The sequence below is a fragment of the Diuraphis noxia genome, unplaced genomic scaffold, assembly GCF_037042655.1.
Source record: "Diuraphis noxia isolate RWA-SAM2 unplaced genomic scaffold, SU_Dnox_SAM2 contig0001, whole genome shotgun sequence".
Lineage (NCBI taxonomy): Eukaryota > Metazoa > Arthropoda > Insecta > Hemiptera > Aphididae > Diuraphis > Diuraphis noxia.
This window is the reverse complement of record NW_028301711.1, coordinates 39,639,900-39,784,078: the sequence shown is the minus strand read 5'-3', so window position 1 is coordinate 39,784,078 and position 144,179 is coordinate 39,639,900. Positions and strand designations below refer to the sequence as shown.

The 144,179-nt window shown below is 29.8% G+C and overlaps 2 protein-coding genes across 2 annotated transcripts; one reads left to right on the top strand and one right to left on the bottom strand.

The window, feature by feature from the left end:
• The first annotated feature begins 89,374 nt into the window (after positions 1-89,374).
• Positions 89,375-91,995, top strand: LOC107173660 (uncharacterized). The gene is made up of 3 exons (XM_015524278.2): positions 89,375-89,785; positions 90,874-91,653; positions 91,750-91,995. The coding sequence occupies exons 1-3, from the start codon at positions 89,375-89,377 to the stop codon at positions 91,924-91,926; spliced, it is 1,368 nt and encodes a 455-aa protein (XP_015379764.2). The 3' UTR covers positions 91,927-91,995.
• A 1,900-nt stretch (positions 91,996-93,895) lies between these two features.
• Positions 93,896-131,651, bottom strand: LOC149060671 (uncharacterized). Its single transcript, XM_089230141.1, has 6 exons — positions 131,618-131,651; positions 129,485-129,658; positions 128,946-129,274; positions 95,856-95,977; positions 94,477-94,901; positions 93,896-94,251 (listed from the first exon to the last, which is right to left on the bottom strand). Exons 1-6 carry the CDS (start codon positions 131,649-131,651, stop codon positions 93,896-93,898), a joined length of 1,440 nt encoding a protein of 479 aa, XP_089086267.1.
• Between the last annotated feature and the right edge of the window lie 12,528 nt (positions 131,652-144,179).

Here is a 144,179-nt window from a genome sequence, read left to right as displayed (position 1 = left end):
AAAAAACCAAAATAAATAACTATTAAAAGAAGATAAATTTAATCGTGGAATATCGTTTTATTTTTTCGACATAATATTTTATAAGAATAAGTAGCACATCCTTGAAGAACATAAGAATAATTATTTTAATGTTAGGAAACCGTGAATTTTAAAAATATTGAAAAACTAAAAAAAGTCATTTTTTTTATGTGTTGGTGATATCGAAAAACGATATTACACATGAATTATTTAGCCGAGTGACTCCTGTCCACGTGAAATGGTTATCAACAAACAATTAATAATGGGAAATTAATATCGTAATGTGATGAGTTATGGGTGTCATTCATTTGGGCGAATAACCCAAAATTTACCTAAATAAAGCATATATCATTTGAGCGAGAAATTGACTGATCGTTTAAGTGAATTTATAAATTATTGAATAATAGGGAAGTAACATACCTACGTCTACAATAATTTTTATAATATTTATTACAGCTAAATATTATCATTATATCGTTTCGACTGATTGGTATTTATACGCCAATTTAATAGTGAATTATGCCCATGTCTAATCTAATCAGATACTGAAGTGTGAAATTTATTAATTAAAATCTAGTTTATATAATAAATATTAGATATATATATATATATATATGATAATATAATAGATTTTTAACCATACCAGTTAGAGTTAACTGAGAGTCATAAAAATGGGAAGAAAAACCTATTAGTCTACATAAATGTTTATAAATATATATTTATAGCTCGCCCAAACGATATGTTATTTTGGGTCATTCACCCAAATGAAAGCCCCCCCTGAGTTTTGATAGGTATTCTATAATCAGTAATGGGGAATGGGAAGTTACATTACTTTTGATTTAAAGAGTAACTTAATTACTATAGGAGCTTTAAAGTAACATTTACTCTGTCAAATAGGCAATAAGAATAGCTATAACAAAAATAACATAGCCCAGCATATTTACTTTATAAATAAAAATACTAAATACTTATATGATAGTAAGTTAATATTAATATTAATATTAATATTCACATATATAGGTATTGAATATATACATAATATAATATCAATAATATTTTTGATAATATTAAAAGAAAAAAAAATAACGAGTAGTTTAGTAACATAACTACCAAAAAGTAATTTAAATGAGATATAAATTACTTGTAGTAATTTGTAATTAAATTTCCATCAAATTACTTAAACAGTAATTTCGTTACAGTAACTTGTAACTTAATTTACTCCCCCAACGCTGTATATAACCCATTTATAGTTAGTGCGTTTTTTACTTGAAGGTGTTAAAACGGTTTGAATTCTATTCGAATTTGTAGGCATACACCCGATATTATTATAAATTAGCTTTTCTTCGTTTTAACAGCCGGTTCACAGATACGTCGTCTCCAGTACCTACTGTGGTGGTCTTTATTGTTGTACCTTTTAATAGATTGACCGTTATAAATTATAACCATGATGGCAATATCATTCACTAAGACCATGACCCACCAAAAATGTTCAAGGTTGGACTGAGGTAAAAATTGGACACTACAATGAATCCGACTTTATCAAATAGTTCGAGTTATTTTATTTACCGGTGAAAATACGAATAAGAAAAAAAAAATAAATTGATAAATTAGTGATGAAACCGTTTTAACGCCATCGTGTAGGTATACATATTATGTGTCGATACCAGGTGTGTATGTTATATTATGTTTCGTAAATAGTAAGTCAGTAACCGTGGTATATACTAACACCGACCAGTCCGACCACGACCAATGCGCCTACTTACCGTTTGTTACAGTAGTAAACCGTGCTGACGAACGTGAACTTTGTTTTGCTGCATTTGATACATACACCGCGTAGACCGGCCTTTAAATTTCGGGTTTGTTTCAGTGTCGGCGAACCGCTCCACATAGTTTTTTGACGGCATGCCACGCAATAGGTCAATATGTAAGGATCAGACATTTTCTAAGCTTTATATTTGTCCGTCGCGAATCGATTTGTTGATATTACGATTTTATACTATGTCCGTATCAATCCTGTTCAACATGAAACGCAAACAAAATATCGAAGTTAAGTTACGTATTTGGTAAAATCAACGAGCCGTCTTAGTGCAATTATAATCGTCGTTGAATTACGTTCTATAATAAATTAGACCGGTCGTATGTGATACTCACCTTACTGATGCGATTGATCTGGTACCGAAACGTGCATTGAAACAAACAAAATAAAAGCAATTTAATAAAATAACCGACAGTAACTATCGTGCGATAACGTCGCTCCAAGAGTGAAATATTATTTTGGTGAAACACACAACAATCTAATCGTCAGGGTAAATTGCAATATGTCAGTGTATCTAATCAACTACACGGTATGTTTAATACAACATTCAGCTGTGTTGAGCCAGCTATGCGAAAAAAATGTATTGAATTTATATTTACTATATTACTACTACTACTACTATAAATAAAAATAGTAAATATATACTGAAACACCATTTAAATGCTGATTAATTATAATATTTTTAAGTCCGACAAATTTTATCCATAAGTTTATGATAAATATTAGATAAGTACTATAGAATATAACACTATTACTGAACCAAAAGGTTGAAAGGTATAATATTAAACCACATAAAAAACACAAACCGTATTGACATAACCATGGTTATGTGTTATACAGCGTACGCAGGATTTTAGTTCGGTTAGGGTTTTAGATAATATTAAGCAGACAGTGGATAATCCCTATTAACATTATTTTTTGCCAAACAGTTTTTAAATAATTCGTTAAAACGCACACACACACACACACACACATATATATATATATATTATATTAGAATATACCTGTGGTTAAAACAAATTATAGAATTAGTTTCGAATTTAATATTTCAGTTTACGTTTAGAGGATTTAACATAATCGTTTACAGAGACTCTTCATTTCTTCAAATCGCAATACACGTGGTTATAATCAATGATAGTACATAATGTGACGATTATGGTAGACATTTAAAAGAGTCATTACCATTTGCAATATGTTTTATATGTATTAAAAAAGACTAACAATTAATCCACTTTGAATATTGATTATGATGATTAATTTATTAAGTTAATATAAGATTTTATTTATAAGGAACAAATTTCAGGGGGGTTAGAACCCTAGTCTTGCGTACGCCACTGGCACATAATCAATATAGCAACATTTCGGAAGTAAAACGGCTCTTACATATTATTTTCAATTGTAGATAACCGGTATATTATTATACTTTGTACCAGCTATATCGTACCTATCCTATAAAAGAAAGAAGATTATTGTTAATAATTTCAGAAATTGAGTACCTACCTATAATTAATAATATATTCAATATTCTAAAAGTTAATAAATTATTACTAGTAGGTAATGATTTATTCTAATAAATGAAAATTGTATTTGGTCAGAAAATATATTTTAAGCCATCCACGCAGTTGGCAGCTGGGAGTACCTATTGAAGATGGGGCATGATAATCAGGAACAAATTAGTTTTGTCCAATGGTCGCAAAGTGGATACTTATAACCTATAAACTATTTGTGCTTGATATTATCTGTATACTTATTATAAGTTTTAAAACGATAAAAACAAGAATGTTTCCATTAGCTATTAAGCGGACAAGTATTAGTTGAGATTTAAATAATACATTGAGTCATTTACAATCTATCGGCTTGTATGTAATAGTATTTGTTTTTAATTTAGTACAGTTTTTGCTAGTCGTTTTTGTTGTCGTCAATCAATAAAAACTGAATTTACAGAGTATAGATTACAAAAAAAAAAAAAATGTCAACAAATCACACAAAAATATACAGTAAATGAATGATACATGACCATTTAATTTCGCTATTATTTATAGATTTCAGCACACTTTTTATTATCAGGAATTAAATAAACGACGTTAAAACAATAACAATGACGAGTGATGTGAACGGGTTGTATAGTTACTTTAGTAAAAATATTATGACCTAATATTATATTTGATATTTGTGTATCATATTTCAAAATAACATGATATTATTGATATTACTCCAAAATTTGGAGTCCAAATTCTTAAAATGTATTTAAATGAAAATGCGTTTGAGATGAATATAAGGTACTCTAAAATTGGAAAGAATGTAAAATCAAAGTGTTGTCTGAAAATTCTTTGTGACATAAAAATACGAAAATGATAACGGTAAAAATGTTGTCATAATAAAACGTCTTTAGTCGACTTCCACAAAAAAAAAAAAAAAAAACATTTATAGTATAATATCTTATGATGATGTGTTATAAAAATATGTCTGATTGAAACTCCAGAAATATAATACATAATAAAGATACAAAAACGTCCAATTAAGTACCTTTTGGCCCACCGAATTTTTACTCAGAATTGCATGAAATACGATATATCTATATTTTATATATTATCACACAACACAAATGTTTATAAATTTATAATATAGTTGAGCTGAGCTGCAGCAATCGGCTATCGTGTTAAGAATTATTTTAGATCTCACTGCGGGCTACCAAATATATTATATTATATAAAATATAGCTACCCTTAAATAAATGGGAACACACGCGCTTGTCGTTTTATCATATACACACAAACACACACCCATATGCAGGTACAGGTGTTTGTTTTCTCTCACAATACCGTCCCGGGAACACAGTTGGGTTTCTGCTGCACATCACGTATGATAACGCTCGATACATTATAATAATATTTTCGCTTATATATTATTCACCATCTATGGGTTATGCGCATACACGTAGGTAGACCGTAGACATATCATGCGCGAATTTGTGACCAATGCGGTATTTTGTTCGAATTCTTCTGACAGCCGCGGTTCACAAACCGACGAACGCAAAATAACGAAATAACGTCCAGGATATTGTAATATAATAGGTATGATGATCGGTGGGGTATTTTAAAATTTTTCTGTGAGGTTGGGTCCTCAGTTGATACATAATTAATACAAACTATGCTATCTTGTAATAGTTACGCCATTTTGGAGGAAGTTGAACTAAATAATTATATTTATATAATATTTTATTTAGCACTAGGTACATAATTAAGTATTGTAATAAAATAAATTCCAGTCGTCTGGATTTTTTTTTTTGCAACTCCTCTATCACTTCATCAACAGTAATTTCAGTCCCTGTGAATGTTAACATGACCAATAAAGTTAGTCTTTTCTAAAACAAAATAACTACAAATATTAGTTTTAAAATTAAAATTTCTTAATAATATTTTATTACCTCATATATTGTATTTCGTAGATATGTTTTAATTAATTATTTTTAGTGTTTAAAAAGTCTTTCGTTTGAAGCCGTATATATATAGGAAGTGTAGACAAAATTTGAAATAACTTTTTAACTCCTGGATATATGTCACAACTTCAGTGTATCATTTCCAATTTTTTAAGTTTCCTTTGCCACAGTTGGAACTTTTCTATTATTGAATTATTACCATTTAAATCTTCTTCGTAAAATTCAGCTATTTTTTTTTAATTCTTCTTTTGTAGAATTCTCAATCAACAGTGAAAACTTGACAAAATATCAATATGATTAAGAAATCTAGATTTTAATTGACTTATAAAAGAGTCTAAGTATGGAATAAAAACCAATATGCGAAAATATTCTTCAAGACCATTAATTTGTACGTTTATTTTAACATGTACTTGTCTTTTATTAATAAATAGCTGAATGATATCGTTCAATCCACCTAGTTTCACAAATTCTTTTCAATGAACCTAACCTGTTAACCAGGACTTATCCTAACCTTTCCATGCGGCAATGATGGATTTGTGAAAGAGGCTCAGTCCCTAAACGTAACTGCGACTCTAACTCATAGGGTTATAAGGTGATATTTTCGTTTCTTATACAAAAATTTAAAGTTGAATTAAAACTTATAATACCAAATTTTATGCACAAAAAAAAAAACTACTAACTAGTAATTCGTGTCTGTCCAATGTCCATATAATACTCACTCCCAAAATTGTATAATTATGGAGTTAAAGACACATATGGACCATACAGTATTAATTTTGGAGGATAACTTTTAGAAAACAATAATATTCAAGGCAGAATAAGAAATATGTATAAATACTAATACTATAATACATAGTTGTCAGTTTATACAGCATCTGTAGTTCCTACCCGGGACTTTCTGTTCCTGTTGTAATATATCATGAACAACATAATATTATACAATATATTCATAAGCTGATTTATAAGTAATTCTTTATCAGTGTCCATTTTTGATTTAATAATTTCGGGCTTTTAGAACCTCGTATTTTTTCATGTTCGGTATTGTAAGATAAAGACAACAATGGTCTATCTGTTCTTTAATGTTTATAGTTATTCAACAAATTTTGGTATTTGAAACTATAGCTAGCTATTTTATTGACCAACCAATAAAAATATGAAACTGTACTTAAACGTCGTACCTTCTTATTACCACTGTCAATGTTACAATATGACACATTATTTCTAAAGTATTTTTATAGTTTGGGTCATTTTCTGTTTCGTTTTTGACAAAGTTAAAAAAAAATTGTGAGCGACCACTATACTCGTATAATATATAGAGTATTCCGGTCAGCGAATGTCTGCATATTTATAATTTGATGAACCCACCACAGGTAGCACGACAGACATTATAAACGTATATATATATATATATATATATATTATGAACGATTGAAAATATGTAATTTATATTATATAAATGTAATACATAACAATATTATTTTGTCGGAATTTAAAGTTCAGATATTGAAGTGATTTTGGGACAAGAAACGAAGAAACTTTCAAACACACAGCAGTATTATATATTATGCAGATTACATGGATGTATAAATTTATATAATACGTGGCGACATTACAATATTTAATATATACGCAATATTATGATACTGTTTATACCAACTTACTAGGGGTGTGCTGACTGTATCTCGTATATTATGTTTTATTTTAAAAGCGTCATTATTATTTTGTGGGTGCGCGAAGAACATTGTTATGCTTCAAAGAGCCGTAAAAGACATTCGCCGTGTACGAAAGTGAATAAATATAGTGATTTTTCACAGTTTGCGCAACGGGAAATCCGGCTGTAAGCATTTATACACAAAACGAATAAAATATTATGCAACTATACGTTTTAAAATTCGAAAAACTCTAAATATTAGCACGAGAAAAAGATAATAAATATACGATCCTAGAAAGAAATATCAAAAATTTAAAAATTTAGATAAATCGTTTTATCTTTTTATTTTTTTAACTTGAATGGTTTATAAATAATAATAATTCACGTACCTACAACTTGAGGGCGTTTCACTTACCTACTAACTGCTGTATGATATAAAACTCATAGTAGCATAAAATAATATATTTTTAGACATGTAAGCATATCATTATAATGTAGTTAATGTATTTTTCGCATAAATACTCCCGATTTCAACACCCAATACCATCTCGAGTCATGATTACACCGTTCATGAATATTATTTATTAGTTATTAATTATTGAAAAGTCAATTGTTGTTAGACGGAATACATGTTTTGGATAGGAGGGCATTTTGATCGAATACCTAAGTGAATAATACCTCTATAAACAAAACTTTAAAAATATATACAAAACGCTATGATGGTTATTATAAAGCGTATGTGATAACATGAACGCACAGCATCAGCAACAAGCGGATTAAATAAATTTATTCAACGACGCGAACCACTGTACTTACATTCCTTTTATGTCCTTTGTGTAGGTCTATGCGGTGCTACATGTATCTGTACCGAATCAGATGATACCTAGACAACTGCAAGTGCAAACAATGATATTATTATGAGACGCGTATTATAATGCAATATTGTATAATACATCGTGTATGGGTACCTATATACCCAGTTCACAGAATTGTGGGATTATATAAGCAGTGCAAACCACAGCGATAAACGGTGGTTTATGTATATTGTATATAGTATGTAATATGTATATGTATGTGTATACGTATACTTCTAGTCGTTTATATCCCGCGGAGGTTGCATGCTCCTGGTTATAATACGTCCCTGTCGTATATTATTTCCATGCTATTATGTTATAAAATAAAGAATTTTTCTTTCTTCCGGGTCACGTAGCTAATATTATTATGTAGTATTTTGTATTTATTTATTTATCAATAAAAATGCCCAAGCGTATTAAGCTCAAGTGCAGTACTTAGATACTGCAATGTATATTATTACATACAAATATTGAAATATGATGATATGCAAATAATATTAATCTAACCTTCAGTTACTAGTTAGTAATAATGAGAATATAAATATAATATAAAATATCCTAGGCCGACAAACCGTCTCCGCACAGAATAGTTTTTCGTATACAATGATATTATGTCATTGAATTCAAATTTAACATCATCCATTGCAGTGACTCACTTGTAACCTACTGTACAGCAGAGCCTTTATCCACTTACCTGCTTTTTATTTTTATATATAATATATAGTTATTATGATTAATCTAATATATTATTATTGTTGTAATAATTATAATTTTTCGGACTTTTTTTCTGTACCAATCAAACGTTGCCAGATGATTGTATAATTGTTGTCGGTTGTTTTCAGGTAAAATCGACTGACCTAGCTATTTTTAAGATAATGCGTACATAATATGCAATATGTTCCTGTGTAATTATAATATTATTTTACCTATTATAAGCGTTATATAATATTATTAGTAGAGAAGGAAAACGCGCAACGTGTTTATCGTACAAAAATGTATTTGAAACTCCCAACACACAGGTCTTGTTTAAGCAGAGAGCATCTCTCAATGAAATTACAGGTCTTTAACAATGTTATTATGCGGATGATACTAATTTGATGGATAGCGTATATACCTATAATATTATGAACGGATTAAAAGGAAAATAAAATAAATTCGACGAAAGCCAAAAGGTGTATGATAAACATCGTGTTATAACTGTTGTACGATATTATATATTTTTTATATTATTATATTGTACACGCAAAGCGGTGCTGTAATACGAATATAATAAGTGCGTTAAATTAAATAAACAATGCCCCCCTATGCTCATAAATAGTAGTGGCAGGACCGTATTATTACCTACTGTTATTATTTTGTATACACGAGAGACGGTCTCGCGTGTATAATATAATAATAATCGTACAATATAATAGAATAAACACGAAGCCGCCGCCGATTAAATTTCTAGTCGACTTTGTATGTAACATATTATATAGAGAGATATTATGTTTTATACACAGCAGTACTTAAACGACGAAACGACGAGACCTTGTCTGTCCAACTTCTGTGTTCAAAGACAATTTTAAATGTTACTGTTATTATCATCATCGTTGTCGTTGCCGTTGTCGTCATTGTTACTGGCTAAAAGTACACGTCAAGTGGTTCAATTGATAGTCTATTTTCAGAGTCTAGCTATAGGATCCCTCCCTCGTGAGCACGACAAAATCTGTTGTTTTTTTGACAAAATGATTTTTTAACCTCGATTATTTTTTTCGTATACGAATTCAACCAATTAACCATGTTTGATCATACTCAATAAACATCGTTTTACAATAAATTACCTGTAGGTATTCTACCCTATAGTTAGTAATTGATCAGACATCATAATCTCAAAAAAAAAAAGTTTTTAAATCTTATCTCCATCTCATATTATATCTCCATATTTGGCATATTTCATATTATATAAAAAATATATAATTAATAACTGTGGTGCTAGTATTAGTGATTTATTTATATTATGATGCAGGAAAAACATTATGTGATACTATACAGGGTGATTTTTTTATCATGAACCAGTTAATATCTCGGTAAGTATTAGGAATTTTAAAATAATTTTTTTTTTAAACTTTCTAGGTTTTACTATTTTACACTGTGTTACAATTTTCATAATTTTAACTACCTCCCTTATTAGATAAAACACTATCAACTTTAGATTTTCAAATGGTAATACCTATTTTTAATAACGAAAATCTATAAACATACTGAAAAAAATAATTTTAACGTTTACAGAATTTTATTTGAGTAATTAGTTTGCGACTTATTAATGCTTAAATATTCGTTCAATTTGCTGCTACTGGGCAATTTTACAAACCCAACAGTAAAAACCAGAAGTCAAAATGAAATTTTATCTCAATTTAACAATACCCATAACGGTCATTATCGATAATAACAAGATAGATAAACAATACCAATAAAAAAAAAAAAAAAAAAAAAAAGGTGTCTTATCATCACTCCCACCCGAACGCCAAGTGTCGGTGAACGACTAGCCAGCAGAAGCGCAGCTGTATCAGCTATAAAGTATAAAAATAACATTTTAACATTTTACACTTTACCATCATGGTTACAAAATATATCACTGGTTACTGATTCCTGGTATACGATCTTATCACGTATTAGTAGATAGACGATAATAAATGTCGGTAAACCGTTTCTGAAAACATGTGGTTAATCGTTATTCGTTAATGTTAGTTTTCCATTATCAAGTATGGAATATTAATTATAAATTAATTACTATTCTTTGACTGTTTAACCAAAGAAAACGTTTTAAGTAAATACTATGTTATGTCGTTATGTGTATTATTTAAAATATAAATTTAAAGGTTAAGCCAATTATTCCAATGCATACCATACCACGAATAATAATACGTATCTTAATTCGTGATGCATACCTGTTATATTTTTTGATCGTGTTTTAATGTTGTATTTTGGTTAACAAATTTGAATTTAATTAAAAATATACCTCTTTCCAATCAGTAATATTATAAGGTATTTGGGAATCAGATTTCGTACTTTGCCGACACCTTATTTGTATAATTTATTGGTAAGTTCAATCCAAATTTAATATATTAGAATTTTATTTATTTTTTTATTAAATGATTTATACATATTATTGACAAATAATAACCATGGTTCAAATATTTTAATTTTATTTCAGTGGCAATTAGTAGAGTTTATATGATTAATCAAAAAATACAATGAACTATATGACTAGAAAGCTTAATTTGACCAGCAATTAATGCAAATTTACATTGCTTGCTACTGGTATCCGATGACTATAAATTAATATGGAATAAAAGAATAAAATATCCATATTTCTTTACATATTATATTTTAATCTTTAAACAATCTAAACAAATTATTATGTAAGTATGAATTTTTTTTATAAAATAAATAATTTGATATTTATCATAATTTTTGCTTATATTTTAGAAAATTAATTTTGTTTTCTTTCAAATTTCAATTGCAATTTGTAGTACTAACTTTTAATTCAAATATTTATAACAAGATTGGATGAACAAATACAATTTGTTATTGTGGTTAGTCACAGCATAGTACATCTCAACTGATAACTTAATAAGTATGGATAAACAATTTTTTTATACAATAAATCATTTCTATAAATAACTTAATGTTTTTTTTTCAGTTTCATTCAGATGAAAAAAGAAAACAGCGCAGCATCAAGACCGCAACTACTTCTATATTTGTAACATTTGTTGATTGTCACATTAATTGTTAATTTTATGTTTAAATAATTAAGTTAAGTTAAGTTATTGATTTACTATTTTCTATAATTAGGGCTATGGAGTTTTTATTAACCTAAATTGGTAAATTGAAAATTTTTTTTGAATACGGTAGTGCCAGTTTTACGTAATATTAAAAGATTTTTATATCATAAAATATTAATTAAAAATTAACATAATTTCAAAAATAAGTGTAAAATTGAATAATTTTTTAAAACATCCATAGCCCTAAAAATATGTTGCAATCTAGAGTAGATAATACATATAAAGTATGTTTAATGTTCATTTAATTTTTATTAATTTATCTAGGGTAGTGGACATGTTAAGTGTTAATATTTTTTATTAGTTATGACCTTACCCAAATCCTGCAATAACTTGCACTACGGAAATTTGTTCATACTCTAGTAAAATTATTGATAACTAATGTGTTTATTTCCTTAGATAATTTAGTAATGAATTAATGTCCATTATTTGTCTATTCACACACAACTACACAAGTTATTTTTAATATGAAATGCAAATTATACACTATATAAAAAAAATATCCCTGAATATTTAATATTTATAAATGGAAAGTCGGGTAGGTTAGGTATTTAAAGTTAATGTCAAATATTTAATACGTTAACTGCCATATGACCTCAGGCAATCTATGGTGGATCACGTTTTAAAATCAGCACATGACCCTAATTGAACTACCCAAATATTGCTATTAAAAAATTGTATATTAATTAACTTAAAAACGATTTACTAATTGTATTTCAGCACATCCTATTTCCTCTATGTGTGTTTCAATTTCTTGCTCCAGCCTTTTATTTTCGTCCATCAAACTTTGGTTTGTGGTCTCCAATATATGTAGCTTCTGATAAAATATTTTCAAAAATATTTTTATGTATACTAAATTCTTCTAAAATGATCTTAGTATGAGCCCTACTAATTATGTTTCATTTTAAATAGTAAAACTTACTTGCATTAAAGACTCCAACTGAACAACAATGGACAAATAGCCTTCTTTATAAAATTCTGATTATGTTTCATTTTAAATAGTAAAACTTACTTGCATTAAAGACTCCAACTGAACAACAATGGACAAATAGCCTTCTTTATAAAATTCTGATTCGGACACATCAGATACTGTTTTTTTATGAACTTTTAAAAATTGTTCATATGAACTTGGAAATTCATCCATCTTACTCATGTTTTTTAATGAAAAAAAATTGTATTTAACAGAAAAGTAATATATGTATTTAAAAGTAACTCTGTGAGATGTTAACTCAACGGAGAACAGATAAAATGTGAAAAACCAATAGTACTATAAATGTATGAGATAGATAGGTACCTTTATCTTTTTTATGTGTGTGAAACATGTCATATTCATCATTAAATCAATTATGTTTTATATTGATATGTAGGTATACATATAGGTATGTAACTTAGATAACTAAAATTAAATAAATTTGGAAAACCCAATGCTTTATGTTAAGAAGATATTATGTTGTATATTTTGTTAATTTATTTAAGTTTATTATTTGTTAATTATACATAATACATATGTGTTTATTTAATATAATTTATATTTCTATATCAGATTGACGAGTAAATTACAAAATAAATATTTTTTAAAAACAGTATGGTGTATCTTAATTTCTATAGTAAATGATTATACTAAACAGATAACATATATTCATTTTAAAACAAAGTAAATCAACAATTTCTATGTATTTAGAAAAATAATTTATAAATATGCAGATAAAAATGTATTATTTATGTACTTGGATTCAAGATTTAGAGCCAAGACTAAAGTAGTTAAAGGTCTATTCACACATTCCTTTTTTTTTTTTTTTTAAGTTATATAATATGTTTACAAAGCTCCTGTCATTTAAGGTTTTCATTTCATTAAAAATAAATAATTACAAATCAATCTGTGTATACTAAAAAAAAAAAAAATAGAATAGGTAAGTCATTTTGATTACATGTTTTGTGCATTGAGGAAGTGAGTCAATCTGATGCGAGGCTATAGGCCCAGGGCCTGTTGTTCATAGTGCCTACCCGACTTTCCATTTATAAATATTAAATATTCAGGGATATTTTTTTTATATAGTGTATAATTTGCATTTCATATTAAAAATAACTTGTGTAGTTGTGTGTGAATAGACAAATAATGGACATTAATTCATTACTAAATTATCTAAGGAAATAAACACATTAGTTATCAATAATTTTACTAGAGTATGAACAAATTTCCGTAGTGCAAGTTATTGCAGGATTTGGGTAAGGTCATAACTAATAAAAAATATTAACACTTAACATGTCCACTACCCTAGATAAATTAATAAAAATTAAATGAACATTAAACATACTTTATATGTATTATCTACTCTAGATTGCAACATATTTTTAGGGCTATGGATGTTTTAAAAAATTATTCAATTTTACACTTATTTTTGAAATTATGTTAATTTTTAATTAATATTTTATGATATAAAAATCTTTTAATATTACGTAAAACTGGCACTACCGTATTCAAAAAAAATTTTCAATTTACCAATTTAGGTTAATAAAAACTCCATAGCCCTAATTATAGAAAATAGTAAATCAATAACTTAACTTAACTTAATTATTTAAACATAAAATTAACAATTAATGTGACAATCAACAAATGTTACAAATATAGAAGTAGTTGCGGTCTTGATGCTGCGCTGTTTTCTTTTTTCATCTGAATGAAACTGAAAAAAAAACATTAAGTTATTTATAGAAATGATTTATTGTATAAAAAAATTGTTTATCCATACTTATTAAGTTATCAGTTGAGATGTACTATGCTGTGACTAACCACAATAACAAATTGTATTTGTTCATCCAATCTTGTTATAAATATTTGAATTAAAAGTTAGTACTACAAATTGCAATTGAAATTTGAAAGAAAACAAAATTAATTTTCTAAAATATAAGCAAAAATTATGATAAATATCAAATTATTTATTTTATAAAAAAAATTCATACTTACATAATAATTTGTTTAGATTGTTTAAAGATTAAAATATAATATGTAAAGAAATATGGATATTTTATTCTTTTATTCCATATTAATTTATAGTCATCGGATACCAGTAGCAAGCAATGTAAATTTGCATTAATTGCTGGTCAAATTAAGCTTTCTAGTCATATAGTTCATTGTATTTTTTGATTAATCATATAAACTCTACTAATTGCCACTGAAATAAAATTAAAATATTTGAACCATGGTTATTATTTGTCAATAATATGTATAAATCATTTAATAAAAAAATAAATAAAATTCTAATATATTAAATTTGGATTGAACTTACCAATAAATTATACAAATAAGGTGTCGGCAAAGTACGAAATCTGATTCCCAAATACCTTATAATATTACTGATTGGAAAGAGGTATATTTTTAATTAAATTCAAATTTGTTAACCAAAATACAACATTAAAACACGATCAAAAAATATAACAGGTATGCATCACGAATTAAGATACGTATTATTATTCGTGGTATGGTATGCATTGGAATAATTGGCTTAACCTTTAAATTTATATTTTAAATAATACACATAACGACATAACATAGTATTTACTTAAAACGTTTTCTTTGGTTAAACAGTCAAAGAATAGTAATTAATTTATAATTAATATTCCATACTTGATAATGGAAAACTAACATTAACGAATAACGATTAACCACATGTTTTCAGAAACGGTTTACCGACATTTATTATCGTCTATCTACTAATACGTGATAAGATCGTATACCAGGAATCAGTAACCAGTGATATATTTTGTAACCATGATGGTAAAGTGTAAAATGTTAAAATGTTATTTTTATACTTTATAGCTGATACAGCTGCGCTTCTGCTGGCTAGTCGTTCACCGACACTTGGCGTTCGGGTGGGAGTGATGATAAGACACCTTTTTTTTTTTTTTTTTTTTTTTTATTGGTATTGTTTATCTATCTTGTTATTATCGATAATGACCGTTATGGGTATTGTTAAATTGAGATAAAATTTCATTTTGACTTCTGGTTTTTACTGTTGGGTTTGTAAAATTGCCCAGTAGCAGCAAATTGAACGAATATTTAAGCATTAATAAGTCGCAAACTAATTACTCAAATAAAATTCTGTAAACGTTAAAATTATTTTTTTCAGTATGTTTATAGATTTTCGTTATTAAAAATAGGTATTACCATTTGAAAATCTAAAGTTGATAGTGTTTTATCTAATAAGGGAGGTAGTTAAAATTATGAAAATTGTAACACAGTGTAAAATAGTAAAACCTAGAAAGTTTAAAAAAAAAATTATTTTAAAATTCCTAATACTTACCGAGATATTAACTGGTTCATGATAAAAAAATCACCCTGTATATAGTGTAGGTTTGTATTAGTTCGAACCAAAAATTATAAAAATAAATTATAATTGTATGAAAAATAACAATTAACCTTTGATATTTTCAAAAAAAAAAAAGTTACCTAATTATCGCTTAGGAAAATTTCCTTAAATCCACCAACACTACAGATTTTAATATAAACGTCTTATATTATGTTTATGGCACATTGCCACTTATGTTTATGATGGGTAATTACACTCGGTTAAATATGTCATATTGTTAAGGAGTCGAGAAAACCAAAATTAATTAATCAACCAAAATACAATTTTTCTTCTTACAGCGTATTACACATTATTACAATTTACAATATCCATTAAAATAAAATTATAATAATTTTAAAACGTGTTTGCTGCATTAATTGAATAATGTTTTTTCTTTTTGCAAAATAAGTATAACAAACAATGCGTCATATACACTCGTACTGCAGTACACAATCGAAAGCCTTGTTGTACGGCACAAGAGTACAAGACATCATATCATTGTGTTTCGACTTTATCCCGAGCTATTGTACGCGCAGATGCGTTTTTGAGATAAAAAGCAATAACGATTTCAATCAAAAGTATTTGTATAGCATTTGATTTGTTAACGTTTCATACACTGCTCTTACTCATGATACGTAGGTATACAAACAATACACGGTTTTCAGTCACAATTGTTCGTATCATTTAAAATAAATTGCACGAATAGTCTGTAAAAAGTGTTATTGCCAAAACAACCGTCGTGTTGCTGCGTATATGCTTATACACGATAATAATGATATAGGAACACTGTGAGTCGTAATAACTCTGACATACGACAATAGGCAAAAGCGAAAGACAAAAAGGAAAAATATATTAAGTTCTGCCTACTAGAAAGTAGAAACTCGCGGGTATTTTTTTACAAAATCTTCAAAACACTTCTATTTATTTATTTTAGATTCCGAACGAAGTGATAAATGTATTGATTTTACAATGATGTGTGTTTTTTTGTTTGTTTTTGTGTCTGTGTACAGCATAACTAGTCGAAATAATCGAAATAATGCTTCGATTTCAAACTTTGGGGGTGTTTTCCGATGTAAAATTGAAGATCCTTGGTGCATTATAGAGGTCAAAAGTAAACATTTTTCAACAGTTTTCAAAAAAATCGATATGTTTATATGATTGTAATTCAAAAACTAATCACTGTAAATACTTGAAATTTTCACCAAATTTTAATGTTAGTGATATCTAAATACAGTTTAATTTTCAAAAATTTTCGACTTTTTGAGATATTTATAGACCACTGAAATTTTCAATTTTTCTGACAATTTTTTTTTGAAGTGTCGTTAAAAAAATGTTGGACGACCAAAAAAACTTGAAAATTTAATACAAGGTTCCTTATGAGTTGTTCTTATTGTAGCTAAAAAAAATTAAAAATCGTAAGTCACAATTTTTTTTAATAAGCGTTTACAGTTCAAAATTTTACGAAATCTGTCGAAAACGCGAAAATTTGCAAGTAAGTTTGAAGTTGAAAAATCATAAAAATTTTTGCGTTTATAACTAAGGTATATTAAAAATACAACACTAAGTTTTCCATCAAGTAGCTATAGAGAAAACTCGAAGCATCATTATAGGAAAAATTTTAAGTGCGTTTGAATTTTAAATTTTTACGAAATAGCGTAACGATAACGATTTATCCTCAAACGATTTTAAACATTTGTTATTATTCAAAAAGTATAAGTCATAGGAGGCGTGTCCAGAAAGTAAGTTCCGTTGGGCAATAAAAACATGTAAATGTGTAAATTTTATTATAAATTTTATTTGAATATAAAATACATGTATTACTCTATTTTTCAACATAGTTACCACCATTATTTAAGCACTTATCATATCGAGGTACTAGTTTTTGTATCCCTTCATCATAGAAAGATGACGCCTGTGATTGTAACCATGCGCTAATAGCCTTTTTCACCTCATCATCTTCGCTGAAGTTCTGGCCACCCATAAATGATTTCATGTGTAAAAAAATGTTCTAAATGAGTAAATGAAATAATCTGATATGGCCGTAATTAAGATAACATCGTAAACGCGATAAAAATAGAAAACGGAACTTACTTTCTGGATATACCTCGTAGATACTTGAAAAATTTTATCAGTTATTTAGATTGGCATTTTCTTTACATGATTTAATTTTCAAAATATTTTGACTTTTTTTGAGGTATTTATAAACAACTGAAATTTTCAATTTTTCTGACAATTTTTTTTTGAAGTGTCGACGAAATTTTTATGGCCCTATCAAAATACTTGAAAATGTTATGCAAAGTTCCTCATAAGTTATTCTTGTAGTGATTAAAAAATTATAAAAATACATAGGCACGATTTTTTTTTATTAGTATTTGAAGTTCAAATATTGACTTAATACGTAAAAATTACGGCAATTTTCAAATTATCTTAGATCGAAATTCATAAATGTTTTTTCTTTTTAATTCTAAGATTTGAGAATTTAATACAAGGCTCATAATATATTTTTACAATAGCAGTTGAAAAATAAAATAAATGTATAGCCACAATTTTTTTTTTTACATGTATTCAAATTTTAATTTTGACAACATACGTAAAAATCACAAAAATTACGTAAATTATTTTATCCTAGAAATTCATAAAAACTTTTCCTTTTATACCTAAGATTTGAAAATTTTATACAACGCTCCTAAAATATTTTTACAATAGCAGTTGAAAAATCAAGAAATGTATAGTCACATTTTTTTTTTATAAGCATTTAAAGTTAAAATTTGCAAGTGATTAAAAAATTATAAAAATACATAGGCACGATTTTTTTTTATTAGCATTTGAATTTCAAATATTGACAAAAATTCGTCAAAACCATGAATATTTGCAAATTATTTTGTAGTTCAAAATTAATTTAATCCCATCCATTACAGTAACCTACTACAGTACAGCAGAGCGACATCCACGACTTACCCGCTTTTTTAAATGTAACAATACTACTACGTTAGCTCCAGTGGTTAAACTGAGGGGGGACGAAGGAGGACTGAGTACCCCTTTTTATTTACGGTTAGATTATGCGTCCCCTTTAATTTAAGTCTCCAAAGTCTGGGGGGACGCTAAAAAAATAAATTTATTGTGAATTTAATAATATGTTGCATGTTAATTTTAATAATTTATTAAATTATTTATGCAGCCACACACATAATTGATTAGATTTCGAATTTAAACGTATTTTATTTCGCTCGAATAATCTCCACGTTCTGAAGATGGTTAAGTTTAGTGCGATAAGCGATTTTTAAATAATAAATTATTGTGTAGTAGTGTCACAGAATAGATTAAATAGTGTAGTGTGTTATCCATAATAGTGTGCGATTCCATGTGATATAATAATTATGGTTTAAATAAAATATTAAACTGAAAGAATATGAATAGTGATATTATTTATTATAAATTGTTTTTTTAATGAAATGTTTAAAACTAAAATGTAAATGTATTTTTTTTTAAATTTCGGGCAATGATTTTCAATTCATTTTTAACTTAGCAGGCATTATATATTTAAAATCATTTTTCATAGGAGAAAATTTGATATTATATACTATATTAACATAACATTTTTATGAACCATGGTGTATAAAAAAATCAAATTATATAGGTTCATACCTAGTAGGTTTCTTAAAAAAGTTTGGTTAGATATAGATTTTGGATGAAGAACTCGTGAACGCTCCTTAGTTTTTGGTAACGTTAGTCCCCCCTCAAAATTTTTTCCACTTTAACCACTGCATAGCTAACGAATATAATAAAATAATATACAGTGAAACCTCTATATAGTGGACAGCTACGGGGAATTAATAAATGTCCACCATAGAGAGAGTTGTCCACTATTGAGAAAACCTCAACATAATGTACATTTGCAATAAATTACTAAATATATCCATTGTAGAGATATGCTATAAAGAATTAGTTATACGTTTACATATAGGTACTTATATTGAATTTGGTACATATTTATTTATTAATTCAGAGGTATTCAAACTGTGCGTCGTGGCTCCCAGGAGCGCCGCGTCAAAGCACCGAAAACCAACATCATACCTAGGTCTTGTATAATTATTATAAATATTATTTGCAGTGGCGGATTTGAGGGGGGCGACGTGGCGATTACCCCTCCCTAGGGATTTTTTTTTACTTAAGCTATAGCGCCGTATGATAAAAAGAATATGAAATTCATAAGTCATAGCTATAACATTAAACTTATGAATATAAATGAAAAAAAAGGTAATTTTTTTAATATGAAAATCGGAAATGTGTATTCGGTTACGTCTTTGTAATTACCTATCAATCTATGATACCAATTCGCCCCCTCCTCAAATGATCTTCAGATCCGCTACTGATTATTTGCAATAATTATGGAAATGAAAACGACACACCTCAGTACCTTACTATCCGACCATTTGAAGTTTTATTTATAGTGCTAAAGTCACTATTATTATCACCCATATAACATATTTCCCATATTGTATCCGTGTATTGTTTCAATATTTTCATAATAATTTGGGAGCCGTAAAAATATTGTGAACACCCAAAGGAGCCGCGTGCTGTTCAAATACCTCTGTATTATTTATTATATAACCAGCAGTTCCAACCGTTTTAGTTTTGTGGACAACCATTAATGTAAAAAAAAAACATTGAGGCTCACTTACTTAATATAGGTACAGGTATAAAATACAAACACACACAAATTAGACGATCGAAGAAAAGACGTATATAAAATCATAATAAAATCTCGGTGTTAATTCCAATTAGAATTTTCGGACACTTGCCATCGACCAGCGTCCGCGTCCTAGTATCACATTTCTTGCGGCTCACAACTGGGCCACGACCCATTGGTTGCAGGGAATCGCTGATATATACAAATAATATGTACTATGTACTTTGTATTTAAAATTGGGTATAAAAATGTTTATAAAAACGTATAATATTTTATGTGCCTATAGATTTAATCTGTTTTGTGTAAATTTGTTCAGCTCTTTGCATGTACAATGTACGTATTGTATCCATTTATGAGAGGCAATTCTTAATTTTGGTATCAGTTTTTAATGTCCACGTGACCACGTCAACTATTAGGAGAGTCCACTATTAAGAGGTTATAACTTCTATTATGTGCATACACTTTTGACGGGGAATTTAAAAGTGTTCACTATTGGGAAGGCCGGAAGGGTCCACTATTGAGAGGTGACCATTAATAGAGGTTTCACTGTATTCCTATTACTGAACGAAAAATATCTCTAATTTCAATGATAATATATAGGTTGACCTAATAAAATCATATTGTTTATATATACGTTCCATAATATGATTATTGATGTGAGGATGTGAATTTTGATAAATGTAGGTACACTTTGATAAGTAGCATTGTAGATTTAACAAAATATTTTATCAATTAACCATGTACAAATTGTTAACCAATTAAAATAGAACATAGTTAATATAATTAAGATTTTTATTCATATATTAATACAAATTTAATATATTCAATATTATTTTTATTATTTAATTAACATAATCAAATTATCAGACCAAACCTTTTGCGAATAAATTTAACAAAAACATATATATTATTTTTAATAAAACCAAATCGTTGAACTAATTAAATATTAAATATTTTGAAAATATTATTCTTTCAATTTAAGCACCAATAATATTATATTTACAAAGTGACATAATAATTTTTTTTCTTTTATATTGAACTTCTTTGCTAAGCCATTTATGACCGCAGAAAATGTTAATATTTAGTACAGCATAATATCACGGTACGTCAGGTACGTGGCTTGGTGAGGCGCGGTCGTACGCTCAATCTGCGGAAACGCACTGAGCGTACGTACCGGCCGCAGTTGCTTGCTCCCGGATGGATGACCACCCGGGATTTTTAGCAACATATCCTTGCCACACATACACAAAGTTAAAATCACATTGGTAAACCGGATCAACACGAAGTAGGTACTTAAATCGAGCGCATCGCTTTTGTACATCCAACATTTATTGTTTGAACTCCTTTAAAAAAAAAAATTAAAGTTCAACGTCCTATGTACATATGTTTTTTCTCCTTCGTCGTAGAGTGTTCATAAAACTAGTATGAGGGGGCCACTGCACTAATAATGTTACTGAAGATGAAATAAACAGTTTAAAAAGCTATAAATGCAGTGTATATGATGAGCATCTAATAAGTAAAGTTTAATTGAAAACGACTTTTCCACTTTTTTTGAAACTAAACTTCCCAAAAACCTTCAAAATTAAATTTTTGAAATTCGAGTATCAAGAATTTTAAAATGTTAACAATGTTTGAGTAAAAAAGATGTATTTATTGATGTAAGAAAGTCGTTACAAAGTTTTATGAGTAATTCAAATATATACCTATGTTTTAAGTATTGTTATCCACCATAGTATCACTCATTGGTATAGTTGGTACAGTCGGTATATTAAAATAGGTTTATTTTGGTTAAAAACTTTTTTCGGACTTTTTCTTATCCTAGCATGGGACGTTTATTCGTCACCAGGACTCGATTTTCATAAGATCGTCTCGATAGGTCAAAGTATAATACTATTAAATTACTTAAGAGCAGCGTAGTTGAAACTTTCGACCTTCGACGAACAGAAAACATTTTCTGTGAGCCGACGAGATAAGCCTGAAGGGGAGAAAAACGGCGACGCAGAGACATTTAAACGCCAACACTTTAGACGCGCACGAGTCCGCAGTTGCGTATACCACGTATATAATTACATACTTTATTATATTTGTATAATATTGTAGTGGAGGCAAGTCGTATTTATGCCGTACGATTTATCGTATAGCATTATTATTACACCGAACCGAACAAACTCGGGAGAGAAATCGCGAGAGAGATTGTCGCGAGGTGTGCACGCTATAGGGCGGGCGGGATGGCATTTATTATTATTATTATTATTATACTCCCCGCGTGTTCGTATATATTCTTTTGTAAGCGCGTTCGCCCTCCGCGAAAAATTCTTTTGTGAATCAATCGGACCGCTATTATTATTATTGTTATTATTGTACACACGTACAATATCACGTGTGTGAGTCTATATATGTATATTATATATATATATTTATACATTATACACTCGCGTACCTATACACACGCACCCGGCGTATTGTCACACATATATATAATATGCATAATATATATGTACTGTATCCCGCGTGCACTGTTTTCCGATTGTCAACGTGCATTGTGCACCGGTCCTCTTCCTCCTACGGTTTATTTTTCTCGTATTTTTAGTGGCCATCTGCGCCGTCGAAGGCTATAATATATTATATAGGTAAGACATACCTATATAGGTGTATAGGCGGTATGTGTATGAGCGGGATTAAAATAACAATAATAATAGTAAAAGTCCTGTGTCCGCGATCTCTCCACGCCGCCGAAGCGCGACTGTTGCAGCAGCAGTCGTCGTATCCACCGCTGAACAGTCTGGTGGCGGTCAAATTATTTTTTAGTCATATTCAGGGGATGAGATGGATTTTTTTTACATTCATTGATTTTATATTAAACTAACGAACTAAAATCTTATGGACATGAAATCATATCGGTATTCATTGCAAAATTAAAATAAGGTGCTTATAGCTACTACACTTTAATAACGATACAAATATCGTGAACAGTTTTATCAAATTTAAGATAAAAAAAAAAAAAAAATACTAAACCATTATAACCACTTGAATCGACAGGGAGGATAATCGCTGTAGTGCAGATTAATTAGTGGTTGAAACCTTAAAGTTTAACATACCCTTGTTTTAAACTGTATCGGAACTACTTGGAAACCTGCAGGAGCAGAAATTTTAGACAATCTCCTAGAAGCTTTGAGCCCCCAATGAAGACGACAGTAACAAAATCAAATAGGTAATTTCTTAAATACTCGTATTTTGATATGTATATAATACAATCCATTGGAAAACCAATGTATTCATATGAAGCATAATATTTAATATTATGTTATGCAAAAATAAAAATAATATAATATATAGAATAATAAAATAATAATATACACATATATATGTTACCAGAAATTTTGACAATTTAGGAAATGATGAAAATTCCTAATAGCGGAAGGAAATGATATCATCGTTTAGGAATTGTCAGCATTTCCGTACGTTTTTAAGCAATGTTATCACTAGGGCTCTGATGTTTATGAAATTGCATATTTTTTCTATTATTCAATTTAATGCTAACCTAGGTACAAATTTAATTCATGTTTTACTGAATCAAATAATACTATTTTTACTTTACATATTTTTGTGTTTTTATTGGATAAAATTACATATTTTATAATTTTATTTATTCATATTAGAGTAGTTTTAAGTGCATAAACATTCGAGCCCTAGTTATCACGTATCGGTTTCTTACACGAAGGCATTGGTGACTATGATGTTGCAGGTCATGTAGCTTTACAATGTAAAAATATTATAATAATAACTATTAACTAACTCGGAACGGTGAGATTATAAAAACCATTTTACTGCCATTACTGTCAATATTGTCCGTGTTCTATTAAAAAATATCAGGTGGGTAATGACTGATATCGTTAAAATGGTTGATAATATGTTTAACGTATCATTTACGTGTTTTATTCAAAGTGTCCCTACCTGTCCATACAACACGGTCCGCTTAGTAGTGTGTGCCTATCTTCTTAGTGCAGTACGTATTATTTCGTTAAAATGGATTTGATTAAAATAAAATATCTAATTTTTTATTAATTATTGATCATTGATTATTTATTAGTGTAATAGCAGGGTAATTAATAATTGTGACAGATTAAATTAAAATATCTAAGAAAAAAATATATGGCATCTTTGCCTGATATCGTTAGGAAATGATAACATGAACTATGCAATGATATAATTTCCTTCCGTTATTAGATTCAGGTACAGAGGTGTAGATTATATATTTTACAAATATAATTATAGAAAAATGTAAAGGAACAAAATATAATAAGGACTAAATAAGCACATTATTATGTAAAATTTAAATAAATAATATACTATGCTATACATCATGTTATTATCAAATACATATTTTGTATTTGGATTAAATATAAAAAAAAATTAAATATGATTGATTAAAAAAACAACAGTTGACAAAGTTTGGAGTCTTACCAATAAATTGAAAAATCTCGTCGCAACGATGAGTCTAAACAATTGTTATTTACTTTTGTATAACGAATACAAATAAAATCGATTGATCAGGTTTCAACGGTTGCACCTATTATAATATGGTTATATTATACGCGTCTACATTGCAATCGACATAAGATTATATATTAAAGGATTTTTTGATGGATACGTTTTGTTCGACGTGTTGACGTTTAGTACACAATAATATACGGATATCATATCAAATAATATATTTTTAGCACTCGTCGATTGTCTGAAATTCGTTCGATCTGCCATCTTGCATGAACACAAAACAAAAATCGTTAAAAATAAGACGTTATAGAAGGCATATACTTATTATTATTATTATAATCATCATCCCCGTAACTATTGTCTCGCACAACACGCGGCCCTTTTATTAATCACATTTTTGGAGTTTTCGAAATTCCTATTATGCCCACTTTACCGCGGTATACAGAAACCCAAACGCCGTGAAGTAATAAGTTATAACTTATAAAACCTAAATCATCGTCAGTGAGTCAGCACTTTTAATCGAAGATCGTTCTCCCGGACGAAATATCATAATATTATTATAGTTTGTAACCAGCAGACTGTTAAACTCGAGCGACTTTGCTAAACTTGGTTACGTACATTTATGACATTATATTATTATATAATACTTATGGATTTATATTATTATGTGGCATGTTAAAAGTTGTTATTTCAACAGTACATTATTGTTTAAGACATTAGTCTTTGTCAACACAAGTAGTGCATGACCGTTACACACATGCATCACGGACGCGGGTGGGCAGGGACAAAAAGCCCCGGATTATAACATTATTTCAAAGGCTACAAAGAGTATAGCTATTATATATAACGGATGCATTGTAAGATTTATTTTCGTACCTTTATCGTTTATTGTCGGCAATGTTTGTACAAAAATGTACTGCGACATTGTAATCACCGCAGTGTAGTATAGTATATATAGCATATTATTATATTATTCAATGCTCGTGCCTTATTGTCAAGCATAAATACTGAGCGTGCCTATTGTGGTAAAATCATTTTCAAAAGCTATTTTTCTATTTTCAACTATGCATCGAAAAAAAACTTTGAACAATTCAAATTTGTATGATATTTCTTTAAAAACGTAATTTTTTTAAAACCCTAAAACATATTACACTACAATAATTATATTTCATAAAGTATTATATAGAATTTAGTTATCAGTTAATCACTCATCAATAATTATCATACATATTCCATGACTGCAATGTACGTAGGTATAACTGATATAAGTATATACAGTATTTGTAGAGAATGTTACTTATACATACGTTTTTGTGCTTAAGCGCCGGCTTTTTATTCGATATTTTAATTTTCAAGTGTAAATTTTTAATCTATTATATATTTTTCCCAAATAACTAGTTTGAACATTTAAATATTGTAAAAACCACCACCGTTTAAGCCCAGCTAGATAATGTTCTTGTCTAAAATGTTGATAATGTATGGTCAATTCACCAAAACTAACAACACACAGTTGAAACTAGCGAACGAACATTTGTTATGTCTTATGTCATAATATGTTTGTAAGATGGACACAACAAACGCATGGATAACTTAGCTCTTAATGAATTTAGGAAAAAGCAACCACGTGAAAAAAAGTGACTTATTAATCTATAACTCTATAAGAAGAACTAATTATTTTAAGTTTAATTAATTTTATCATTAATTGTGTAATAATAATATCATATCTAATATTATATTTTAAAGATATTATTTTGGAACTTTATATCTAGTTATGATAAATGAAAAATACTAAAGATTGCAGGTTATTGAATGACTGAAAACAGCGTTTAAACTTACAATTTACATCTGAGTAACCTTTCATACTAATGTAAAACGTACAAGGTACATTTCACTGATGCAAGACACTGAATCTTGAGCTTTTGACATTTTATTTAAAAAGATTTTAATAGTTTTTGACATAATGAGTAGGGAAAGGTTTAAGACGCTAATGTTTGTTATTACTGTTATTAGTTATTACAAAACTAAGAGTTTCCCCCGTGCCATCCTCTTTCGGTGATAAAATGGACGTTTACCCTCGAACAGGACAAGCCCCCCCCCCCCGGACAAAGAATAAATATTAAACAAATATTAAATAAATAAATATAATTCAATAATACCTTATTACTATCATGATTTGCCTATACCAAATTTACTAGGTAATATAAATATTAAAAATATTAAACAATATTGTATAAAACACAATTAATGAAAATAAATAATTAATGTACTAAATTTAAATATAGCTCATGGAAATTAAAAAATTTTAAATATCATAATAATTTGAAAAACTTTTACATAATTTTTTTAACCTGTTGTCTTTACCTAAATTATTACAAAACCTCCTGCTCTATAATTTAAAATTTTTATTGATGCACTTGAGTTGCTCATCTGTAGCAGAGCTTAAATAAAAAACCAAGTATTTGGATGATTAATTCGCACTAATGTTGCAAATTTATTATTTCATCCTTCCAAAATATTGTTTGTTCTACCTATACCAGCTTTAGTTAAGTCCGTGAAATATATTTTAGTCGTATCAGATATATTATTATATTATTATTTATTAATGTTAGGCTATATTAAACATATTGTTAGTTTTTACACGTTTGTCATTCACAATTTATATTATAATATATATATATATATATACATAATTGTTGAGGACCTTTTCTCTAATTCCTCATTGGATTAGGTACATCGGTAAAGTCGACTAAAGGACGTTTTCTTCGAATTCAAAATATTGATAGCTAACACGCCGGCACTTATTGTAAAAGTGAAATATATATTTCTATATCTACACGACGTGTGATGTAATTCGTTTCATGTTTATATGTGCACGTTCGTCGATAGTTAATTATTATTTTTATGGCCTACTATAAAACGGGCGATTCCTGCTGTATTGATAATCTGCCGCCAATTGTGATTTGTTTGAAAAACGTCTTCGAGATACTTAATCCGCTTCGGATTGTACGAAAATAATAATAATAATAATAATAACAATAAAACCATTTTATTTGTACAGACGACCGATTGACGGCTTATTGCTAGAAAATACCACGTACGACGACGCCTCAAGTCGGTCGGGATCTATCCAATTTACCCGCCAAAACGTCGGATGACAATATATATGGCATTGTAACTACAATACCTATAAAGAATTTTATATTGTATACTGTACACGGTGAAATGCCCGACGCCTGTTGAAATCTCTTGTGCGTCGTATTCGTGCGTATACATGGAAGATACCTACGACTGCATATACTATTGTTCCTGTCGTCCCTGCGTGATTCCGAGAACTGACCTGCTATAATGGATATACCGGATCTGTATTGTTATATATTGTATACCGTATATTGTTATATTTTTATGGACCATGGTGCACGCTGTGTAGTGGACAGTGACTTAACAATTTTTCTCACATCAAAAGATTCACACATTTTACAATAGAAGGGAGTATATATATATATATTTTTATATATTAGGTACGGCGTATGTATATTATGTTATATATACAATCAACCTACAGGTTGTAGGTTGACTCGAGTTTGTACAACATTCCAGTGTTTATTTGAAACACACATAAAACCGACCGAGTGCTTTATTGTTACCGTGTTGAGCATAATTGAGTTAGTCTTTTAGAGTTGGTAGTAGCAATGATTATATGTATATTATATAGATGGTGTAAACTATATATTGTATTATTGTCAATTATTACTATACCATACATGTCACGCGCATTTAAACTTAAAATATAATATGTGTATATTATTCTGTAGCAAAAATCACGAATTAAGAAAAACCCTGATAAAAAAACCAAATAAAAAACAGATATTTTTAATATAATAATCCATATACATCGGGTTTTGAATTAACTTTTATTTTTAGTAAAGTGGATGATTACCGTGATAAAAAATACTCCAAATCTATGATACAGAAATATTCCCAGAGACCAGAAAGTGGAGATAAATGTTTGAGTTTGAAAGTAGTTTAGTTTGTATTATTGACTCTAGAAAGATTTTAAGGGAATTTTCTTAGCGAATTATTGACACGTCATGTAACAAATTTAATACATATAACATGATATTATTTTGTTGATAAACAACAGATTTTGAAATCAATAATAGAATTTACATGTATATTATCTTATGCTTTAGAGCAGGGATGCGCAACCCGTTGTAGATGATGCGTCTCCCACTTAAATTTAAAAACCATTAATTAGTTGTACATAGGTATAGTATAACAGTATAAGTATATTAATATTACGAGAAAAAATGTATAAATAAAAATATTTTTACTTATTATTCGCTATTGTAAAATAATAATAAACTGTGTATTGTTGTATTATTGAGCATAACTTAATCATTATATTTAAATGTATTATTATTAATAAAAAGTATGTGACCTACAACAACTAATATCCATATGATGTGGCGCAGTTTTTACAAAAGGTTGGACACCTTTGCTTTAGAATGACGTGAGCAAAACTAAAAATGTTCTAAATAAGAAAATGTTGTCTCAGCAAAAAATTATATTTTAGTTTAAAATTATAATTTTACCCTGTAAATTAATTCGTATATACATTAGTATTTTTTTAGTTATAGTTATACAGTAACTATGATTTGGATTGAATAGGTTTTTAAAACTGAGATACACCTAAGGATAAAGACGGTGTACCTATATTCAGGATGGTGTAAGTAAGTATTGGTACTAATTGAGCGGTTAATGGTTGCTGTGTTATAAATCAATTAAAACTTGAAATTATAATATTATGATATAACTGTGGTGCGCTTGTGGAAACAACGAAGAAGTGTAGAATATATCTACATCAAGGATTATAATCGTGGTACATGGAGGGAGGGAGTTATCAATCTGAAAAATCGATTTTCATAAACGGTGAGAGCTGTGCGGGACGTCTCACATTCTTCTCGCGACCTCCACTATATTAAATATTGATACCTGGCCATATTTTATATTATATTATAAGTTTATATATTATTATTTTATACTTATCGTACGAAAACCCGATGTAGCCCGGGTAGACGGGCGGCAACCGCGGGTGCTTGCAATGTAATGTGTACAATGAATAACGCGCTGCAACAATGTCTGGTTTGTTTTTACACCGCGGTGTTCCCGTTTATGCAGCAGCCTATACATGCAAGTAACATATTATGAACAGGACTATATATATATATATATATATTACAAAGCTTCAGGAGGTGATGGTGACAGAGGCGGTGGAGGTGTTGGCCGTTACGGTAGTATTCTGGTGAATTGGTCGTGGCGGTAAACGTGTTGTTTCCTGTGGGCGTCGATCACGGAAAAAAATCACCGAGAGAAAAAGAAAAATTGTAAGTACACCCCGCCGACGACCGAATATAATGCGACACGTCATGTGGTATGCGCCTTTGGAGACAGGGCACGGCGCGATGTAAAAACAGACCCGTGTGTGTGCTCGAACAATGGACGACGACAAACACCTTGCCATGGGCATTGTCGCGCGGGTCGTCCCAGGTGATGTGAAAATTATATGTTAGTCGCACAAAGGCCTCCGACGTCCTTGGCTCCGCCTCCGACGACGCGAGCGACACACAAAAAAAATAAATTCGGTTCAGTTTTTATATTGTTAGACACCTGAATCCTTTGTGTCCGTCCGATTGTTGTACATATTATTATAGGTACGTGTCGGTATATATATATATATATATATATTATATACGCGTTTTTATTTTTATTATTATTTTCGTGCGAGTGTGCGTGCCACACCGCGAATATTATAATAAATAATAGTAATAATAATAATACATAAAAGCCCTTTTTACGATTGTCGAACTGATTGATTGCGACCAAACTACATGCACTGCGTTGTTGAAAGTATTATAATAGTATAACAATAATAGTATTGTACTATGATGATGTATGTTGGAGGTAATTGGTGGTGGGCGGGGGTGATGGGCAAACGTGAATCAAGTCGCTGACCGCGCACTTGTTCCGCTGACGAGTGTATTATTTGTTTTAACCCCGGCCGAAAAAACGACGTGAAACAAAAATACTCACACAAAACGTTTTTGTTTGACCAGGGACAATTTATTATAATTATTATTATTACTATTGTTAGAGGTGGTCCGAAATTGATCCATCAATAACTCTGCTTTATAGAATGACAACGAGGACGACGACAACGAAATATTATTTATAAAGCCCGGCTTATATAATATTGTTATCGTCATAATAGTTTAGCCACAATCGACAACAATGACACCTAAAAATGGGGTCCACGCGAGCGACATTGTGTCTAATATGAATTGTATTTCGATAATGAATTCATGTACAAATGTTTGTTTTTCAAGAACAACAACACTACAACACTGTCGAGTGCCGAGTCTGCCGAATATAATTATATTATCATAATAAATTATAATATAATGGATTTCCCGCAGGAAATAGGGCGTGCCCATGATGTTGACCTAGGTAGATGGGCAGATAAGTATACTTTAGTATGGTAGATGAAATTCATCACTGTCTGTGTGCGTATCGTTTCTGACATTTTCAGTGCGACCAACAAATGTCAGCAAATGATTGATGGTAAAACATTCAAATTCATACTGTAATGACCATGAACCGTGATATTCTTCAAATGAGTCTAGAAAAGAATAAGAACTTTGCTATATATTTTTATCTGAAATCGTCCCCTCAAATGCGTTTAAGCATAGATCTGTAAAAGTGTAAACGGACGACAGCGAGTTGGTTTCCGAGTTGTCTGTCAACATGTAATATGATATGAAATGATTTCTAAGTTCCCTGTAGGGGTAACACACGAATTGGGTTCCTATTAGCTTTCATAGTGACAATAATTACCTTTTCAAATTGTATGATATATTTAGCCAAAAAAAATGTACACTCACTTAAGACTGTCTATAGAATAACTAGCCTACTCATAGGTATGATTAAAGGTGTTGCTATATACATTATGTAGTATGTACCCTATATAATATATATTATTTTAGGCTAAAAACTTGTGTTATTGAAGCTTTATATAATATTAATAATAAATATATATATTATGTATTTGTCAATACTACTACTAATAATAGAATACGTAATAATACTTCATAAATATTTTAATTTTAATTTGATGAATTATTTTTAAATCAGCTGAAAATCCAAAATTTTTAAGTTTTTGATTAATTGTTGTTGAAACTAAAAGTTTTTAAGTTGATTATAAGATGAGCTAACTAACTGGTAAGTGCCTATGTTCAAAAGTTTAAAAAAAAAATTAAAATTTTCTAAACTAGTTAATGCTCATTTTTGCTAATAGGTATCAATACCAACTAAAATAATAAAATAATTAATATTGCGCGCGTCAATTTCTTATCACCATTTCCTGGAGAAAAAACGCCATTGTCGAGTACTATATCTATAATATAGTAATATATTAACCACAGTAGGTACTCATTGCTTCATTGGCATATTATAATACTAACTGATAAATAACCATCATTAAAATGTATATTAAAAAAATTTCACATGACATTTTATATTTCATACTTTAATCACTATATTAGCTATAGTATTATCATAATATTTTATACTGTTATAAACTTAACTAATATTATCGGCTCACGATCATAATGCTATATATTTATATTGACACATCACACATTTATAACATAATATTATAATAAAATATATAAAAATATATTGTCCTCAACATTTTATCGGGTTAACTCGTTTATCTTCCGTCTGTATCTCGAATCGGAGACAACGTTTGTATACGGATCGATGGTGTCCTATAAATTTTTGACGAATGTTATGAAAATCGCTTATGGCCTATACGACACCATCGTCGTCGTCGATGGCGATCACCGATTGCATTCACGCCGATCCAATACGCGCACATAATTTATCCTTGCCGGAGAACTAAACGCACCTGTCTTTTTTTCATTCTTTTCCCCAATCGTTATATTATTGTTCCCACATTGTGTCCGCCGCCGCCGCCGCTACGATCACTCGCCGCGTGAAAAAACGAGGTCACGTCGGATTTATAGTGTTTTTGTCACATGCCCATTATTATGTATCTCTCTGCGTGCTGCAATATAATAGTGTGCACTGTGCACACACGCGGTACAGAATATACTATATACATATAGAGGATTCGAGGTAATAGGAAACACTCGCAGTTCTTCTCCTCAAAGCGTCTTAAATCAATTTCCGTTCTGTTATACATATTTTTTTGTATATACATATTATAAAATGTTAAATAAACATACAAATACATAGGTGCTTCTAAGAACCTTTTAAAATTCTTTTATATTATTATTTGAATTGCGCGCATGTTCAGTTGTTGATGTACTTTCCTCAAATAGAAACTTCCACTGCCGATTACTGCGGTGTTAAGTTTTTCGCTTTAAAATGTTAGTATTTTGTTGATCAACCCTCCTCTATAAGTTCATAATACGACGACTGTTCTAAATTTGAATTTATTACAACTATTTACAACCATATATTTTTTCTGCGTAAGCTAATGTATAGAGCAAGAATTACCAATTAAAATTTTGAAATGTCATATAAGGAATATGGAAATTGTTCGAGGGTCATCAACATTGCAGACGTCGATAAAATGTGATGAACAAAAATAATAAATACAAATATTATTATTATTATTTTTTTAATGACATATTTTTGAATTCATCATTCACAGCAGAATAATTTTCAGTGAAATTTAAAAATCGAATTTCGGACAAACATTTTATGATGAGTAAATATTTAAAAAGTCTTAACTACTATGAACTACACGTCCAAAATTCAATCTGGATATTCAGTAACACTGACTGATAGTATGATTGGGAATACAGAATTAAAAATATTTGTTGCCTTCAAAAAATTAGACAACTTAAAAATAATAGGTAGGATTACCTATAAAAGAAAAAATGTATTATACCTAAATAATATTATTTTATTTTAATAATAACATAACGCTTGAAAACTAAAATAATGCATGTATTTTACATTAAATGATTATCTAGGATATGTTTATACATAATATATATATATATATATATATATATATATACGGGTTTACGCTGCCCGCCATATTGTCTACCCGGACAATCGTTCCCACAGAACACATCAGGAAGGTGTACCTATACGTATTTATACAATAACATGCTATATAATCGTAAATGACATAATATGATTATTAATACAATCATATATATTATTTTATTTACTGGGTGGGGGGGGGGGGTGTAATGTGCGCGATCGGAAAATCGAAACGAGTTGAAAAAAAAACAAAAAGATACCCTCACTGAGACCACCGGGTGTACAATTTACACACTCATATGCAATGATGACGGTATTATAATAACATAGATATCGTCATCGTCATGTATATTATAATATTATCATGTAGTATTGTGACCCCGCGGTGCTCAGGAATGCAGTCGCGCGGTGTTTTATACACGCTCGCGAGTGGACCAGTGGCGACCGTGCACACGCGACGCTCACATAATTTATAATATATATATATATATAGTATATGCATTGATAGGTTAACGTATGTGTGAGTGTGTGTGTGTTATGGTATAGGTATATTGTAGGCAGGTACTTGGTTTATACCGGACGACGACCGCGCGCACCCGAATTTATTACCTACTCGTTTTTATACTATATGCCGACGAATAATAATAATAATTTTCACGGGATTTAAAACACCTTTGGGGTTTCCTGCACGAAGTCGTAATGATCGTAACTCGTTCGATTCGTTCGGTACGGTGCTTACGTATTATTGTTATTATTATTGTGTGACATAGGTGGGTACATTATATTATGGTATACATGTGTAAGTGTACTGTTTAACTTTTGGACACGGCTTTCTGCAGGACGACAGAATCATGTGTACCTATGCCTAGTGTCAATCTACTAAATACAAGATGATCGAAATATCATGTTACATCAGCATTCTTTGTTAAATATTATAATGATCTCAACAATTTTGAGTTCAAGTAGTTTTTAAGGGTAATTTTTTGGATCAAAAGGAATTATCACGCATTAAGATGTTTTTTAATCAACTGTATATGTTAAAAATATAATATTTTCTCTGGTTAAAAGTTATTAAAAATTGTATGTTCATGCACACAAAAGAGCGTAGCTAGACATTTCATCAAAGGGGAGGGGGGAGGGGGGTTATGGAGAACTATGAGTATTTTTGAATTTTTTCCTCCAATTTAAAATTTCGTTTAACATAAATATATATATATATGATGGATGGGGGGTCATTAACAAATAATATATACGAAGGAGCATAGGCACATTGTTTACCGTTTACGCGCCTAACGCCTAAGTGATGACTAGGTGTGAACAAGAGAGTACTTAGATATTTTTTTAAATTAAATTTTGAATTATATTTTGAATTCCTTATTAAGAGTCTATAAGTAAGGATATTGATTTTCAACCTTAAAACAAAATTAACAATCATTTTTGTTGCTTGTACAAAAATTTGTTTGTAAGTTGAACCTGAATTCAATTCATTCAAAATTGTTTTTATTAGTCAATAAAATATTATTTTGACCTGCTTGTATAGTTGTATGAATGGATTTATTAGTCAAGTAAATATTGTTGAGCCGAAAATATTGAATATATTATTATAATATTATAATATAATAATGATCATAATAATGATCATAATAATAATATATGTGATTTTATCCATTGTCGAACATTATCACGGAGCAAGAGGATTATATATAAATATATATCATACGACTGAAAGCTTAGTAATACCTAATTGTAGTCGATCGAATAAAACTGTGGCATATATCTCACTGTATGTAATTTGTATGTATATTTATACATTATATATATATTAACTATCCAACTATTTGTATCTATAAGACAGACGCTGTGTCAAAGTGTGAATATACAATGAGATTATCCGAAATAGTGACTATTAGTCGTTCCATGTCTGTGGTTCCGAGTGTGCGGAGTTTACAATGAATTCTATTATATAGGTACCTGGTACCAGGTAGTTTTACTCCGGTACATCTCGATAATATGTATTATATTATATTTATCACATATTTTTATTTATTATTATAATATTATGTAGATTAAATGTTTAGTCATTGGCATTGTGTGCAGCGTGATCCGTAATATGCATGTACAGAAACGAAATACGAAAATCGAAACATTATTAATTATTATTATTGAAGTGCTATAAAATGTGTTTCGACATTTCTAAGATCCGAATGCAAAAATATCGTAGCATGCAAGCAGAAACCAAAAAGGCGCAAACAACATCGAATTACGAAGGCTGTATAACTTAAATCTACTGTAAAAATTGATCAAATAATGCGAATAATATGTGATAGTAATAATATGATTTCTTCAAATATTTGTCTGTATTTAATATTCAATAAATAATAATATAACATACTATACATTATAGCTTGCAATAAAATGATTAAAATGTAAAATAGACGACGATAATCAATCAAATATATGATAGGTATAGTACACAAGCATACTATTTTACTCCCTCTGACGGTTTAAGATAATAATAAAAATAAACTGCCTAAAGCGGATTTTTTTGTTGGTCCCATGCGATTCCGCTTTGGACAATTTTCACTTTATTATTTAAAAAATACCTACCATAAAGACAGATATGATTTGAACACCATTTAACCATACGTATATATTCTTATTATAAATATAAACAATCATCCAGGTTAGGTTAAATAATTTTTAAGATTTTTTTCATTACAATAGTTATAAATAATAACTTATAATATCTGCTATGTGTACGATACCGGACAGTATCGTTGTAGGTATGCGATAATTTATCGCTTGTCCGAAATAAAACATTTGTCCAACTATTTTGTTAAATTACTTTACACCAACGTTGTTCAATATTCGAGATGTGCCGCGATGGATCAATATTTAATTCCGCACGATACGTCATTATTATTGTAGATAGGTACCTACGTCCTACATATTATATACATTCACGTATATCATTCTTATACCTACCACGGAATTCACGGTATGGAGTCCGTGTTTGTTTTCATTTGTGTTGATGTCGCCTGATGAGGTGTAATGATGTATTCGGTTGATTGATGGTAACACGACTACATCGTGTAGGTACACGTTAACGGTTTAAGGTTACGTCCATCTAATATTAATCAATCGATGGTGTATGTAACTATATATATACATATATAATACATATGTGTGTGTAATAAGCGCGTTTTGTATGTGTGTGTTGTGTGTGCTGTGTGTGATGCGTGGTTTAACATAAAGGGATGGAAAAAATATATAACGTCAAAATGGACATCTTTCGAAATATGAATAGGTATGTTTTTACCAGTTACAATGATCCCGTAGTTACATATAGGGTGTCTTAGGGAGGGATTTTTATGTAGAAATATGATGGCTGTAGAACAGAATTTTACATCAATGATAGATGAAGGACAGTGTCGACCCTGCGGATCGCAAGAAGCGAGGGCGTTGTAGATTAATCAATTCAAAATGTTTTACGTCGAAAAAAGAATTCGATTAGAGTAGTCCGTCCATTGGACTAGTCTTAGTCTTGTGAAACGTACCCTTCGCTTATAAGGGTCGTCGGACGAAATCAATCATTACAGTCCAAAGCTCTTCAATAACAATATAATATAATGCAGAAATATATCGAAGTCGTGCACATATAAAATATATAATATTCCTATATACCCGAACGGGTAGTACATTTATTTTTGAACTATTAGGTACCATTTATTTCTACAATAAGTATTTATTTTAACGTGGTACGTCTTCTTCGTCCTCCGATAACATGGCAACTCGATCGCACTAAATGGTTTATCGAAATAAATAATCAATAAAATACATACTATATGGTGGAAAAATAATTTTGATACTGTATTTAAAAAAAAAATAAATCGATTCAATTATTTTTTGAAACAATGTCTTAACAGTCGATAACTCTTAAAGAATAGACCTAATATGATTTATTTTTATCATTTTGATCCGTCCAATATGTTTGGATGACTAATGGAAATTTATTTCTCGCGAACCCTCTTCAAACCCCGCTAACAAAGTACACGTTGCTATTACTCTCTGGTAATTTCCCCTTTAGCAAGGAACCCTGCACGATGTAGTTTTAATAATTTTGAATTGATATGAGTGCGTACCAACTTATTTTTTTAACACCATATAAATCAATTGTTGTCCCACACCGTTAGCATTGCATGGTATGCAACTACATAACGAATATCAGGTATCAAAAAAGAACTTGGATTTCTTGACCAAGTGCACTTCAGTCTGAAGTTGAGCTTCACAGATGAACAATAATAGTTTCAATAATATATTTTGGAACAACGATTTAAACTATGCAATGATATATATTATTATCAGTGGTGAAAGCTGATTCCTACGGGTATGCTAATTTGATAAAATAATTTAATTTTAGTAATTTAATTTTTTTTTTTTAAACAAGGGTTAGAAATCAAATCACTAATAACACATTCAGTTTCTGCGATGGCCATTATACTGTGTATATATATATATATATATATTCATTGACTCCACATTTAGGGTAATACGAGTATGTTGATAATTATACTAAATAAATACGAAAGGGTGGCAAATTTTAATTTTTTCTTTGAATACATTTTGTCTAAAGCCAGCCCTGCCCAGGACATACTCATTCTATTGCACTTCATCGATGTCGTAATTTATAAAATGAAACACTTTTAAACTAAAAAATATTAAAAAATAGCGCAATAAAAAAAAAATTGTTATATTATTATAGTCATACACGTACATTTTATAAATTACGACATTGATGAAGTGCAATAGAATGAGTATGTCCTGGGCAGGGCTGGCTTTAGACAAAATGTATTCAAAGAAAAAATTAAAATTTGCCACCCTTTCGTATTTATTTAGTCTAATTATCAACATACTCGTATTACCCTAAATGTGGAGTCAATGACGCCCGACCCAGATTTTATCCTACAATGACTTATCTATACAGTGATTTTTACAGCACGTTTTTAAATTAAACAATCTTAATTTTGTAGGAAATTATGTTTTGACATATATTTTAAGTCACTTATATCGATTAACTTAAAATCTTTGAGTTAATTTTAAAAATCGTATTGATATTTTAAATTGTTTTTAAATATCTGTGATTGATTTTGTTAAAATATGGTGGTCACTAATTTATTAAAATTAGTGAAATTTTTAAAGGCTGTAATTATGATTAGCTTTTGAAATATCTATTTAAGTATTCGTAAAAATAACCTGACGACTCCAGTTTCCTCAATTACTCATTTTATTATTTTTTTTTATGGTGATTAGTGATCACAAAGCAATAAAACCTGTTTTGTAGCATTGTTTTTATTCTCATTATTCTTTGCTAAAGTAGGTCATCTTTTATTATTTAATTTTTAGGGTTAATCTTAATTCTGCCTTTACAGTCCATTTGTTTCATTCAATAAAATATAGGTATACATTGCATTCCACTTAATATTTTGCACTGATAATATTTTTTTTAAATAAATAATCAAAAATTGAAGGCAGCAACATAGAACAATATTCTTTGGTTAAAATAAAATAATTTACATTCAATAAATTACTATTTAAAATAGAGTTATTAAGTTTGGAAATTTGAATATAATCACCTAATATAACCTAGCAAACGAATGAGTGCTAAACATTCATACGATCGTATAGCAGAATTATAGCAGGACATTTTTTCAACAGTAATAATTAGCAAATAATGGACCAAATTTTTTAATAACGTTCAGAGTTCGATATGAAATTCAAAACCATAATATGACAGATGAAATGTAGCTGAACGATGAAGGTTTTATTTTAATCAATATTTATAATAAAAATAATTATTATTGTTTTTATTTTTATTTTTCAAAAGCGAACATTTTTTTATATTTTCAAGTTATTGTAGTGTATGAAGATTATAAAAGTAATGAGCATGCGACATGATTCTTTCTCATCATTTAAGACTTGCTAGATATATATGCTATGCACTTCAGTCTGCTCCTGGGATCCTCCATATGAATTGACTTCGTGCTTTAATAAACTAATAAATAAATAAAAATCGTTTTTTTTGGGATCTCAATTTGAAATTTTGGACATTTGTGTAACGGAATTTTGAAATTTAAGGGACCTTGGGCATCTCCAATTATTCCCACCCCGTCATGATCTGACAGCGATCTATACAACATAATATGTATATTCCCATAGGCATATAAAACAACAATTTATACATTTATGTATATTATGTCATACTGCACCACTACATGGGTGATAATCATCATTATATCTAGTTTATTTATCAGGCTCGTATAAAGATAACGCGATGCTATTAAAACAATATAATATAATTGAGGTGATATTAATAATATTACTATCCAACACATTACCGGGTACACGTTTACACTAAGCGTGTAAAATAATATATATATGTACAGTGTGTACTAGAAAAAATATTTTCAAAAAACCGACCGCTTATATGTCCTACATGCAGGCGTATTATATGTACATATGTGTGAGTGCGTGTATGTATATCCATAATATATATATTATAAATCTTTCTCAATGCCAAACATTGACACGCACAATAATATGTATAAAAGGTTTTTAACGAGTGTTGGGTAGGACGACGAAGGGGTTATAGACCGAAGGGTGTGTGTGTGTGTGTGTGCCGGACATTGGATTTGACAGGCGGCGGCAGTGGAGGTGAACGACAGCGGGGTGCCAGCGAACGGCAGCCACCGCCGCCGATTACCCGCTGCGCTCTTCATAATAATAATAATAATAATATCCTCGGAGCCGACTTGTCTGGCACACATATTTACATCGTACGCTTGGAGGCTGTGTAACAGGCGGACGCTACGACCGCCGCGTGTTCTGCTTACCATATTATCGCGTACCAATATATACATAACTAACAATAATAATAATAATATAATAACACATTATACAATACAATAATATAAGCCCATACACGCACACGATTGCACGTCTACTGAATTACTGGTACCCATACTGAGGCAATTTTACACACAAACACACATACAAATATACGATAAATGTATACGTAAAATTGGAGGGGCGTGTGTGTGTTCGCCTGCGTCGATCTTTTCTACACCTGTTAATATTATAATACTATAATATACGAAGCACACGTACCTATATATATGTATTATAAAACTTGTAGTAAAATGCGTTATTCATATAGAATATTATTATACACTGCGAGCAGCCATGGGTCGGGAAAAAAGATAATGACATTTATTATTATTATTAATAGAAATATGAAATATACCGCGCGGTGTGTATCGGCGTGGGTATATTATAGGCCGAGTGTATATTTTAAATTTTAATAATGTATAAAGTATAATACAACTATATAGGTGCAGTGTGGTGAACTCGTAGTGAAAGAATGGTTATATTTTTATCCCTAATGATTAAAAATGTACAAGATTTATATCACACCAGCGATTATTCGACTGTACGGCTTAACACAATCAATAATAATTTGGGGGTTGGGGGTATTAAATATTGTCTCGTAAACGTGATTTTTATGTTTAATGCTTTTTAAACTGACCATTTATATATTATATCATATGTTGTTCGTAAATTATGCATCTAAAAGACAATTGGTGCATATATAATAACTCATTAGTAATAACATATAAATAAAGACATTGTTTATAACAACCGTCTAAAAGTTAAATTTAGTAATCACTTGGTAATTTTTTAACTGAAGACTCAAAATTGTGAAAGTTTTTATATTTGAAGTCATTTAAAATTATATGTTTTATATTTTTAATTATCATCATTCGTTTTTACTCTTTTGAATAATAGCTGCATCGTTAATTCATTTTTCAAGTTCATATCCTGAAAAAGAATATTTTATAATTTATTTCCATTTATTTTCTGGCGCAAAACATTGTTCTAATTTTCATATGTATTTTTTTTTAATTTATTTTATATTTTATTAATAAATTTTTTTTTTTTGACAAAAAGTAGTTCCTAATTTTTGAATTGTTATATTTTACTTTTTAAATTTATTGTTCCATAGTAAATTATCACATTTGAAAAAACACTGTTAAGTATATATTTTTTATTTTTATAAAAATAACATTTGCTTGCGAATAAATAATAAGCCTCTTTATTTTTAATTATTTTTCACTGTCATCACTCGTTTACATATATTTGTGTATCATATGCAAACGAAAGGTATTTGAGTAAATCATTGTTATTTAAAGCTACCGGTCGCGACCTATACATCCATTGTTTGTAAAGGAGCCTAGTTTATTTACTGCCATGTGACCCTTCCTCATCTAACTATGCCATTGCTCATAATTTATTATCATATAAGATTACACTAGAATTTATTAAATTTAAAATTTAAACAAATAAGCAAAATATGAAAAAAGATATACTCTTAGAAGTTCAATTTTAATTTTGAAAAAATACTTGAATTTGTTCGCTTCTTGTCTGCGTTTTTTAGGAAATTATTTTTTTTTTTTAGTAATTTTCTTTAAAATTTTGTATAATAATATCATTTTTAATCATTAAGATATCTGCAGTCAATTATCAATTATTGAAAAATTTGATATGGGCTGTCAGCTGATTACGATAACTTACAAAATGATAGTGCCCATGAATTCAAGGTCATGTCCCCATTTTTTTAAAATAGCATTTTGAATACAATGCTACAAATCGAAAATCATTTTAGCTATTAAAAGAAATTAAGGAATTCAAATATGTTTCAAAATAAAAATCAGGTTTTTGGTATTGGGTTAATTTTTCTTACTGTTTTTGGGACTTTCGTGGTACATGGGAGTTGAAAACTTTTGATCACAAAATATAATAATGCATGACTGTGCCTATGCGTACGTAACAGATTTCTTAGAATCTTAGCTTTAGCTTATCTTTAATTAGTAATTAATAATTACATAAAGCGTTCTGAGGACTCACGCATACTAATGGTCAATTACGACACATACAGTTACACAGCAATCATGACGGATTATTTTCTAAATTTGACCCCTTAAAAATGATTTACTTCTACAGTCTTAATACGAGTATTGTGTTGTGATCAAATAGAAAATAGTAAATTAGTACATTGTACAAATTTTGTAAACATTTAATTTATAACATTTTAGATTAAGTGTGAAAATATTTATGTACTATTAACTAAGTAAATATTTATGTATTTTTTTGGTAGGTGGGAGAGGGGAATATCATGAAATTTTGGATTTACCATTAGTTCAATCGATAATATAGAATAATATACAGAGGCCAATGTCTCTGAAAAGTGAAACGCAAAGTGTACTATATTTACAGGTTGGCCAGATAGAGACAACACAATATTATGTAATTTTAATTTAATAATGATCAAAACATTCAAAACTAAAACATTCATCTCATTACTAATTTTTTCTGCTATTTGATCAATGACAACATTTTACAATGTATACAATCATAATATAATAACTTCCAAATGGTTCCATAGATGTCAGTTTTATTTAATTCGTATTATTAATTATTTACATACGTTCTATTATAGTCAGTTCATAAGTACTCTTTTTTTGGTTATTATATTTTAAATACTTGCCAGACATAAATATTTATCACTATCTATATAATACATTATAGAAGAATATCCCTGTAGATGTAGTAGGATTGTTACAGTGTCATAATAATCCTATGATATATATATATAATAGTATATACAAGACTATGTAGGATAATATAATATTATAGACATTTGCTAAAATTAAAACGAACAATTACGAACACGAGTATTTTATTTAAATGCATTTCTAAATGTGTTTATACCAACAATAACATATAGGTTAATAATAACATATACACTGAGTTTATTTTGCTCACTCACGTGTATGAGTTTGAAATACCGAAACAGTTTTCTATTGTATCCTGGAAAAACGCATTACCATTCCAGAACACTGCAGCTTTCAGTCACTCAGTTGAAATGCTCGTCTTTTTTCTGTTAAGAATAAAATTTGAAAAAAAAAAACTCGCATGTAATATGCTGGTGAATAGTGATGGAAATGGATTGAAAATCTCCTCACATACGCATTATGTACATATATATACATTATACATTATACGTTATGTTTAATGTGTGTGAACAAAATATTCTTTGATGACTGCTTTCGTTTGTTTTATGCATTCGTATCCAGTCAAACGCGCCAGAATATTACATAACAATGCATAAAAGTATTAATATCAGTATACTATCACGAAATAAAAAGCGTGTGATTGAGTAACACCGAAAAGTCTGAAAAAAAGAATAGCGATATATACGATATATATTATAATCATGGTTTAGCTAAAGGATTTTCCATGATATGTAGTGTAATTTACCGTTTTGCTTGCTGTTTCAAAGGCTATTCTGAACAAATATTTACAACTGTCTTGTCAGCTTATACAGCTTTCATCTTGCAAAAATTACAATTGCAAAATTTTTAAATTACATGATATAATATTTAATTTTAAATTGTCATTAGACATATACTATATAATTGCTTAAAAATATAAAAAATATCTTGTGCCAATAAACAGATTATGTTATATAATATCAAATAATTTGCTGCATAATGCATTAATATCATAGTTTAAACGCGGATAATCATAAATTAATTAATATATTTACATATATCTGTTTTTATGTTTTTAACAACGGGTAGGTATAACGCGTAAGAATAAAACAGAAAATCATTCAGCTACATACTATTTCTATTAATGTCTTCCTCTTAAATTTAACAATTATACTAAAATATTTGTGTTTTAATACAATTTACAATAAGTTGATAAATTCTTCATTATACTCTAGTATTGCTGTCCCCTTGTTAAGGATTGCCGATAACCACCGATACTCATGTATACAAAATTCTAATTATTTTTGATAAATATTATTTAATCATTGGCTAAAACCTACCAAATTTTTTTAACATAAAATATATCGTTTGTATATTGGGTATTGTAATTGCATTTATCCAAAATATATAATATAATTTATTATTATTATTGCTATTTTAGTTTAATGTATTGTCAAATAATCGACAATTCGAATACAATGCAGTATAGCATATTATATGATCTGTGATCGATTAGGATGGTTTTATGTCAAACATTTTTTACTCATTTTCTTTCCCCAATTAGCGGTAACCGAAAAAACATGAAAAATCCGTTCATTATGTTCAAAGTGACTAAAAATTAAAAAAAAATCAATACAATTAATTGAGTGCCCAGCAATACGATATAATTTTTTAAATCGAGTACCATATTTAAAAAGAGATCGATATCCGGGATGATTATTACAACACACATGTTTGATTCTATATCAGTCTATTTATAGTATGTTACACATAGTTGCAAATTGAGGGGGCTGGGGGCTTAGTCCTCCAAAATATAGCCATAGCCCTCCCCCCCAAAAAATGTAGGGCATTTTAATTTTAGTATATTCAGTGGTACGGAAAGACAATAATATAATTTTGTTTTAAAAACATAGAAGATTCCAGTTTATCTTAACGAGAATCTTGAAAAATTTAATGAAGGATAATATTTCAGGATATTTAACCTTCGAATTTAGTAACTACGTATAGCCTGTAGCATAAACTATTAAATTATTTTCCAAATTCTAAATTTTTAATATTAAACTCTGTAAACCCAAATATGCATAATACTTTAGGTATATATCAAACTGTATATTAATAGGCACGTTTAGTTTTCGCTGATTGTGACTATATCACTAGAAAAAATAATACCTAGATCACTATAATTGCATGATACTAAGTTTTTTGTTATGTATATGTCATACTGTATTCGAGTTTAAAAGATTATAGTTCTAGTACCTATATAGTATATAGTATAGGTACTTTGGCATTTGATACTTATGATTTCCAGGGTAGCCAAGTTGAAAAAATAATTAATTCAAGTTGAGTAAAAGTGAACACAAGAACGTTAAGTTAGAATAGTTAATGTCTATAAAACCATAAAATAAAAATTTTTAGTACTAACTAATTAGGGTTCTTCTAAATGAACTTAGAATAGCTTAATTATTTCAACAGTCAATTAAACTAATTGAGGTTCTACATTCATCACAGAAAATTAACAAACAAGTTAGAAATATTAACTTTGATTCAATGTTCACCTTTGAATTTGTAATTAGTCTTCTAATAAAAATATAAAATATTGTAATATATTTATCCATAGGTACCTATACAATACCATAATATTGTCTCGTCGACGGCATCAGTTACGATCGGGCAAATTATCCGCTCATACACGTGTCGAGTGTGGGTGGGCGGGAGAACGGCGAGGTTCGGTTTAATGAGATCGCGCGCGAGACCCAAAAACAATGGTGGTGCTGTGAATAGGGCGGGTGAGGGTGTATGAGAGGCGGCACTTAAATTGCAGTAACTGTATGTATAGTATAGTGATATAACAGTAGAAAAGGATATGAAGTCAAATTTGGGCTTTAACTGTAAGTTAAAAACTTAATTTCATTAAGACTTTTTAACAGAACGAATAAGTTAGTTTTGTAATCAACCTAACGAATTCATTGTAATACTGAACCGCTAAAATTTAGTTTTGTCCAGTGCATTGTAAAATAATATAAATTACGTTAAAATCAATTTTATACATATAATATGACGTATCTATGTGCAAAACTGTAGTTAAAAGTTAAAACTAATTAATTACCTATAGTGTCTTAGTAATTATTCGAATAATCGTATGCTATACTACATTAATTTTCAATAAAAAAAAAAAATAAACTCATATCATTAAACATTTTCTTGATTAATTAATTTAATTGACATTAAATATGCAACTTTTATAATTCATGATGTCACAGTAATAGTGTAGGTACTATAAGAACTAAGAAGGAATGAAAGTATATTTTTAAAATATATATAAAATATTTAGTTATTGTTTGAAAAAAATGGAAATCGCACACATAATATGTGTATGCGTGCGTGTTGTCCAAATGGAAATAAAAATTAATTTATCAACTATACACAACTATAATTATAATAATTTATGGTCAGTAATTCAATAGTTTGCCACATAAACTTTAAACCCTTCGAGCTGAATATAATATTCTTTGTTGACTTTAATATTATCTCATAACTTAACTAATTCATAAGATAGGTATCATTTGCTTGCTAATATTTGGTTATTTATGTATACTTATATATATATATATATATATATATATATATGAATATAATTTATAAGTAATAATAGTAATAGTACCTAACCTTAGAAGTAGTATGTATACCTTAAGTAGTATTATAGTTATAGTAAGTCAACGTCGTGAGCGCGGGAAGTGGATTTACGGCAATCGGCGAGTGGGATGATTGTCGATGGATGTGATGGTGGAGAGAGGAGAGAGTACATAAATATATATAATAATGATACAATATTATCGTAAAAGTGTTTTACGCGGCGGCGGGTGATGGTGGCGTCGGTTGAGGAGTTTGAAGAGGCGGAGGAGCGGCCGCCGCTGAACCACTACGTGTGTACACGCGTATCCCCACCCCCCGCCGTGGTCCGCTGGCAGGCAGCGGCCAATAAAAACGCAAAAATCGTGCGGATAGGTGTGGTTAACGGACACGCTCCGCGGCCGTGTGTACAGGGTGATCGCGTCACGCACACCGTGGAAAACCACACATTTTTCAAACTTGTAATGTTGTAGCCAAGTTCTGAGGATCGTAGCTATAAGAGGTTGTTCATCACCATGGTGGTCCTTGCCGTTGGTATATCGGTTATCTGTTTGGAATGGTTGAGGGAATGAAGTATTGACTCCATCCGAATCAAGGGTCAAAGTTCAAAGTAGAAATGCAGGTCGAATTGCGTGCGAATTTTCTACTGGGTGTGACGGAATTTAATGCTTATCAGATTTTAGTCAAACAATGTATTTGGAACATTTATCTGTTCTTGAATTTTACACTTAGAACTGGCAGCTAACAGAGCTTAACAAGTTTGATTGAAAATCGTACCTACACATCATTTTATTAAAGATAGGTATTAAGTTTGGTTGTAAAAGTGACTTTTTGAAAAACTGAGGTAATTCATAAAAAAAAAAAATCATTAATTTTCTAATTATTATTTATTATCGACATGTTGAGTAATATAACACTTTAATCAAAAATTAAATTTTCATTTTCATTATCTATATTATCTTATTTTTACTAAAATAATGTTTAAAAATCAAATTTAGCATATATTTCTTTTTTCAGCAAACATTAAACTTGATATTGCTCGTCTTGACATTAACGCATCCTTTAATTTCTGACTTTCTGAGTTAGTATACCTATCTAGCATGTAATATGTAATATTTGAACAATGTATATTATTGCAAAAGTACTTCTATGTTCGATGTTCCTAGGAATGGCATAAACTTTTTTTGTTTCATAATATTGTAATATATTTGAATGCTCGTTATTCATTTCATATTTATTAAAATATAACATAGGTACTATGTATTACATAGTTACATAACAAGCAGTATATTTTCAATATTCTATAAAAACCTTATAAGTTATAATATACTATAATATTAATACTATCCATTCATGCAGGTAATAAACATACTATTATTTTAACCATCAATTAATAATAATTATATTATTATTTTGACAATTAAATATAAATACAATATAGGTACACAATACCTACTTTCATGTTTCTAAAAAGATACGTAATTTATGATCATAAAATAAATAACAATACCCTTATGTCATCAGCTTTTATTCTTAACAATATATCACTTCTCCACAATCGATTTGTTTGAAAAGGGTGAACATAAAATATTCCAATATAGTCATCAAATATATAGTGTCAGAATTTAAAATTGTTATTAAACTATATACTATATACTATTGAATATTGCTCAACAGATAACAATACGCATTGAAAAAACTGTTTAAAGTAGGTAAATAACAAATTATTGCATCTAACAACTCTTTATGCAATTATTTATTATTTGAATAGGTATAGAACTAGTTATATAAAGATTATATTTTGATAATGAGAAACAAAAAGACAAACATTTTAATTTTTAAGTAGAAAAAGCTGTCGACACGTTTTATTGATGTGATTTATTCAACTTTATTTTATGTATTATAGGCATTATAGCTATTATTCAATAGCTTTTTAGCATAATACCATTTATTGAATCTCCTTTCAGCCTTACTTCAAGGGTATTATAATCATCGTCCTTTTTAATTTATGACCTCACAATTGTTAGATTTTGAAACCAATTTAGTGAACCGGAGATATTCTTTATAGCAGGATTTGTACATATTAGCCAAAGTAGTAAATTTACTAGGTATATGATAAGAGTGTTTACAAATCACAATCAATTATCATATATGTGTCACATGTTAAAGTTTTACAGTTTATAAATTTATAATAATATTAAATCAATGTGTGTCAGATTATGAACACGATGCATGTAATTAATGTAATTCCTATACAATTTTCGATTCAAATACATATTTTTAAATTTGCTATGTAATGCAGATAATAATTATCATTATAAACATAATGGGTTAGAGTCACTAAACTGTTAAAAACGAAGAAACTTCAAACATTAGTGAATGATTTTGTTTTTGATTTTAAACTATTATAATGTATTGTTGTTCAACGATAATATAATCACAGTATATGATATGTATAAAATATTAATGAATATTATATACTTACGTTTTTAAGATAATACATTATCTATATAGGTAAAACATAAAAGGTATATCTTACTAACCCATCACATAAAGTCTGAAATGTATAATATTATTATGATGTACCTGTATATTATATTTTAGAATTATATCGTATTTAGACATTAAACCTAGGTGGATATCTTTATTTTAAATTCAATAATCGATCATTCGAGTTCTGGCTCACTTATTTATATCTTTCATGCACTATACAGATCGTGTGAAAAAGATCGAAACTGACAACTGTTGTACCATAGACATTCAATACCTATCATATATATTATAATAATTCCCATATCACCTTTTAGGAAACATCTCAAATATTGAGTGGAGGTAAAAAAAAATAAAATGAAAACAATACAAATACTGCAGATGCGCTTCTAAACAAACGCCATACAAACAGAATACACGCATAACAAAAGCCATAGTAATGACAGGAAGAAAAAATAGACCTTAATTACCAGGCGCACAATATGGAAATCGTCATTATGTATACACTGTTGATGTTTAGTTGTGTTGACGTACAGCACAATGGAGTCAAATTAAGATTATAGGCTAGTTTGGATGAACCATAATCCAGTATCTATACCAGTGGTTCTCAACTGGTGTGCCGAGGGATCGACTAGGTGTGCCGTGAGAAGTTTCTGATATTTGTTATTAATAATTATGCTGGTAAAAAAATATTGAAAACAGTAATTTATTTTATTATATTTGTGTTGAGTTTGTCGCGAAAACTTATGATTTATAATAATTTGCCTTGACCAAAAAATCTTGAAAACCACTGATCTATACCTATATATAACATAGCGCTGTCACAATAGCTTGTAAATAATAATAATTATTAATATTAGATAGTGTTTTGCCACATCGAAGTGACGAACGTATACCATAATAATACCATATAATATGTATATAGACGAATAGATATGTAAACATTAAGATATAATATAATATTAAGATATTGTTTTATTGAATATGAAATTACATGAAATTATAATCAAAACGAGTCGATCAGACCGATCAGTAAACAGTTTTTGAACATTTATAAATTGTTCTTGACTTGTTGTGCCTGCCTATGTTTTTTTTAGGTCCAGTAGGTGAAAAGAGTACATTTTCAATCAAAATTTAAGTTTATAATATACTAATATAAACTAGTATTTACTTATTTTCTATGTAGAAATAGTTTTTCCATCATTACGATTGAGTTTTGAAAGAATAATCTATTAAAAAGAATCATCTATAAACAAAAATTTTAAAGTGTCTATTTGAGCACCTCCCGGGGTTGAGTAGGTGAATTTATTAGTGAATCTAAACTATCCAGGGCGTCACCCAAACTTATATAAAAAATGCATTCAAATTGGTCCAGCCGTTTAGAAGTTCAGTGATATACCTACACACGTACAGTTGAATTACATATATAAAGATAATTTTGTGAAATACTTATATGAATTAAGTAGGTATTATGAAATACAATTTTTTTTATAATAAGAGCAATTTTAAAATAACTTTACATATTTTTAATAATAATACATTTATATGCTATGAGTTATGTTTGGGAAATTTCAATATGCATGTTCTGCACTGGTAAACTGTCACACTCACCAACATTTCTGGTGAATTTTGACATTTTGTAAAACAAAAGATAAATTTAATTATTATTTTTAAATATTAAATTGCTTGTTGCAACAGGATAGTAATTCTAAGAGATAAATACAAAAAAAATAAGAATAAAATATAGGTACCTACTTTTTTTTTAATCCCACCAATAGCAATTTTTGAGTAATCTTGTATTTAATTTTCAAGTTTTTTTATCAAACAACATTTTTATAATATTAACATTTATATGAAAAATAATTCAAAATTTTCAATCGTTTGTTTTAAAAGTAGTTCAGAAAGAATCAATTTTGTTTTTGAAAATTAGGTATACTTAAATAGACATTGTTAATTTAACTTTTGGTAAAAATATCGGGTATACTTTCGTAACAGAAAATATATTGAAGTTCAAATATTCATATATATAAGTTCAGATTGCTACATTAGAATTAATGGTGTACCTATATTGTAAAAAAACACATACAAAAAAAAAATACTATTGCAAAATCAATGTATTGATTGTGCCGCTCAGAATCAAACAAAAAAATATTGGTGATATTGTTTATTTGTAATACAATTAAATTTATGTATTCTAAAATTTCATGGTAAAAAAAAATCGTATTTTATACAGAATTCCGTTAAAGATAATTAAATTATTTTGGAAAATTTTGTTTAATGGAAGTCCGTAATATGGAATTTTCATTGTATATACAGTTTCTCAACCCCCCATGATTATCAGGCAGATTTGAATGCCTATACCTATATAGTATATATATTGTCATGGGGCGAAATCCCTATAGCCCCGAAAATCCCTGTTTACGCTTATTAATATTAAATCCATTGTATTACACTGATTTTTATCCTTTTTCCAATTGAGAAAAACGGATCCATCCATGTTGTTTGCATTACCAGTTGTATTAAAGTCGACTCATGACCATAAAATACAGTAGGTATATTATTTATAGGCGTGTAATATGACAATGTGAAAAACTTTGAATTGTTTAAAACAACTCTCACGTACACACCCAGGGTCAAGTTAAGGGTCGAGAGCAATGGAAGATTTTTTTCCTAGGCGCCTCATCATGGTAAGATGATGGAGATAGTAAAATCAGAGCTGAAAATTGAAAAAATAACCAGAATCGGTATTAAATTTTCATGTTTTTAGAAATATAGTGGTAATTGATAACCGGTTTCCAAAATAATATCAAAAACTGATATTATAGTTTTGGAAGCGGTTTTGAATAAATAATAATTTTTTTTTATTAATTACCTAACTTAATTAATCAGTTTTGAAAATAATATAACCGTAACCGTTATAGATTTCTCCCTTTTAGTAGATTTCATGACGGTCTCCGGTAATTGTTGACTACTGCTTAAAATTGAAAGTTTAGAACTGGAGAGCAATTTCCAGTCTCAAAAATGCATGGTAACCGGTTACACTGAAAATATGTTATTGGCTTCAAGCTTTGATAGTTGGTGGCTGGTACCTAGTTATTAAATTGATTGAAACAAATAAAACAGAATTGAAATTTTAATATACCTGATTATTTTGTTAAGTCTGCAACAATCAGTAGTACTGTTACGAAACAATATCAGACGACAGAAACGGTCCTTTTCAGACCACCATTTAGGCAACCACAGTAACAACACCGCTATTCACACAACGACATTTAAACTCGAACAGCCGAACAAGGTTGTCGAGTGAAAACAGCACCGTTGAGATCAAGTGACCATAACAATGAGGTTATGTCGACTCGTCATTCTATATCGCCTGATTCAATAAAAGCTACGGAAATCTGATTAACGTGTATAAATACCGGTACAGCAACCGAGGACGTCTCGGTTAAGTTACTATCTACTGTCTTCATTATCTAAAATTTTCGAACGTCTCATTCTTGCTCATCTTCAAAACAATCTTCGAGACAAAATCCGTCCAGAATAATTTGCCTTCAGACCTGAACACTCAACCACTTTACAATTAACCAAACTTACCCACCAACTTAAAACAACGCTAACACCGCTTCCATCTTTCCCGACGTGGAGAAAGCTTTCGATCGAGTCTGGCACAAAGGTCTACTTTACAAATTTTCTCAACTCAACATTCCGACTGAAATCGTTAAAATCATCGAATTCTTTCTTACTGCACCTTCATCACTAAAATCGAAGACTCAATCTCATCCCCTAGAAACATCCTCGCAGGCGTCCCCTCGAGGATCCTGCCTATCCCCAACTCTATACCTGACCTACATCAACGACATACCAACGACTCCAAAAGCTCACCTCTCACTTTTCGCCGATGACACTATGTTCTTCACCTCTGATAAAAACCCCAAGCGTGCGGCCATACAATTACAACACCAACTCAATCTAGCATCCACCTGGTTCCACCGCTGGCGTATTAAAATTAACCCAACCAAAACTGTAAGCATCCTATTTGGTCGCCCTAAAACTACACACATCCCCCTACTACTACTTGACAACCATACAGTTAACTGGTCCAAACAAGCTAAATACTTGGGTGTTACAATAGGACACAAACTCAACTTCGGACAACACGTCCAAAAAATTACCAAAAAGGCCACCCGCACTCGTGGTATAATCTACCCTTTACTCAACCGAACATGTCCTTCCCACTAACAACCAAACTTAGCATACTTAAACGTCTTAAACTATATGTCTCACCCATTCTTACATATGCTGGCCCCTCTTGGGCACCTTTCATCGGTCCTTCACATTGGAGGCGTATCGAATCCGTCCAAAATATCGTCAAAAACTCGGTTCTTCTTAAATCTGCAAACTTCAAATCCATCGAAACCTCTATTCAGTTTCAATCCAAATCTATGTTCTACAAAAGCTCCTTCTAAGATCATGACCACATTCGACTTTTAGGCAAAATTCACACTCCTCCTACTACCAAAAAACAACCAAAACCCTACCCATTTACTTGGAATAACCAATAAACCTAACCATCTCCAATCTTCCACCCATTAGTAGAGGCGCAAGCCTGGTATAGTTAACGGCATAGCCAACCACCCCAAAGCAAAAAAAAAGAGGACGTACGCCACGTACAACGCACGTTATCCGCCGACTGCCGATCACCCAGTGAACCCGTTGCCGAATACCAAGATTCACGCCGCACGGACGAAACACGACGGTTGTCTACCGGAGACCGTGGTGAAACGGCCGGCCCTATCAACGATACCATTGTCGAGCATCAACAGTGAGCGTACGGATTGCCTACCGGCCGAGCATCCGCTTATTCTCACTGGTCAGGGTTAATCGGTTGTCAAATACGCCGGAACACACGATACGAGCGGATTTATCTCGGAGGACAACGCGGACACCATCAACCGGGCGGGAACGACGATCGATCAAGTCAACAGTCCGAAGCCCCGGACCCATCCGATAGATTCTGCTGGTCCACCATCGTCGCGACCGACTCAGTCAAGCAACACAGAAAACGGCTCTTTTCAGAGCCGCCACCACCACCACCTTATAAGACACTTAATTAGTTGATCTTTTCCGAACCTGCTTCGCCACCGGAGTACCGCTTATACCTATAAGCTTGTACCGGTAACGGGCGGTTCCCCACCGTCTTGTCAAAACTTAGCATACCCGACATTGTAAGTAGAGTCCGGCCTGTGCCCGACTAGCCACAAGCACCACCGACTGTGCCGCCTCACTTATCAAGTCTGGGTGGTGCAGATCGACGCTTTACTTGTCCCAACATTGTATAAATTATTATTCGGTATAGCAATAGATTAATGTGATTACCAATACCCGCAATTTTTTATTTATTTCATGACACTTGAATTTCAACGTTCCGTATCAGTTTGCACCATGTGGCAATTGATATGAAGTAGCTATTATGCATTTAACTAATTTATCGTATCAACAGTATATAGGCGTAATATAGTTATGGTTTTAAAATTTCATGAAATATTTAATTTCCTTGAAAAATAAAAATAAAATATTTATTATAACTAAAAGTTTATAGTTATCAGCTTCCAAGTGAACATTTTTAAAATTTGGTTTATTTTATGAAACAGACAATATTTAACATATTTAAATATCATTCAAAAGTTTTTTTTAACAAATCTATGATGTAACAATTTTAAACTGAACACTTTATAATTACTGAAAATACACTATTATTACGTGTCTTCATTCTGTATTTTATCTTCATTCTCTCATTCACAGGGTCAGCTACTGAAACTAAAAATATGTTTTATTTTAATTGTCTTGTGGCATTTGGGAATGTCGACCAAGAACAAAAGTTGCATATTTTTTTTTTTTAATGATTTACGAGTATTTCCTTTCTTTTAATTACTTGTCACGGAAACATTAGTGAATATCATGCTTTTTTCTCATATAATCTATCTAATAAGTTATAAATTATAATAAATAAATTGTTCAGCAATATTAGTAGGTATTTATTTAAAGTTTATGGCCATATACCTAGTAAATAATTAATATGCTAATAACTAATAAGTTATAATTATAACTTACAAATTAAGTATAGCTGTATAGGCTTATAGCTACAACTTTGAACTTACAAGTTTTAACTAAATGTTCAACTGTTTAAAAAATAATATGAAAAATTAATAATTAAGATAGGTAACTACAATTTTTCAATTTTATTAACACCACCATATGTCATCATAATTTGGCGATTTGGCTCCAAAAAACATGACTGATAAAGTAATAAATAATAATAATAATTTAATAGCAAATAGGGATTTAATTGATAAGTGACAACCGATAATATAAAAATATAATTACATTATTAATACAATAATACCAATTGGCTACAATATACCATATTATGTAATTATATACGTATAACCATTGACTGTTAACATATTATTTATGGTTAATTCATAATACTTGGTTGACAAGTCATACTTAATTGGTATAACTTATTAGTTATCAATGTTTTCTGAGTGTAATCAATATATTATTTCTAAATTAATTCTAATCATCTATAACCGAACATGTTTAAAAGAAGAAAAAATATTTTTCATAATTTCATTGAAAAATTTCAAGTGAAATATTTCAAATGCAGAGCCCTAAATATAGTAGATTCTACGGTTAACTTGAAATACCGTTTTACAATCAGTAGGTACCAGGAATAAGAAATAAATACTTTCTAAGATATATAATTTATTTTTATTTCATAAGTATAATAACAAATCTTTATTAAAAGAAAATAATTATTTCATTTTGTTATTTATTTCGGAAAGTTTTTGAGTAGTACTATAACGTCATCAATTGTTCAATGTTTAGTTATGTAGTAAACTTTTCCTATAAAATAACTGTAATAAATAGTACATAGTACATTCATTATAAAGGTAAGTACATCAAGACATATCATTATATAATACCAGACATTCTATTATACTTAAACATACAAATTAATTTAAATTTACGAGTAGGTAGGGATGTATGTTACGTTCAAAGTGTATAATGTGCAGGCCATAGTGTCCAATTTAAAAATTCAATGTGGAAAATTATACACTTTTCCCCAGGGTTGTATACACACCTATATAAACAAATATTATTTGACTTTTTTCATTTAAATGAGTATCACCTAAAGTACTAAAGTAGTCATACAATATTGTATTTCACCCATTTTAAATATTTAACAAAATAATGAAGGATGCTTACAAGTACGATAGATCCATCGAATAACTATCAATAACTATAATATCAATATATCAACAATTAAGACGTATCTATATTTTAATAGGTGAATATCGTTTTATATATATAAATACTCTAATGCAGTGGCTTAACCGGGGAGGTTTGGGTATTAAGCCTCCCTCTACATTGCCATTTTTCTCACTGATTAATGTATTATTTATATTATCTACGCAAGAAAACTGTAAAAAACTTAGTTCAATTTATACTTAACCTTTCTCCACTTCATCATCCCGACTATATCATTACAATTATCGTAGGTTTATAATGATTATATATTGTACATCTTGTGGCTAGTGTAGTTGATCCTTCAATTGTACAATTTTAATATCTGCATCTAAAATTATGTTCAACTAAAATAATATAACAATTATTATTTATTGGTTGTGTTTGTTCGCTACTCCCTGTAAACGGTGCCTGTGATAATTAAATATGATCTGTTAATTCAGTGTGTCAGTATCCATGTTGTAAAACATTAAATTATTCATGATGTCTACTCCCGGCGGTAGACGCATAACTAATTGTACCGGAAATTATATCACTGGACCTTAAGCGTTAGCGTTGTTCATATTATGCTCAAATCGCGACTGACAAATTGAAACTCGAATAATAATAATGATTGAAGAGCTGATGGACATTTCCGGTAGTCGCGCGTTTTAACACTCCTAAATAATACAAAGTAATATAAACCTACTTTGCTCATGATAAAATATAAGGTACCAACCTATATGAGTGTGTATAGTATATATTACACGAGTTGGTATATATTATATACGTAGTTCAAAATATTAATGTAAACAAAATTTGTGGTTTAACCATAATTTATCATGTTATTATATTTATTGTAAACTTAAGCTGCATAAATTAATACATGATTTTGCTAAATGTTGATATTGAAGAAAAAATATTAAAGAAATGGCTATTATATAATAATAAATCGTATACAAATAGTATATACTTACTTTTAATTTCACAAAATGAAAATAGCTGCCAAGTGGTTTTTTTATTCAAACTAGGTAAGTTTTATATACGTTAAAATTTCATACTGTGCGAGTATTAATACAATACAAAATTATAATTTAATTTAAAAATGTTCTCAAACAGTTGAAAAAATTCAAAAACAATTTATTAATGTTCAGAAAAGCTTATCGGATGAATTATATATTATATACAGAGGGAGAGAATTGGAATTGTTTTGGCTTTGTTTAATTTTAAAAGAAAAAAACAAGAAAAGTTAATTGGTAAAAAGAATCCCGTTCATGGAAAACGGGAATAATAGGGGAAAAAAGAGAAATTAAAACAACAATAAGCTGCGAACACTATTGTATAGTAGGCACAAAAGCTTTTCTTTCTTTTTTGTGTCCTTTTGCTTAAAAACCTACAACAGGGATGTTAAATTAATGAGCTAAACAGGACGTGGTAGGAAATAAAGAGAGATGAGAAATGGAAAGGATTGACCAAGCAAGTTTTAATTGAATGCCAAGGTTAAGTAATAAATGCGCAACCAATACAACCTTTGTTCGTCTTGACTTACACTGTGAGTATTTTTCAAATAAATAAACTTATACAATTCAAATTAATCAAAGGACACATTTAATTTGGACTTCCACACATTTTTAAACACTTACCATTTTCTATTCAGAAAAAAAAAATGATATCTAAAACATTTTGATAAGTTATGCGAGATAAAAATTAAAACCTATTAGAACAAAACTAGTTGTATAATATAATAGTTAATATGTAATAATATAGGTATATAGTATTAGTATATAGTATATACTTACTACATTTTTTATAAGGTATATTTTATAAATATGTATAGCATTTCAGAAATATGTAAATTTTAAATGTTATCACGGCTTATCAATCAGATATAGAATAATGTATGTGTTCAAAAACTTCAGGAAAATTAAATATCCTTATTAAAATTTGTAATATTGCGTATATTGGTGTATACTATACATCTATACACAAATACTTATTAAAATATTATGCCACCATTAAATATTACCACAATATACAACTGTAATAACTAATAATTATAGAAATATATTTTTGGATACCTAATTAATAGTCAGTAAGTGTAAGTGTTAGTACTCTATTAAACATCATTTTAGATTTAAATATTCATTATAGATTTGAAACCTCATCAGGGCTTGAGACTTGTATAATTTCCTGATTTTTATGGGTTGACATAAAATGTAGCAAAATGCTATATGAAAGTCTATGCAATGTGACAACACGTTGAATTATGGAATTTGAAAGTGCTTTTTTTAACGATTAAAAAAAAAAACAGCGGGTAAGTCGTGGATGTCGCTCTGCTGTACAGTAGGTTACTGCAATGGATGGGATTAAATTTGAATGCAATGATAGGTATCATTGTATACGAAAAACGATTCTGAACGGAGATGATTTGTCAGTCTAGGATATATTATATTTAAATATTGTCATATATTCTATTTTGAAACAAATATTTTATTTTTCAATTAAGACGCATTTTGCATATGACATGGTTAATCAATTAGTGTAGTTATCATGTATGTGTTATCAGTGTAGGTATCATAATCCATAATACCTTATATTATCATAGATATACATGTACCTGGTTTGAGGATAAATCGTTATCATTACGCGATTTCATAAAAATTTAAAACTCAAACGCTCAAAACATTTTTCCTATAATGACGCTTCAAATTTTCTCTATAGCTATTTGAAGCAAAACTTATGGAAAACATGTTGTTAAATTTTATAACATTAGATATAAATACAAACAATATTATAAATTTTGAACTACAAAATAATTTGAAAATATTCATGGTTTTGACGAATTTTTGTCAATATTTGAAATTCAAATGCTAATAAAAATGTAATTTGAATTTCCGGTGGACATTTTTTTTGTGATAAAGATTGACAAACTGACAAAAGGAATCTTGTATTAAATTTTCAAAGCTTAGATTTAAAAAGAAAATTTTTTATGAATTTCTAGCTTATAATAATTTGTGAATTTTCGTGATTTTTACGTATGTTGTCAAAATTAAAATTTAAATGCTTGTAAAAAAAAAATGTTACTATACATTTTTTTTTCAACTGCTATTGTAAAAATATTTTAGGAGCGTTGTATTCAATTTTCAAATCTTAGGTATAAAAGGAAAATTTTTTATGAATTTCGATCTAAGATAATTTGAAAATTGTCGTAATTTTTAAGTATTAAGTCAATATTTGAACTTCAAATGCTAATAAATAGGCCATAAAAATTTTATCGACACTTCAAAAAAAAATTGTCAGAAAAATTGAAAATTTCAGTTGTTTATAAATACCTCAAAAAAAGTCAAAATATTTTGAAAATTAAATCATGTAAAGAAAATGCCAATCTAAATAACTTGTAACATTTTTCAAGTATCTATGACTTATACTTTTTGAATAATAACAAATGTTTAAAATCGTTTGAGGATAAATCGTTATTGTTACGCTATTTCGTAAAAATTTAAAATTCAAACGCATTTAAAATTTTTTCTATAATGATGCTTCAAGTTTTCTCTATAGCTACTTGAAGGAAAACTTAGTGCTGTATTTTTAATCCTAAGTTATAAACGCAAAAAATTTTATGATTTTTCAACTTCAAAATTACTTGCAAATTTTCACGTTTTCGACAGATTTCGTAAAATTTTGAACTGTAAACGCTTATTAAAAAAATTGTGACTTACGATTTTTAATTTTTTTTAGCTACAATAAGAACAACTCATAAGGAACCGTGTATTAAATTTTCAAGTTATTTTGGTCATCCAACATTTTTTTACTGACACTTCAAAAAAAAATTCTCAAAAAAATCGAAAATTTCAGTGGTCTATAAATAACTCAAAAAAGGTCGAAAATTTTCGATCAATAACATTAGAATTTGGTGAAAATTTCAAGTATTTACAGTGATTAGTTTTTGAATTACGACCATATAAAAATATCGATTGGTCGAAAACTGGTTTTGCGTAAAAATTCCCGTTTTTCTGTCATTTTTTTTTTTTGTTTTTCTCGATTTTTTTGAAAGCTGTGGGAAAATGTTTACTTTTTTCCTCTATAATGCACCAAGGATCTTCAATGTTACATCGGAAACCACCCCTAAAGTTTGAAATCGAAGCATTATTTCGACTAGTTATGCTGTACACAGACACACACAAAAAAAAAAACAAACATCATTGTAAAATCAATACTTCGTTCAGAATCTAAAATTCTTGATTTCAGTTTTTCTGATTATTTTTGCATTTTTGCGTATCTCTGCATAACTATGAATGATGGCGTAGGCCACTGACGTATCCCATATTTTTTCCTATACTTTTCTCTTCAAATTTGTTTTTGATAGAATTAAAATTATAAATAATTCTATTATCTTACATACCTGAATTCGTTTATCTTTGCTATATTATAAGCTTTGTCACATAGTCTTTCATTACTGCAGGATTGATAAAAATAATGCAACGCTTAAAATAAAACTGGATTTTGAGGAACAAATTAATATAATTGAGTTCATGTTCAAAATATTTCTAGTACTTTACCATGTTCTTTAAAAAAAAAAATTATCAACTTTTCCTAATTTTTTCCTATTTAAGGATCTTTTTTTAATTTTTATTAAATATTTTTGCTTAAATTTAATTTTTTTAAATACTTATATTTGAGTGCTTGTAATAATTTTTTTAAGTGCTTTAAGTACCAAGCCCTAGTTATTATAAACACATGTTCTCGGTAAAGCTTCTTGTTGATTAAATTTAAAAAAAAAATGAATACCTTTAGATGTATAGGTAGATACATAGTAGAATTAGTTTTATGCAAATAAATAAATGCATAGTATTCTACCATATGGTATTATCACAATATCACCTAAAAGTCATATTATTTTTCAAAATTTTATATTTAGAGCAAAGCAAAAAAGAGCTTTTGTTTTTAGTATTTTACATTTTATAAAATGTGTTGTTTTAATCACGGGTCTATTCCTAAAATCTTTTTTGTAGCATCAAGAATCTTAAAAAGTAAGAATCATAAAAATCAACAAAGTATCAATGAGTAAAAATGTAACTAATATAATATATAAGTCTGTGTTCTAAAGACTGACATTTAATTTGTTTTTTTGGACATCGAGTTTTACTCAGATACATTTTTTCATTGATTTCTTTATTTAGTTACAATGTTAAACACTAACCGAACTCTAAAAGAAGCATTTTTAGAAAAAAAAATACATTATAATATCATAGTTACGCGACATATTTAGGCATGAAACATAACATTCTTTGTTATGTAATTGATTGATTCGCCATCAGCTAACAATGCCATTGTTAAATTATATCATATACCTACACATCATTTTTTTTTTTTATTATTATTTCAAAACTTTTTGATTTTAATCATGCGAACTAAAGGGATTGTATTTCCAAATGAGTGATTTATGAAATTTCATTTATCGTTGTTTAATTTTTCTGAATTCAATTTTCAATTAATTTAATTCCTATTATTCGATTGTATTTTTTTACTATAGAAATCTATAAACTTATGGATTATGGAATGTTGAGCTTGAACACACATAATGCAGTTAAAAAAAATTAACTATATTATGCACAATTTCGTAAAATATATTTTAATTTATAGGTAGGTATAATAAACTAATAACTGTAATAAAAAAGGGTATTAACATTAACAAAGTATAAAATATAATGTACCTATTTAATTTTATAATTGAACTAAATCATGAAATGTGTAAAAGTTTAAGCTGAGTAGATATGTTTTTTAAATGAATGTAAGCAACATAAAAATAAACGCTAAAATACTAAGTTTTTTTATATCACCGTATTTTATACAATATTCATATTTTATAATAATAATATATGTGTAATATATATTTTAATACAAGAATAACAATAACTTTATATTGTGTATAATGTGTGTATTGTATACAATATAATATCAATTTTGTTTGTAATACAATGAATCTATTATATTATGTATATTTTGTTATTGTTAAATTTATCTTTCATCCTTTTGTCACACCTTAAAATAAACTAAATAAAATACTCACTTTAATAAAGATAGATGTCATTGTGTATACAAGTAATATACTCGTTTAAAAGATATATAACAAATTAATTGTAATAAAACTAATAAATCTTGCTTGTTCGTGTTAATAGGTACCTTCAGATATAAATTTTGTAAATTTTTACAAATTAGGTTTTGAAATATTTTACCTATTTTTGGTGAAATAGGCTCCCCTTCCTTTCCAGGGTAATATTTATATGGCTGACCTTTATTGATCTTCAGTTATATTTTATACCAACCTAATACTACAAATATGTCTACACATATAATTTAAAACACTATGAACTATAATTTTAACTTTTAATTCGTTACATCACGTTTTATTATTTTCAATCGTTATTATTGTTATCGTAATATAAACTAATATACTTAATTTTGATAAATTAGTGTAAATCACGATTTAAGATAATTCGTGCTTATGATGCATCTTTATCTTGATAAAAAAATATTAAGTATACCACGGCTGAGTGGGGGTGTTATTACACCTGTAACACCCCCCCCCCTGGCTACGCGCCTGTTCTGAATTAATAATGTCGGTTTGTTGCAACTTAAAGTTGTGTAAAAATACATTTTCAAATATTTCGATAGTTTTGCTTTGAAATAATGAACGTGTCTGATGGTAAATGAATCGCGATATTTTTTAAACTATAAAAATCTTTACATCACATACCTAATTTATTATAAAAGATACAATAGATTCCTAGTTTCAAATGTCTTTAATTCTAAATAGTTCTATTAGTTCTGATACGAAAGAGGTATGCTATTTTATTTCGCAATCAATGACGTGATCAAACGTGTGGAAATTATCGTGATCGATAGCAAAATTGTGAACAACTGCAGATATTATAACCTCGGATACACATAATATCGTGTGCTTGATTTAGGTACTATGATATAATAATATTGTTTAGAATACACCGTGCTGCACACATCACAAACACTGCGCGTACGTATTCGTATCACATATTATTATGTATGCCTGTGCGGCGGAGTTCGGGCGTCATTAAAATCTAATTTCTCAATAACATATACGGGGGGCCGCTGCGTAAAACTGATGGATTTTGAAAAAAAAAAATTATATAATAATAATAATAAAAACCGAACAATAAGCATCATTAGTATGTAGCGTGTGGTAAGCCTACTTAGGCCGTAATCACTCGGCATTTTTTTTTCAGGCGTTTATTTTCAAATTAACGTCGTAGTTCAGCACCATTGTATCGGAAACACCTCGACTTTGAACTCTGCTTTAACGTTGCGCTATACACACTGTATGGCCGATATATACACACGCACACGGCCGTGAAGTGGATGTCTATTGAAATCGTATATAATATAATGATTATTATTATTTCATGTTATTGTACTGTGTATACGTATGCACCGCGCGTTTGTGTCCGTTCTATTTACAGCTTTTTATTACGAGTGCGTAATGACAATAAAATATTCTTGTTTTTTATCATCATTTTTTCTTATCCGTATTAATGACTAAAAGATTCGTCTCCGGCAGTTTGATTTCAACACACGCCCGCTCATCGCATTATATTGAACGTGTATAAAGGTAGGTACCTACTTACGATTGAATAAGTCCACATTATCAACATTCGAATCATAGTATTATTATAGGCTTTCCAAAATGTACACAGTCAGACCCACGATAAAATGAGCAATAAACGATTTATTCATCTCTATTGTGTTCGAACTCGTTGTAGCAATTTTATAAACAATCATATCGATCTTTCGTCATTATATTAATTTATTTAAACGCCTATTTCAAGGATACGATCTTATGAAAGGGTCCATATGTAGCATATGTTGTCCTTTGTCCTTAAAAATATACACTGTATATACAAGAATAACGAGCTTCTCTTATTTTGTTGCGGAATCAGCTAGATTTGATTAATTTTCGATTGATTAATAGGGGAAAATATTCCACGTACTCACTGAACTCCGTTATACAATATTTTAATCTAAAACTTTGAAAAAAAGCAATTTCATGTGGTTATTTTATAGCATTTAGAAAAGTTCAGCTGGTGCAGACTGTAGAAAGCCTTCTTCTTTCAAAATAATAAACAATTATTAATATATTCGACAGTTCTATGAGTCATGAGAGGTTTTCCTTTGAAAACATTTTTGTTAATATTATAATAAACAGTATCCCTCCTTTTTCATAGATAGTTATCGGACAGTAGATCAGTGAAAAAGTATTATGATTAAGGTGGCAAGTAATATATAAAGTATAATTTTAAAATTGTATATAGAACTGTAGAATATTTGGAAAATAGACAGCGGACAATCAAGGCTTTTCTTTAAATATTCTTACAACAGCTATTCCAATATAATATTATAATTTATAATATTGATATCTATAATAAATAACATTAAATATAGAGCTATGTGTCCGATCTCACGTAGATATTATAGTGTAGTACAGTGTTCACTATTTCCAATCAGTCTAGTTATGAAATATATTATATTAAAGTAAAGCAGCATCATTTACATTTTTTTTTTTTTGTGGTTTATGTAGTACAGGGCTTACGAATAAAAGAATTCAGATTGCTTGGCTAGGTAACTTATAAAATTTGCTGTGGTGAAAAGTGAATTGTCGTTCATTCTTATATAATAGTATTGTGTCTCTGACACTTTTTGTTTAATAGTCTTTACAATAAGACATAAATTATAAGTCGTTTTAAGAGGTTGTTCGGGTTAAGAAGTACAAACATTTGCATCTGGAAATGAAGTTAAGCTATGCGTAACGTTGCTTGAAGTTGAATGGGTTGCTGATTTCCCCTTTCTTTTGCATAACACTCGAATTGTTGTGGAAGACAAAATTAATGAAAGAATTATAATTAAAAATATTTAGATTGAATAATTATATAAAAAATAATATATTATGTGCAATAATTAAAAATAAGAAATTTAAATTTCAAGCCTTCTAGGTCTAATTTTCCGACAAATAAACAAAGCAGTAAATAAAAAAAAAAATTCACAAACAGATGATAGTTATTATTTTTCTGTAAACATAAAAATGAGTGTAATATGATGATGTACCTATAGGCTGGCGATGATAATCATATAAATTTTCATTGGATTAAATACGTTTACTCAGATTGCGTAGGTACCTAACATAATAATACATCGTATGATTTATGGTTACATTTTAGTGACCGGACCTTGTTAGAGTAATCTGAGAACTGCAGCGTGAGGGTCTTGCGACGATCCCCAAACGAGTAGCCAACACTATGATAAAAAAAAATAAATAATATTTCAAAATGTCTTATGGGATAATCGAATGGACCACTGGGAACCGGTTGTAATATTACCACTTATCAATAGGGTTTTGCGTGTGAATATATTTTGTCATTGTTTTTAAAACTACTGAAAGGGGATGATATAATCGCATTGGCAACGATGACTACGGCGACGTTGACTAAAGCCACGCCGTATAACGTTATAATGTGTTATATATATTTATTGTACGACATTATGTTCGAACCGGTGTTGTATCGAGACTGTTATTATTATTATTACTATTAACCCTTTGCAGACATTGACGAACGATAACGGCGAGTGTTCAGTAATCAATTTAATCGAACGACTCGAGGGAAAACCATTGAAATGGTAAAACGCGAAATCAGATTTCACAAAGGACGGGCAAAAGAAAATATTGTATATGAAAACACTTTTTTTTCTACGTCTGATGTAAAGACGAATCACAATGTAATTTTTCGCAGCTCTGAATATTTTTGCAAACACAATAAGTGTTCGACCGCGAGAACGAAGGAATAATAAAAAAAAATAAACCCGACTACGGAGACATTATTGCAATAAAAAAAGGACGCTGCAAACGTCTTTCAGTTACTTTCTAATCAAGTGCTCTTTTATATTCGCACCCAAATATTATTGTACAGTGTTCGACTACGACACGTCATGTTCGTACAACAACGTCAACAACAATAAAATATATAAATATGTGTTCTCGATCGAGGGCACCGATTATACGATTTGTAAATGTTTATTATAATATTATTATGTCGTCGAAATCTGTGGGAAAATTTTCTTTAAAATATTATGTTACTATAATTTATAATATCATAATGTTGTTATGTATAATTTATGACATTATCTTGAATACTGCAGCAGACTTCTATTATACTATTATATTGTTGTAATAATATGATTTACGTATTGCATAGGTAGGTACAACTTTATTAAGTTTACATTATACCATCCAAACCGGTGTAGACTACGCAAAAGCTGCGTTCAGGACTTCAGGTACGTTAAAACGGCTCTCGCATTCTTAATTATATCTGTAGATATATGATTAGATTTGTCATTTAAAATTTCTTAAAAATTCAAGAATTTATCAAAATAATATACATATTAGTGTGTTCACAATGAAATCGTATGAGTTATTCTTATTCTAATCATTAAATAATACATAATTTTTACAATATTATGCTGGTCTTGAAGAATATTTTTTGTTTTGTTTAAAAAAAAAATACTTTCGAACATTATATTATATGTAAGTGGTTCTCATATAATATCTTGAATCTTAACTAATGGACGGATCCTTAAGGCATTATCTGGAGTACAAAACATCCATTGTACTATCGCAGTCTGCAATTATGACGTAATCGTAGACATATTGTGGCTTTGTTTAGACGCCTGCGATCTTAATGCAATATTCAGATCCATTTCTTTAGCAACCCACTTTTTGAGTTGCGATCCATCCAATCGTTTGTACCTCGTTTACACCTGTTTGTACATCAACAGTTTTAAACTATCCCTACTTTGATTTTGGGGGTGCTGGGAAAACGGTAGCACCCCAGCACTCGAATTTCAAGTTGAACCTTATACCAATCGTTTGTAACTCTGTTTTACCTGTTTGTACCTCAACGGTTTTCAAGTTGTTCCAAATTTTAAGGTAGGGATGCAACGAAAACGACTAGACCCCACCATGGAATTTTTTTTGCAAATTTTCCAACACTTAAAAAAAATTAAAGTTGAAATAAAAAAATGTTAATTGGCTAAAAAAATGTACGTTGATACAAAAATATCATTTAAATTCAACTAAAAAAAAATATATAATAAGAAATTAAAAAAAATTTCGGTTATATAAAAATATATTTAAATTAAAAAATATTTATTGAGTCAAAAATCTGAGCTGAAATAAAAAATACTATTTAACTAAAACATATGTATTGAGTAAAAAAAATATTGATTGATATATAAATAATATAATTTGATTAATAAATATAAATTGAATAAAAAGATTTTAGTTGATTAATTCGCATTTTAAAGGGTTGCTCAATCGGAGATTTTGAGATTTACGATGGAAATTTTGTTTATAATTTTTGTTTATAAATGGTTGCTATAAAAATCTAATTTATGTGTTGACACATTCATCACTTTATTATTACATCTATAAAAAAAAATTATATGTATAAATAATTTAATATAATTACTAGGTATTATTATTATTATTATTAAATAACGCGTCTTTGTATACGCAATATTACGCATACTTACAAAGTTTATGTACGTTAACTACGGGTTTTTCTGAATATTGAAATGTGTTATAATAATTAGGTGTTTTACTTATTATTTTCGAATATTAATACGTCTTCATCAAGCCTGGGCATAAACGCGTTAAAAATAGTTAAAATTTAAGTTAATTTTAACTTTTAACTTAAATTTTTAAAATTTAATTTTCATTAACTTGTTTTTAACTTAACTTATTTTAATTGATATAAACTTAATAAATAACGAGTTACTTTTAATCAAATTCAAGTTAAGTGAATTTATAAATAATTAAATAATAAATATAATAAAAATAAAAATAATTATTGATATTAAATGGTTATTTACTAGAATTGGAAATTGAAAATATTGTTAAATTAATTTCTTGTTCCATTAACCAAAATTTTTCAAGAAAAATAACTCAATTAAATACATATTATAGATATTGCAATATCCAATTATATTATGACATATATATGTGTATCGTATATATAAAGATATACCATACCACACTGCGGCATACGGGCATATTGTAATAAATAATAATAATAATTAATAAATACTAATAAGTAATAACACTAATAACTAAAAAGTAAATACGATACCTATTATTTTATTATATTATATTGTATTAGTGTATTAATAGATCAAAAGATTGTATTTGTTTCGGCATTTTCAATTTTGTATTTTTTTCGTACCTATGTATAGAAAAGCTATTGGCTTTGGCTATTTCCTGTGGTCAATAATATTTATGATTTTTATTATTTTAAACTATATTACTGGGTAATTATACAGGGTGATTCTTTTATCAAACAACACTCATTATTTAAAAAAGTATTGACTTTTTTCAATTTTTTTTTTTTTCAAAATTGTAGATTTACACTCTTCTTGAATTGTTTATTATTTTTATATTTTTCACCCTTATATTTATTATATACACCACCATCAACTTTTGATTTTCAAATGGTAACCTATACTTCAAATTTCATAATTTAATAAAGCTATTTTTTTAATTAATTATTACGTTAAAATTTTGAATTTAGCGCTAGTAGTTTATGAGTTATAGGTATTTAAAGTTTAGATTGGGAGAGTGGAGTGGTACGGGGTTACCCCGCAAAATGTTTGTCCACTACTCCGCTTGTCTAAACTTTAAATACTTATAACTCATAAACTACTAGTCCTAAATTCGATTTTTATGTATCAAAATTTTTAGAAAAATATTCTGCTTTGGAATATGAAATTAAAAAACTATGTTGCCGTTCAAAAAAGTAAAAAACTTAAAAAATGATAAGGATAAAAAATATTTAAAAATATAATTTTTTAATAAAAGCGTTGGTTTTTTAACAACTTGAAACTATGTAAAACAATATTTTGAAAAAAGTCAATACTTTTATAAATAATGAGTGTTGTTTGATAAACGAATCACCCTGTATATATACATATATGTATATAAATAATAACTTAACTTAACTGAGTTAAAAAAAATTAGGTTAACTGTTAACTTTAAACTTTTTAAAATGTTTTCCATTAACTTAACTTAACTCTGTTAAAATTTATCATTAACTTGCCCAGGCTTGGTCTTCGTATATGCACCCCCAGTTTATGTACGGTTCTTTAAGTGTATTAAAATAAAAAAATTTATATTCTTACAAATTAATAAAAAAAAAACTAATATGGTTGTCGAATTATTGAACATAAATGGAACAATTATGCCCCACGCTATCATTCAAATTATTGAGCTAGCCTGCTTAGTGCAAAATCTTATGTGTTATATGACATTCAAGATAAGGCCCAAGAAGTACGTAAAAAGATACCTATGTGATAAATCACTGGCAAGATTATTCAATAATGTCATATGATAGTGACGGAAACAATTATCGTTGTTCTGCCGACTACTTTAATGATATGTTAAAATTTAATACTTATGGAGGTTTATGTGAACTGGTGGCAGCCGCACAATTTTTTTCGGTACTTATTAAGGTGTATCACAATGATGAACTGTATGAAAAATTTGGTTCAGAAAAGAACCCCGTAAAGATTTCGTTTTAGTTCTTTGCAAAACCTATCTAATGGGCGTTCAAAAAACAGTTTCTGAATTGAAATTTTATTCTTACCACATCATGATTAGACAAACGGAAATCAACCATTTACTGTAGTGTAGATCACTTTTTAATCAGTATTTAGTTGATATGTAGGTACGCTAAAATTGAAACAGAGTGGTTAAATTTTATTAGAAACAATCAAATGCAACTCAGAGCTCATAATTACATACATCTCAGAGATGCTATTGAGATACAAGATTCTGATCTAGCCCATCTTGGTCAGATGGTAGTGCTTCCGTCATATTTTACTGGTTCACTGTGGTATATGCATGAAAAACTCAGGACACAAAGACATACGTAGCTCCATGTCCCCGGCATCCCCACTTTGAGCTTTCGTAAAAAACCTGGGCTGATCGTTTGTACTCTGTTTATACCGCAAAAGTCGTCGTTTGTTCCGAAAGCTGTAAAAAGTTATAAAAGTTTTAAGTGAAGCACGACTCCAGCACCCCCACTTTGAGGGTTGGTATAAAAAAATCGGGCATAATATGACTCTTTCACTACTCAGCCAACGCACTTATCGCAACATTTACCATGAAATCCTAGTTCCATTTTACAAATTAGTTGTTATTTCGGGTTATTTCGGTTACCTTCGGGTCCGGCCCATGGTTGACAATATTGCTCAAAGCAATGTAACACCACATCATGACTCTCGATACGTGAGCAATATGTCTTGAGTTGTCATAAGGTACTTATGTATATGAAAAATAAAATTTATTTTTATTTTTTTAATAATAAAAAGGTATAGGTTACCTATAGTTTTTTATAAGCAAAAAGAGAAATACACGCCTTAAAATAAAAATAAAAATTACCCAACTTTATTACTAATTACGATCCATCTTGAACATTAAACGGCAGTGATGGGTTTTATAACCATTAGCGGTCATTTTATTTACCTGGTTATCTAAATTTGTTCATACATCATGGTTTATCATTTTTACTATTAATTTTATAGGATGCCTTAATATTTGAAAAAAAAAAGTCAAGCATGAATAAAAGAACATTTTGGAAAAAGTTATTTTTAGTTCCTGGGAGGGCTGGGGAAACATCTGATGTGAAAAAACCGTTGTTTCGGTTGGAGGAAATTTCGGGAAAAATTCACGAATGGTCACGGATGCATACAAATTCCGTACTAAATATTCACGAAAGAAAATATTGGAAAAAGTTATTTTTAGTTTCGGGGAGGGCTGGGGAAACGTCTGATGTGGAAAAACCGTTTTTTCGGTTGGAAGAAATTCGGGGAAAAATTTGCGAATGGTCGTACGAATGCATACAAATTCCGCACTAAATATTCGCGAAAGAAAATGTTGGAAAAAGTATTTTTAAATTTGGGAGGGCTGGCGAAACGTTTCTACAGCCCCCCAAACTATTTTGCTTTTTCCTTTAAAAATAAATTCGTACAAATTCTGATTTTTGGCGTACAAATTTATAGAAATTCCATACTAAATATTAATGAAAAAAAAATTGAAAAAATCTAAATGTGATGGGCGGGGAAACGTTCGTACCTTTCATTCAAAAAACATAGACAGAAAACGACGAATATTCAAAGTATAGGCGAAGAGCTCCAAAAAATTGTAGTTTTTATGTTGAAATAAATGGTAAGAAAATTGATAATCGTTAGGTAGTGCCGGATAATCCAGTGCTTTCGTGTACATTTGGTGCTCATATTAATCTAGATTACTGTAACTCTGTAAAATTTATAAAATACATTTTTAAATATATTATAAAAGGAAGTGATCAAGGATCAAGTGGTTTTGAAAACGATAATGATGAAGTCAAGATTTATGAAAGCGGTCGATATATCAGCAGCTCTGAGGCTGTATGAAGAATTCTGACTTTTCTTATCAACGAAAGATTTCCAACAGTCTTCCATCTTTCTGTGTATTTAGAAAACGGCCAGCATGTTAATTTAAACCCTAATGAATCCAGTCGTTTAACAGACATGATTAATATTTCATCAAAAACTACTCTTTTAGCATTTTTCGACTTATGTAAATGATTTTGCAAAAACATTTCTTTATGTTGATGTTCTCTCTTACCTATGGAAAAATAATAGATTTAAGAGAAGAAAACGTGGAATTAACGTAAATAGTTAGTCGGGAATAACAAGAGATAAATCTCTGAGTACAGTGTATACCATTCACCCTAATAATACCGAGTGTTACTATTTTCGTCTTTCATTTGATGAAATCTGTGGTCATATTTTTTGAAATTGAAAACTGTTAACGGCACAATTCAACCTACTTATCAGGCAGCGTGAAAAGCTCTAGGGTTACTGGAAGACGAAAGGCATTGGGATACAACTATGGAAGAAGCTGTGCTTAGTGGTTCTCCATTTAAATTACGTGTACTTTTTGCAACTATGTTGATATTTTGTCAATTTTCAGATGCCCTAAGTCTTTGGGAAAAATACAAGGACAGTCTTTCAGAAGATATACAACATCGAGTGGGGTTGGATAAACAGTACGAGAATGTGAACTCAATTATTAATGAAGTATACAATAAATGCTTAGTTAATCTTGAAGATACAGTTCTACCTCTGCCATCAAGATACGAAGCAGTCGTACAAAATAAAGATTACCTTCGAGAGATCAATTATGATTAATAATGGAACTATATTGCAAGTTAAAGATCAGCACAAAAATGTAATAGAAGCTATCACTGGGTGTGCAAGAGGAGATATAGTGTTAATTTCGAGAATAACGTTGATTCCAACTGATTATCCCTTTGAGTTTAAAACTTTAAAATAATATAATTCCCACTCAAAGTTTGCTTTGCTATAAGCCTATAACTATATTAATAAGTCTCATTGTCTCAAGGGCAATCATTGCGCATGGCAGGGATTGACTTGAGAGAAGAATGTTTTTCATATGGATAGTTCTATGTCACATGTTCTAGAGTTAGCTCTGCCAATTAATTTGTTATTATAGCCGCAAATGGCAATACCAAAAATACTGTTCATAAAGAGGTATTGAGATGAATAAAATATATCAATATAAATATTTTGTTTGGTTTATATAACACCATAATGTATATAATAATGTTATAACGACGTTGTAAAACTTAATTAGTTTTAAAAGAGATTACAGAAACTTCTATACAATTCATAGGCAATCTAGGATCAACATATCTAAAATCAGCCTGTATTAAATATAAAATCTGATAAAATAAAAGTTATAGTAAGTAACACAAAAAAATTTACATTGGCGAAGCCGAGTTATTCAGGTATTATTGAATAAAAAAAATCCTGGTTGATATAAAAATATAATTTAATTAAACAATATTATTAATTCAATCCAAAAAATTAAGTTAAAACAAAAATATATTTTGAATACAAAAAGTTTAGTAGAATAAGAAATTTATGAATAAAAAAATTAGTTCATATTTATTTTCATTAAATAAATATTTTTTAATCAAGTTAAAATCTAAACTAAAGTAAATTGAATCAAAAAAGCTAAGTCAATTATTATTTGAAATTATATTTTTTGCTTAACTTATCATTTTTATTCAAAATATCGTTATTAATTGAACTATATTTTTTATATCAACTGAGATTTTTTTATTCAATATATATATTTTATTTAATTAATATTTTTTATATCAACTAAGATCGAGTGGTATAGGTTTAAACTCGAAATTCGAAGGTGAGGTTAGGAAGGTGCTGGAGAAATGGAACTGTCAAATTCGCTGTATCCCAAATCAGATGGACAAACACGTCATATCTAATATTATAATAATAATTAGCATTTCTCCTGTATGCAAATAAAAGAGTTTGCGTTTATAGTTATTAGTGATAGAATAAATATGGCAATAGCTGTTTATGTGTGCAACTATAATAACTATATATATATATTTCAATTAGTTACGATTTGTAATATTGTAAATAGGATTAAAAGTATTGTCAAACTACGTTATTGTAAATAACTCAAAAAGAGAAATTGATTTTGAAATGCGAAATCCAGCTATGTTATAATGTGACGTGGAAAGAAAATAATAATAATTGTGGGTTTCGTCGTTAGACGCCATAACGTGAAATGGGTATTATTTCGGCGAGTAATAATAATAATAATTAATAATAATAATAACAAATGCAAGGGCGTTACCGCGAACAATATTATACTACTGACTAACGAATACAATGAGAATAACACCACTGATGGCAGTGACGGATTTTCAGTGAATAAAAAAAATCAAAACTCGAATTTTTAATTAATATCGCATGTGTTTCGCAATGACCTTATCAGCATCATAAAATATTGTAATATTATGGACTATAATGTATGACGACGTATAACTTACTACTCGTAAAACTGCTAAAATGTACCATATACCTTTGTCGGTATACCTACTTACGTCCCGACAGCCTACGACATCTATTTTATTTATTTATGAATAAAATCTTATAAAATTTTGATAATTTTAACTCATAATTAACATTATCTCCTTAATATTATATTATTCAACAAGTACTTAATGAATAAATAAATAATTATTTACAAAACGATAATGGTATATATTTTGTTCATTGTTGCACATATTTTCAGTTTTTACTGTATTTTCACATGGCATATTGTGATACTTTTTTGTACATAAAATCTGTACCATATTGGAAACAAGGATTTACAGTCTGGCCAACAGAACGGTACAGGTTAAGGTATGTAAACTAAAATTACGATTAATAAAATAGTTCAAGAAGTTCAACCAATCACAGCTCTATAATATTTCTCAAGAAACCACATTTAACAGCGTTGAGTTGTGAATGCATCTTATAATGGAGTACCTACGTTTGCGGCCAATCGGTAGAATGGTTTAAGTTGTATACCTACACATTATGTCGTGTAATTGAACATTGGGAAATCGTTGAAAATTCACCGTGTGTTATTACATATAAGTTATATTCGTAAAATCACGATGAGAAAAATTATTTTAGTTCGTGCAAAATTAATTCATGATATACTACAATATAACTTGATTGTATAATGTGGTGGATATTAAAATAATATTTTTTTATTTTCGGATTTACACACTATAGGTTTGATAATTCCCTCGACGTTACATTATTCAAATATTTTTGCCACACGCGAAATGTTGAAAAATTTTGTTTAACAATGCGAGTTTTTTGTTTTGCGTCCCCTAAAAATAAAACATATAATGAACGATGGCGTTGACTTCGATAGAGAGAGATACAGTGACAGAGAGCGAGGAGAGAGAAAACCAAAATTGCATACACTACATTAAACACGCCACTCGTGCGTAATCTGCCGCTGCGGTCGTGTCGCTGTAGACGAGCCTTAGTTAAGAGGCCGTCGTGGTAAAAGTGAAACGTTTTCAACGCTCAAATAAATTTGTTACAACAGATTTGTTACAAACTTTAAATGCAAAGAACATTGGTTAGGTTAGGAAAATATAAATCGAAAATATGTTCCGAGAAATTTTAGGACAACCTCTCTCGTGATTATTTTGATACTAAGACCATGTTTCTACACTCAACGAGATTTGAGCACTATTAAAAATAAAAATTAAAAAGGCATGTCTTTTACGATCGATTGCTGTGATTTACTGTGACGGCCTCTCAATGTATATTGTTTATACGTGCTCGTTTATTTTTAGATGATATTATATAGTGTAGGTACGACGTACGTTATACATTTAATATGATAACCCCCGTCGAAACATTATGACAAATTTCACTTGAAATAGCTGAATTTATGAAACTGCAGAAAAAAAAAATAATACTATAATATATAACTGTAACTGTACGGGATACACTGACTATATATTCTATATTGATCATTGGTCAATAAATATTAACAATAGGGGCCTGAGTGGCGCAGTAGTCACGCAGTTATCGGTTCGATTCATAGAAAATTGCAAAAAATTGCATAGTTTTACGCGATCACCAATTTTTCGTACTGTCTTCCGATTACGTCTCCCGGTTTCCAACTAGGTCCCACTCCACTGGGAGTGAAGACCACACAGGTCTCCTTTTGGTGAAGGGGGGTTGTAGTTGTATCATGTATATAGTGATATATACATAAATAAATAGATCACATGATCTCCCTACTATACCCACTTGTGATACGCATCGTCAAAGACCTTAAGGTCACGAATATAGAGAAAAAAAATATTAACACGTTATAATTTAGCACCTACACTATGAACTTAGGAAATACTTCAAAATTGTTTACATTAATGCTAGGTATACTAAATTTAACATCCAGCATAAAAAATTAGTACGACTAACTCACGTCATATAATAGTAACTGGTTTTCACATCTCACCCTTATTTTACTTGATTTAATCGACCATGGCGGTTTATAAATTATATTTTAGTGACATTATTATTATGTACAATATAACTGTAGGTATTAGGTAAGTTATTATAACTTGTGAGTATACTTACTATAATTATAACAACTATAGCCAATCTAGCCGAATAATATCGCATACTTTATTGACATAAATCGACGAAGTTTAATTTCAAATTTGTATTATACCTATTGATATTGTAAAAGTTATTGATGAGTTTAAAGTATAAATATCAGAAATTAGGGTTTTTTTTTACTCGGAATTCAATTATGAACAATTATATTGACTATGTTCTAACTTAAAATAGTAAAATTAAATTACTACTATAATACTAAATTTTAAATACTACATCTACTTAATATTATATTTATAATAATATAATTTGCCTTTGAATTTAAATTCAAACTATTAAAGAAGGTATACCAACTACTACTAAACATATTTAACTTCTCTGGTTACAGGTAATGTCTATATAATTTCGGAAATACATTTTGAGTATAATTATTATTTATGAAGTTAGCACAGTTATAATGCAGACATGGGGCCGTTTTCGATCAAAACAAAAATTTCTTTAAAAAATTAAAATCAAAATTTAGAAAATTATTTAAAATATAAGAATATCTATATATTAACATTATTTTTTGTGTTAATATTTTACATTATGTATAATAATATTATATAAAAAATAAAAAAATATATACAATTTTTGTCAATAATATGTGTATAATTATAATCTATATAAAAATATAAACTAAGATAATGAGTGAATATTAGTAATAACAATTAATATTTTATACTTTTTGTTATAGTTATAGAATATGTTGTATAAAATGTAATAAAATGAAATATAGAAAATTTAAAAATACCTATATATTAACATTGTTTTTATGTTAATATGTTACAAACCTTCTTATATGGATTAAATTGATTTATAAATTACAATGTACCTACCTAATTGTGTTCTGTCATTGTCTGATTGTTATTAGCGTTGGTTTATTGCATTTGAAATAATTGTTTGAAATTAATTTAACAAAATCATACTTAAAAACTAAAAAGTGTTTATAATATTTTAGTGATATATTTATTTTAAATTAATAATAACGTTTAGCTATTTTAATAAATGATACCTGTTAATTTGTCTGTTTTGATAATCTGTTATATATTTTGAATTTTTGAATTTTCTCACTCAGATTGATCGATTTTGAGTAACGTTTGGCAAGTGAACAACTCTCAGTTTTAAATAAATTTTAGTTTGTACCTCATCAATTAATAATTTGAGTTTGTGGCCAAATTTCATAGACTGCGTTAGTTATAGCTTTTTAAAAATTGGTTGTTACATACATGATACATTGGCAATAATGTATTAATGTTACCCCTAAAGATGTACATTTCTGTAATATCAAGCGAGTATGAATGATGTATATGAATGTAAATTTCTGTAGTCTTGTTTGGATGTAAACAACCAATTAATGGAATATAGTTTCCACCGTGGATAGTGGACATTTGTGTAAAAAAACGAAACGAATATTTAAATGTCCAATCCATGTGTAATGTCTTAATTTCTTGGAATAAAATGTTCGAGGTACATGAAAATATAATTATGTTTTTCGCTTTGTCATTCACTAATTTTTGTTTTAGTCGAAAAAGAAATCGAACTATTTTAAATTTGGTCGAAAAGTAAATTGGCTGAAAAGGGAAGGGTATGGTTTTGGTCGAAAACCGACAAGCCCTATAATGCGGCTTGGTGGGTAAGAGGAACGTAGCCCTCTCGGGTTGTTAATCTATAGATAAACACATATTTTTATTAAAACAACATATTTAACCACATTCTCAAACCTAAAATATTTAAATTGAAAATAAAATAAAGTTTTAAATACAAATCAATTTGTTCTTACAGGATATCCTAATATACCTACTTATAAACCATTGTGCTGTGTATAATTTCGTAAAGTACATAAATTCAAATCTAGTCTCTGCAAAAACCATCTATATTTGCTTGTCACCTCGCAATACGTCTTAATGTATACATATACATTTTATAGAAGCACACACAAATATTACGATGATATTATAGACACAGTCATCGTCGAGTGGTTTGATGTGCGGGGTGTGGGAGTAGTTCTTTGTACGCGATAGTGAGGGAATCGAATTTGAATAGAGTAGCCGAATCACGAACAACCGGTGTCCGCCGCCGCAGTGGCAGGCGATTCGACCCGCGGCGAGACCTGTACTTTAACGCGCGCGCGCGCTCACACACACACACACACACACACACACACACACACACACACACACACACACACACACACACACACACACACACACACACACACACACACACACACACACACACACACACACACATGCGCGTGCACGAGAGATCTTAAACGGCGTGTGAACGTCCCAGGTGCAGCAGTAGTGTTTCTGTTGGCCGCCGACAATGGGCATTATGATTTTCCCTTTTCGTAACGCACACACGCACACACACATACACACGCACAGTGTATTATATACGAAATCGTATACCGTTCGATTATTATATTATAATACGTATATAGGTATAGAGGTAGGTGTATTAAAACACTTCCAACGTGGCTGTGCACACGCGCGTCCGTTGCGGAAAACACATCGCACAGTGACTGGACGATAATATCAACTATTATTATTACTATTATTATTAGGCGTTATTATTATAATCATTATTGTATTATTCCGAGACGTCCGACGCGGACCCGCTCACCGGTGGTTGCGGGGAAATAAATAATAAATAATAATAAAAAAAAAAACCTTCGTTATTAATGGCACCGTGGCGGTGGCGGTTGCTTAATGATAATAATGCATGTGTTCTGTATAGGTATATACAGACATATTCTTTCGTGTTGCGTCCTACCCGGCACCCTATGCAGTAGAACGTAGAACGTGTTTAGTTTAATTATCTTCCTGTATAGCAAAGATGTATTATGTTAAGCGAGTGACCAATGTGCATTACACGGCGTAAACCGCACGAATACATTATGATTTTAATTTTCACGATAGCCAAAAAAAGAACAATTTTAAAATAGGAACAGATTCTATATTTTAGCTAAAACAATTTTTAGTGCCGAGGTACAAGATGCTGCAAAAAACCGTTTAATCTCGATTAGCATTTATTAGCATTTGACGTGCATATACAGAAAGTTCATTACCAGCTGCAGTTCCTATCAAATGTTCGATGTTCAACATCAACTGCAGTGTGTATAGGTACAAATAGTTGAGTTCCTGTACCCGACCGTTGAAAGTTTTGTATGGTCCAAAATGTGTTAACATGCAAATTGAAACAAATACCCAAACCTAATGTTCTGTTCAGTTCTAGTATACCTACCTTAGCAATGAAATGTGAAACTCAGTCCCAATACCATTATTCTAAGAATTAAACATATTATAGTATAATTTAAACTCTCGAAATAAACAAAAAACACTGCATGTGCTGCGTGATCTTGTATGAGCTGTTCCGTTTCATTGTCTGATTTTCTCCTTGCCAGTATTATATTTCTGGACCAAATTAAATCGAGGTAAAAATGAAAATAATCCAGTGTCCAGAGAAAAACTGTGTAGTCAATCGAAGATAACTTTTAGAATCTTTAAAATGAGAATCGAGAGAAACTTTCAAACTTTCAAACTCAGTGGTTCCCAACTCAACTCAAGGAACTCTTACATAATTTCTTCCACCACGGATCATTACTTATTTCTTTATAATATGTTGATTAATTACTATACCGGGCTTTAGATATAAAATACACAATATTTACAGTAAATATTGTTCACAAATAATTAAAGTTATTAATCATTAGCACCATTCCTATGTAATAACAAAAGGAAGTCAAGGTAATATAAATTTAAATTTTCGGATTTTTCTATTTGATGTTTAAAATAAAATCTATAAATATGAGAAAATGTCTTTAACATTGCGGTTCCCTCGAGACGAGACAACAAACCACAAGTTGATACCACAGATATAGTTATGATGACATACATTTTTCGTGAATCAATATTTTAATATTGAGCATTCTATTTTTATTTACTGCATGAAAATCCCTGAATTGTTAGACTTGCTGATATAATACCATTGTTGGTATTTGGCTGATGATTGTTATTGAGTATGGGCGGAGATGCCTGGATATATTATGTGTGTTACCTTTATCTACATAATAATATAATACACATGACATTTAAATGGTAAAATAGAATAAAAAAATGAAACTCCCGACAGTCCCAACAAACTAGGGATCTTTTAATCTGCTATTATGTATAGACGTTATTGTTCACAGATGAAAAAAATATTTTCATTGTGATCGTTTAATTGTTTCCGTGTTCAAGTATTAAAAAAAGGCCACGCATGCGTCCACAAATCCGTCTGTGGTCAACATACTTTTGCGCCCCAAATGTAATGTTTTGACATGGTAATTTTTCTCTTATTGAACGAACAAAAGCACTAAAGGAGGGGTCAATTTACTTTCACCCTAACGGCAATTCAGTATCAAAAATCACGGGCATAGATCCATATAGTATATTCACAGTGACACCATTATTATTATTATTATTGTGTTTATAGATAAGTGGTTTCAGCCATTCGAATGTAAATGACATGCACAACGGAAAAGTTAAAAACATAATCTACTGTGATTTTTTACGAAATACATGTCGAATTAAAAAATTGCCACGCACCTATTACGCAACAAAAAATACTTTACATTGTTGCGGTGCATTAGTACAACAATTAATATGAAATGTGCGACGTCTATAACTTAAATTAGTTAAATTATAAGTTATAATTTACATTGTTCGAATTTATTTTTAATGGTTTATATTAATATATATATTTCTAAGCTCTGGACTAATTAAAAATTAATCCAAAATGTGTACCGTATAATATTATTATATTTTATGTCGATGTAGACGTATACTGAATAATTTCGAAACTGGCTAAAAATTATTACTGTGCAGGGGTGTGTATATATAAGTGAGGGGTAAAAAAGAGCCTCACCCCTTCAATTTGTTGGCTGCATCCGAGTTGGGTTCCAAATTTAAAATTGCTACACTAGTTGGGTCCCGAATTATTTTAGGCACTATACTAGTTGGGTCCCGGATTTTTATAGGTACTACACTAGTTCGATCCCTGATTTTTATAGTCACTACACTAGTTGGGACCTGAACTATTTTAGCTACAACATTAGTTCTTGAATATTTTTGATAAGTACTACACTATACTAACATTTCCTTCCCATTTTAACAGACTTAGGACTGTCTATAATCTATTTAGACCACAGGCATGGTTGAAAATGTTTTTTACAGTTTTTTTTTTTGTTTTGTTTCTTTTCCATTAAAATATAAGTTATTAGAATTTTATAAAAAATAAATCACTTTTGTGTTGGTAAAAATATTAAAAATGTTAAGAACCAAGTATAAAAATGCATATTTTATATTATAAATATAGCCATAATGCCATATAGGTTTTTAACATTTTTAATATTTTTAGCAACACAAAAGTGATTATTTTTTATAAAATTCTAATAACTTATAATTTAATGAAAAAGAAACAAAAAAAAACTGTAAAAAACATTTTCAACCATACCTGTTGTCTAAATAGATTATAGACAGTCCTAAGTCTGTTAAAATGGGAAGGAAAATGTTAGTATAGTGCAAACTGACAAAGAGTATCGTTATATATTGACTGCAGCAAATGAAGCAAAGACCTTCGTGTGGTCTATTGGTCGTTGTTCCCGAATACTCGTTAAAATTCATCGAAATATTTTTTAAAACACAATCCTGATGTCAAATGATAAATAAGTGAAACTTCTTAATACCATTCAATGAAATTTAGTTCGTTATTCGGACATGTCCGTTATTTAAAGAGTTCAGATAATTGAAAGTTTGCTGATAATTCCCGATAAAAAGTTCACTACTACAAGGTGTACGTTAGGAGATGTTTACTGTAGAAATATTTTATATTTGTAGTAATTCGATTTATATACCTACTATACCATTAATAATAAGAAATATTGCAACATTTTACATTGTAAATGATTATAATATTTAGGTTGATACAGAGGGATTATCAAAAACTACAAAAATGGAAAAAAAATTTTTCTCGAAATAGTACGGACCAATTTTTTGAGATTATTGAAGTATGAAATTTCTGTACAATAAAATATATGTGAATTCGAACAGGTAGGTAAATTCTTTGAATAGATTTTACGAAATCTTTAAATGTTTAATTATAAAATATAAATACATCCATCTAAAAGATGTTTGAAATAAATTTATAATGAATAACGTTATAAGCGTCATAGTGCATTTTATTTTCGTTTTTTATTTATATACCTAATATTTGGGACAAAGAAATTCTTATAATAATTTATGTAAAAAAATGAGAAAAGTACATTTTTATAATTGAAAGCAAAAATAATTTGGTTGTAAATTTATCGCATATCTATAAGTCATATATTATATAATTATTTTAAAAGTATCGCATAGCTCGTTTTTTTTTTTTTGTGTTTGTGTTAATTCATTATATGTCTGTAAATGGAGATTTTTTACAATATGTTAACGTTTTTTTTTCGAAAAATAACCGCTTCGAGGTTATAAATGTATGTATTGAATTTTCAATCAATAAATGTGTTTGAATATCTTTGAGCTATTTTACCAGGTCGCAAACCCGAAAAAGAACACACGTCATTGTATAACCTGCAATATATGGTATTAATAAATGTGTTGCTTTCTCGCTTGCTCCGCGTCTAAAATCAAATAATATCAATCCCTATACACCCAATTGTTATACGTTAAATATAAAAGGTATATGTATAGACATGTGTATGTGTTTGCATCTACGGTCGTGTATTATAATAACAGCATTAAAATATGTCGCAGATCGATTTTTTAGCGTGTGTAAATTTGCAGGCTTTTATACAAATACGTTTTCGAGACGGCTGTAGAATGACATACGCTCGATAAAATAAGCCACGATAGGTTCGCACGCCTGAATTAACTCGAACCCCTTAACATCCCCCAAACATCCCCTTTACAATGGCAAATTCAATGCCCATACAACCCGAATAATTGACGTGACGTGCCCGGATCGACCATTGCCCGAATAAAATTGTATCGGTCGATGGCCGATCAATCGAGTCTGAAAATAATTAACACGATGGTACGCTTCATGTTATATTCATTCCACATGTTTTACGAGTTGTTCGTGTTGTAGTGATTGTGGATGGAATACAAGTAAAATATCTCAAGTAAGCAGCTATAAGTATAAACTATTTATGTTCATGGTGTTAGTCAAGTTATATCATATATGAGTATAATTGAGTAACTAATCGTTATAGGTAGGTAGCTAAATAAAATTTTATCTTTAACATATATTTTTAACAAAAATTGTAGGTGCTTAGAAAATAACTGATTTTAATTATGTACAAATATGCATTGTCCAAAATATATTAAAAATTAAATTGTGACGAGTTAAAATAATAAGACAAGTTAAATTATATATTTCTAATTAAAGATATTGAAAGTTTATCGTTTTTCTGTGAATTTAGACCTATAAACAGAAGAAAAACGATACATTTATAGAAGTTAAATTTTAATTTTGAAAAAAATAATTGAACTCGTTCGCTTTATTGTCTGTGTTTCTAAGAAAATTGATTTTTCTTTAGCAACACTAAAATAAAAGCGAATTTTGAAAAAGAAAAGAAAATTAATTTGGTACCTACTTGATTAACTAAATAGTACATCAAATCGAAAATCCATTTACTACATGATCTAGAAAAGAGATTAAGGAATTCAGGTAGGTTATTTTTTCAAAATTAAAACCAGGTTTTTGGTTCTGTGTGAATTTTTCTTTCGCTTTTTGGAACTTTTGTTGTACATGGCCACATGGGAGTTGAACATTTTTTATAGTAAACTATAATACTGCGATCGATTAATAATAAATTACTATTAATATTCGAGATGGTAATGAATTATACGGTATAACTCATTAAAAACAATTTGAATTACATTTTTTGTTTTTTGAAAATTCTTAGCGATATTACCTGGATGAAGAAGATGTCATCTAACTGTTTATTTTTCTCTCTGCTTCACGCACAACGTTTACAAAACGTATTTACACAGAGTCATTTTTTTTTATGTTTGTGAATAATCTTAAAGTAAAATCATATATTATAAAATCGATAAGTAATAGTAGAGGGAATGAAGTATCGATCTTTCTAAATATTGTCTTAAAACAATTTAAAAATCATTTTATTTCATAAAATTTATTTTATTTTTTTGGTTGTCGAATCTTACTCAAAGAATACATAAAATCGATATGTCATAACCTCAAAAATGTTATCCTCTATAATTTTTGTAAGAGGTATATTTTAGTATTTTACTCGAAGGTTATTCAAAAATCATAAAAAACGATTTTAGGTGAAAGCACTTTATATAATAATAAACAATAAAATTACCAAACTGTTAGAGACCAATCCTTTTTATTTTTGTTGGAAGGGGGCTTAAGTCCGATATACCTCAACGCTATACAATCCCGTGCTCTAGTTAAAAGATATATTATATAATATCTCGTATTAGACACATACTGTTGGACATATGGATAGTTTTGTATTGTTGTGCAGTGTACGATAACCATATACCTACTTATACTGGTGGTAGCGGCGGCGTCTCGGAAGAGCTGTGTCCGCGCCGTGGCAACAAAGGTTCTCATCGCGACAATGGCAGCCGGCGATTGTATATACGCCGTTGTCGTGTGGAAGAAAAGGTGCTGGCCGACCACAGATGGTATTATTTTTATTACTATTATTATTATTATTATTATCATCATCGGTACAATTGACACTTGGGGGATGCGGGGAGTGCCACCAACGCCGCAGGTACAACACATCCCTTTCACACGGTCAACAATGGACGGGAGTTCGGTGGTGTAACGCAGATAGAAGAAATATATAAAAAAAATTGAGAGAGAGAGAGAGTGAGCGGGTAAAAAAAAGAGTTTGCCGCGTGTTATCCGTTGTGGAATCCAAAATTGCCGGCGGAGAAGATGATGATAATATAAAATAATAATATACGCGATGATGTTTATACCGGATCGTCGTCGGCGGTGGCGGTGGCGGTTGCGACGACTACGAGTCTACGACCACGTCGAGGTCGTCGCGCGAGTAACCCGGGCGCGATTACCATGACAAAGGGAAACCGAACAAAGACCGGTAGGTGACTGGGAATCGCGCCGTGGAACATATAAAGGGAAAAAAGGGATATTGCGACCTGTATAATATGCGTGTGCGTGCGCGCAAGAGAAAGACTTACGCGCGGGGACGAAACTATTATGCTATTATTGTTATATTATTATTTTTTCCCGCATGTCATATAAAGACTTTGAGAAAAGGATCGGCCGCCACGGACCCTTATTGTAACAGATTCCACTGGTGCCTGTATAATGTATATTATTAGAGGTATATAATATAGGCATATCGTATACGGACGGTGTTTTGGAATTAATCCACACAAGCCAGAGAAACCCTACGGCCTACGTCGTCGTCGCACACGCACACGCCACCGTTTTTTCTTGGGGGCTCGCAAGAAGTCTTATTATACACGACCGATCGTCCTTTATATAACAACAATATAATACACCTACATTATACACACACACTGCACAGGTATATTATGTGTTATACGCCATATTATAAAAGTGTAATAATTTAATATTATTTATGTCAATAAAGTGCACCGCATTTAATTGCAGTGTGTTCGTTCTCGTTTACCCACGACTTTTTGAGAAACGCTAAACATCTATCATGAAAATATTGTAAATTTTGTGTCAATATATATGTTACTGGAAATGTTGACAATTCCTAACGATATCAGGCAAATATGTCATACATTTTTTTTTAGATATTTTACCTTAATCAGCATAATTAAATATTACTTTTATCAAACATAATTATTAATTACCCAGCTATTACCGTAATAAATAATTATTAAAAATCAAGTGTTCTCGAAAATCTTTTTTTATTACTTTATTTTGAGTGATTTAGGCATTTTTACATTTTTACTGGTAGGATCGGCGCATCCGAGTTGGGTCCCGAGTACTAGGGACTAATCGTAGGTACTACACTAGTTGGGTCCCGGATTTTTGTAGGCACTATGCTAGTTGGGTCTATAATCTATTTAAACCACAGGTATGGTTGAAAATGTTTTTACAGTATTTGTTTTTTTAGTTTTGTTTCTTTTCCATTAAAATATAAGTTATTAGAATTTTATAAAAAATAATCACTTTTGTGTTGCTAAAAATATTAAAAATGTTAAAAACCTATATGGCATTATGGCCATATTTATATTATAAAATATGCATTTTTATACTTGGTTCTTAACATTTTTAATATTTTTACCAACACAAAAGTGATTTATTTTTTATAAAATTCTAATAACTTATATTTTAATGGAAAAGAAACAAAACAAAAAAAAAAAACTGTAAAAAACATTTTCAACCATGCCTGTGGTCTAAATAGATTATAGACAGTCCTAAGTCTGTTAAAATGGGAAGGAAAATGTTAGTATAGTGTAGTACTTATCAAAAAATATTCAAGAACTAATGTTGTAGCTAAAATCATTCAGAACCCAACTAGTGTAGTAACTATAAAAATTAGGGATCGAACTAGTGTAATACCTAAAATAATTCGGGACCCAACTAGTGTAGTAATTTTAAATCTGGCACCCAACTCGGATTCAGCCAGTAGGATTACACATTAAATTATAATACACATATACATATGTACTTACTATAAACATATTATTGTGTAATACCCATGCGATAGCCATGACATCACTTTCCAATCAACCATTTTATCGATACCATTCATTTACCTACCTGATATTTTTAGAACATTGACAATATAATACGAACAGTAGTTGCAATATAATGGTTATTAGCATGTTACTTAGTTATCATTCTAATCAATTCAAACATCATAATCGTCAATGCTTTCGTGTATGTAACCGATGCGTGATAAAATTTCCTAGGAATGGTAGTCATTCCCTAGGAATTTTCGTCATCTCCTAAATTGTTAACATTTCAGGTTACATATATAAGCTAACAACATAAAACAACTAACAAGTATATTCCAATTTATTATAAAATGAATGTATAACATAATTTTAAGTGTTTATCTTGGTACCTATCTAATATTATTTAACACATATTGATTGTTAATATTATTTTAAATAACACAATTCGACTGGTCGTCCAAGAAAAATATGCACCTATTCATAAAATCAAACAGAATTCGTAATTTTTTCCAAATCATAATTAATAAGTATCTATATACTATGCGAGTATACCTATTTATTCGTAATATCTTGACCAATAAGAACAACAATATATTATACAGTTATTCGTTAACCTTTTTGATGATAAAGCTTATATACCTAGGTACCTAATATAATAGGTAATGGGCGATGAGAATCAGGTATCAGTGGTGACATAATTTTTGAACTGATGAGTGGGAGACCTAACCCTAACATATGCACAAAAAATAGGAATTTCAATTTTAAAGTGTTCAAAATGAATAAAAAAAGCATTATAATGCATAAAGACATTTTAGATGAAATGCAACTTAGCCTCCTCATAGTCCCCATATTTAAAGGCCTATATTATATTAACATTTTACGCCTACACTAATGTAATTATGTATGATTATATACAACCCCGTTCACATATGATATACTACGTTAAGTATATATATTTAGTATTAATAGTCTGAATGAACAGAGTAGTAGAAGTAGTCGTTGAATTCAAATGTATCACATTCATTACATTAAATACTTAAAGACGAAGTAGGTAAGACATAGGTACACTCGACACCTACTATATGGCAGACCGAATTCATCAGTTGTTTTAATAGGTATTACTTATTATATGATAAAAGATATACTGGCTGGAACATTATGTAGTTAAAATAAACAACACTAAAAATTAGTTTTATAAATACAACTTACTATAAACAAAAAAAAAAAAACAATTTAACAAAATTTCTAAAAAATTAAATAAATGTAAGTAAATTTGTTTAAATAACTTTTTGAGAAAACATAATTGTGTTTAATATTTTTAGATGTCACGAGATAAAACAACACTAGATTTGAAAGACAAGTTGGCTAATCTCAATAGTCAAATAAGTTTACTTAAGGACAATTTGGTCACATATGACAAAGATATTTCGAAGAAAGATGATTTAAAATGCCGATTGCATAATTTACAACAGTGGATAGAAGATGTTGATTATAAAGTGAAACAATCGAACAATGATGTGTTCAATATTATCAACAAACAAAAACAAAAGATAAAAGAAGCTGAAGTTCAAGAATGCATGTTGCGATCAGAAAATACTAGACTTCAAACCGCCAATGACTGTATAGCTGAGAAGCTAAACACACTAAACCGGAAAGAACAAGCACTAACCGCCGAAATTGAGAAATTGGAATTATGTAAAGTGAATATTCAAAATGAATTTTGCAGTACTAAAGTAAGCTTAATCAATAATTATTAGTTCTTTTATTAGTATATATTATTCTGTATAATAATACACATGACAATGTACTAACATATTAATGTTGGTTGTGAATATTATAATACTTTGGAAAATGCAAATAATAATTACTGAATACATAGATATATCTATTGACAAGTAACGGGGATCGTCATATTATCGGTATGCAACAACAGTATTGATGAATTGTAGTTTTACTTGAAAATATAGTATGCCTATTAGTAGGTACGCAAAGCTCGAAACCCAAATTCAGTTTAACGAATAAACAAATTAGGATTTCAGAAATAGTGCATAACATTTTTCTATTTTTATATAATATTTAGAAGTATAAATCCTTTTATTAAACTATTATTAATCAATTAAATTAATATATTAATCCAAATAATTATGAGAATATAAAGTTAATTAATATGTATTTTATATAAAACATTGATTGAAATGTAATGAAATGTGGAATATTTAAAAAATAAACCTAAGGTCAAAATAATATTATCAGTGTGAAGTGAAAGCAAACTATGTTTTAGTTTTATAATAGGACTTTATTTTTGAAACGCAATCAGAATTAAAAATATACCTAATATGTGATACGACGTTATGTTTGTAACGAGCAGTGTATAATATGCAATTAAAACTAATGCTACGACAAAATACAACGACGCATTATTCGACAGAGACTTGGCCTTTGTTTAAAAATATAAATGTATACTTTTTTGATTATCGTTTACCTTTCAGATCTGCTGTAGGACAATTCGATGGGGGTAACATAAATGTTTCAATAAGCAATATTTGGGAAGTTCAGATAATCTTTAAGTCTATCTTAAGTGATTTATTACATTAAAGAACGTCATCCCTAAAGCAAAAAAAATAAAAATAAAGAGCTTCAAAATCTTATACTTCTCAACTCTTAACTCAATATACTTTAAGTATAAATCTATTTCACTTTATCTCATGATCTGCACGTTTTCGGAAACAGAATAAAAGAATCAGTTAACCCGACCCAACAGCGGTGTAATAATAGTTAAGTGCAATAACGTTACACCACTTTGCCACGCGTTTCGTTCCAGACTCGTGTGGAGGAAATGAAGTGTCACATCAACAGCCTGAAGAAAACGCTCAAGACGAAAAAAGAAGAATCCGAAAATCTCCAGAAATCGTTGACAGCAAGTGAGGCCGAGTGCAAACGCCTGTGTGCGGCATGCAGTGCTGCCAAATGTGCACTGGAACGGTCGGCGGCCGATGTTGCAGGCGTCAAGTGTCGGCTGAAGAAAACTGTAGAGTGTCTGAAGCGGGAGCAGGCTGAGCTAGCGGAAAAACTGGAGGACAAGGCACGAGATCTAGGAGCCATCAAAGCCGAGCTGGATACGTCCATCCGGACAGTAGCCGAGCTGAGGGAAAACGTGAATAAGCAGGAGGCAGCGATAGCTGAGTTGCGGGAGACGATGGTCCTCGAGAAGTACGAAGCGGAGGCAGCCGCGAGTGCCATAAAGGAAGAGAACTGTGCGGAGTCCGAAAAGCTGAGCCGGGCCAAAGACGAGATGGCTGAAGTACGCCGCAACAACGGTTTGGTGGTCACTAAAATCGAATCGCTCAAGTGTCAGTTGCGGGCCAAAGAGTGCCAAGTGGAGGAACTTCACCAGATAGCAGAATCGCTCAATCGGGCCAAGGATGAAAAGTGCGAACGATTGGAGCGGGAACGAAGCACGCTAATCGACGACCTGCGGTGCAAAAAGAAGAAGATCGCGGACCTGGAGCGACAGCTATGCCGCATGCGTGAAGAGGCCCGTCAGCGTGGTGGTGTGATCAGTGGTTGTGATGGTGGTGTGAGCAGTGGTTGTGATGGTGGTGTGAGCAGTGGTTGTGATGGTGGGGTGAGCAGTGGTTGTGATGGTGGTGTGAGCAGTGGTTGTGATGGTGGTGTGAGTAGTGGTTGTGGTGGTGAGAGACCGAGCACCGCCAACTGCTGTCCTTCTGAAGACGCAGTAAACCGGCAGGACATACAGAGCAGCAACTCCAACGAATCGTCCTTCATCGACGTGCTAAAGAGACTTTACAGTGACCTGAATTGTATCAAACTCAAATCCTGCAAAATAGAGTCGACCAATCCTGTGTACACTTGACCGATGATCGAAATCGTGTTATTTATACGCTCATGTATGAAAAAAATAAATAGAAAGAAAATTCGCAGTGTATTGCGTTTTAGTTATTTATTTTTCGCGGACTTCTATCTTTTTTACTTAGATGTATACAATTTGTAATTACATTAATTGTTTAAATACGAAATTAACATTGGAAACCTGCTGTAGCAGTTATTATTTATTATTATTTTTTGGTACAAATACAACACATTATATGGACTCTTTGTAAACAATATAGTGTTCAATAATGTATAATTGACCAGACTGACTAAGCTAATAAATTCTAACTGATAGCCGATACAATAGATTTATTAAAATATATATTAATAATTGTTAGTTTAATTTAAAAACTATTTATCATGAGATATCTTCGTTGACATGAAAAACCTCCCATTAGCCAAATTATGATTTTGAGGTGTTAGTATCCCTAAATTCAGAAAAAATAAGCTATTAATATTGATATTAGCTGATTTTCTATTAGTTAGTTTAAAACAAAAATTCAACAAGCGCCTCACTTCGGATACAGTAAATAAAACTGAGTTTTTAACGGCCAATTTAAAATGTATTTTACTATAAAATATAGTAATATTTGAGCAAAATATCCGACTTCCTACTTTGCCTGTAACATAACGTGCTACGAAGTGCACGGGTTCAGCTAGTAATTCAATAAAGAACAAATAATAAATAAATAGCGTGTTAACTAATAATTCATCATAAAGTATAGCATACACAATATATTATTATAAAAAAAAAAACTTATGAACACAAAAAAAATATATATATGTATATATACATAAAAACACACATCATTGTAAAATTAATACATTCATTTCTCCGTTCAAAATTTAAAATAAAATGATACATTTCAAAGGGCACTATTTTTCCAAAAAATCAATGAACCATCTACACTGTAGATTCTACAGCCTTTCTATAAATCCCGCTCAGACTGTAGCTGAACACAATTTTCTGATTACTAACGGCATATCCAAGGGGGGGACCAACTTGGGGCAAAAATTTATAAACACATTTGGATGCCCCCTGATAAAAATTCTAGCCACGTTAAAAATTTTTTTTACCAATAATAAATCACTACGCACAAATCACTATCGTGCGGTTGTCGATTCACTTCCTTTGATGTTTGCCGACTTTTTGCTGATCTGGAGTTTTGTCGATCCATAAATCAAATCGGTACGAAAGTTGAACGGAATTCGGTAGCAGATGACGAATCAACGTGTCGACCATCCAGTGTAATACCGGCTTTAGATCTTTGATCAAACCGATTAAAGTGCCATTGCGACATGTATAGGTCTATGTTTCGTCAAACTGAAGCATGTAAATGACGATTATTCTAATTCTTATTAGAAATAAAAAACAATTTATCAAATAAATAAATAACTAGATATGTTATATAAAATTTTATTTATTATTTTAAGACTAGTAACCTAACCTACAAAAAATTTTCGTAATGTATATTATTATAATTCTAACCATTGTTTTTTTTTATACTATTAATGACAAAAAATCATTCATAGAACATAACTACAGTTTAAACTTCAAAGTATGAAATGCTTTCATATTCACTCTGATTGGAACTTGATTCGTAATGTTTGTGACACATAATCCCAAAATATTGACAACATCTGTAATAAATACTATAGGTATATTATAAAGGACGTTTTGGACAACATAACGATATAAAACAATATGTATTTATTTATGTGCGTACATGTTTTTCTCACGTCGCCTTTACATCTCTGCAATGTATATCGACAACTATACATATCACATATTATACATATTACACAGACGTTATATAATAATAATAATAAAATTAATAATTATAATTTTGTAGTAGATAGCTCAAATGTAACAAAAAAAAAAAGACAAAAATATGTAACCATGAAACTGAAAGTGCACCGAGAAGCGTGTTGACTCCTCCTGCAGTAAGTCTCTAAGAACTCTGGTCGACGTCGTTGTAATTGGCGGTGTTGATAGTGACGACGGCCTCTTCCGGTTGCTGCTCAAAGCTTTTCGCCGAATTTAACATGACATTATCGTCAACCATGTTCACCTCCCACACTTTGGGAGACTGTTCCGCATCCTCGTCTTGCTTGTTGTCGTCTACGCCTTCCTCGATCACATCAACACTGGTCAAGTGGTCGATTCGGATGGATTCTTTAGTAACAGACGGGTCGTTATAACAGTCTTCCGGTCTGATTGTGACGATGCCTGACTCCTTGCGTTCGTTGTAACGGACTGGACGTGTCGATACCTTCGAGTATGAATGCTGTCGTCGCTTCTGCTGCTTATGTTGCTGCTGCTCGAGCTGATATCGGTCCTTCTGCTGCTGTTGCTGTTTGTGCTGCTGCTCTTTCAGCTGCTGCAGCTTGTGCTGTTGTGCTTTGTAATCCTGCAGCTTGTTCAGCTGCTCATTCTGCTTGTGTTGCTTCTTTTGCTGCTGTTGTTGCTTTTGCTGCTGCTGCTTTTTCATCTTCTGCTGCTGCTGTTCATGCTTCTGGTGTTGTTTCTTCTGCTGCTGCTCTGACCTCTGGTAAATCGTGGTGCCTGATGAAGTGGCGTCAAACACAATAGAGTCCACTGTCTGTTCACTGATCTGCCGGTGCACTGCGGATGCGATGTCCAAACACATTCGCTGCACTAGCGCGTCATCTATAGGGTATCTGGTCACGGTTTTTGCATCTCCGACGATTCTCTTATCGCAGTTCTCAGTCACGTAGTCTCTGACACAGTCGTCCGTTGTCACGTGGTTATTGCTGTTGTAGTCAGTTGTCTTGTGCAAGTACACGTCCCTGAACGTCATTCTCGTCGGAGTTCCCTGATCGGCCGCAATGGCCAGGTTGGTGCTGATCACCTGTTTGATCGGCAATATTTGTGCTGGTTTCTCGATCTTTTTGTTGTTTACAAACACCTTCAGAAAATTTATCGGACCTTTGCTCCTACGTAACACGTATTTTTAGAATAAGTATGTCTTATCTAGCCACAGCGTTATTTTAATGGATGTAGGTAATATTGGCAAATTTAAAGGGTATATTTGCATAGTTATTAAAATTAGAAGAACATAGATATTATAAAGAACCATAGATTATTATAGTTCATAGTGAATTTTGGTTGTCTCACAATACAATTATATTTTAATAACTATTTTTGTTTTTTTGATTTAAAAACCTAATAACCTCATGACCGGGTAAATATTTTCTATCGCTTCCAACCAATTTTTCATTTTACAAATCTATGAAAACTACCTATTTTAAATTTAAAGTTATGATAAATGATTTAATTTGAAAAAATAATATATTATAATTTAATAGAATAACTTTTTATTTCACAAAACCTTACATGGCTTACCGACAGTGAACTTAAAGGTTTAAAACGTATACGTTTTCAGTGGCGTAACTTTGAGGTGATTAACCTCCTCATCCTTTGACATTTTCCCCCTAAACTGTAAAGAAAATGTGTAAATTTTTTACTTATCCCCCCATTGATTAACCCTGGCTATGCTACTGTACGTATTTAGCATACAGTTATGTATTATTATTATTATTTTTTTAATTTAAGATAAATATTTCAACATCTAATGGTAATTATATGATTTACTATATTTATTCAAGAATAGATAATTACATTGGAGTATAGGTATATATATATTATTAATTTTATATCAAAGATCAATTCGTATTGTTGAAGATTATCATATATAACTAATCCTAATTCTTTAAAATATAAGATCAAAATAATACAAGTTTGAAATATAAAGTATACCTAGTGCATCTAAATACTAAAACTAAATACAATATCATCAAACGAAATGAACGAATTGTGCACTTCTTTACCATGATACTATTGTAATTGGCGTTTTATAATATTTTACTTTAATATAATATTACACTTACGAGGCAAATACGATGACGGTGGAACTGCAAATCATCGAAAAACACAATAATGTATCGTACGTAATCATTACGCCAGCCGACAATGATGATAATATAAGTAATAGGTACTGTCGCAGACCAGTCTACGAAACCGCTGCATGAACTATACGATAGTATGATTTCGTTTTTGTAGATGATATTATAATATGCAACAACATTGTGTACAACAAAAATCGTCACGACAGCCAACAATAAGCCATTGCCTAGCAATACGGTGTACCTACATATTTTAACTCAGTAAAAATAATGTTTGAAAAAAAACCCAGATGAATTCGCTCTATTAAAATGTAATGTGATCGGAGATACCAGTCAATTATAGAATATTCAGGAAAGAATTCAGATTCTTTTGAATATATTTTGACCATAGCTCGGGAGCACGAAGGGTATTTAGGGATTTTGATAATATTACAAAGAAATATAAATTGATTCAAATCATTGTTAATATATCAAAGTTTATTATTATTTATTACTTATGAACAAAGCTTACCAAGATTTACGGCTATCTCAAAGTTCAGGTGCGTGTGAATTCATGATGGTAATCTCGGAGAACTTCCGTTGTCTTACATTTTGGTATTTGGCCGCACTGCCGCAGCCTTACAATAATAAATGTGAGACTAGTTAAGAGTAGCATATATAGTAATATATATATACATAGTCAGCATATTGTACTTGTTATGTTTCTAAAATATTACATGATATAAATGTAAGTATAATATGTATTTATTGTACATAATATTATGTGAATAAAATATAATTAATAATAAAGCAATCGTTATACAGGTATATAGGTTTCTAATATATAGGTACATCATTATTTGAGTAGGGTATCGTTATAATATTCGTAATAATTTAAATTTGAAAATAAATCATCAAATTAAATAGTAATAGTTTATAGGCTATGGAAATCAAACGATTTTGTCATGATGAGGGGGTAGAGGGATATTGCAGAATTTATCATGTACAATTTATTTTTGCCTATGGCATCTTTGTTTAAACGACCAAAAGTCTTTTAAATACAATAAGTTGTAAGCGTGTAGGTACAATATGATAATTTTATTTATAAGTAATAATAATATTAATAATAATAAAAATAATTATTTAAATATCTATTGTACAAGAAAATGTTTGGGGTTGTACCTCCAATGAGATAGCTCCTTTCTTTAGTCTATGTCAATTAAACTAGGCCGTATAGCTTTAGACGTTACAGACCTCTAATGTCATAAGAGTTATCTATATGTTGTTTAGCAGTTGCATTGGGATGCAGCTCATTTTTTGATTTCATCCCGGATGGATGGTATATTCAAATCTCTATGATGATTTCATTCCTGTCAAAACGATATGTTGCAATAATGGTACGAAAGCTAATATTCTGATAGCGTTGAATGATTTTGATGTTGAATTTTCTGACATAACTATGCGCGCATCCAGAATTTTTGTTAGGGGGTGGGCTTAATAATTATACACAAGTAAACGATTAAAACTAATTTTTAAATAATTACTTTAATTTATCATCACGATATTATATTATATTATAACGGTGAAGCAAAAAGTTTTTGAGGAATGGGCGGTTCATTGATTGTTGAAATTTTTGGGTAATTAATACTAATATCATTACGAAGTTAGAAGAGTACTACTACATAGTACACTAGTACCAACTCAGGTTTCTTTCGTTTTTGATTCATTTTAACTAAGCTGTTTTTTACACACAAGTACATCCGAAATAGCTATCACAAAGAAAAAATCGAATAGAGGAATAGACTGAATTATGTAAACGAGTTTTTCATACCGACAGACAGTTGAAAGTCATAAACTCATAACTATCATTGTTATCGTAGTTACCAATCAAAGTCGATCTTACATAATCGCTACTCGCTAATATCTATAAATCTAAATTTAATTTTCAACGAAATAAGAAATCGGCGATTCCCTAACCTTATCGCGTAATATTGAACTATTATTATATATGTGTGTATCTAGCATAATAAAATTTGAAAATATAACATTATCATTTATTATTGTTATACTGTTATACGAGTATTTGCTATAATAACGTATAATTTAATGAAAAAAAAAATTTATCAGATTTATCTGTTGAGTGAGTTTTTATCGTATTTTTATGAGTAATCCTTTATGTCAAACCTTGTCCAAAGCTTAGGCTACGTCTAAGAACACTCCACGGTTGCTACACGCAACTAACGGTTGTGGGCTTGTGGCTTGTAAGTATAGTTCCGAGTGTTTTTCAAGCTCGAAATGCCTAATAGATTATTTTATGATTATTGCTGTACTTCCACGAGCTTTACCACTAGGATGGAGCGTGGTATAAATATTATACTTTCTAATTTTTAAAACAGTCCAAGATGTAAAATGTGTTTCTAATATTAAAGCAATATTGATGTTTACACTGTTTAAGAAATCTTCGAGTTCTTGTTTTCGCTGTACTAGCGCGTTAGCGTTCCATGCTGATTCGAAGTGTGCGATTCATTACTTTTTCTTTTGATTTTTGTTGTTGGGTTTAGATTGATTACTTTCTAATATATTTAATCTATATATGATATTTTCTAGCGATTTTGTTAAATTAGTTAAAGCAGATATGATGTCTATTAACACGGGTTCGTTTTCGTTGGATTGTTGTTGTTTAGACTGATGCGTCCCGACTGAACGTCGATTAATACATCAACGTAGGAATGAAAATACTGATGTATAAGTGTAAAAATCTTTATTTTACGTTTAAACTTGATACAAAAATATAATGTAGTAAGCTATAAGGTGTTGGTGAGCGGTGTTACGACCTGACTCTGAAATAATGTTATAAAAGACAATGAGTAGTGTTACGACCTACCTCTGAGTGTCTTGAATATCCCTAACCATCTAGGTATATCACATTTAAGAACCGTCTGGCTCACATTTTAAAAACCATCTGACGAGCTCTTGTTCCCGTCGCTCTTATATATGATTTGGTCCTTATGGGAGTGGTGGTGACTTTCCTGTTACATGTCGACATTCGGTCTTGTGAATCAACTTAATTTGATGGCTGTTTCGTATCCTTTCACACGGGTTTACAGTCATTTTTGAAAAGAGACGTGTGAAAACACTTTTATAATTTAATCAATTTCATATCTTATTCACCACGTTCCTATTGTTGACCTCCGCATGCTTTTGATATTAATGGCTTATTAGTTTTAGTTATAGTTAATACTTATTTTGTTTCATAATTTCGTACATATTTTATAGGTACGTAACAAGACGTATATAAGTTGTTACTTTAAAGTTGGGAGAACTAATCATCTAAACGTAAGATATGGCCGCTGTGACAGTTTTGCTGATTTTTATTGTACTGCAAAATCCTTTTTAGTGTGTGCTTATTTTGTAAGCAGAGTAACTCTTCCAGTTTGCGTTATGAGCTTAACTGCAATTAGCACATTTAGGTTTTGATTTTTTTGACTTATGGCAGTCTTCTATTATGTGTTATTCACCGCATTTTACACACGCGTGTGTTTTGTAACAATAGTTTTATTTAAGGACAAAAGACTGAATTTTTTTTACACTGTGGTAAATCTTTTTACTTTTTTTATGATTCTATTTTAATTTTAAGATAACATAGACTCTAATTTGTAAATATCTTTATTATTTTCTTGTGAAACTAAGTCCACAAAAATAAAGGCAATACGCTTATTTTCGTTATCCTTATCATTAGGATTTAGCTATTTTTTTTAATTTGAATGTTTGAGACATCACATGCAGAACAGCCTTTGTCAGCTAGGTCTCTTTTAACTTCACATATCACTTCAGTTTCTGGATACAATCCACGTATTATGACGTGGAATTTTTTTCGGCTTTTAATTGACATCCATGAAAATCGATTTTATTATTTTCAAGGACTTTTAAAGTTCGTCTAAACTAGTGTTCATCCTATGTCGCGATACCGTGGTATGTTACCGTTGGCGTTGCAGTTGCTGTTAATGACCGGGGGCTTCTTTGCGAGTTAAAATAGTAACGGAATTATGTATATCGTTAGTATTTTGTGTACATAAAAATCTTAGCCATATTACTGGAAAAATCCTATCAAACTTTCACCTATGATCCTTTTCCACTGAAATAGATTTACACCATAGTATCTAAAGTAGGTAAGTATTAATAGACACTCCTTTACCAATTTAATTTCAACCATAATGTTAATAAATAATAGGTATCTAGTTGCAGGTTAGCTAGTTGATCGTACCTATACAATAAACAACAACATTCTGGCATTGTGGTGAATGAAGACATACACTTGAATACTTGATAATGTCCACCATCTCGTTTACAGAACACTATACTTCCATAATATTATATCAAATAAAAATTATGTGTTTACTTTTTAAATTTTCCTTCAATTATATTCGTGTAACTTATCCATTGTTCTTGATTCTTTTATGAATAATTATCTATTATAATTATATCGGTACTCATAATTCCATCCCTTTTGAGATGTCGTTAAATTGTTTATTATCGCTGACAAATTAATTCTAAGTCACTAAATAGTAAATAATCATTTTGTCCAGCGTCAAAACTGCTTTAAACAATCACAATTCATAACTCCATTCGTTGAATACGTATTTAATAATTTTTTATTTTTTATTTCACCAGTTAAATTAAAAATAATTAAACTTGTGTAATATAGGCCCAGAGTAAAATAAAAAGTGTACTTGATGAAATAAAAAATGAAGGCAAAGATAAGTGGGCTAATTTATATACAAATTGTATTATTATATTTATTTAAAATTTTAACTAAAGCTATTTATTAATGGCGTAAGTGTAATTGTTTATTATTTCACGGCGGGACTTTTAATTCGTTAATTTGTTTTTGTATGATTTAATCACAATCACATCTACAATTTATTGTAAAGTGGTATAAACACTTGAAACTGTAGCGACCAATCAGCGTCGAAACGGTATAATGTACACACGAGTATGTGTGTAAATATATACAACATTTCGTTATACGTACATAAAATGAGGATATAATTATTCGAAAGAAAAATAAGCTTTTTCGAGACGTCCCACTGCCGAGTTCGGAGTTATTATTGCAGCGTTCGGTAGTTCCGAACTCGACGACACACCATATTTACATGTTCCACTTGTAAAAACATGTCTTCATAAACGAATACACTCAATGCATATTATGCATGTTGTTATCTATATAGTATGACGTGCATCAAAATAATAGCTAAACTGTGCATAAGTATATATATAATAAAACAATTAAATAAAATAATTCTTAAAAAATATAATATCTATAATAATCGCCGAAGACTCGTTGTTGCGGTTTTCCTTTAAATTTGTATATATCGAAAATGCATTAGACGGCAATAAATCTCATATCATGTATGTAGGTATATGTGTTATTGCAGTTTAACATGTAATAGTAATAGTGTAGGTGCATAAGTACCAAGTGAAAATTGCCATTTAATACGAATACGAACACGCTGGTAATGGTGGTGCATGCACATACGATGGCCGGAATTTCCACGGGAGAAAATATGAACGCGAAAATATAAGGGAAACAATTACATAAGTAAGAACGAGAAAAACGAAATTAATTTATTTCAATTCCTAAGGTTGGCCGTCGGAAAATACCTATAGATACCTAAATACGTACCTAGGAACGCAGGCGTTGCTCACAGATAACCACGCCATTTATGCGAATCCGAATAAAACGATACGTTGCCCCCTGAGTTGTCAGAACTATAATATATTATATAATGTCTATATATACTTACATACAATCGATATAATATAAGCGCATTTGTTTGTGTGTATGCGTGCGTTCTGTCTCTTTCAATACATGAAGTATTGAAGTGCGCTTGTGTGTGTGAATGTATACATATGTATATATACAATATTGCCAAACGGTGGCAGTGGTGGCGGGGTGATGGGGAAAAAGTAGGAAAAAATAAAACGAAACCGGCAAAGAGGAGAAAAAAGTAAATAAATAACAGTCGCGCACAAATGGAAAAAAGCTTTTTGTTAACGAAACCGAATCACCGAGTTTCTTTTTTATCTCTCTCTCTCTCTCTCTCTTTCACTCGCTATTTTTTTTAACAATCCCTTCGCATATATTATAAACGTTCGAATTTGTAGTAGTCATATGTATACACATACATTGCAGTAATGGTATATAGTGCGGTAGTGATGGCAGTGGTAGTTGTAATGGTAGAGGTATAGTGGTACACGGTATTCGTTTGTATACATATGCGCACGCGAAGAGCGGGTGGCGCTGAAAAATAATCAAACGCGGTGAAGGACTTTCGGGGGTGGCACGGGGGGGTCGTTGGTTGGCGTCGGGTGAAAGAGAGGCGAGCATTGTGTGCCCGCGGCATGTCCGAGTGCATAATATATAATGGAATATGAGTGCTTTTTGTACACGAGGCCCCACCCCTACTCCTTTCCGGCGTTGTATATATTATACAGCTTCAAGAGAAAGAGAGAGAGAGAGAGAGAGAGAGAGATAGACTGTTGTCAGGTTATTTTTCCACCTCTTTTCGTCGCAATACACATATACGTCGTATATATCTTGTATTATTCTGTATATATAATATAAGGTACCTATGTATATGTATAATGTATGTAGATAGGGAAAACTTTTTATTATTATTTCTGCGAACGCGTATATATATATAGTGCAGACGGTCTCGGGACTTATTCGTACACTATATATTGTCGTAAGAAAAAAGATTGGGTAGGAGAGGGAGAAAAACAACCCTCTCCGACGGAGGTTGACGACGGTCCGTCCGCCGCACCCATTTTAATAACAGTTTATATCATATATAGGTATATTTACCCCGAATCATTACGGTGGCCGCCGCCGAGCTTTCGCGTCCGTTTTGCCGTCTCTCATTCATCGTCCGCCGCCACAGCTAGAAACGAGGATAACACAATAAATATGTGTATAATATATATACTTAATACTATACACATAATATATAATGGGTGGCCTGCTTATGTGTGTGTAGTATATTGTATATAATATGTTAGGTACATTAATAACCGTTCGTGAGGGCGGTGCGTACTCTGCAGATATAATATATAGTGTACCGTGTACTTATGTATGTATATTGTATTCCTGTATCTGTTATTTCCATATGGCGTATATAACAATATTATTATATTCACGACCACATCCAATCCAAGTACTATACAGCGAGGTCTGCTTAAGTAGGCTTAGACCGTCGTGCGATGCGAGCGAGACGTGTTTCGATATTAAATGTATAATATTATGGTCATTTAAAATTTGTATACAATAACTTTTAACACCAACAAATTGCAAACTCGTTGCTTGAAACCAGTGGTTGAAAAATAAAATCATATACAGCCCATACAGGGATTATCCTTTTTATACTTTTAAAACAAGCCCCCCTATCACTAAATATTTTGTTAAAAGTAGAGGGCTACGTTTCTCACACCTCTCAACCAAATAACTCTTTTCAGTATGAAGAAAAATAATACTTTTAAGAAATCAGATATTATCATAATAACTATAAATTATATTCATAAATATTATATCCATGGACATAAAAAGTCAGTTTTTATTTTGTTTTCGAATTATTTCCTATTTGTTGTTGATTTATTTCGATTTTATGGAATATCAAAATAGAATTGTTTTTTCATACAAATGTTCCTAAACCTGATATAATATTACATAGGATGATAATAATATAAAATATTTAAACTGTGAAGCTGGAAAATCTTACAAAAGACGCACGTGAGACCGTTAATAATATAATTATATTATATATTATGTTGGGATTCGCATTTCGCGTATTCGATTGTACCCATACAAATATACAATACATCGCCATCGCTGAGAACTCATCACGTTCCTACGTACCTATATGTAATATGTATATTGTATATATAATAATATGATGTTTGAAGTTCGTCGTTTCGACAATAGCCGTTTTGTCTATCTGGTTAAATAATACGAAATGCAAGAATGAAAAGAGGATTTAAGTCGGTCTTGGGTTCTGTTACCAAATGGTATTATGCGTACCAATACTACAAATACATATTATACTACGACTATAGACGGATTTAGATTAGTCGTTACGTTACGTCTGCACCTGCGCGAATCAAATAAAAAAAAAAATAATAATAAAATCATGAAAAGATTACACGATAACCAAATAAAACTCATACAACATCCATTTATTTATTTATATGATTGATGACAATAAAACGCAACGTACGACACGTACATGCTTCGTTTTGTTTACATAATAATATATTAATGCAATAAATACGTACAATAGATATATTATAATGACATAATATACTAAATACATATCTTGTTATTGTTCATCAGAGGCGTACTCAGGAGTTTTCAATTGGCGGTGGGGGGGAGGGGGGTGTGTGCAATCGTTGTATATTGCATGCTGACATACAATTTAAAATAGATATATTTTGTTTATTTTTTCCCCTTTGAAAAAAAATTTTTTTTAGAAAATTGCTCGTATGAGTTATATTATATATAAGCACGAACGCACAAGATTACATAGGTTAGTGAGGTCATGGGGGAGGTTCAAACCCCACGACCTCCCCCCCCTTGAGTACGCCTTGTTGTTCATATATAAATATAGAATTGTAGAATCCTTTTCAACGTCAAAGTTTGAGCATAATTAGATAATTAAACATACTAACCTAAATAATATTTTATTTTTTATGTAATAATTATTTAAATCATTACATTATAATATTATATACAAATGATTTTAGAATTAATTTTTATGATAGCATCTAATCAATAATTTTTATAAATTATGTCGAGTTAAATTGGTTTGTAAAATAGTTATGTGACGTATTTATCTACTGAAAATGGTTTGTATTTTAGAATATTGTTATAAACTCAGCACAATTTTCATTACTTTATCTAAAATTTCAAATTAAATTTACTGAATATTTTCATAAATCTATTATTTGCCATTTTCTTTTTTTTTATTGTACTCTATTATTTTATCTAAAATAGGAAGCTATTATATATATTTAGTGATATTGATTGGTACTGTTCTAGTATAGATTATTTAACTCGGGTCATGCCGTTGATGTTTGAAATATTTTTTTTTTTTTTGTAGATCATAAGCTCAGCAGTTATAGTCATTAGCTGTTTGTAGTGGTGAACGGTTGGTTTATAACACGTAATGTATGTGTGGCAAGGATTTGTTGCTAATAATCCTGATGATCACCCATCCGGGATCTAGCAACACCGGCTGGTACGTACACTCAGAGCGTTTCCGTAGTTGAGCGTCAAGTTTGAGAATTTATACAATATTAAAATATATAAAGACATATAGATATAGTTATAAGTTTATTACGAGATAACGTCATAATATAATTTATGTGAATAATAACAATTCTATTGTGCCAGTGAAATTTTAATTTTGATATATTATTCAAATAAATGAAATAAAATAAATTGGTTTTTGAAAAGAAAAAAGTACTCTTTTGTATTTATGTAATACATAACAATTGTATTGTAAAATAAAAAAAAAACAGGTACAAACATTGAATTGCTGTATAGTATTGTATTTTAGTTAAACTGCAAATTCTAGAAAAATAAAATAAATTACTATGAAGATTATTTCGTGCATATTGTGTTTAACAGAAAGAAGGAATGTATACAACAATTAAATAATATATTGTAGTTATACTACTCGCAATTTCAATAGTTAACAATACTTTGGTACCTACTCGTTATAAAAAATTAAAATTTGTTTACACGACAATTTAAATAAATTAAGTAGGTACTAAGTTAAATTTAAATAGGTACTTATAGATTAGAAGTGTAGGTATGTAATATACTCGTATGTATTTTATTAATGTTTTATGTTATAAATTAGTAACTATTCCATCCTGTGTGCCCCAGGTACATCATTTTATTTTATGAATATATGTATCATATTTTTTATGCTTTTTATGCTTCTACATCTAGTGATTTTTCGTATGTAAAGAGTGTCAAGTTGAAAAACTCGTTTGAGTTCTAGAATGTCAGTCAATTCAAGTGCAAGTAAACATAAATTTACTACTTATGCACAACTTAGCTACTTTTATATAAACAATCCCCAATTAATGTGTAGCCAGTATATCAAGTAGCCAATCCATCTGTGTTCACGGTGATGAGCTACAATAAGTGCAATTTAGTTCCCTAAGTAGACTATCTATGCTAACTCAGCACAATAAATACTCATAATCTCTACAATTATGAATATCCAATAGGTAATCTATAAAAAGATCACCGATGAATAAAATTTTTATACATCTAGAGCATTATAGGGATCACAATTTCATACTTCAAGTTCAGAAATTTTGTCATTCAGTGCACTAAAAAATTCGATAAAGCTGCGAAATTGTATGTTATTTTACCGTAAAAATGGCGTTGGTGTATAATTAATTTTTAATTTGCTGAACAGTTGACCCCACTATTGTATTCTCACAACCAACTATTTTCCCCTTTAGAGGTTGAATATAATCTGCTAGAAATCTTCGTGGAAATATATTCAACAACTTTCTAAAGTTTCATGGCTATTGGATTAGTGTAGCAATACAAAAAAGACAAACAAACAAAGAGACATAATTCGCTTTTATATACAAAATATATACCATGTAACAGAAATAATTGTTTTCTATGTATAATATCAAATACTAGTTGGTAACTAAAATCTATAGTTAGGAACAAGTAAACTTTTTAATATTTTATTTTCTAATATAAATGTTTTAATATTATACTATTTATAACATGAATATAAAAAAAACTATATTTACTAATGACACTCCAATAATGAGCTAAAATTGATTTCTGGAACCAAAAAGAAAGACCCGTTCCATTTAGGAAGACAGAAAGGTGGTACTCTACTCTTTGTCCAATGAGCAAAAACAGAATTTCCTTAAATGCATTTCTCCATAGCCAACATCGACCACAAATCACTTCTGTGGGACAACAGATTCAAATTATACCATTTAGCATGGATGGAACTTCTGAAAAACCAACTTGGAAACATTTAAATGTCAATCGCAAGATGAAATTCGTTGAATCTAGACAGAATTTATATTTTACATCAATATATAATGCTGGAATCACAGCTATTAAACTATTTCATCAACACTTATAGGTCACCATCATGTCGATGTAGCAAGAATAACTATTTCAGACTTTAAGTTTAGCGTGAATGAAACTTTGAGTAAAAACCAATGAGAATTATATTTCAAACTGTCTAGCAGAAAAGCAAGGACATTATTCAGAATATTCCATATCAACACCAGTCATAGCCATAAAAATATTTATATCATTTATCCAAATCTAACTATTGAATTCTCTAGAATGCCGCCGTACTAAGCCTTCAGCAAGCAAGTGTGATCTATTCATAATATACCAATTGGGGTATACTCGTATGGATCAAAACTGTCCATTATTATCGTTAATATTTTAATGTATTAAAAATCAAAATTAAAAACATTGAAGAAGAATCTCAATATATTAGTAGGTAGTGAAACAATTATCTGATAATGTATCTCTTCAACCAAATATTGAGTGTATTACAATCAACTTAGGATTTCTAACAGATATTATTACTACATTAGAGGGAAACATCAACCTTTAACAAAGCATTGAAACAATTTAATATCATTATATTAAATCATATGTTTAATATTAGGAGAATAGTTGAAAATATGTATAAATATTGTTTTAAATGCAGAAAAGAATTTAAATTAAGCTAATTAAGATATTGTAAATGGCAATTTCTTCTTAAGGTGCCTATCCAATTTCGAATATTGGTGATCATTTCAGTGATTATCTCTCTGTCGGTTACGAGATTTATCATCGCGAAACAATTCTGATGAATACTTTTCAAACCATTCCCTAAGATTATGAAGCCATGATTTTCTTTTTCTACCTTAACTTTTTTTCCCATATATTTTCCTTTGCAAATGTCTTCAAGTATTGAATACCTACTCTCGTTCCTCATTATGTGCCCTAGCTATCTTATCTTTATGTTGTTGATCAGTGCCCTTAATCATTTTCCTAATGATTCGGCGTTTGTAATCCGGGCAGTCCACGGTATGTTCAGTATTCTTCTATATAGTTATATATCAAACGTTTCTATCTTATTTGTGATGGCATTATTCAGTGTCCAGGATTTCATACCATAGAGTAACACGGAGAACACATAACATCTTATGTGTTTCATTTTTGTTTAAGGTTAAGTTATAACTTTTGAAGAATTGGTTAAATGTTGCTCTCGCTTTACATATACGACACTTTATTTCTTAAGTGTTGACCCATTTTTCATTTCTCATGGTGCCTTAGTAGCAATATTATTCTACACTTTCTATTCTGGTTTGAGCTTTAATTATAATGTTCTTGTTAATAATGTTAATGACCATTCGTTTTGTTTTTTGTACCAAGTTGACTCCAAACTAATGACTGCATGTGGTCCTTTAAGGTCTGCAGTCCAGTAATATGGTCAGCTAGAATTGTGATGTCATCTACATACCTGATGTTATTAATTCTGGCTCCATTTAGTTATATGCCTTCTTCTATCTTGTCTAGAGCTTTATTGAATGTTTTCTCAGAATAGAGGTTGAAAATTAATAGAGAAAGGATACACCCTTGTCTGACACCTCGTAATATTTTTCGATTGTATTACCATCTAGCTTAAAGTAAGCTAAGTAGTTCCAAGAAGTAATTCCAACAGATAATCTAATATTCTTAAATATTTACTATCGAGACCAACTTTTTTAAGTATATACATCATTCTGTCATATTTTTACTTGGATTCTCTAATTTTTTTTCTTATAGGTATATTAAATCTATTATATTCCCAATTATTCAGTTATATAAGTATTTTATTTTTTATTTTAATTAGTCCAAAATGTTGTCTGTCATCCAAGAATTCTTTTTTTCTTTTCTGGTTTACCGAAGAATTTTTTTAAAGCTGTTATTTAATAGCCTATATATATTAATTATAAATTAAAATAATTATATATTATATATAAATTGCCTATTTTAGTACCTATTTTACTTTTTTCTATAACGCCTTCTTGCACATCATTAGTGGGATATTTCGATTTGGAGTATAAGTACCAATTTTACAGAGATATAAAACAAATTGTTCCCTTAACTTTACCAATGTTAGGATGACACTATTATTTTCTTTCTGTTTGTGAATTCTCTTATTTAGAAGCCAAAAATTTACTACAGTAAATCCAATAAATTGTCGAAAATTCTCATTTACCATTTTCTACTTCTCATCTTTATCTTATAACTCCCAAGTAATTCATCTAATAAATCAACACCACTCATGTGTCTTTTTTATACTTCTATTATATTTTAACAATCAACCTCAACCCTTTTTTTGTTTCTAATAAACCTACTTACTTTTACTACTAGCAGTAAATATCGACAGCAAGCATATAATTTTTTTTATATTTCCGTACGACAGCAAATCTATCTGTATCTATGACTTTTGATATACAAAGGGTGATAGTTCACCTAGGTTAATTCATCGGAACAGAATCATCGGGGGTTTCCGTTTTTCACCAAAATGACCTTCATCCGAATCATCTAGCAAATTTACATTTTTTAATCTGTTTCGTCTTACAGTGATAATGTATTTTTTATTTTTTTTTAATAAATTAATAGTTGCAAAGTAGTATAATAATTTTCAAAAAATAATTTTAAATTTTGGTTATTAGGTATAACTCTACTATGGCACAAAACAACATTTTCATTAGTACCTAGATCTAGATAACTTGCTTTTCTCTCTTTACTGTTATTCTCTTGACTTGAACAAAAATGTATAACCATACCTATGAGGTTTATTGGGCATGTATACTTTGAGTGAACTTGCTTTAGGTACTGCATATTTGTTCATCAACTGCCAAATTTTTTTTAAAGTTCCAATAAGTAGCATGATTTTATGTATTTTATCTCTGTCAAGACCAATAGAAGTCAAAAGATTATCATTTAAATTAAGATTAGCTCTTACTTTTTCAATTATATGATATAAAATATCTTTTCTTCTTCTTCTTATTTTTATTTTCCTTTGCCTTCTCTTACAACCATTTGGGGTCGGCTGCCCTGGTCCTCAATTTCTCCTTATTACAATTCTCACAAACAGCAGTCATTCTCATATCGCACTCTATGTTCTTTGTTACTGAAACTGCCTCAGAAGAGAAAACTCTTCTTAAAACATGTCCTAGCCATCTTACGCAATTTGTCAACTATACTTCTATACTACTTTTTATATACTAATTTCTTATTTTGTCCTCTCTTGCCACTCCACTTCTTAACATTCTCATCTCCGCAACACTCATATTCCCCTCCATTGTTTTATCTATAGTCCAACATTCCTATCCATCTCTACATTCTACGACCAACAATATTAAATATTTACTCTAAAGTCTGAGTGACCTTTAAAATTTTTTATGAAACTTTGAGTAATTAATAATTATTATTGTTATTAAATTATATCAAGGCGTAGAAAATACATATACCACTTGGTGTCAACTTATGCGTACCAGAGGCGGTTTGAATGTATAATACTTAGTGGTGCAAGACAATATATAGACACCCCCCCCCCCACCTCCATCATAATAGAAATTACAAATAAATATTTTTTAATGAGTTTATAGTTTATAATTATAAGGCCCTTATATTCTTAACTCGACGCTTTCAATAGTTTCAGCCACGATTATCATATGTCATTGATTAGGTACTTTATTACTTTTTTCATATATTGAACATTAAAATTAAACATTGCGGTCAGCACATGCTCAACCAAGACCACCCACCCCCTTAACATTGGCGGTGCAGTGCACCATAAACAGTATACCTACTCAAACCGCCTCTGATGCGTACATACTACATATACTATCACTAAATCACTCAATTAAATTAAAACAATAAGCTTTTTGAAATAACACTACGTGGTATTTAGAATTGTGGTTATAAATTTTTAAAAATTAAACTCATTAAAAATTAATAAAAACGCGGTTATAATGCACATTGAGGATGGGCAACCCTAGAACTTCTGTTTCGGTTGTTAATTGTTATTAACAATTTTTCGGTAAAGCTGTGGTAGTTGAGGAAAATAAAACATGTAAATAACAAACCCCCTCTTTCGGTGTGATAGATCGTTATAATGAAATAACCATTTCATTTTTAATTTCGTGACGAGCAGATTTCCATGAATGGATACGTTCGTTGCCGTTACCACCACCCCCAACCACACACAACTTGGGCTGTCAGTGGAGGTACCTAAATATATAATATATAGTCATTCTTTAGTGCTCGCAGAATACCGTTTTCGGGGATGCGTTTCCAACAATGACACAAATGATAATGATTATTATAATAATAGGGAGCAACGTATTTATACTTTATAGCAATAATTTAATATTGCGTTATGTCGTTATGTGGGCTACTGCAGTGAGGGAGTGTATGTACCTATATGTATGTATGTACGATAATGATATTATATACATGTAAATGGAAGCGTGAGCTGATGACGACAACTAGACGGTGAAACGACGATAGTGTGTGTGTGAGAGAGAGAGCATAGAACGGTATTTAAAAATTCTTTATTCCCGTGCACCGTCATTGTATGCGGTATGCCACTGAAGTATTCACCATGAACACGCACACACACACACTCGCGAGCACGCGTTAGTATAAAATATTATAATATTATTTATATTGTGTAGACGTCGTTCATCATCACGAAAGGTCCTATGTAAAAAACCACTGCTTGCGAGGGGCGGGCATATTTTTTTATTTAAAAATGCGCGATGACAAAACAAAACAATAAAACATCTTACACACATCAGAGGGTTGTGCGCGCGCCCTTGTTGAGTGCGCTGACGCGCCGATGACGTCACGGCGGCGCAATTCACGGCAATGATAATTATTATTAATGTAACGTTACATAATATAAAATATTATTAATACATCCAGGAACAATGGGAACGTCATCACAATAATATACACATCTACAGATTTGTGTTATCATCTAAAGTTTGAATAAATATTGTAATACCTACCTATTAGTAATAATATGTACTTAGGTACTAAGAACTCAATATTAATTCTATATCACTTTTATCATATTTCTATTATGGCAAGTCAATATATTTAAATGCTTGTTTTTCAATAGTAATTTTAAATTTTTATGAAAATCTTGATTTATTATTGCATACATTTCTAAAAAGAATTTTTTCATGAAATTAATTCAATTTTTATTTTTAAAAAATAGATATTTCTTATATCCTCCTTCTTTGTTCCGTTTTTTTTTTTTCATGAAATATTTAAATTGAGTAAAAGTGACCAAGTTAGTGCAAGTTACGTTTTTGATGTTAATTTTTTGAACTAAGATAGTCTATAGTAAAGACATATTAGTTTTCAAAAATTTAACTTATTATTTTAAATGTTACACTGAAAGTTTAACTTCAATCTGACAATCTATTTTATGAACTATTATCGAACATCCACGATCGCTGATATAATAATGTAATATAGGACAATTTTTTTAAAATAAACTGTTCGTTTTTATCATTACTTTTATGTATATAAATTTTAATGATGGTTTGGTTTCGGATGGAAATTTGTAACAACATAACTATAATAAAAATAGTATAATGTTGCTATTATGAAACAAATATATTTAAAAAAAAAAAATTATTTGCGTATGAGTAAAGATATAATATGTGAATATTATGAATTAAAATTGTATATAGATTTAAAATACAGCTAAGTAAATTATTGAAACTAAATTAGCCCCCTCCCCTTGATAACTGGTGAGTGATAAAACTCATCCCTACTTGACTGTACTAACTTTTGGTCACATTTATAGTCATGGTGTTATGAGAATAATAATAGCGAACAACTGCCGAAACAAAAGACGGCATTGTAATGTAACTTAACAAAACATGTTATTGACTTTTTGTTTGTAATGACCAATGGAAGTTATGAATATTTCAAAGTATGTTCTAAATTTGTTATTGTTTGTTTCGAAACGCATTTGAAGGCCAAAATTACGGTGGAAACACACACAATACAATTTGTATTGACCGACTGTGAGCATTGACGAATCACAGTTTTATTTTGTTTTTGTTCTTTTGACGAGTGGCGTCATAACATTGACACCATGTGTAAAATGTGTATTTATTGCGAGACAATCATTAATTTTCTCATTGAGCTTTGTTGTAAGGAAAAACTGAGTACATGTGAATCAAACTGGGTACATCCAACCCAAGAAATTTGTTTGTTACATCGGAAGTATATTACACAGGTACTCGAATGAAACTACAATGATTCGTTTTTGTAATCGAAATTTTTTGAAAAATTTTATACTTTCATATTTTATGGTAAATTGTTATATTATGAATATTGTTAATTACTTGTAATTATTTGTATATTTATGTGTTTGAATCCAAATGAATATTGATCTGTATTTAAACAAGTAAAAAAATAAAAAGCTTCTATACATATTAGTTATTAATATGTTACGTATGATATATTTCATATAATAATATAATTGTATCGACTCTAGTTTAAACTTTTGGCTTTAATTTACAAACTATTATGTGACATTTATTCAAAAATTATTAAATTATAAGTACATAATGAAAATAAATATTGTATGAAAACTTAATTTATTCTTGCTTATTCAATTTATTTTATTGAATTATTATTTTAATTAAATTATTATTTACTTCTTTCTTTGGTGTAAAGGTATAAATATGTAATAAGTCTTCATATGTTTAACTATAAAAATGAAGGAGTAAAATAAATTTCATAAAATATGAAAATACGAAGTAAAACAGAATTTCTTAATCATTCGACATCAAGAAATATTGAAATTTGAACGAATAAGTTTAGTTAATAGTTAATTAATTATAGGTGTTCTGCACTGTCCTGTTTATATTCCGACCAGTGGAAATAAGAGTAGCCTACAACATTTGGTATACTCCTATACTTTAACTTACTATATAAGTAGGTAAACATTAAATACCTATTGATAAATTATAACTAATTAGCAAATTAACTACCTACACTCATATAAAGTAATCAAAGTAATCAGCATAATATTCTGCTTAGTAACGAACAATTTGACATGTATATACCTATAAATCTAAACAATTAACCTTAAAAATGATTACATTAAAAAATATAATTTTTTCCTAAATGTTCTTTTGTATTGGTAATGAATTATAGTATATAAAACATTTCAAAACAAGTTTATACTTATCAAGCATTTGAAATAGTGAGTGCTTACTAATAAATGAACTACCCAATTAAAATTTGCAAGAAGTTTAAAAGTCCATTATTTTATAAACTGAGTATCCCCTTTGTTTTAATATAGGTACTCCGAAACCGTTGTTAGTATATTAGCATTATCATTAAAATTTTAACCATTTAATTGTATTACTTAAAAGTTATATTATAATTTGTATTAATAAATAATGAAATTAGAATTAAAATACGTTATTTAATAATAATTTAGTTTAATATATTATATTATGATATGCACATAAATCCTTATTATTAACAGCTTTTATATTATACCAGTGGTCTCAAACATACGGCCCGCGGGCCACGAGTGGCCCTCAAACCCTTTCTATGTGGCCCGCAATAAAAATCATTTTGAACAAAAATATAAAAAGAATTGTTAAAATTGTTAATAAAATATTAAATAATAATATTATCTAACGTTCATGATGTATTAAGTCACATTTAAATAAATGGATTTTGGACGTACTTTTGCCTTCATTTTGTCTTTAGTTTCTAGTGTATAAGTATAAAAATGGTAATTAAAATTTGGCCCGCGAATTTTTTTTGAAAAAATATATGGCCCGTAGGTAATTTGAGTTAGATTTCACTGTATTATACCATGTGATTAATTTAACGTAAGACGCTCATTGTTCAAAAAATATTAATATTATTGACATTATTTTTTAGAATGTTGTTTTTTAACGATAAGAAACCATTAAAAAAAAAATGTCATACTTTTTAAAACAATAAGTGTTTTTATAATAATTAAGATTATAATTTAATTGTATTATACGTTATTATTTTGTAATAATTATGTAGAATTCTATTTAAATTACCCTATGTAGTCTATACCATTTAATATATTTTTTATATATATTTATATATTCCATCTGTTAACAAAATAAAACAATAAGTAATAAGAATAGGAATTAAAGTATATTCAAAAAGAAAAAACATATTCATATGAAGAGGAAAGCATTTATTAACAGAACTTAGAAAACTTCTTATATTTTATTATATTTTTTAAGCTTTTCCTAATTTTAAAAGATCTCTAGATCAGTTTCTTTTTAGTCGACAGGGAATTTGATGTAATGTAAGAGTGGGCGTGTTTTGTATGGTAAGTTAATTTAGATCGGAAATGTATATAATGGCTTTGAAGAAGCTCGTTTACTGTTTGCATTTTTAGGCCATTAAGGAGGGCTGCATTGGTTATGTACCCAAATGCACCAGTGATAAGTCATAAGGTAATCGACTAAAAGGCTTGTATATAGCAAAATATGTTTGCTGGTTTAGTTGGTCCCTAAATTTGAATGCCGTCTCCAAATTGTTTTGTATAGCAGTAATTTGTTTTTAAGACTTAAGTTAGATTTAAGTAGAGCTCTAAGTAAATGAAGGTAAGAGTTAAGTTGTTTATGTTTTTCTTGGTGTGATTATACCAAGTTAATCATTTTTCCAGAGTGATACCTGGATATATTTATAAATATGTAATATAATATATATTGACATTTGAAGTGAAATTGGTTTGTTATTGAATTTCTGAGAGACAATCTCCATTTTGTTTTGGAAAAATTCACCTGAGTAGATATTTTGTCAAATTCCAAATCCAAATTGTTCGTTGAGTTAAAATCACTGGTTTTTGGCCAAAGATTTTAATTAAGAGTACCTAATTGTAGATTTTGTGATGCGATATTAGAATTATTATTTGAATTGCTATGCTATATCTTATATATCGTATATATATATATATATGCAACAAAAAAGTAAAAGATTATGTTTTCAGCAAATTAAGCGAGGAGAATTTGGTTTGTTGTAGATATATTATTAATAAACAAGAGCGGATCTTCAATATTTTGATAAGGGGGGACATATAAATTGTATAATTTTAATTTTAATTAATAGCTAAAGGCTATAATTATAAAAAATTTATTGTTCTTAAATCAACTTGTTTTTTTGCCTAGAAAAAGAACAAACTTATTTTTCGAGGCTGTATTTACAATGATGAGAGAGAATTGGAAGAGAAGACTTACAGGAAATGTGTAGGATATATAACACGAAGTGCAAATGGCGTGTTCATACGGTTTTGAGTCAAGTAGTGAGAGACCACAGATATTACCAACACAACCACGAAGTTAGAGGTGGTCAAAGTGGTGTGGCACGCGTGACGTCAAATCAAGAGGCAACACTTAAATCAAATGAAAAGCTTGACAAATGACAAATCTTTGTGGTAACTTCACTTGGAATTTCATAATTTGTACAATTAGCACTGCAGTATGATCTTGCCCACACAGTGGATCGAAAAACTGTAAATAAAGCTCCTACAACACCAATCGTTAGCAGAATTGATTATCCAACAACTATATTCAGAAATAACTAACAGAGAAACATTTCTTTAATTTGATAGTGGAATAGATAACACAAATATTCTTTTTGTTTTCTCCACAAATAGTAACTTAGACACATTAGTACGATCGTAGTATTGGTTTTGTGATAGAACTTTCAAGTCAACTCTTCCAATATTTACTCAAGTACATGCCATTCATTTAATGCAGGACGAATCGGTGCTTCCGGTGGTTTATGTATTGGTATCAAATAAACAGAGGGCTACTTACAATCGAACTCTACTACAACTTATTAATGTAAAAAGAAAACTGAAACCAGAAATAGTAATGATAGATTACAAAAATGTGTTGTATTCTGCGTCCAAACGGATTTTCCTGGAGTTAAAATTTGTGGCTGTTTCTACCACATTGGACAATGCATTTGGAGAAGAATTCAGAAAATTTAGATATTCAAGCTAGATATCGTGATGATACTGATCTAGATTTCAAACTGAATATAAAACCTTAATGGCTTTAGCTTTTGTCTCAGTATTAAATGTCATTGAAAAGCTTATGGAATTATTGGAAACTACGTTCTCCAAGGATAGTTAAAATTTGTTTAGTCCATTAGTAAATTACTTTGAAGATACATGGTTACGTCGTTCAAATCGTGTGGTGTTAGAAAAATTGCCCCTCTTTTTCCATTGGATATGTGGAACCAGTATCAAGAGAACATTGGAAATACTTTTAGAGACCAATAATTATATTAAAGGTTGGCACAAGAAATTTTCTTTTTTGCTTGATTTCTCCACGCTAACATTTGGAAATTTTTGAAAAAATAATAGAATCACAATGTTTAATAGAAATGATGCGAACTCAGTTGCTGGTGGACGTCTACGAAGTAGACAAAAAACTTACCGTGATACTGCAGAAAGAATTATTAGAATTGTAGGTGAATACGGAAACAAGCCAATTTGGATCTATTTAAAAGGATTGACCTTTGATATCCAAAAACATTTTTAAACAAAATTAATACCTGGAAAAATATTTCCTGTTTTTATTTTTTTTAGAATTGATTTTCAGTGATTTATAGAGTTGTATATTATTTTTGTTTGTTTTTAAATTGTAATATTTGAAATGTTTTCAAAATAAAACTAATGAAGCTAATAAATTACACGTTTTATGATAAAGTCTAAATTATTTATTTTTTTGACCATAGAATGACGAATGTATGTAGGTATACAATAGTGATTAATTAATATTACGATGAAGTGGCATTCATGATGATATGCCACGCCATAAAATGTATTCGATAAACTGTTGCACGGTGAAATGTTGACGATACGGTTAGAGCAATGAACAGTCAGCGATGAAGTGACGCACAACGAATAAGATTGCAATGAAAAAAACACGATGAAGCGACGGTGTATCAGTGAAAATCTCGGCTTCCAAATACAAACATTGTGCAAAATACAACGTTCATCTCCTCTTTTCTTTGGTCTCCGTATATCAATTCACAACTCACTAATCACTGAGAACAGTGCAAATACTCCACTAACACTACTGCCATTCGAAATCTGTTTTTAGAAATAATGTCCTAAAAATACTACAGCAGCACACCTATATAATAAATAAATAATACTGGTGCATCTAAAAATTTCAATCGAGAGGATTTTGCGGAAATTATAGGACTTGCTTATCTTAAATTATCAATTTCTCCCAACACCAACATCTAAACAGCTGAAACCTATGCTATCTTCGAAACACTAAAAATCACCTCCTTCTCAAATTCGGATTTTTTGGCTATGATAAATGCCTACATATCAATTTAAAATTTCTATTCTAAGAAGGAACTAGTGCAGCATATTTAGGAATTGACATTAACAACCAATAAAACAATTACTTTCATGTGGGTCCCTCACGATATTTCTGACAACGAAATAGCAAATAAATTTTCAAATGAAGCTATTCTTCCTCACAATAGCTTAAAATTAAACCCAACTAAATTTTCAAAGTCTCTTGACACTATTAATACCAAAACTTTGGATACGTAGCAGAATTACTGGAGCAACGTTCTCCTCACAAATAAATTAAGAACCATCAAGCCTTTCACCCGTAATAAAACATTCCCTGTAGCCTAAAAAGAAGATTCATCATAACCCATTAAGTCATCATAACTTGTGAAAGAATAGGTCACACACACTAACCTAAACCACTCTTTTCTCATCTCCAAAGAACTAGGACTAGTGTGCCACAAATGCAATGAAAACCTTTCGATCGTCATTAGATGTCCAAAATACATTGAAGCACGGATAATTTTCAATATCCCAACATTCATCCGACTTGCTCTCAGTTAAGATAACACTAAAGCAATTTAAAATTGTTTCTATTATATTAGTTTATGGTGCAAATTGTAAATATCTTTAGATACTACATTCCTGTTTAAACTTGTTACAATTTTAGATTAATAACCACAAGATTTTGAAGCCTTTATATTATAATTATATATATATATATATATATATATATATATATATTATTTTAATCGTTGGGTATTTTTGGGTTTGGTTCCTAGTTCCTGGAGAATTTATACTCTTAGTAGATGAAGTGACTAATTGTCAATTATTTACTTTGTCACCTGAGGCAGCATAAGCTTAGACCCATATCAGTATCTACAATTTTTTGTTTAAAATTTTAACTGTGGGTATTGGTCCATTTCGATTGCCAAACCAGTAATTAATATATTAGAGCAAAGTTAAATCTTTAAGCGTAATAACTGTTCATTGCGGGAATTTGTGTAAAACATTATATGATTGCGTTTTATATACAATACTTGTTAAGGGAAAGTCCCTGGAGAGGAGGAGGATCCAGTGGTTATAATTTTAAGAACAACACTTTTCTATTTGGAATCAACACGTTTAAAATTTAATTTAAACGTCAATGTCTTGGAGTAGATAAATGTAATAGTAAATGGAGCGAAAATTACGCGTGTACATACTGTACATATATGCAGAACACCGAATTTTATAATTTTAATAGTGGGTTGTAGATTTCATTTGACTCAAGCTTGGTGGCGAAGTGTGCAAAAATTTGGATTATCCGTAGATTATAAAAATATGTCATCTGAAATAGGACAATGGATTAGACACACTTTTGGATTATAATTTTTAGACCCACATGAAGTATCAGAATGTTTTGATGATGAACGATTAAAAAAATACTCTGATTACTTAAATGACAATTTCATAAATGAAGAAAGTATATTTCCACCTCAATATTGGGCTGCTGCGTCGGCAAGTTTGGCTAGAACTACAAATTCTTGCGAGTCATTCCACTCTTTTTTCAATCAATGCTTTTATAAACATACTCCACCCATAATGAGGTGGTTAGCTGTACTTATAAATGAAGTTATAACAGATATATACAGGGTGATTCATTTATCAAACAACACTCATTATTTAAAAAAGTATTGACTTTTTTCAAAATATTTTTTTACATAGTTTCAAGTTGTTAATAAACCAACGCTTTTATTAAAAAATTATATTTTTAAATATTTTTTATCCTTATCATTGTAGCGTCCCAGCATACAGGAGGACAAACGACTGGTGTTGAGGTAGATGGATTGGGTGTAATAAGTATAACAACTTAATTTGCGATTAATTTATTAGATATTTATTTGATTACTATGTAAATAAAACACTTTTACTGCACAAAATGATTTGGTTGCAAAATATTCTAAGTCCGAATAATTAAATTGGACTGGTGGCTGGCGTGAAGGCGCTTGTTCTGACTCTGGTGGCTCACGTCTGAATTGGGTCTAATCGGGGCTCTCCTATATAGTCCAGATAGTCCTACTCTCTGCATTTCCTCTCCTATCGATAAGATACGTATGTGTCCATGGCCGAGTCGTGCAAAAGCGTACGCGTGTATTATTTTAATATCGCAGCTTCCCACACCCATGCGACCGGTCGGCCACATCCTGGTTATTCGCGATACGTAATCTCCAGAACCCGACGACATTAATCATATCTCTAGATACGCCTGCCAAGACTACGATTTCATATTTAATATTTCGTATATTTAATTCCAATTATGGTAATATTTTGGAAAGGCTAGAAGTTTGGCCTTCGATATAACTATTGAGGTCCTACACAATATAATTGGTTGGCGAAATCATACGCCCCAGGGTCACTTATACATATCTACGTGTATATGCGCGTTTAGATGTCTCAGCGGGACGTCAATACATAGCATCATTTTTTAAGTTTTTTACTTTTTTGAATGACAACATAGTTTTTTAATTTCATATTCCTAAGCAAAATATTTTTGTAAGTATTTTGATTCATAAAAATCGAATTTAGGACGAGTAGTTTATGAGATATAAATATTTTAAGTTTAGACAAGCGGAGTAGTGGACCAACATTTTGCGGGGTAACCCCGTACCACTCCACTACGCCAATCAAAAACTTTAAATACCTATAATTCATAAACTACTAGCGCTAAATTCGAAATTATAACGTAATAATTAATTTAAAAAAATAGCTTTATTAATTTATGAAATTTTAAGTATAGGTTACCATTTGAAAATCAAAAGTTGATAGTGGTTTACCTAATAAATATAAGGGTGAAAAATATAAAAAAATATACAATTCAAGAAGAGTGTATAACTACAGTTTTGAAAAAAAAAATTTGAAAAAGTCAATACTTTTTGAAAAAATTAGTGTTGTTTGATAAATCAATCACCCTGTATATAAAAATTAAAAGTATTAACATTTTAAAAACACCTCGTGATACAAAAAATGTGGAACGGTAACGACGAAATGAAGCTTTAATTGAAGACTATAAAAATAATAAAATATGTCGTTACAAATTTGTCAAACAAATATCATATAATTATAACAAATAAAACTAAATCTGAATGCATATTTTATTATTATTATTATTATTATATTTTTATTCGACTTATGTATTATATTATAACATTTAATTAAATTCATTTATTTTATTATTTTTCACAAAGTATTAGATGCTTATTTAATTATTATTATATTTTTATTCGACTGATGTATTATATTATAACATTTTATTTTATTATTTTTTCACAAAGTATTATGTAATATTTTTTTTTTTTTAATTAAATTTTTTGATACAATCATAACTCATAAATTGTAAATTTTAAAGAAAACAGTGCTGGCCGATAAGTGACAGTGGCCGAAAAGAGTAGGGTAAGTGTTGGCCGAAAAGTGACACTAGCCGAAAACGGAAGGGTACATTTTGGCCGAAAACGGTGACGCCCTCTGATGAGGCTTCACTACAGTTAGCCACCATGCCTCCAGCTGACCTCTTAGGCAAGGAAAGGAATTAGGATGCGGTCGCACGCTCTAACGCTTCCTGGGGTTCCGGCTCCTTTTTTCAAAGACGCTATCAAGAGGGAAGAAAGGAGGATAACGGTGGCTCATAGTTAAGTTCGATAGTCTTCCACGACTAAGGCAACGTGGACATGGCTAGCGATCTCGGATATTGATAGGTGATTTGAGAGAACGGTCTCAGAGGTGCCTCTGTCGTATTACATGACCCAGGCACTGACGGACCACGGTTGCTTCCAGTATTACCTATACCGGATGGGTAGGGCCGCTAGCACGTGCTACCATTACTGCAACAGTGACGCGGACACCGCTAATCACACCCTTTTTGAGTGCCAGTATTGGAGTAGTCTAAGGGAGGATCTTGGCGGGCGTCTAGGTCACCCCTCAGACGTGGAGGACATGCTGGTCATTCTTTGCAGCGCTGTATTCGAGGACTTACCGTTGTGTTGACTTACTCGGTGAGGGCCGAGGTGCTCTATAACGTGGAGAAGACGTTTAGAATCTTTTAAAATATAGTAGAAGAGATCCTGACTCTCAAAGAAGAGGAAAAAAGGACCAGACAGACAAAAGAAGACTAACGGATGAACCATTAAAGTGATAGACGGAGGACCGCTCGCAAAGGGGCAATGTGGAATGTGATGCCAAGCGTGGTGGACTCCGGTCACCCCGTGAATCCGGCTCATCGAAGAAGACTTGATAGTTTTTAACATAAATGTATTCGATATTTGTATTGGTTTTTATACATAACTTCCTATTTTCGTGTATAATAAACGATGGCTACGCTATCGACGTATTCTCAACCAGTTCCGGCAGCATCGTCGATAACAAGAAAAAAAGATACAATATTATTACGAAATTTACATTTGTGTAATATCATAATAAATTATGTGTATTAAATAATGATTTTATTACTTTTTTCAAAAAAAATATTTCCGACAATTTAAAAAGAAACAGTAGGTATATTATGATTAGATAGTAATATTTACATTAGTTATTCCTTTTTCTACATTTAAGCGAAAATGTTGACCTAACAGTATTATATAATTATTATTTATAGACGTATAGTATTGTCCTTTATTTAACATATAATATTATATGCTTAACATATTAACATATTTTTTAGCTAAGGTCTTGAGTACCTGAAAAATATAAAAGACTAACAAATATGCGTGTGTGGGCTTGTTATAAAAAATAAACGTTAGTAAAGTATAATATGATGTATAAAAATATATTATTTTTATACACATAATCATAAATTAGTAAGTACCTACGTACTTATACGTCTCAAAAATGTCTGTATGCATGTAAGTGCATAATATATAAATGTAGATTCCAGCTTTTGGCACGTAACCTGCCAATAAATAACAATCAAAAGTGGTGCTCGATATTAATACACTGGTTTATTGTGTTTGTCTGTTTATTATTTTAATCTTCGAGGATATTATATTATTATCATCAATAATAATAATAAATCATACCGATAGCAATAAACTAATCCTGTACAAATATATAGAATTTCACACTGAAAGATGTAAGAATAAAATGTTTAGTTGTACTATTATAAAATATAATTTAGTATAGTGTATTATTAAGAATGAAAAAAATTCTTATTAGGTACATCATAATGTAATATATAATATTAATAAACAACAAGTTATATCATTATGATACAATACATATTGCACATTATATAAGACAGTATATTATATAACTTAATATGTGGTAACGTTGTACTACTGTTGTAGCGAGATACACTCATTCCCGTTGTCGATAACAAAAGAAACCGAGGAACTATCTCTGTTGTATAGTATTTTACCGTCGGGTGTACAACTACGTCACTTAGTAAGTCACTGTAATAGGTGTGTAAACTTTGAATTCAATAATAAATCATTGTACCTATAGATAAAATGAAAAACGATCCTGAACGGAGACTGTCTGTCTGCAATCCATACTACTATGATATTTTAGATTCTGATTTTATAATGATCTCTGAGTGTATTTTGATTTTCTATATGTATGCAATAATTAGTTGAAATAATGCTAAAACTTTCAACTTCAGTATCTTTTTCAGTGGGAAAGTGAATCTAGTTGTATTCCGGAGGTTACAATTTAAAATTCCCAGTAGTTTTCAAAACTTCCTAATCGTGTTTCATAACGAACATAATAAATAAAAAAAAATTTAGATTCTGAACAGAGTGAGTTGGTACTTTTAAGAGGTAATAATAGAAAATTCGCAGAATTTTTCTTCATAAAAATAAATAAAAATTTAAGAAGAAAACATGAATTTTCATAGTTTTTATTACCTTTCAGTTTTTCGATAAAATCGATATTGTTTTTTTAATGTAGATTAAATCCTATTTTAGACATATGCCATTTTCCATTTCATATGGATTTTTCAACTAGATGTAAAATGTAATATGGTCAATATTTGCGCTTGGTCAGAAAGTTAGAAATGTGAAGGTTGCTATAATGCTATTATAAGTTGTTTTTATTAAACAGCTTAAAAAATATCAATTATTTTTTTAAGTAGATAAAAATTGTCATTTTTGAAAGTAATTATAGTAATAAAGTAATACAAAATAAACATAAATTAGACTCCCTCCCCTTTAAAAGCAGTTTTTCATAATTTATGGTATACTAGCTGTAACGTATATATCATGACAGTCATCAATTCCTCACGCATACGTCGTATTATAGTATATATATGGGTACGCGTATAAAAATCTGAAATATTCAAATTGGCGAGTGTCACTAAACAATAAGTTAGTAAATTGAGCATACAATAAATATGCCATTTATAATTATATAATTACTTTTACGGATTTACGAAACGATCATCGGATTATAAAGCGATCCGTTGAAGTACAACGGTTGTACTTAAAAACTTCTTTATAAATGCAATCAACCAACACGCGGCGTGTCGAGTAACGGACTCTACACAATTATTTTATTATGGTAGGTTACATTAATACCTACATTAATACGTCTTATAAAATATAATCATAATAATACAATTCGCGTACCTATATAATACAGAATAGTATACGTACAATTATTATAATATACTGTTGTACGCACATCATAATATTATTATTACTATCACAATATATAATATTTAAGTATTTAACATACAAACATCGAAATCGCATTATCGGCGAACAAAACGTTATAAAATGCGACGTGTTGGCGAGACCGTTTGTCGCAATCGGGGGAAAAAAAAAAAATAATAAAAACTACATCGACAAAAAGCCTTCTTCATCGCGTCGCTGTACCCCTCGACTGGTTCAACCCCTGGCGATATAATATTGTTTATAAACGGCGGCCGTGCACGTGCCGGTCGTGCGTAGCCGCTTGTGTTTTTTTCCTCTCCGCGGCTCTCTCGCACTCATCGGTCTCTACATCGCACGGTCTCGCCCGTCCACAATAATAATATCGTAGTCCGCATTGTCGATCGCAAAAATGGTCTTAACAGAAAAAAAAATGGAAAAGGAAAAATGCTAATTGCATTAATGTGCCACCCCTCTCGACGACCAGTAAAATTCCAAATCTCAAATTAAAACCTCCTAGCGCAAACGCGCGCCTAATGTGCCGTAGTTCCGTTTCGCATAATGACCCGGTTACCAACTATCGGTGCTCCTTCACCGCCGTCGCAGGTCTCCCAAACGTTTGGCTCTTCCGAACTTCCGGTAGCGGCGCTTTCATAACACACCAGCAGCTTTTACTGTCCTCCCCACGCGCACACGTGTCCTTAGTCTAAATAGATCGTGTCGTCTGTTGTGTATGTATTAATTTTATAATATTATTGCATACACCAACGCTGCTGAACGGTCATCGAAGCTGCAGTGCGCTTCTGCATATCATATTATGGTATTATTGATATTGACATCCGCCTGTGCGCAACCAACGATGCGATGATATAATAATATTTGCCAGTATAATATTATGATAATGTGATGTGTAGTAAAAATACCATACAATATAATATTAGTGTTCAAGGCGTCCGGCTCCGATGACTAATGGCCATTTATTTATTATTTGTAAAATAAAAAATGTATAAATACCCATTTAAAACTCGCAGACGATCATTGTAGTCACACCTATAAATCAACCGGCATTTTTAGCACACAAATATAATACATAATATTTTTTTCAAAAAATATCACCAAATAATATATAAAATTGCCAATAACTCATAATTTATGCTAGGTATAGACGAGTTAATAAATTTAAGTTAAGATGATTTTATCACTTTAACTTAACTTTTTGTGGGGTTTTTTTAACTTAACGTTTAGCTTGGTAGTTTTTTAAATTAATATAAATTAAATAGATAGCGCCATAGAGGGTTACTTTTAATTAAATATAAAATACTAAAACCTAGATTAAGCCTATTTATAAATAATTCAAAAATAAATATAATAAAATTATTGTTTATAATACATTAGGTATAGCAAAATATAAATTCTAACATTTACTTCACGTTGATGTCGTTAACCCAGATTGATTATAAAATTTATCAAAAATAATTTATTCTTGATAATGAATTAGAATTTAGAAAAAATGATTATATTAATTATGCATAAGTATCTATGCATAATTATTAATTAATACTAATAACTAATAAGTAAAATTCTCGAAAGAACAAACCATAAAATATTTTCGCCGTGGTTATCTAATGATATAACGTGGCATAAGAAAGATATTATTTATATTGAATCTATTATTTTAAGCCACATTGGACAATTATAAATTTAAAAAAATACTAAACTTTAATAAGTAAGTTAATTGTTGATTTCTATATAACTCTACATAAATCCTATTAACCGAGTTAAATAATAATAATAGTTTACTATTAACTATAAACTATTTAAGTTTTATATATTCGTATCTTCCCCATGCTTAGGAAAGTTATGCACAAAAAATATAATTGATTTTTATTATTTTGTGTTCTTAGTATTCAATTATTTAACGAATTGATACTACAATATTCTTGACTCAAATAATTATAAGTTCAAAGCTTTTCAACATTTTGAATATTTTTTTCACCGTGATGATAATTTTGGAAGATTATCATATTATATGAGAATATATTATGAAATCTACATTCTACACCTACACGTTTTTAAACTTTACAACAATAAATGAAGTCGCTGTGGACGAATATTACAATTTTCATTATAATATAATATAAAGTTATGGATTTTAAATTTCAAGTAAAAGTGTAATACTATTGACAGCACACCAAATAACTCAAGAAACTCAGTATAGGTACCAATTTAATAACAACGACTCAACAATGTGCGCTACTATCTACATTACAATTATAATACAGCATGTTATAGTTAAAATGATGCGTACTAGAATTAATTATCCTTCTATATTAATGTAATATTTACTCTTTAGCATAGTTTTAATTCTAATTATTCTCTAAGTTGTTTATAAGGTTATAAAATAGTATCAATCATACGATTTTGTAAATTTGACGACGGTTAAAGTTGTCAACTTGTGTTAAATTAATTAACTTCATATTAAATTCCACACTAATTTCGATCATATTATTATGGAGTACGATTATAGATTTAATGAAATATCCAACGACGATAAAAAATAATAATAAAAAAAAAATATCATACAAATGTCTGCTTTCTTTTGAATAATACGATTTTATAGTTTCAATTCATACAATTATAATAATAATATCTCACTAAAAAATTATTCAGAAAAATAAATGTATTATATAATATACAGATGTAATAATATACAAATGCACATATGTATTCTTGACATTACAATAGTTTGTTCAATTTAATATTTATTTTCAATGAATATTATTTCTTGAATTTAATAACATTTTTCGGTATTCATTTTCTGCTAGTTAATTCGGTAAAATTAAGCTTAAAAATAACATATAATAATTTGAATTTTTTGCAGTATGATTACAATGTTATTTCATTTTGTTAATTTAAAAACTAAAGTTTGTTTTATCTCATTAAGATTTTTAATATAATTATTATTTTACCTGAAACGTTTAAAATTAATTTCATGATGACTATAACGATATTGAGTTATATTAATGTGATATTGATTTTATATTTAAGGTTACAACACAAATGTATTCATAGATGAAAACTGCAGTTGTAGTCTTTCGAAGCTCATAATAGCCTACATTATTTTAATTCTATATTCCGCAAGATTATTTAACATTGAAAATTGTAACGGCCGTAGACAAATGTTTACCACACTGATAAATTATCAAAATTTTGTCATCTTATAAACAATTGTTTGATAGTATAATGATATTATATAATAATAATTAATATAAGTATTATATTATTATAACGATTAACGATATATGAAACGATAATTATACAAGTTAAAAAGTTCAACACAAGAAAATTGTGTAACATTATTATACCTCAAACAAAATAATCTAACCTAACGAACTTAAAATCCATGCTCAAAAATTAATTGGCAAACGAAATTAATCTATTATGATAACAACACTTTACACCTAATATACAGAACTAAAATTAATAGTACAAACAACCTTCTAAGGTTTGTAGCTTATAAATGAAAACTTTGTTAGGTTAGATTAGATTTTAGTGATTTTACAATGTTTATTGAGGTTTGTGATAGGTACCTACCTAAATATTTTTATCTGAACATTTAGGTGAAGTGAAGAATTTAAATAATATTATTATCAGAACTTTTACGTCAAGTAAATATAATATAGTAATAGTATAATACACCTAATATATTTGTTCATGCTTATGTTTGATTACTAAAATGTACACTGTTTATGAAGAAAGATAATAAATCACAACATCCAAAATTTAAAAACAAAACCAATTGTTATCCGTTATTATTATTGTTTTATTTTTAATAAAAATTTTAGCATTATGTTTTTAACTATTTGCATTAGCGTAATTTTTAAAATGCTTGTATTTTTTAAAATTTTTTTTGGGGGGGTTTCCAGCCTTTAAGACCATCCCTTAAAACAAATTTCCCTCCACCTTATTCTGTTTTCAGCTATTTCTCTCCAGTTTGCTCTTGGGTCTACTCTTTTTACTTCTCTATTCACACAGTCTTCCCATCTGAGGCGTGGTCTGCTTAGTGGTCTTTTTCTTTTCGGATCCTCTTTAATTACTGGGTTTATCATAGCGTCTTTTTTCTTCCAAGCGTGACCTGCCCACATCAGTCTTCTTTTTGCGACTTCCCTTGAAATACTTGGTCTTTGGAACAAGTTATATACTTCCTCATTGGTTCGAATTCTCCATTCTTTGGTTCCTGTGTCGAGACAAGGTCCATAAATTCGTCTTAAGACTTTTCTTTCAAAAGTGTCCAATCTTATTTCCTCTATTTTTCTTGAAGCCCATGTTTCTGACCCATATAGGATGACTGGAAGTATTAATGTCATATATATTTTTATTTTTGAATTTAGAGATATTGATCTAGATTTTTTCAGGGTTCCCAAACCAAAATAGCAGTTGTTGGCCAGTTGTATCCTTTTTTAAATCTCTACTTTTAACTCATTGTACTGAGTTAAGAGGACACCTAAGTATTTAAATTGTGGAACCCTGTGAAATATATGTCCATCTACATTCATACTTTCTCCGTGCCGATACTTCCTGTTTCTTCTGTTGAGCTTCATATATTCCGTTTTACTATCATTTATTCTGAGGCCGACTTTACTCGCAGCATCCATTAGCTTCTTACAATGTATTTTAACTACTTCAATATTGTCTCCTATGATGACAATATCGTCGGCATAAGCTAGCAGTCCTATATTTGACAGTCATAAGGTTATACCTTCTGAAATATTCATATTTCTGACCACCTTTTCCAGAACTGGGTTAAAAAAAATTGGAGATAATGCATCTCCTTGCCTTAAATCAGATGTTACTTTGAACGATTTAGATGTAGAGTTTGTGAGAATTCGGGCATTTTACCTACCGAAAACCACCCACGACAAAAGGGGAACACTTCTGTCGTGACCTAGGAGCCGCACCGCGTGATGACCCGAAGGCCAAGTCGGTGGAGCTCATAGGCTTTGATACACGCAACGGCAAATAAATGCCGAGGATTTATATTGGGTAAAAAAATGTAAAATAAATAATATTAATAAAAAAAATGTGGCAAAATATAAGGTAATCATATAGTTATATTTTACACGGTTTTAAGAAAAGGGTGTGTTTTAAACAATATGAATAAAATAATATAACATTAGGTACATGGCAAGTGCTATTCAAAAATATATAATATTTGGCACATGACAAAGTGCACAAAATACAGGGAAAAAATATATATGATAATGCTACGGCTCCGACAAGCGGTTACCGGCACGGAATGATAATCATACGTCGGTATGACGCATTATACACTTATATGTATTAAAGGAAACGACCCACGGCTCCGCAGGACGGTTACCGGGGCACCTCTGAGGAAAATCTGAGTATATAAAAAAACTAGGGTGATACATAATCAAAATGAAAAAAGGGGAATGTTGGAGGGAAAATAATACTTGACGACGACTGCTTGTACTGAGTTGATGATGTTTGAGATGGCTTCGCCGGCCTCGTGCCTATGACGTCACTTCAGCCCATCATGGTAGTATTCCGCCGATGGTGAAAACAAATAACAAAAATTTTGAGTCCGGGAGACGTGTTGCGAGAGTCAATGGCGTTGAGCAGAAACAAAAATCGAACACAGGAGATCGGTCATCGATGGTGGCGAAAAACAGACAGCTCGGCAGTATACGTCGGTGGCTGGTCGTAGGCCGTTCCGGCGTCTAGATGTTCTTGGGTAGGGGGTTGGTCAGTGCGTCGTGTCGGGAACTTTCATAGAATATTCATTAGTGGGGAAACAGGTTGCCCTGTCCGTATACGCCAGCAGCTGCGACCGCGACGCCCGACAGCAACGGCGGAGCGCCCTCTGCGACATCGACGCGATGGACACTGCATGTGGGGGAGGTCAGGGGACTAGTATTACATAACAGTGTTTTTGTCATTATAATATTTAATGAGCGCATGCATAATAATAGAGATTATGGAAATACTATGAGTTATATAATAAAAGGACGTGGACATATTATAAGATTATAATAATGATATCATGTAATATTCTAATAAAAAGCGTCAAAATTCTGTGACGTTACATAACCCCCCCAACAAGTTGTTGAAGTTGCTATGTAAGTCAGAACTGAAAATCACTTGTTGTAGACGAAGGGCACTGAATTTTTTAGGGGACCATAGACATACAATGAGAAAGGAGATGGGGATCCAGACTAAATAATTGGTTTGGGTATTGACATCACATTAAAAATAATAAATTTACCACACGTTAGTGCGAGAGCACTTGATAATAATATAGAAAAACCAGAACAATATAATAAAAATGCAAAAGAGAACACTGTCAGTGTAATAATAATAAAAATCCTACGCAAGAGTGCACGTAACACGTTATAATAATAAAAAAAAAACCTACCGAGTATAATGACCTTACTAGTCCAGGGAGTGATGATGATACCAAAAACCAATTATTTGATATGAAAACCTAACGGGGGAAGAATAGGGGAAAAGGGACTCTAGATCTGTCTATGCCTTTATTGGGGTCACGACAGAAATAAAATAGGTACAACTACACTATGAGGACTTAGTGTAGAAGGGGCAAGACAAAAAAAAATAAAAATAAAAACCATTTTGTACAGGCAAGGTATCAGTGACCTTACACTGCGTAAAATACTTTGGACAGTTTTTTGACACGCATGACAAGTCATGGTGGGACCTACCGAGGAATTAGGGGGGCTAACAAGAAAGTTCCTGCATGTTGTAGTGAAAGGGCTGTCAAGAGCGTAGTCTGGTGGCCCCTTTACTCCCAGAGGGAGTCGTCCCTCCAGATCATAGATATGCGCGACACAGTGAACCGCAGAGTGATCGACCCGGTCGCGCTGCAAAATTCTGTGACGTTACAAGTTCGCTATTTTTATTTTCATTTCTGAATTTTCTATAGTTGCTTTAATCAAGTTAATTAACTTCCTTGGCATATTGAACTCTTTTAATATATTAAATAGTGTTGATCTGTGTATGGAGTCGTATGCTTTCTCAAAGTCTACAAACAAGGTATAGACCTCCTTATCAAACTCACACATTTTTTGTAATATCTGCCTTATAATAAATATTTGATCTTTAGTGGATCTAATTGGTCTAAAACCCTCTTGGTAGTCTCCCAGTATTTCTTCGGATATTGGTTTAATTTTATCTAGGATGCAGTACGATAACACTTTGTATGTTGTGTTGAGTAAAGCAATGCCCCTATAGTTGTTGCACTCGAGTGGATCGTTTTTTTTATATATCGGACACACTAATGCGGATCTCCAATCTTCCGGAATTTTTTCTTCTTTCCATACTAATTCTACTAGGTTATGTATATTGGATATGGTTTCTTCATCTAAACTCTTTAGAATCTCAACCTGGATTCCATCTTCTCCCGGGGTCTTATGATTTTTTAGCCTCTTAATTTGTTCTGTTATCTCAATTCTGTCTGGTGGAAGGTATTCGATTTCATTTGGTTCTACGTCAATCTAAGTGAATGAGTTTATAGGCTCGTCACAATTAAGGAGGTTCTCAAAGTAATCTTTCTATTTATCCAAGATATCGTTTGGGTCTGTAATCAATGTACCATCGCAATTTCTTAAGAACTTTTCTTGTTTCTTGAATCCTGTTCTAAGGGTATTGATATTTTGGAATAGTTGACGTGACTTATTCGATTTTTGGTATTCTTCTTTTCTTCTAGCACGTTCTTCGTGTACCTTCTCTTTTCGTATCTGATTATATTGCTTACTTCTTTTTTGCATATTATGTAGTTATTTTCTTCTTCTACGTTGTCTGGGTCGCTAAGCCCCTGTATTCTACTTTCTTTTTTCCGTTTTAGGGCTCTCCTACATGTATCGTTAAACCAAGGTTTATTCGATTTCTTTCGTTTTCCTATTACAGCATAAGATGCTTTGTTTATAATATCCTTAGCTTTATTCCACCTTTAATCTACCGAGACTATGCTGTTAAACTCGCAGTTATTCAAATCTTGACGTATTTTTTGTCTATTTAATGTCTTAACACATTTTGGGTCATCCAGTTTTGTTACATCATATCTGGTCAGTTGTTCCATATTTTTATGAGGGCGTCTTTTGAGTTTTATTTTCATTTTTCCTCTTACGAGATAGTGATCTGAGTCCGAGTCTGCTCCTCTTATCGATCTGACATCTTGGATACAATTTTTCTATCTTGAATTGACCAGAATATGGTCTATTTGGTTAGTATATCTTCCATCTGGTGACCTCCATGTCCCTTTATGAATATTTTTATGTGAGTACATTGTACTTTGCTTGATCCTGAACATGTTGTTTTTACTAGGTAGGGTTGTTAACCCTACGCTAAACTCCCTACCAGGAGGGCCAGACCACACCAACTAGTTAACGTCAGTGTGGGGCTATTGCAGTTGACAATGGTGTGTACTGGGCGATGGGCGCGCCATTTTCCCTACGCCAAATAAAATGCTTGTATTAACTTTTAAAATTTAAAATAGTTCCGGTAAGGTTAATTTTAAGTGTTGTACACACATACACACACACGAGTTCTTAATAGAGAGATTGTCCCATTATTGACAGTTTTAATACTTATCGTTCCGAGAAGAGTTACCTTTACAGGAAAATATTTTTTTGTTGGAGTGCGAGTGGTTTAATCGGACGTGAAGTAATAATCAAATAAACGCTTGAATGCAGTTTTTGTTTGCCATTAGTTTGGAAACAAATTACGTATTTTATCATATTGTTTTAAAATGTTCTGTACCGGCAATGGAAGTATATTAAAACTACATTTTGTATGGTGGATATTGTGCTTCATGAAATGTTATTATGTATAAGTACCGCCTTTTTTTCTGAACATTTTAATTTATTAGTTATGTAGGTTAGGCACGTGCACATTCTTTACCGAGTAGAATGTAGAGAATGAAAAAAATATATATTGTCCTAATAACATGCAGTATTATACAAAGAGTATAGAGAGATTTATCTTCCTCCCCGTTATTTACACAATGATGCATTGAACATTACTATAATCAAATGTCAAAACAAACATTTTCATTTATTTTATTTAATTACTGAGTATGATTCTATAATAATTAATATATAGATATGAATATAAATTGTAATGAATAATAAACATTGTAAACATTGTATACATGTTTAAATAACGTTTAGGTACACGATTTATTTTAAATGTTTACTTAGGCTACATTATAATATAATACATTTTTTATGTGTAGAACGAGTATAAAAATATGGGATCCATTTAAAATTCATAAGACTATGTATGTTAATAGTCTTACTAACGTCATTATTGTTATAAAGGATAGCGATTTTATTACGAAATTCTTTTAAACAAATTTTCGTTGGAAATAGAGGATATTTTAAAAGTCAGGCATTATATTATTATGTTCGACTTGAAGAGTTAATAGTTCCAAAAATAGCTCAATGACCTACAATCGTTTTTCAATAAAATATGAATGCCATAATGTAAATATGATATTATATTTCAAATACGAATACCTAAACAATATGTAAAACTTTTCTTATTTAAAAAAGTTATTAGAACTATATAACGTTTTAGAAGTATTGACAATTATGTAGTCCAAAATCTAAAACTTAACTGCTAAACAAATTTATTGCGAACAAAATTAGTTATTATAAAATCATTCTTCGCAAATAATATGGATAGATATATACCTAGCATCTATCTTCACATTAGCCTATCTGCATTGCCAATAGTCTGCATGCAGGTTAAATGAACGAGTAAGAAATATATTAATTTTATGCATATTTATATATTTTGTTCACGTAAAAATATTATTTAATTTCATATGGCTACTATAATAATAATAATAATATTATTATTTATTATAATATACCATCTAACCATGTATATTTTTGTCTCGATATAGGTACACATATTATGTAGGAACACAATGTGATCTTTTGTGCGTGATGGATGAATATATTATATTGTATTATTTTAAATGTCTCAATGTTCTGTTCTGAACAAATAATAAAATGTTTTTCTACTAAACAGTTGTAATATCTAAAGCAAACAATATCGTGAGAAAATATTGTCCTGTCCTTCACATCATTTAGGTACCTTGTGGGTGTATCAAATATTAAAATAGAAAGGATAATATAAATTCTAAGTGATACTAATCTAAACATATCGTTACTACTTCACACCCCTTTGATACTACAGCGGATGTATCTATCGTTTTATTTGTGTTTAAATCGATTTGTATAATTCATATTTAATTTTCATGATTCTTTTTTTAGGTTCATATCTTGAATGCACATTCGTACTTTGTGAATAAAATATTAATTTTTAGTTCATTAAAAATTAAAGTATATCCAATGGTTTGCATAGGTGTTGGATGAGTATCACTCATTAAAATATCAAGTAATTACCATTACTGCAGTCGTGTTAATATTTATATATAAAACAAAAAATAGGCAGGAACATAAGTTAGAATATTAAATTAAAACTGTATTATTTATATTGTATTATCTATGTGTGATATGAGATTTCTGGCAGTAATTAATAATACTTTCATGAACAATGTATAAATGGTTCATGACTTCATGTATAATAAACACTATATTATCCAATATAACTTATTTTAGGTTTATATTTATAAAGCTGTTTTTAAGGATTATCAATTATCATACTATTAATATAAATATTTTAATTCCTGAAAAACTATACAAGCTTCAATTTTTAACTAAGAAATCAACATTTAAAAAAAATTTCAATTAATAATTTATTTACAGTAGAAAAAGGTGATGCTTTTTGAAAAAAAGAAGTTTATATCCTGTGATGACAAAACACTATACTTAATAAGTAGTACAAAAATTTCAAGACTTCTACAATATACTCATAAGTCATAAGTAATATAATGAAAAATCTTTAAAATCATAGTTGGGTTGAGCATATTTGGGGAATCATCTTGTAACTACCTATAGCAAATAAGTACATATTTTAATATAATAAATATATATCACAAAAGTCAAAACGAATCTTTTAAATGATAACACAAATTTTTTTCAAAAAATTTCAACTTGTTTGGTCATTTTTTTTAAATAAAATTTGAAGTCATTATTAGGTACATAAGATAAATTTTACTTTTCTGAAAAACATTAAACAGTAGGGGAACACTTACAAGGTAACCTATGAGCCGTACTACTTAGTGTCCCGAGGGACATTGAACTCATAAGATTTGTGCAGTTTACAAAATAAATAATAAAAAATAATATAAATAACAATAACAGGTGATATGTGTTCACATCCTAGTGTGAGTGAGGGGGAAGAATCGGGAGAGTAATTAGAGATAATTTATATTTAAATATTGTGTGTGCGATAATTTTTACTGTATGTAATAATGGGATCGGGGGTTTTTATGAATAGTAAAAAGAGGCGCAAAAATTCCGTGACGTTATAACTCACAACATAATTATTATACATTTACAATATTATAATTAAATCAATGCGTGTTTGTAATTTTAGAAATAAATATGAGTATTTTATAAGAAAGTATTTCTTAATATTTGAAATTCGGATATTGCAAAGTATACAGGTAAGTATTAAGTTTCTAATTTAAAATATTATGTAAGAGTTGAAAACTTTTTAAAATATCTTCGTAATTTAATCGTCATATTTACTATTCATAAAACTATATGTTTTGAATGGTGATTGTTCTTAGTATAATATTTAATAGATGCTAGTGTAGCAGATTTCTGATGTACTAAGAACACAATTTAAATAGGTGAGTTAAATTAAATTAAAAGGAAAGTTATTGTTAACTATTAACTCTTGTAACTTCAAAGATCTTGTGTTGACTTAACTTAAATTAAGGTTGGCCCAGGATAGGTTAGGACTTTCAAATATATTTTATAAGTGGCTTCAGATTTTGGAATAGATGGCAAATGACTAGAGCATTGCCAAGAGATGAGGGGGAGAGAGGAAATTTAAAATGAGAGGATGAGCTTAACCATGAGACCGAGGGAACACAATTTCCAGCGGTGGTACTCGCGAGTGTGTGCACATATTATATCCGTCCAGTGTACAATATTGTATACATTATCATATTATATGTGTGTATGAAGGCCGGAGGAATATATACAGTCGCTTGCACCAGCACAACAGATATTATGTTAAATGACGTGTGACAAGCCCCTGTACTGCAACGCGTTACCAAGGGTATGGGTAGGCGGAAGACTAGTAAATATATTTTTATTATTATAATGCTGCTACTGCTTCTCGGCGGCCGACGCAAAGGTTAAGTGTGGATTATGGTATGCTATCGGTATATACATCAGTGGCGGTGTCTTGGATGGGACACGGGAAAAAGTAATGAATGAGAAGAAAAAAAATTGACAACTGCCAACAAAAACTGGCCTAAAGTGTGTGACGTTCAAAGATAAGAAATACGTATTTTTTTTTCTCGCGTGCAAAAGAATTTAAATTAAGTGATATTTTATTATTTTATTTTTGGAATGATTGACGCCGCGTTTTAGTTGTTGGTACATAATATAATAAATGTATATAATTAAATGTAGGTACCTATTTAAATCGTCGCGAATATTATTGCTACAATATATCGTGTTTTATAGTTTAATAATATATTGAACACACGTCTTGCAATAGCTGAGATTATGACAATGTAAGTATAAATTTAAAATAAATGTGGATATAATATTATAAACCTACTCAGTACTCGAATGCTCAAATGCATAAATCAACATTCGAAATTTCAAGTCTAAAAAAAATGTTGAAGTGACTCTCAGCCATATACCTAATATTTTCAATCGAGATCTGCTACTGGACAATAATTTCACTGTAGATAAATGTATTTTTTGACACTAAATAATATGAGTAGGTGTAGTCGTGTATTTCACTTAAATAATAACACAAAATATTTCAGTTAAATGACCGATTAAAATGAAGTTTTTTCTAGGTAGGATACATAGAAAATACCTATAAAAATACATTTAATATCATATAAAATATTACAAACAAATTCAAAGTTTTGTCTTTGCTTGAAAAGACAAAACGTCTTTACTTGAAAAAATAGTGCTAAATATCAAGTTGTTTTTATTTATCATTTAGCGTATGAAAAATAGAAAATATTTACGATTGTAATAATAAAAATATTATCTGAATATTTGAATATTATAATAATGTATGACTATATTGTAGGGACTACTTTTCAAGTGACTTTATTCAAATACAATAAAAATATATCAGTTTAAATTCAATAAATAAGATTATATAGTAATACGAAGTATAAATATTTACTTTAGAAGAACAATATAATATTTAGTTTACATAATAATTGAATATAATTTATACATAAATACCAAATAATTGTATTATTATAAGTGCCTACTTCAAAAACTTCGAAACTTCAAACGATTTAAAAAATATAATGGTTTGAACATTAAAATTTATTCATTCGAGTTTCAAAAATATATATGATAATATACTAATTGTATATTTTATAATATATAATATTATGTAGCTCGGCGTGGGGTGGTTGATGCAATCAATCATAAAGTTCCTGGATGGGTGTCCATCCGGATTCTTAGTGTCAAAAACTTTGCCACATAAACACGTGTATTCAACCTACAATACCAACCCCATGTAGTTGAAAAAACTCACTGCAAAAATTCAAACAATAACCTATGTTTCCATGGAATAATTGGTTTTAAAAAAATGTTAGTATATATAATAATATGTCATTTGTTGAACTGAATTCTGTCCTATCAAGATTTTTAATAAGTACCAACACATTTTTAATATATTTTTAAGTCTATCGACTTGTCTATTTCAACAATTAATTTATTTATGTAGAACACTAAAATAAATTAATACTAATTGCGACACTTTAATTGTGACATTTTGACGGATTAGGTACTTTACAAATTTGCAATGAGTACTACAGCAGTCATGACAAGTGTGATGCATATTTTAAAATCCACTATAAAATATACTTATCATAGTGTACCTAACCTTATCGTACTTCTGCAAATATATTATCATATATTGAATAAAATAAATATAATATAATATGAATTACTTATATTATGTCGTTTTTATACACTGCACTAAACACTAATCTTTACTTCAGATAAACAGCCAGGTACAAAAATTGTACAGAAAAATTATTCTGTAATAGAAATATAATAATATCAATGTTAAGGTGTTCGGTAATATACCGTTTATTATATTGTAGTCATTGAAGTCATTCCCTCACAAACTGCGTAGACGCGTAATATGGCTTGCTTATAGACCCCATTGATATTTCCATAGTACGAAATTCAAATAAATGATTAATGTTATCCCTTCTAAACGTATATATACTTACAAAAACTTCTAATAAAACACCACCAGAATATAATAGAAAAGGTCGTTTTGTTACGTATACTTATTGAAAAGTACTAATTAATGGGAATAAAGAACCAAACTGTAGGGTAAAATAACAACAATAACGTCCATTGAGCATCATTATAGCCTTATGGGGATTTTATGTACAAGGAGGGTTCAACCCATTACTTAATGTTCTGTTGAAGAAAAATTATTTATGGGACTGTTATCGAGAGAAAAACGGAAACGGAATAGAATAGTGAACAATAATAGGATAGTTATATTGATAACATAAGAAAGTAGCGGAACTATATCAACAACAAAAAAAAAAAACAACAAAAAACAGAGCTTGATTTATTAGTGTACGGCTCTTGGTAATAGAACACACTTGATTTTTTTCCTCTTTCTTGACCAATTGAATGGAAGTCTTGAGTTACAGTACAGAATAACAGCCTGTCTGTCCCTCGTTTGTTCATATCTTTTCATATAGTCGTAAAGCTTATACTTTGTGCCTTTTGTAACATGAATGAATGTATCAGTTAGTCAGTTAGGAAAAGTTTTTTCCCGAAAATAAATAAAACAATCTTTATTGCAAGACATTGTGCTTTCAATGAATTGTAAAATAAAGATACAACCAGAAATGTATTTCTATAAATCTTTTAAACATTATAAACTATAAAATAGTGTTCAAATAATGACAAAAATAAGAGGCAATATGAATGATATGGTAAAACTTAAGTTAACTTAAAACGAGTTTATATTATATTTAAAAATGCAGCAGGTACCTATACCTGGTTACTTACTACACGCAACTTTAATGCTTGATAATTATAAGTATTTCTTCGAAGTATTAACAATTTCAAAATAATAATATACGTACCTACATCCAGAATTGTTAGAGCTGGTTTACAGGAGCCCGTAGGTATAAATTTGTAATTTTTGAAATTTTTTTTATTGGAAAATTTTTATTTAATATACAAATATATATGACATGTATAATAAAATAAAATGAATCTTCTCTTTATTAAATCTATAGCTTTTAATGGAATAGATGGTTACTTTCTGACAAAATGATAAATCGAATTGGATTTTGAGAGAAATACTTATTTTATATTGAATAATATTTTATAGAGCTTACAAAAATATTTAGTACCTAAAAAAGCCCAAATTTGGACGTGGTGGCTGTTGAAATCATAAAATATTTGTAGATATAATGTTTAGTTTAACAGGTATTCAACATTCAAAATGAAGACCCTTCGAATTAAAAAAAAAAATTATTTTCGTGAAACTTGATAATATTTTTTTCTATCGTGTATTGGCCTCCCAAAATTAGCTAACGATCCCCTTAACCACAAAAGTTTAAAACCATTACCTGTACGTATGATATACACTAACTGGTCTATAATGTAAGACTAGGACATATACACTGGATCTAATCATCTAAGCATCTAAGGTCTACCTAAGTAAGTTTAACTAGCATAATTTAATAAATTATAGTCAGAAAGTATTAGCATCAAAAGTTTGAATTAAAAATCGTAAATTTGTCTTATGTTCTGTAATATTTATAACTAAATAATAATATTTAATACTTTATGGAAATATTTTTTTAGAAAATAACTTTATAAAGTATTATTTTATATCTACATCCTCCACTTTGATGCATTGCTTAATCATACGCATACATCCATAACTTTTTTATTAGTTTATTAAGAATTATTTTTACGGTTTAGAATGTTTAAATTACATACAATTTATTTATTAACTGTTCTTATATTTTGTTATCCGATTGTAATAGTTTCTAAGATATTATATCATAATTATATAATGATGTATACAGGGGCGTAATAAAGGGGGGGGGGTCGTGGGGTTTGAACCTCCCCCCCATGACCTCACTAACCTATGTAGTCTTGTGCGTTCGTGCTTAGGGGAGAGGTGGCCACAGTGAGCCACGGGGCACAGTGATTAAATATAAGTCGACTAATTTAATATTTAAGCATCAGATGGAGAATCCAGAAGATTCATAAAACCATAATAAACAAAATGGTTAACTATTAGTCACGGATATAGATACTATAGTATCTATATCCGTGCTATTAGAAAGTTCAGGTCAAAAATGATACTATCATCTTATCATAATATTGTTATTTTTTGTTATCAAAACGTGAAAAATGTGAGCTTTGTTTTTTTCAATTTTGGTATCGAATTTTATTCAAAGTTACGAATTTTAAGGTATATGTATAAATTAAATTTTTGTTGTGCGCTAGTTATATGCACAATTGTTTATCATAAATATTCATACGAGAATAATAAAAAATCTGCAAAATAATAGATCGGTATACAGTGAGACAGTACACTAATAGGTAAGACCAATAAATACTGTTGTCTGGTTGTAACCAACATCAGTTAACTCTAAAACAAGACTTTTGAAATAAATTTTGATCATAATAAAGTGATATTAGGTTATGATTTTTATTTAATTTTTAAAACTTAAACATAAAACTATTGAAATAAACAAAGTGAATACCTACATTTTTTTAATTGTACAAAAACACAATTAATTATTTTAAAATTTGTTAAAAAAATTCTCTTTAATTGTTTATCATATTATATAAATGTTTTGAAATGAAAAGTTTAAATATAAAAGATAAACTACAAATTTAAAAAGTTTTATATTATGTACCATAGTGCCCCATGAGGTGTCTCATTGTGTACAAGGCTGCGTCACAGTGAGACACTATGACATTAAAAAAAAAAATTTCTCTGGGTTGAAATTTCGTTAGATTTTAGAATGTATTAATATGTTTTTTAATGCTCAACAATATTTAGAATAAAACCATAACTCTGTTGAAGGATTATCACTTAAAACAAAAGCAATATATTTAAAAGTAATTTTTAGTGTCTCACTGTGGCCACTTCTCCCCTATATATAATATAACTCACAGGAGCAATTTTCTAAAAAAAATTTTTTTTTAAAGGGAAAAAATAAATAAAATATATCTATTTTAAAACGATTGCATGCATTATCTGTTAAGAACTGTAAGATTAGATAGGTAAGTAAGAATAGTGATAAAAAACAAAATGTTCACCCCCCCCCCCCCATTGAAAACTCCTGAGTACGCCTCTGGATGTATGTGATACAAATATATTGTTATGGGGCAACCACAAGAAAAATTAAACTAATTATTTTATTAAAATATACTTTAATTCAGTAAAATATCTCATAGTCACTATTATTCAAATACATTTATCTATTATTTCAAATACAATATTGTGAGCAGCAGTATAATGGTTATGGTATAATAATGTAGGAACGAATTTTACTGCAGCACGTAAAATTAAACATTATATTATACACTTTATAGAAATTACGTGAAAATTTTTAACGCTGTTTTTGGGGCGTGAAATTTAATTTTAGCGAAGAGTTGTGAGTGCAATGGGTTGGCACGTTGTATAATAATAAACAATAATCATAATAATAATATTATTACTATGATTTTTACTTTTTATGTTTTGCTCTTGGTTTGTATTGAGAAATCGTACAAGTTCAAAAGGGATTCTCGAGAGGAGGCAAGGTGGTTGCAATTACAACAAAAGGTCCATAGGAAACAAAAGCCGAAGGGGTTACATTTAATTCAAATTCCGTGTTTTGAATCTGGGCCACTGAACACAGCGACACCCTCCACTAGCCCTTATTTTTAAACGTCATATCCCACTGAATAAAAGTTACATTATTATTTAACAAATTGCGTACTCGACACGGATTCCTAAAAAACAATAAATGTCCAAAACCCCTTTTTCTTTTTAGGCTCCGACAAGAACAAAGCTGCACTATGCATTTCAAATAACATTGTTCGCCTTTCTGTACTTTAAAACCTTTATTATTTTTGTCGAATAACGACCATGTCTACGACACCCCTAAATAAGGGTACTGTTTGACTTTCAATTTGCAAATTCGTGCACCCCGGCTCGGGACCGCACACAGTCCCTTATTAAGAACAAATCCTTTTTCTCGCAAAAATGATTGTAAATGTGGATATATTATATCCCGTTGAATGCAATATTTTAATTAAATTATAACCGAATAACCATTTCACAATGTGGATTTCAATGGCAATAATAATAATTAATTATACACCACATAAATGAATGTTAAGAGACCATTTTTTCGGAGTGTATCCACATATTATAATAAGCGTGTATGGAAAATTACTTTTTGTTCGCTAAGGGTGACATTCCGTATTTTAACCGAAAATACAACGCTTGGTCATATACCGTAATGTGGTAGAGTGGTATAAATGTATAATACTGACAATACTGTTGATTTATGTTTAAATATGTATTAATATTTATTTTAACTCATAATTTATTCCGTACAAATGAGAAAAACAAATTTATCGTCTCTAATAAGGAACCAAATGAATCAAGCAAAAAATATTGTAAAAAGTATCAAATTCCCGGAGAAAATAATTAAATTATTAGAATCCCATTTTTTTGTAGCTATCATAACAATATGTTTTATTGTTTATCAAAACTACGGCCATAGCCCAACTGTATATAATTGTACTAAATAGTAAATGTATTGTGAATATAATTTACTAACAACTTTTCATAAAAAGAAAATTATACATTGATATAACGACGCACATATATTTCAATCTACATATTATTGGGTTGTTACAATACATTTAATATTTTACTTTTACTGGATCAACGCCGTTGTTCTTGGATCAAACTTACTGAATCGAGTAATCGTTTAAACTAAATACCTATTTCATAGGTTATATAATATTTCCATATAATATAATTTCCATATTATTTATTTAATCGATACAATCCAAATATAATAATAT

Bases quoted from the DNA above. Each gene is read 5' to 3' on its own strand.
- LOC149060671 (XM_089230141.1), bottom strand. From the start codon at position 131,651: ATGACTTGTCATGCGTGTCAAAAAACTGTCCAAA. The intron at 129,275-129,484 runs GTATGAATGTAG...TAATACTTCCAG, and splicing joins GAAGTATCGGCACGGAGAAA to TCATCCTATATGGGTCAGAA. The intron at 95,978-128,945 runs GTAAAAAGAGTA...GCGGTTTCGTAG, and splicing joins AAGACTGTGTGAATAGAGAA to ACTGGTCTGCGACAGTACCT.
- LOC107173660 (XM_015524278.2), top strand. From the start codon at position 89,375: ATGTCACGAGATAAAACAACACTAGATTTGAAAGACAAGTTGGCTAAT. The intron at 89,786-90,873 runs GTAAGCTTAATC...GTTTCGTTCCAG, and splicing joins ATGAATTTTGCAGTACTAAA to ACTCGTGTGGAGGAAATGAA. The intron at 91,654-91,749 runs GTGAGCAGTGGT...TGTGGTGGTGAG, and splicing joins GCAGTGGTTGTGATGGTGGT to AGACCGAGCACCGCCAACTG.